Source organism: Paroedura picta, chromosome 16 (assembly GCF_049243985.1).
Source record: "Paroedura picta isolate Pp20150507F chromosome 16, Ppicta_v3.0, whole genome shotgun sequence".
In the NCBI taxonomy this organism is placed as follows: Eukaryota; Metazoa; Chordata; class Lepidosauria; order Squamata; family Gekkonidae; genus Paroedura; species Paroedura picta.
The window spans coordinates 15,952,666-16,093,317 of record NC_135384.1 but is presented as its reverse complement, the minus strand read 5'-3'; the positions used below and the strand labels follow the sequence as shown (position 1 = coordinate 16,093,317).

General features: G+C 45.5%; 10 protein-coding genes across 14 annotated transcripts in view; 5 read left to right on the top strand and 5 right to left on the bottom strand.

Moving 5' to 3' along the window:
* Positions 1-5,741, bottom strand: part of LOC143826694 (alveolar macrophage chemotactic factor-like) — a 23,923-nt gene extending 18,182 nt beyond the window's left edge. For both annotated transcript variants that reach the window (XR_013227101.1, XM_077315591.1), the window contains exon 1: positions 5,652-5,741. The gene's annotated coding sequence lies outside the window, so the exon portion shown is untranslated. The remainder of the gene's footprint in view (positions 1-5,651) is intronic.
* The window catches only part of LOC143826690 (uncharacterized), a 38,625-nt gene extending 5,483 nt beyond the window's left edge, over positions 1-33,142 (top strand). The window contains exons 2-16 of one of the 4 annotated variants that reach the window (XM_077315585.1): positions 267-431; positions 2,094-2,255; positions 4,314-4,460; positions 4,721-4,885; positions 8,224-8,385; positions 10,495-10,641; positions 10,921-11,085; positions 14,424-14,585; positions 16,689-16,835; positions 17,115-17,279; positions 20,617-20,778; positions 27,202-27,348; positions 28,434-28,598; positions 30,590-30,751; positions 32,594-33,142. In XM_077315585.1, the coding sequence (XP_077171700.1) occupies positions 267-431; positions 2,094-2,255; positions 4,314-4,460; positions 4,721-4,885; positions 8,224-8,385; positions 10,495-10,641; positions 10,921-11,085; positions 14,424-14,585; positions 16,689-16,835; positions 17,115-17,279; positions 20,617-20,778; positions 27,202-27,348; positions 28,434-28,598; positions 30,590-30,751; positions 32,594-32,658 (2,288 nt within the window). In that variant the 3' untranslated portion in view covers positions 32,659-33,142. Of the gene's footprint in view, positions 1-266; positions 432-2,093; positions 2,256-4,313; positions 4,461-4,720; positions 4,886-8,223; positions 8,386-10,494; positions 10,642-10,920; positions 11,086-14,423; positions 14,586-16,688; positions 16,836-17,114; positions 17,280-20,616; positions 20,779-22,054; positions 22,255-25,447; positions 27,091-27,157; positions 27,349-28,433; positions 28,599-30,589; positions 30,752-32,593 lie in introns of those variants that run through there. The other 3 variants (XM_077315586.1, XM_077315583.1, XM_077315587.1) reach the window with 3 other exon arrangements.
* On the bottom strand, positions 31,841-32,340 carry LOC143826692 (small ribosomal subunit protein eS12). The gene has a single exon (XM_077315589.1). It carries the CDS (start codon positions 32,282-32,284, stop codon positions 31,886-31,888), a length of 399 nt encoding a protein of 132 aa, XP_077171704.1. The 5' UTR covers positions 32,285-32,340; the 3' UTR covers positions 31,841-31,885.
* A 12,903-nt stretch (positions 33,143-46,045) lies between the features above and the next one.
* LOC143826691 (matrix metalloproteinase-9-like) lies at positions 46,046-56,432 on the top strand. The gene is made up of 5 exons (XM_077315588.1): positions 46,046-46,155; positions 47,219-47,365; positions 49,979-50,143; positions 52,271-52,330; positions 54,093-56,432. Exons 1-5 carry the CDS (start codon positions 46,092-46,094, stop codon positions 54,218-54,220), a joined length of 564 nt encoding a protein of 187 aa, XP_077171703.1. The 5' UTR covers positions 46,046-46,091; the 3' UTR covers positions 54,221-56,432.
* Positions 56,433-64,965: 8,533 nt separating this feature from the next.
* Positions 64,966-79,877, top strand: LOC143825572 (T-cell surface glycoprotein CD8 alpha chain-like). Its single transcript, XM_077313648.1, has 7 exons — positions 64,966-65,101; positions 65,947-66,137; positions 69,951-70,289; positions 70,583-70,693; positions 76,585-76,695; positions 76,861-76,897; positions 78,646-79,877. Exons 2-7 carry the CDS (start codon positions 66,095-66,097, stop codon positions 78,686-78,688), a joined length of 684 nt encoding a protein of 227 aa, XP_077169763.1. The 5' UTR covers positions 64,966-65,101; positions 65,947-66,094; the 3' UTR covers positions 78,689-79,877.
* LOC143825571 (olfactory receptor 6C4-like) lies at positions 79,682-88,701 on the top strand. The gene is made up of 2 exons (XM_077313647.1): positions 79,682-79,750; positions 87,659-88,701. The coding sequence occupies exon 2, from the start codon at positions 87,688-87,690 to the stop codon at positions 88,618-88,620; it is 933 nt and encodes a 310-aa protein (XP_077169762.1). The 5' UTR covers positions 79,682-79,750; positions 87,659-87,687; the 3' UTR covers positions 88,621-88,701.
* Positions 88,702-91,995: 3,294 nt separating this feature from the next.
* On the bottom strand, positions 91,996-98,593 carry LOC143825513 (vomeronasal type-2 receptor 26-like). Its single transcript, XM_077313539.1, has 6 exons — positions 98,382-98,593; positions 97,657-97,948; positions 96,439-97,281; positions 94,438-94,665; positions 93,304-93,430; positions 91,996-92,939 (listed from the first exon to the last, which is right to left on the bottom strand). The coding sequence occupies exons 1-6, from the start codon at positions 98,591-98,593 to the stop codon at positions 91,996-91,998; spliced, it is 2,646 nt and encodes an 881-aa protein (XP_077169654.1).
* A 4,226-nt stretch (positions 98,594-102,819) lies between these two features.
* LOC143825512 (vomeronasal type-2 receptor 26-like) lies at positions 102,820-109,987 on the bottom strand. Its single transcript, XM_077313538.1, has 6 exons — positions 109,776-109,987; positions 109,010-109,190; positions 107,784-108,626; positions 105,696-105,923; positions 104,110-104,236; positions 102,820-103,748 (listed from the first exon to the last, which is right to left on the bottom strand). The coding sequence occupies exons 1-6, from the start codon at positions 109,985-109,987 to the stop codon at positions 102,820-102,822; spliced, it is 2,520 nt and encodes an 839-aa protein (XP_077169653.1).
* A 4,625-nt stretch (positions 109,988-114,612) lies between these two features.
* On the bottom strand, positions 114,613-120,716 carry LOC143825511 (vomeronasal type-2 receptor 26-like). The gene is made up of 6 exons (XM_077313537.1): positions 120,505-120,716; positions 119,862-120,039; positions 118,286-119,128; positions 117,103-117,330; positions 115,874-116,000; positions 114,613-115,505 (listed from the first exon to the last, which is right to left on the bottom strand). The coding sequence occupies exons 1-6, from the start codon at positions 120,714-120,716 to the stop codon at positions 114,613-114,615; spliced, it is 2,481 nt and encodes an 826-aa protein (XP_077169652.1).
* A 1,548-nt stretch (positions 120,717-122,264) lies between these two features.
* LOC143825509 (vomeronasal type-2 receptor 26-like) lies at positions 122,265-135,246 on the top strand. The gene is made up of 7 exons (XM_077313536.1): positions 122,265-122,732; positions 127,019-127,134; positions 129,696-129,987; positions 130,687-131,532; positions 131,815-132,042; positions 132,792-132,918; positions 134,274-135,246. Exons 1-7 carry the CDS (start codon positions 122,265-122,267, stop codon positions 135,182-135,184), a joined length of 2,988 nt encoding a protein of 995 aa, XP_077169651.1. The 3' UTR covers positions 135,185-135,246.
* The last annotated feature ends 5,406 nt before the right edge of the window (positions 135,247-140,652 follow it).

The following is a 140,652-nucleotide window of genomic DNA, read 5'->3' as shown; positions in this document are numbered from 1 at the left end:
AGTAGGAGGCAATGGAGCATGATGTCACATCCAGTGGGAATGTCTGAACGATGTCACTTTGGGTGACATGTGACTTCCAGGGGCATGGCAGGGAGATGTGGCCTGCTGACATGACTTTCAGGGTTTCTTGAAGCCTGAAGAAAGTCTCAGGGGTTTCTCAATTATAAAAACGTTGAGAATGGCTGTCCCAGGGGGGACTGTAGCAAAAGCGGTTCAACAAACCACTCGTTTGTCTCTGAACACATAATCTCTTTGTCTTTCTTTAGAGTATGGAGGTAATGCTGATGGACAGCCCTGTGTCTTCCCTTTCGCCTATAAGGATAAGATATTCTACTCTTGCACCAATAAAGATGAAGAGTCTGGAAGGTTCTGGTGTGCCACAACGGGGTCCTACAATAAAATCAAGAAATGGAGCTACTGTGCTGATACAAGTAGGGAAATAGGGGTGACAAACTCATTGGATTTATGTGCTAGCCAGGCAAGGCTATTGGAGCAAGGCAGATGTAGGAAAATGAATGGCTGTTCAGTTCTTGAGTTGATGCAGATGTGGAGGAAGGACTGTGCAGAAATATGACATGGCTCAGCAGTGGAGAGGACACATCCACTCCCTGGAACAACTGAAGGATCTCACATATGATGTCTTGGAAAGGTCACTTAGAAAGCCACAGGGAGTTCAGAGGGCACAGTACTGAGCTAAATGAACCAATGATCTGAGTCAGTTTATGAGCGCTTCATATGTTTGCACCAGCACCAGAAACAAAGCCACAAGAATGTGAAGAAAATGGTTTACCAACAGCTGCTATATGCCAATTTAACACTGCCTCAGTGTTTAGTGTGGATTGCTGCTAATGATCAGCCTACCATGGTTGCCAGTGCTCTGGACAAACCCACTCTGTACTGGTCCAAAACTTGGCCAGCATTACTGCTGATTTAATTTCTCTTAGACTTTAGTGAGGTGTCCAGCCTTATCTCCCTGCAACAAAGAGCTTGGTTGATGTGGCTCAAGAATGAAGGCAGCCCTTCCTCAGCTTCTGCTATCTGCTCAAGCGACATCTTGAGGGTGTATGGCACGGGCGCGGCCGGCCCTGATTCCCTCTCCCCGCCCTCCCGCAGTAAGAAGCTTCCCGGGCCGCAAGCTTGCGGCCGGGGAAGTTTTTTACTGCGGGGGGGGGGCAGGGAGAGGGAGCCGCGGCCCGGCGCCATGGCCTTCACGGCCCGGCACCGGGCCGCGGCCCGCAGGTTGGGGACCACTGCCCTAGACCATCTTTGCACACTCCTTCAGTTTGCAGTTCAGTTTGCAGTTCAAGAAAGGAAAGTTTTCTCACTTTAATCCAGTTGGGTTTGGACATATACCTTCAAACCAGAGACATCCAGACATCAAAAATTTAATTAAAATCCCATTGGAGATCCTGAGATATCAGCAAATAAATAACACTTGTAACGTCCCCTTCTGGGAGAACTTCCAGCAGCTATCTCTCGCTGCTCAGTGAGAAAAGCACAAAAATCAATAAGATTAAGAAAATTAAAAGAAGCATTCCTTCAGAATAGCTGCCCTCTTGGATCCTCATATATGGAGACCAGTTCTAATTTCAGGAAAACCTTAGGCTCCACCTTCAGTTTGGTTACCTGTGGCTCTGTTAAAATAAGAATCCAACTTGATAAACTGGCCATTAAGTTATTGTCTAGAAGGGACAGCTCTTCCAGACCCCCTCTCAATTACCAATCACCCCCAATCTCCCCAGACCAAGAAGACAAGAAGAATCAGAGCAGGATGTCTACAGAGCACAGTAACTCAAGGCAATTAGTGAAGTCATGGAGGCAAGGGAAGGCAGCAAAATCTATCCACTGACTCCATGCTGGAAAAACACGATCTACTGTTCATGCCAACTTATTTCCTTTTTGCAGCTGGGTCAGTGTTTAAAGCCTTAAACACTAGGAAAGGATACTGGCCTTTTGAATGTGAGATGTTAGTGAAAGGATCAGTGAATTACACTCCTCATAAGAGATGCCCATCAGTAAGAACTCTCCCGGACATAAATTTGATTTAGAAAACAGAAAGCATCATTTGCTCCATCCTTTCTTCCTTCTTTCAGGACTACATGCGAACCATGTTGGATCATGTGTCTTCCCTTTCATATATAAGGGGAAGTGCTTCTCCTCTTGCACAACTGCTGGGACATCTGGTGGGAAACTCTGGTGCTCGCTCACTAGCAACTATGATATAAACCCCAAATGGACATACTGTGATCCCTCAGGTAAGAGGAGGGGAAACTCAAGGAACTGGCATAAAGGTTTCATTTGAGGTTCAGATGGTATTTTGGAAGTGGTTTTACAGTTGGGGAGAATAGAAGAGTAGGATTAAATATGACAGACCAGAAACATTTTGATTATTTGGCTACCATGTTTGGAATTATTGGTTCACATGCATATTCAAAAAAAATAATTCAGGGATGGTCAGAGCAAAGATATTTGCAAACCAGAGAACTGATGTCTTACTGGTTCTCCCACCCCTGTTTGTTTTCACATGTATATTTTCTATGACAGTGGAGGCAAACTGCACTTTCAACTCCACTCAATTTAGTTCATAAAAAATCAGGAAGAATTTCAAGCCCTTCTGAGGATTTATTCATCAAGTGAAGTCCTACCTAGAATGGAAGGACAGCAGGGCAGGGATGGCATCAACATACCCTGAGGCAAGGACCACTGGTATTTACTAGGGTTACCACATCAAGACTGGGACCGATTCTGCACAAGGAATCTGCGCCTGGACAGCCTCTGGTTGCTGGCAGGTTTTAGAGCTTCCTTCACATCACGTCATCTGCATCCTGAGGCTGTCCAGCGGCTGGCTCAAGTTTTGGGCAGATTTGCCTCAAGATGAGAGAAATCACCAAAACTGGATTTGCTACTTGTTATCTCATTTCATATCAGGGGGTAACCAGGGGTAAGCCTATCTGGAGGGTCCCTGCAGCATTTTACCTGCCCTTGCAACTGTCCTCTCTTTTCCATTTCCTACTCTGAGAATTTTTAAAGAAAAATGGCATGGTCCACGTTGCTGCAGGACCGCAACCTACCTTGCATAAGTTAAAATAAAATGTTCCCTTAATTGTCCATGGTCTTTTTGAGATCGGACAGGCAAAACATTGTCTCGTTTGTATTTTCTGGTGGAGGCGCATGATGAAGCAGTCCTCTCCTGATCTGCTAGGCATCCATGCTTTTTGTTTTTAAGCCTACTGTTTACACACAAGCGCTCTTTGGGGTCCAGTTAGCATATCCAGCTTCTTACAATTCTACTCAAACATAAATATCCGGAACACTATGAATCCCCAAAAGGGGGTGGGATGCTTTATCATTGTGGCAGAAGTGTTGATTGTTTAAAATTAAAAATGCATTTACGTTGTGGCGTTACTACATAGGTACGCGGAAGTGCACTTAAAAAAAAGAATTAATTAATTTTGGGGCTGGGGGGGGCAGAAGTTTGAGTCCCCCAGACAACTACTGGGCTTTGATTGGTGGCTTGCTTTGATTGACAAGCCAAGGAGTGGGGATGGGGGAGAAGCTTGACTTGTTTTCCCTTGCTGCCTAGTCAGGAGGCAAAAAGCGGCGATGAAGCAGAGGGTAAACATGGGTGGGGTGTCCTGTGAGGAGGCTTGCAAATGTGCAGCTTACAATTGCACGTTTACGAGCAGGAGGCAATGTGAGTTTTATGCCTCCATGCGGAATTGGTCTGGGAAATACCTGGAGATTAGGGGGTGGGGAGCCTGAGGGGGGCAGTCTAACTGCCAGAGTGGCCATTTTCCCCACGTGACCTGATCTCTGTCTGCTGGGATCAGTTATAATAGTGGGAGGTTTTCAACTACTGTTTGGAGGATGGCAACTCGATGCTGACTCCCTGCCCACTCAGTTGCTGGCGATCCCTCACTCAGGCTCCCAGATGCATGTGCCATGCCATGCAGGAGGCCTGGAGCATGTTTGGTGGGATGGCTTGTGAGCAGATTGAAGAAGGCTATCCAGGCTGTCAGGAGGTATGAAGGTAGGTAGGAGGGAATTAGGGGTGCATTGGTGGACAGAGAAGGAGAGGGGACCTTGGGAACTCTCTGTTTGGGGGGGTGATATGGTGTGCTTAACCCACTGACTGCAATGGACTTAAATATAAAAATAAATTAATCTATGTACTGAATCATATGCACAGATATGCACCCTGCGAAACAGAGTGATTTATTTTTGCTTCAAAGCATGGATTTTTAAATTACTACGCTCTTTTATTATTGCCGCTCTTTATTCCTTGTTCCCCTGCCCTGTTTCTTCCTCCTCAGAACACCACCCGTGCCACTTTCCCTTCATTTATAAGGGGAAATCCTACTCAGCATGCACCCGAGATGGGGATGGGGATGGACAGCTGTGGTGTGCCACCACCGCAAATTATGACACAGACGTCAAGTGGAAGGCATGTTCTCAGGAAGGTAAGACAGGTGGCAACATCAAGCCCCAGTTCCAGTCCACCTGGAATCCAGAGCTTAAATAGGGAGATTGAGTTCCTTGACTAAAATCTAGCTAACACCAATAAAAGGTCTCTGCGAAATGTTGGATTTGTAAGTCAAACCAAAACTAGACTGGAAGCGGAAACCAAATGCAGGTGTCAAGGCCTGTCTGTATGAAGAGTTTTCAAACCACTGTTCTGTTACAAACTTACTCTAAATCCAGCCTCTCCCCATCACTGTAGAATATGAAGGGAACTCCAAAGGGCAGGCCTGCGTCTTCCCCTTCACCTACAGGAACCGGACATTCTACAGCTGCACCAATGAAAATACTGAGGACGGGAGATTCTGGTGTGCCACCACTGGAAATTATGACAAGGACAAGAAGTGGAGCTACTGTGCAGACACAAGTAAGTCCAATGGGGTCTGCAGTGCCAACAAACTGTGCTCAGTTATTGGGTCAGTTTGTGAATTTGCATGCCACCTTTCTGCCTCCTCAAGGTGCTTAAATCTGTTCCACTTAATATTTCTGGTAAGGGCTTGGAGGAGGAGCATGGTCTCATGACTTAAGTGCCACTCAGCACTTAACACCCACTCAGGGCAGCTGTCCCATCTCTGAGTGCTGCCTCCTCTAACTGGCTTGCCTGTCTGTCCAGCCAATTGTCTTCCACCCCCCACCTCTGACCACCCCCTCCTCCTCCCACTTCCGTCAGAGGCTGCAAATCCCTGCCATGTGAGAGCTGCCCCTGCTGGTGAGTTCCCTGCCCAGGGGCCTCCAACCCCTGGGTCTTGGGCTTACCGGGAGGGCGCCTCACTCCTAGATGACTGAGCCACCCGGCTGCGGCCTCAGCCAGGGTCATGCCGCCCTAAAAGCTGCCTGCCACCTTTCCAGGGCCTGGGGGGAGGGAGAGGCAGCCTGTACAGTTCTTCCACCCCCCCTCACAATCTAGCACTGTTGTATTCCTGAATGCAATGGGCTTGGCCCCTAGTTAGCTAATAACCCATAAAATATAATCATAAGAGGCACAATTTATGCCAAGGCAAGAGTCAATCTTAAAGAAAGGTCTCCTAAATAATAATTTTTAAAGCCTGCTCTGGAAGTCCTGAGGAGACAGTGCTAATCTCTGTTCCTGGTTCTACACGAAACCCAGCCTCATGGTTAGGTCAGTATACTACCTGCTGGAGATGGAAGCCGAAAAGAAGGGCTGTGCCTTGAAGACCTTTTCCACACGAGGAACTGGGCTTGGCCCAGAGCTCATCTGGTCACAGGGCTGATTCCTGTTTCTGGACGATGTCTGAGCCAGTCCAGGGTGGCCTGTGGCTTGGCACAATGCAGGCTGTCAGTTGGCCCACAGCAAGGAATGCATTTCACATGCCCTTGCCGTGGTCCAACTGATGACCTGCGTCACATCAGGCCTCAGACTGCCTTGGACTGGGGCCGATGTTGTCTGAAAACAGGAATTAGCCTTGTGAGCAGACGAGCGTTGGACTGAGCTGAATTCCTGGTGTGGAAAAGGTCAGGGTGACACTTAAAAATCAGAGCATACACAATCAAGAAGAAGGAGAGTGGGTTTTTATACCTCACTTTTCACTGCCCAAAGGAGTCTAAAAGAGGCTCACAATTGCCTTGCCTTTCTTTTCTGCAGAACAGGAATCCTGTGAGGTAGGTGGAGCTGAGAAAGCTCTGACAGAACTGCTTTGTGAGAACAGTTCTAATAGGTCTCTGACAAGCCCAAGGTCACCCAGTTGGCTGCATATAGAGGAGCGGGGAACTGAACCTGGCTCTCCAGTTTAGAGGCTGCTGCTCTTAAACTGCTAGCTCTGGATCCCACTACACCAGCATCCCCCAATCTTTTGGGGCCTGTAAGCACCCTTGGAAATCTGCCACAGGGTGGCAGAGCCAGCCACAAAATGGCTGCAGCGGCAACCACAACATTTAAAAGAGAGAGATTATTTTATCAGTGACATTTCAAGCAGAACCTCTGTTGAATCGGATGCCTTTTGCGTTGGCAGAGTCTAAATATGCAGCAAAGCTGAGCATCCACCGCTTAAGAACAAAATAGATTGATTGAAGAAAAGATCATACTTGATAGGAAAGAGAAGAGAGAGAAGCCTGTCTCTCTATGCTAGCTGGGTGAGAGAAAAAGACTAAGGGCCATTCCGCACAAAGGGCAATGTGGCTAAATCTGAGCGCTATTGAAAAGCGCTGCAGGCAAAAGCGGCAGATTGCGGTAACGCACACAGCCGTTTCTAGTGAGAAAAGGCTCTCCCACTAGCGCTGTTCTCGTAACGCACAAGTTTCCGGTCTCGCCGAAATCGCAATAGGGGATGCAATATTTTTCTACGCTTCCTCCCGCCCCTTAACAGCCAATTAACTGTTGTGTTCGTGTTTCCCTTTAAGAACTCTTTTTTTAAAAAACGAAAACACCCGTAGCAATGCACATTCGTTCCTTCAATGTATCAGAAAGACCTTTTCCGCAGGCGTAGGAGCTGGCGCTTCATCGTTTACAGGCTCCTCAAGTTAAAAAAAAATCCCCCCCCCCCATGGGCGAGATTTGTGGCTGAAATTATGGGCAGTGTCAAACAAGGGGCTGTATTGTGCTTGGGAACTTTAAAGACACTTGCAGTAGGGAGCTTTGTTTAACTTTTAATCACTTTTGTGGAGGAACTTTAGCCGGAGAAGCCTCTGAGAAGTCTCGCTCGTTTGTTGCTTTCCACGTCTAATTAAAAAAAATGGCGATCGCTTAGCCGGAAGTTTGGCGAACAGAGTGGGGGAGGGACTTCCTTTCTACCTCTACATTGAGAACGCACATGTCTTTAGCTGGTTTGTTGCAGCTTGTAGCGGTTTTCTCAGGGGGAATCCACTTTTCTGGATTTCCTAAAAAGCGCTACAACGAAGCGCTTTTTGCGGGAGTGTTGCAGATTGGGTGCGACATCATGCGGAACCTTGAATTAGTAGCGTTTACCAAAGGTAAGACTTTTGCTCCATTAAAGTCGTGCGGAATGGCCCTAACTGTTCTCAGAAGAAACAGATAACGCCTCATTAAGTCAATCAGAAACAAGAAGGGAACAATTTGGAATAGAGGGGGGCTCCTAACCTCACTAGGCAAGCTAGCTGCCCCCTTTACTGCCCCTTCAGGATTTTCCAGTCATCTTTCTGTATTCAGGCACAGCAGATCTTGTGTATGCCAACATTTTAAACGCCTTTTCACAGGATGTCCTGCTGGATAAAGGCCCCATCTGGTTCTGCCCACTTCCCCAAAACACTTGCTGGATGCCAGTAAAGGTGTCAGGAGACCATGGTACCCACAAGTACTATCCTGAGGACCCCTGGATTACCTGTTACTCTGGAGTATTGGGTTTCTGTATGCTTGGGTAGCTCTGGGCTTGTGCTTCATTAGAACACAATGTTTTTGTGATTTAAATGGCCTCTGTTCCCCTGAGATGGCTTTTAGTCCCAGCAGGGGCAGAGAAGATGGGAGCAGCTGATAGGATTCTGGAAACTTGTCCCCATAAAACTGATTACATGAATCTGTCTTATGCTGAGTCATCCCATAGGCCTGAGTCAGATCCTTGAAGGTCGGTACTGTCTAGTAGTGTCTCCCTGGAATCTTGGGTAGAGTTCGTTCCCAAGATCTGATCTGTCTAAATGGAGATTGAGTCTGGGACCTTCTACAGGTGAAGGAGATGTTCTGCCATGATGCTCTAGAGCCTCTTCCCCTGTCATTAACGGAGTTCTCTGTTTCAGGACAACATGAAGTTAATATGGGGCCCTGCATCTTCCCTTTTATTTTTGGGGGCAAGACCTATTCCTCATGCACAACAACTGGAGCCTCAACTGGGAAGCTCTGGTGCTCTCTCAGCAGCAACTACGACATGGATCCCAAATGGACATACTGCGATGCCTCAGGTAAAAAGAAATAAGCTGAACAAAGTAAGGGAAAGCTTAGTGCAGGGGAGGCAAAATTGTGGCTCTCCAGATGTTCATGGTCTCCAGTGACCATCAGCCCCTGCAAATGTGGTGCTGGCAGGGGTTCATGGTAATTGTAGTCTATGGACATCTGAAGAGCCACAATCTCGCCATTCCTGTCTTAGTGGCTCTCTAATGAATTGGGATGATCAACTATGTTATGGTACTGGAATAGTTTACTTGCATACTGATTTTATACAGGTACAGGAACATACCCATGTTCCACTGGGTCAGTGATTGTCAAACTTTTTTGGGGGGAGCAGCACATGACCCATAGAGGAAAAGGTGATAGAAGATCCAGAAGATTTGTCATTCTTTAAGCGGCAGAGATATAACTTGGCAGACAGAAGGATTGCTTTGTTAACCACAGGTACTTCTAGAGTAAATAGCGGCCGCGATTGAGCGTGGCCGCCGTTGATGCGGCAGGGGCGCCCGGGAGCGGCGTGGACCCACCTGCGTCAGCGGGCCGTGCCGCGCTGCGGCGCGCTGGGGAAGGGCAGGGCTGCCGGCCTTAAGAGGCCGCGAGGAGGCGGCCCGCCCTCTTTCCCCTCGGACCTTGCGCCTGGACAGCTTGATGTTCAGGCGTGCCACGTGAGTAGGGCTGGGCAGGCGGACGGAGCTTCGGGTGCTCGTCTGCCCCCTTTTTCAGCTTGCTGAAGGGGGGATTGGCTGGGCCTTTGGGCAGGGACGCTGGGTCTTTGGGCAGCGGTGGTCCCAGAGGGGAGTCTTCCCGACCCGCCCGTGGGGCTCCAGGGGGGAGTTCCCCGGAAGGGGTGTGCCCCACGGGTGGCAGCCCGTCGTGATCTTGCGGCAGGGTGACCGGCGGGGCGGGGGCCTCCTGCTCTTCTTGGTCCGTTTCCAGCGGGGGTGCCCGGCGTCAGCTAGCGGCGGGCCAGGGACACTTACAGGTCTCCGTCCCCCTTGCGTCATCCCAGCTGGCTCCTCGGGTGGGACACAGAGGGGTCCAGCAGATCCTCCGGGCGTCCCTCAGGGGCTCGTCTGGGGGCGGAGTGGGCAGCATCTGACGGAGGCGGCACCGCTCCAGTCACCGTGGGGCGTGGCGCGACCCATCATCCCGTTCGACATCATCCAGCCTTGCCCACTTGCGCCGGTCTTTGAATTACCGGGTGGGGTTTGCCGAGGCCAAGGCCCTGTATGGGAACAGGCGGACCCGCCGCCGCAGCCCAGTCCGGACTGACGCATCCCTCTCCGGCAGCCTGCTGGGAAGTGCCGATTCTCAGGCGCCTTCACCAAGGGCGGGGCCCGGTGGCAAACGGCGGCGGACAATGCAGTGGAGGGCCCACAAGCGGAGGCGTACGTCGTGGCATAGCCCGCATTCGGGTGAGTCCTCCTCGTGGGAGGAAGGCCATAGCACCATCCATGATGGATGGTATTGGATAGAAGGGGCCTACGTCACGGGGATCCTGCCCTGGATGAAGAACAGGCGGCGGGACATGGTCCGTAGGTCGGGAGCCCCCGGGCCGGTTCAGGGACGGCGAGGCGCCGCGGGGGCCCATCTTCCTGTAAAAGTCGGGAGCGAACCCTCGATGGTTATTTCGCTGATTTCTTCAAGTTGGTCACCGGCAAGAAGGGGGACAAGGACAAGGCGCGGTCCCAGCCATGTGAGCGGACCATGCTTAACTGGCTCAAGGGGTTTGCCGAGTTTCAGGCCCTGATTTGCGGGGCTTATCCGGAAAGGGGGTGGCACCTCGCCCGATATCTTTATACCGTTTTGGAGGCCTGGGAGGTGGGCGGTGAGGAGGCCGCCATGGATTACGACAGGGAGTTCAGGGAACTTGCCTCCCACAACGCTCCCATGCGCTGGGATCTCCGGCTGCATGACGCCTGGTTCATGCTTAACCCACTGACTGCAATGGACTTAAATATAAAAAGAAATTAATCTATGTACTGAATCATATGCACAGATATGCACCCTGCGAAACAGAGTGATTGATTTTTGCTTCAAAGCATTGATTTTTAAATTACTACGCTCTTTTATTATTGCCTCCCTTTATTCCTTGTTCCCCTGCCCTGTTTCTTCCTCCTCAGAACACCACCCGTGCCACTTTCCCTTCATTTATAAGGGGAAATCCTACTCAGCGTGCACCAGAGATGGGGATGGGGATGGACAGCTGTGGTGTGCCACCACCGCAAATTATGACACAGACGTCAAGTGGAAGGCATGTTCTCAGGAAGGTAAGAAAGGTGGCAACATCAAGCCCCAGTTCCAGTCAACCTGGAATCCAGAGCTTAAATAAGAAGATTGAGTTCCTTGACTAAAATCTAGCTAACACAAATAAAAGGTCTCTGCGAAATGTTGGATTTGTAAGACAAACCAAAACTAGACTGGAAGCGGAAACCAAATGCAGGTGTCAAGGTTGCATGAAAAACAGCCTGTCTGTCCGTATGGAGAGTTTTCAAACCACTGTTCTGTTACAAACTTACTCTAAATCCAGCCTCTCCCCATCACTGTAGAGTATGAAGGGAACTCCAAAGGGCAGGCCTGCGTCTTCCCCTTCGCCTACAGGAACCGGACATTCTACAGCTGCACCAATGAAAATACTGAGGACGGGAGATTCTGGTGTGCCACCACTGGAAATTATGACAAGGACAAGAAGTGGAGCTACTGTGCAGACACAAGTAAGTCCAATGGGGTCTGCAGTGCCAACAAACTGTGCTCAGTTATTGGGTCAGTTTGTGAATTTGCATGCCACCTTTCTGCCTCCTCAAGGTGCTTAAATCTGTTCCACTTAATATTTCTGGTAAGGGCTTGGAGGAGGAGCATGGTCTCATGACTTAAGTGCCACTCAGCACTTAACACCCACTCAGGGCAGCTGTCCCATCTCTGAGTGCTGCCTCCTCTAACTGGCTTGCCTGTCTGTCCAGCCAATTGTCTTCCATTCCCCACCCCTGACCACCCCCTCCTCCTCCCACTTCCCTCAGAGGCTGCAGATCCCTGCCATGTGAGAGCTGCCCCTGCTGGTGAGTTCCCTGCCCAGGGGCCTCCAACCCCTGGGTCTTGGGCTTACCGGGAGGGCGCCTCACTCCTAGATGACTGAGCCACCCGGCTGCGGCCTCAGCCAGGGTCATGCCGCCCTAAAAGCTGCCTGCCACCTTTCCAGGGCCTGGGGGGAGGGAGAGGCAGCCTGTACAGTTCTTCCACCCCCCCTCACAATCTAGCACTGTTGTATTCCTGAATGCAATGGGCTTGGCCCCTAGTTAGCTAATAACCCATAAAATATAATCATAAGAGGCACAATTTATGCCAAGGCAAGAGTCAATCTTAAAGAAAGGTCTCCTAAATAATAATTTTTAAAGCCTGCTCTGGAAGTCCTGAGGAGACAGTGCTAATCTCTGTTCCTGGTTCTACACGAAACCCAGCCTCATGGTTAGGTCAGTATACTACCTGCTGGAGATGGAAGCCGAAAAGAAGGGCTGTGCCTTGAAGACCTTTTCCACACGAGGAACTGGGCTTGGCCCAGAGCTCATCTGGTCACAGGGCTCATTCCTGTGTCTGGACGATGTCTGAGCCAGTCCAGGGTGGCCTGTGGCTTGGCACAATGCAGGCTGTCAGTTGGCCCACAGCAAGGAATGCATTTCACATGCCCTTGCCGTGGTCCAACTGATGACCTGCGTCACATCAGGCCTCAGACTGCCTTGGACTGGGGTCGATGTTGTCTGAAAACAGGAATTAGCCTTGTGAGCAGACGAGCGTTGGACTGAGCTGAATTCCTGGCGTGGAAAAGGTCAGGGTGACACTTAAAAATCAGAGCATACACAATCAAGAAGAAGGAGAGTGGGTTTTTATACCTCACTTTTCACTGCCCAAAGGAGTCTAAAAGAGGCTCACAATTGCCTTGCCTTTCTTTTCTGCAGAACAGGAATCCTGTGAGGTAGGTGGAGCTGAGAAAGCTCTGACAGAACTGCTTTGTGAGAACAGTTCTAATAGGTCTCTGACAAGCCCAAGGTCACCCAGTTGGCTGCATATAGAGGAGCGGGGAACTGAACCTGGCTCTCCAGTTTAGAGGCTGCTGCTCTTAAACTGCTAGCTCTGGATCCCACTACACCAGCATCCCCCAATCTTTTGGGGCCTGTAAGCACCCTTGGAAATCTGCCACAGGGTGGCAGAGCCAGCCACAAAATGGCTGCAGCGGCAACCACAACATTTAAAAGAGAGAGATTATTTTATCAGTGACATTTCAAGCAGAACCTCTGTTGAATCGGATGCCTTTTGCGTTGGCAGAGTCTAAATATGCAGCAAAGCTGAGCATCCACCGCTTAAGAACAAAATAGATTGATTGAAGAAAAGATCATACTTGATAGGAAAGAGAAGAGAGAGAAGCCTGTCTCTCTATGCTAGCTGGGTGAGAGGAAAAGACTAAGGGCCATTCCGCACAAAGGGCAATGTGGCTAAATCTGAGCGCTATTGAAAAGCGCTGCAGGCAAAAGCGGCAGATTGCGGTAACGCACACAGCCGTTTCTAGTGAGAAAAGGCTCTCCCACTAGCGCTGTTCTCGTAACGCACAAGTTTCCGGTCTCGCCGAAATCGCAATAGGGGATGCAATATTTTTCTACGCTTCCTCCCGCCCCTTAACAGCCAATTAACTGTTGTGTTCGTGTTTCCCTTTAAGAACTCTTTTTTTAAAAAACGAAAACACCCGTAGCAATGCACATTCGTTCCTTCAATGTATCAGAAAGACCTTTTCCGCAGGCGTAGGAGCTGGCGCTTCATCGTTTACAGGCTCCTCAAGTTAAAAAAAAATCCCCCCCCCCCATGGGCGAGATTTGTGGCTGAAATTATGGGCAGTGTCAAACAAGGGGCTGTATTGTGCTTGGGAACTTTAAAGACACTTGCAGTAGGGAGCTTTGTTTAACTTTTAATCACTTTTGTGGAGGAACTTTAGCCGGAGAAGCCTCTGAGAAGTCTCGCTCGTTTGTTGCTTTCCACGTCTAATTAAAAAAAATGGCGATCGCTTAGCCGGAAGTTTGGCGAACAGAGTGGGGGAGGGACTTCCTTTCTACCTCTACATTGAGAACGCACATGTCTTTAGCTGGTTTGTTGCAGCTTGTAGCGGTTTTCTCAGGGGGAATCCACTTTTCTGGATTTCCTAAAAAGCGCTACAACGAAGCGCTTTTTGCGGGAGTGTTGCAGATTGGGTGCGACATCATGCGGAACCTTGAATTAGTAGCGTTTACCAAAGGTAAGACTTTTGCTCCATTAAAGTCGTGCGGAATGGCCCTAACTGTTCTCAGAAGAAACAGATAACGCCTCATTAAGTCAATCAGAAACAAGAAGGGAACAATTTGGAATAGAGGGGGGCTCCTAACCTCACTAGGCAAGCTAGCTGCCCCCTTTACTGCCCCTTCAGGATTTTCCAGTCATCTCTCTGTATTCAGGCACAGCAGATCTTGTGTATGCCAACATTTTAAACGCCTTTTCACAGGATGTCCTGCTGGATAAAGGCCCCATCTGGTTCTGCCCACTTCCCCAAAACACTTGCTGGATGCCAGTAAAGGTGTCAGGAGACCATGGTACCCACAAGTACTATCCTGAGGACCCCTGGATTACCTGTTACTCTGGAGTATTGGGTTTCTGTATGCTTGGGTAGCTCTGGGCTTGTGCTTCATTAGAACACAATGTTTTTGTGATTTAAATGGCCTCTGTTCCCCTGAGATGGCTTTTAGTCCCAGCAGGGGCAGAGAAGATGGGAGCAGCTGATAGGATTCTGGAAACTTGTCCCCATAAAACTGATTACATGAATCTGTCTTATGCTGAGTCATCCCATAGGCCTGAGTCAGATCCTTGAAGGTCGGTACTGTCTAGTAGTGTCTCCCTGGAATCTTGGGTAGAGTTCGTTCCCAAGATCTGATCTGTCTAAATGGAGATTGAGTCTGGGACCTTCTACAGGTGAAGGAGATGTTCTGCCATGATGCTCTAGAGCCTCTTCCCCTGTCATTAACGGAGTTCTCTGTTTCAGGACAACATGAAGTTAATATGGGGCCCTGCATCTTCCCTTTTATTTTTGGGGGCAAGACCTATTCCTCATGCACAACAACTGGAGCCTCAACTGGGAAGCTCTGGTGCTCTCTCAGCAGCAACTACGACATGGATCCCAAATGGACATACTGCGATGCCTCAGGTAAAAAGAAATAAGCTGAACAAAGTAAGGGAAAGCTTAGTGCAGGGGAGGCAAAATTGTGGCTCTCCAGATGTTCATGGTCTCCAGTGACCATCAGCCCCTGCAAATGTGGTGCTGGCAGGGGTTCATGGTAATTGTAGTCTATGGACATCTGAAGAGCCACAATCTCGCCATTCCTGTCTTAGTGGCTCTCTAATGAATTGGGATGATCAACTATGTTATGGTACTGGAATAGTTTACTTGCATACTGATTTTATACAGGTACAGGAACATACCCATGTTCCACTGGGTCAGTGATTGTCAAACTTTTTGGGGGGGAGCAGCACATGACCCATAGAGGTGATAGAAGATCCAGAAGATTTGTCATTCTTTAAGCGGCAGAGATATAACTTGGCAGACAGAAGGATTGCTTTGTTAACCACAGGTACTTCTAGAGTAAATAGCGGCCGCGATTGAGCGTGGCCGCCGTTGATGCGGCAGGGGCGCCCGGGAGCGGCGTGGACCCACCTGCGTCAGCGGGCCGTGCCGCGCTGCGGCACGCTGGGGAAGGGCAGGGCTGCCGGCCTTAAGAGGCCGCGAGGAGGCGGCCCGCCCTCCTTCCCCTCGGACCTTGCGCCTGGACAGCTTGATGTTCAGGCGTGCCACGTGAGTAGGGCTGGGCAGGCGGACGGAGCTTCGGGTGCTCGTCTGCCCCCTTTTTCAGCTTGCTGAAGGGGGGATTGGCTGGGCCTTTGGGCAGGGACGCTGGGTCTTTGGGCAGCGGTGGTCCCAGAGGGGAGTCTTCCCGCCCCGCCCGTGGGGCTCCAGGGGGGAGTTCCCCAGAAGGGGTGTGCCCCACGGGTGGCAGCCCGTCGTGATCTCGCGGCAGGGTGACCGGCGGGGCGGGGGCCTCCTGCTCTTCTTGGTCCGTTTCCAGCGGGGGTGCCCGGCGTCAGCTAGCGGCGGGCCAGGGACACTTACAGGTCTCCGTCCCCCTTGCGTCATCCCAGCTGGCTCCTCGGGTGGGACACAGAGGGGTCCAGCAGATCCTCCGGGCGTCCCTCAGGGGCTCGTCTGGGGGCGGAGTGGGCAGCATCTGACGGAGGCGGCACCGCTCCAGTCGCCGTGGGGCGTGGCGCGACCCATCATCCCGTTCGACATCATCCAGCCTTGCCCACTTGCGCCGGTCTTTGAATTACCGGGTGGGGTTTGCCGAGGCCAAGGCCCTGTATGGGAACAGGCGGACCCGCCGCCGCAGCCCAGTCCGGACTGACGCATCCCTCTCCGGCAGCCTGCTGGGAAGTGCCGATTCTCAGGCGCCTTCACCAAGGGCGGGGCCCGGTGGCAAACGGCGGCGGACAATGCAGTGGAGGGCCCACAAGCGGAGGCGTACGTCGTGGCATAGCCCGCATTCGGGTGAGTCCTCCTCGTGGGAGGAAGGCCATAGCACCATCCATGATGGATGGTATTGGATAGAAGGGGCCTACGTCACGGGGATCCTGCCCTGGATGAAGAACAGGCGGCGGGACATGGTCCGTAGGTCGGGAGCCCCCGGGCCGGTTCAGGGACGGCGAGGCGCCGCGGGGGCCCATCTTCCTGTAAAAGTCGGGAGCGAACCCTCGATGGTTATTTCGCTGATTTCTTCAAGTTGGTCACCGGCAAGAAGGGGGACAAGGACAAGGCGCGGTCCCAGCCATGTGAGCGGACCATGCTTAACTGGCTCAAGGGGTTTGCCGAGTTTCAGGCCCTGATTTGCGGGGCTTATCCGGAAAGGGGGTGGCACCTCGCCCGATATCTTTATACCGTTTTGGAGGCCTGGGAGGTGGGCGGTGAGGAGGCCGCCATGGATTACGACAGGGAGTTCAGGGAACTTGCCTCCCACAACGCTCCCATGCGCTGGGATCTCCGGCTGCATGACGCCTGGTTCATGCTTAACCCACTGACTGCAATGGACTTAAATATAAAAAGAAATTAATCTATGTACTGAATCATATGCACAGATATGCACCCTGCGAAACAGAGTGATTGATTTTTGCTTCAAAGCATTGATTTTTAAATTACTACGCTCTTTTATTATTGCCTCCCTTTATTCCTTGTTCCCCTGCCCTGTTTCTTCCTCCTCAGAACACCACCCGTGCCACTTTCCCTTCATTTATAAGGGGAAATCCTACTCAGCGTGCACCAGAGATGGGGATGGGGATGGACAGCTGTGGTGTGCCACCACCGCAAATTATGACACAGACGTCAAGTGGAAGGCATGTTCTCAGGAAGGTAAGAAAGGTGGCAACATCAAGCCCCAGTTCCAGTCAACCTGGAATCCAGAGCTTAAATAAGAAGATTGAGTTCCTTGACTAAAATCTAGCTAACACAAATAAAAGGTCTCTGCGAAATGTTGGATTTGTAAGACAAACCAAAACTAGACTGGAAGCGGAAACCAAATGCAGGTGTCAAGGTTGCATGAAAAACAGCCTGTCTGTCCGTATGGAGAGTTTTCAAACCACTGTTCTGTTACAAACTTACTCTAAATCCAGCCTCTCCCCATCACTGTAGAGTATGAAGGGAACTCCAAAGGGCAGGCCTGCGTCTTCCCCTTCGCCTACAGGAACCGGACATTCTACAGCTGCACCAATGAAAATACTGAGGACGGGAGATTCTGGTGTGCCACCACTGGAAATTATGACAAGGACAAGAAGTGGAGCTACTGTGCAGACACAAGTAAGTCCAATGGGGTCTGCAGTGCCAACAAACTGTGCTCAGTTATTGGGTCAGTTTGTGAATTTGCATGCCACCTTTCTGCCTCCTCAAGGTGCTTAAATCTGTTCCACTTAATATTTCTGGTAAGGGCTTGGAGGAGGAGCATGGTCTCATGACTTAAGTGCCACTCAGCACTTAACACCCACTCAGGGCAGCTGTCCCATCTCTGAGTGCTGCCTCCTCTAACTGGCTTGCCTGTCTGTCCAGCCAATTGTCTTCCATTCCCCACCCCTGACCACCCCCTCCTCCTCCCACTTCCCTCAGAGGCTGCAGATCCCTGCCATGTGAGAGCTGCCCCTGCTGGTGAGTTCCCTGCCCAGGGGCCTCCAACCCCTGGGTCTTGGGCTTACCGGGAGGGCGCCTCACTCCTAGATGACTGAGCCACCCGGCTGCGGCCTCAGCCAGGGTCATGCCGCCCTAAAAGCTCCCTGCCACCTTTCCAGGGCCTGGGGGGAGGGAGAGGCAGCCTGTACAGTTCTTCCACCCCCCCTCACAATCTAGCACTGTTGTATTCCTGAATGCAATGGGCTTGGCCCCTAGTTAGCTAATAACCCATAAAATATAATCATAAGAGGCACAATTTATGCCAAGGCAAGAGTCAATCTTAAAGAAAGGTCTCCTAAATAATAATTTTTAAAGCCTGCTCTGGAAGTCCTGAGGAGACAGTGCTAATCTCTGTTCCTGGTTCTACACGAAACCCAGCCTCATGGTTAGGTCAGTATACTACCTGCTGGAGATGGAAGCCGAAAAGAAGGGCTGTGCCTTGAAGACCTTTTCCACACGAGGAACTGGGCTTGGCCCAGAGCTCATCTGGTCACAGGGCTCATTCCTGTGTCTGGACGATGTCTGAGCCAGTCCAGGGTGGCCTGTGGCTTGGCACAATGCAGGCTGTCAGTTGGCCCACAGCAAGGAATGCATTTCACATGCCCTTGCCGTGGTCCAACTGATGACCTGCGTCACATCAGGCCTCAGACTGCCTTGGACTGGGGTCGATGTTGTCTGAAAACAGGAATTAGCCTTGTGAGCAGACGAGCGTTGGACTGAGCTGAATTCCTGGCGTGGAAAAGGTCAGGGTGACACTTAAAAATCAGAGCATACACAATCAAGAAGAAGGAGAGTGGGTTTTTATACCTCACTTTTCACTGCCCAAAGGAGTCTAAAAGAGGCTCACAATTGCCTTGCCTTTCTTTTCTGCAGAACAGGAATCCTGTGAGGTAGGTGGAGCTGAGAAAGCTCTGACAGAACTGCTTTGTGAGAACAGTTCTAATAGGTCTCTGACAAGCCCAAGGTCACCCAGTTGGCTGCATATAGAGGAGCGGGGAACTGAACCTGGCTCTCCAGTTTAGAGGCTGCTGCTCTTAAACTGCTAGCTCTGGATCCCACTACACCAGCATCCCCCAATCTTTTGGGGCCTGTAAGCACCCTTGGAAATCTGCCACAGGGTGGCAGAGCCAGCCACAAAATGGCTGCAGCGGCAACCACAACATTTAAAAGAGAGAGATTATTTTATCAGTGACATTTCAAGCAGAACCTCTGTTGAATCGGATGCCTTTTGCGTTGGCAGAGTCTAAATATGCAGCAAAGCTGAGCATCCACCGCTTAAGAACAAAATAGATTGATTGAAGAAAAGATCATACTTGATAGGAAAGAGAAGAGAGAGAAGCCTGTCTCTCTATGCTAGCTGGGTGAGAGGAAAAGACTAAGGGCCATTCCGCACAAAGGGCAATGTGGCTAAATCTGAGCGCTATTGAAAAGCGCTGCAGGCAAAAGCGGCAGATTGCGGTAACGCACACAGCCGTTTCTAGTGAGAAAAGGCTCTCCCACTAGCGCTGTTCTCGTAACGCACAAGTTTCCGGTCTCGCCGAAATCGCAATAGGGGATGCAATATTTTTCTACGCTTCCTCCCGCCCCTTAACAGCCAATTAACTGTTGTGTTCGTGTTTCCCTTTAAGAACTCTTTTTTTAAAAAACGAAAACACCCGTAGCAATGCACATTCGTTCCTTCAATGTATCAGAAAGACCTTTTCCGCAGGCGTAGGAGCTGGCGCTTCATCGTTTACAGGCTCCTCAAGTTAAAAAAAATTCCCCCCCCCCATGGGCGAGATTTGTGGCTGAAATTATGGGCAGTGTCAAACAAGGGGCTGTATTGTGCTTGGGAACTTTAAAGACACTTGCAGTAGGGAGCTTTGTTTAACTTTTAATCACTTTTGTGGAGGAACTTTAGCCGGAGAAGCCTCTGAGAAGTCTCGCTCGTTTGTTGCTTTCCACGTCTAATTAAAAAAAATGGCGATCGCTTAGCCGGAAGTTTGGCGAACAGAGTGGGGGAGGGACTTCCTTTCTACCTCTACATTGAGAACGCACATGTCTTTAGCTGGTTTGTTGCAGCTTGTAGCGGTTTTCTCAGGGGGAATCCACTTTTCTGGATTTCCTAAAAAGCGCTACAACGAAGCGCTTTTTGCGGGAGTGTTGCAGATTGGGTGCGACATCATGCGGAACCTTGAATTAGTAGCGTTTACCAAAGGTAAGACTTTTGCTCCATTAAAGTCGTGCGGAATGGCCCTAACTGTTCTCAGAAGAAACAGATAACGCCTCATTAAGTCAATCAGAAACAAGAAGGGAACAATTTGGAATAGAGGGGGGCTCCTAACCTCACTAGGCAAGCTAGCTGCCCCCTTTACTGCCCCTTCAGGATTTTCCAGTCATCTCTCTGTATTCAGGCACAGCAGATCTTGTGTATGCCAACATTTTAAACGCCTTTTCACAGGATGTCCTGCTGGATAAAGGCCCCATCTGGTTCTGCCCACTTCCCCAAAACACTTGCTGGATGCCAGTAAAGGTGTCAGGAGACCATGGTACCCACAAGTACTATCCTGAGGACCCCTGGATTACCTGTTACTCTGGAGTATTGGGTTTCTGTATGCTTGGGTAGCTCTGGGCTTGTGCTTCATTAGAACACAATGTTTTTGTGATTTAAATGGCCTCTGTTCCCCTGAGATGGCTTTTAGTCCCAGCAGGGGCAGAGAAGATGGGAGCAGCTGATAGGATTCTGGAAACTTGTCCCCATAAAACTGATTACATGAATCTGTCTTATGCTGAGTCATCCCATAGGCCTGAGTCAGATCCTTGAAGGTCGGTACTGTCTAGTAGTGTCTCCCTGGAATCTTGGGTAGAGTTCGTTCCCAAGATCTGATCTGTCTAAATGGAGATTGAGTCTGGGACCTTCTACAGGTGAAGGAGATGTTCTGCCATGATGCTCTAGAGCCTCTTCCCCTGTCATTAACGGAGTTCTCTGTTTCAGGACAACATGAAGTTAATATGGGGCCCTGCATCTTCCCTTTTATTTTTGGGGGCAAGACCTATTCCTCATGCACAACAACTGGAGCCTCAACTGGGAAGCTCTGGTGCTCTCTCAGCAGCAACTACGACATGGATCCCAAATGGACATACTGCGATGCCTCAGGTAAAAAGAAATAAGCTGAACAAAGTAAGGGAAAGCTTAGTGCAGGGGAGGCAAAATTGTGGCTCTCCAGATGTTCATGGTCTCCAGTGACCATCAGCCCCTGCAAATGTGGTGCTGGCAGGGGTTCATGGTAATTGTAGTCTATGGACATCTGAAGAGCCACAATCTCGCCATTCCTGTCTTAGTGGCTCTCTAATGAATTGGGATGATCAACTATGTTATGGTACTGGAATAGTTTACTTGCATACTGATTTTATACAGGTACAGGAACATACCCATGTTCCACTGGGTCAGTGATTGTCAAACTTTTTTGGGGGGAGCAGCACATGACCCATAGAGGAAAAGGTGATAGAAGATCCAGAAGATTTGTCATTCTTTAAGCGGCAGAGATATAACTTGGCAGACAGAAGGATTGCTTTGTTAACCACAGGTACTTCTAGAGTAAATAGCGGCCGCGATTGAGCGTGGCCGCCGTTGATGCGGCAGGGGCGCCCGGGAGCGGCGTGGACCCACCTGCGTCAGCGGGCCGTGCCGCGCTGCGGCACGCTGGGGAAGGGCAGGGCTGCCGGCCTTAAGAGGCCGCGAGGAGGCGGCCCGCCCTCCTTCCCCTCGGACCTTGCGCCTGGACAGCTTGATGTTCAGGCGTGCCACGTGAGTAGGGCTGGGCAGGCGGACGGAGCTTCGGGTGCTCGTCTGCCCCCTTTTTCAGCTTGCTGAAGGGGGGATTGGCTGGGCCTTTGGGCAGGGACGCTGGGTCTTTGGGCAGCGGTGGTCCCAGAGGGGAGTCTTCCCGCCCCGCCCGTGGGGCTCCAGGGGGGAGTTCCCCAGAAGGGGTGTGCCCCACGGGTGGCAGCCCGTCGTGATCTCGCGGCAGGGTGACCGGCGGGGCGGGGGCCTCCTGCTCTTCTTGGTCCGTTTCCAGCGGGGGTGCCCGGCGTCAGCTAGCGGCGGGCCAGGGACACTTACAGGTCTCCGTCCCCCTTGCGTCATCCCAGCTGGCTCCTCGGGTGGGACACAGAGGGGTCCAGCAGATCCTCCGGGCGTCCCTCAGGGGCTCGTCTGGGGGCGGAGTGGGCAGCATCTGACGGAGGCGGCACCGCTCCAGTCGCCGTGGGGCGTGGCGCGACCCATCATCCCGTTCGACATCATCCAGCCTTGCCCACTTGCGCCGGTCTTTGAATTACCGGGTGGGGTTTGCCGAGGCCAAGGCCCTGTATGGGAACAGGCGGACCCGCCGCCGCAGCCCAGTCCGGACTGACGCATCCCTCTCCGGCAGCCTGCTGGGAAGTGCCGATTCTCAGGCGCCTTCACCAAGGGCGGGGCCCGGTGGCAAACGGCGGCGGACAATGCAGTGGAGGGCCCACAAGCGGAGGCGTACGTCGTGGCATAGCCCGCATTCGGGTCAGTCCTCCTCGTGGGAGGAAGGCCATAGCACCATCCATGATGGATGGTATTGGATAGAAGGGGCCTACGTCACGGGGATCCTGCCCTGGATGAAGAACAGGCGGCGGGACATGGTCCGTAGGTCAGGAGCCCCCGGGCCGGTTCAGGGACGGCGAGGCGCCGCGGGGGCCCATCTTCCTGTAAAAGTCGGGAGCGAACCCTCGATGGTTATTTCGCTGATTTCTTCAAGTTGGTCACCGGCAAGAAGGGGGACAAGGACAAGGCGCGGTCCCAGCCATGTGAGCGGACCATGCTTAACTGGCTCAAGGGGTTTGCCGAGTTTCAGGCCCTGATTTGCGGGGCTTATCCGGAAAGGGGGTGGCACCTCGCCCGATATCTTTATACCGTTTTGGAGGCCTGGGAGGTGGGCGGTGAGGAGGCCGCCATGGATTACGACAGGGAGTTCAGGGAACTTGCCTCCCACAACGCTCCCATGCGCTGGGATCTCCGGCTGCATGACGCCTGGTTCATGCAGGTGGGGCCCAGTGCTCGGCAGAAGAAAGAGCGCGGCAAGGGAGGTTCTGCCGGCCCGGTCCGTAAGCTGTCCGGGCTGGTATGTTGGGACTACAATAGAGGCAGCTGCAAGCGCCGAAGGTGCCGCTTTGAGCATCGCTGCGAGACTTGTGGAGGCGGCCATACCATTTCAGCTTGTACCCTGCCATCCACTTCGCAGCCCTTTTGAGGGACCCAATCCTCCAGAAGAAAGAACTGGGGATCGGGGTCCGCAGCTCCTTCTACTGCTCCAAAACCCGGCTGATGCGGTGGGCCAGCTTAGCACGCTGGCTCCAACGCCGGTCAAGTTCCCCGTGCTTTTGGCGTGGTTAGAGCATTACCCTGACAGGCCGGCAGCTGCCTACTTGGCAGCCGGATTTTCGGAAGGTTTCAGGATCCCGTTCACCGGTGAGTGGGTGGCGTCCACAATTGGGAACCTTCGGTCAGCCCGGGAGCTGCCAGAAGTGGTGGTGGCCAAGTTGGCAAAGGAACGCCGCTTCCCAACTTGAGGATTTCCCCACTCGCCGTCGTACCGAAAAAGGCCCCCGGGGAATTCCGCCTCATCCAGCACCTGTCCTACCCGAGGGGCGGGTCGGTCAACGACTTCATCCCACCGGAGCTGTGTGCAGTAAGGTATACACCGTTTGATGAGGCAGTCGCCATGTTTCGCAGGTGCGGGAAGGGGGCACTGCTCGCGAAGTGCGACGTGCAATCGGCCTTCCGGCTCCTGCCCGTCCACCCGGATGATTTTTGCCTCTTGGGCTTCCGGTTCCTTGAGGGATGGTACGTGGATAAGGCCATGCCAATGGGGTGCTCCGTGGCCTGTGCGGTCTTCAAGGCGTTCAGCTCTTTCCTCGAGTGGGCGGCCATGGCGCGGGGGGGGGGGGGGTTCACCGAGCTGGCTCACTCTTTGGATGATTTTTTGATGGTGGTCCCGGGGGGCACGGATGCCTGTTCTGTTAGGTTGCGGGCGTTTCAGTCGGCCATGGCCGAACTGGGCGTGCCCATGGCCAGGGACAAGACCGGGGGTGCTGCCACCAGGCTCACGTTCTTGGGGGTCGAGCTCGACACCGTAGCAGGGACTTCCCAGCTGCCAGCGGACAAGGTGTCCTCCTTACGGGAGCTCATTCGGGGCATTCGCAGCAGGCGGAAGTGCACGCTGCGGGATATGGCACTGCTTGGGCACCTGAACTTCGCCTGCAGAGTGGTTACCCCTGGGAGGGCATTTTGCTTTCGCTTATCTTTTGCCACCCGGGGATTGTCTCATCCGTTTCACCGCCTTCGCATCACCACGGAAATGAAGGTGGACCTGCAGGTGTGGCAGCAGTTCCTAGATGGTTTTAACGGTGTGGCCATATGGCAGACGCCGTTTGCCCCCGGGGATCGGTTGCAGGTCCACTCCGACGCAGCAGGTGGCTGCGGGTTCGGGGTGTATTTTAATGGGGAGTGGTGTGCTGCCAGGTGGCCAGACGCCTGGGCGGCGGAGGTTCACTGCGATATGACTTTCCTGGAGTTTTTCCCCATCTTGGTGGCGGTCCGCATTTCGGGGCCGCGATTTGCCAATCGCCAGGTGGAGTTCTTGTGTGACAATCAGGCCGTGGTACAAATAGTTAACAAGCAGACTTCCAGATCCCCCAGGGTCATGCACCTGGTCCGGGCTTTCATGTTGTCCTGCTTGTCGCACAATGTCTCCTTCCGCGCCAGACACATTCTGGGGGTTACCAATGAGTTGGCCGACGCTCTCTCTCGGTTTTAGGTTGAGAGATTCTGGCGTCTTGCCCCTGCAGTGGCGGCGGAACCGGAAGCGTGCCTGCCAGACCTGTGGGAGCTTGGCGCCGCCTGATCGTGGAGGGGGTCTTGTCGTCGTTGGCACTAGGTGGGCCTCCCGTCGGGCAGCCTGCGATTTCGTGGGATTCGCTCGTTGGTTGGGACGTTCTTCCATCTGGCCCATGAGAGAGGACCTGCTGCTACGGTTTCTGGCCCACCTCAAGGAGCGGGGCCTTTCCTGTAGGACGTTGCGCGTCACTCTGGCCGGACTTTCTTTTTGCTGCAAGGCCATGGGCTCCTGGGATCCGGGGAAATCGTTCCTGGCCCAACAAGCGGTGAAGGGTTGGAGGCGGCAAGGGGGGGTCTCGGACCGATCCCAGATGCCCCATTACCCGGGCCGTACTGTGCCAGCTGCTTGAACGTTTGCCTGCCATGGCCAGTTCCGAACTTGAATGCGCCCTGTTTCAGGCGGTGTTTACTGTTGCATTCCACGGAGCCTTGAGGGGCGGCGAGTTGGTGGCTCAGTCCTGTTCAGCACGGTCTCCTACGGGCCTGCTAGTTTCGGATGTGGAGTTGGTGGACTCTAGTGTCCAGTGCCTTGTCCGCCATTCCAAGTGTGACCAAGGGGGCAGGGGGAGTCACGTGTACCTTCCAGCTTTTCGGGGGTCGGCCGATTGCCCGCGACGGGCTATGGTCGCTTACCTCAGGATCAGACCTTCGCTGCCGGGGGCCCTGTTCGTCCATCAGAACGGGACTTGCTGGTGGCCGTTCTACGGGCTTGCCTTCAGAGGGCGGGGCTCCAACCCTCCGTGTACGGGGGACATTCCTTTCGCATCGGGGCCGCCACCGATGCATATTTGGCTGGCGAGCCACCCAGGGTCATTAAGCGGAGGGGAAGGTGGCGTTCTCAGGCTTATAAGTCTTACATTCACCCTCAACATGCTGTTTGATTTATGGTTTTTCCCAGGTGTCCCATCAGCAGCGGCGGCAGTCTCGGTGGTGGGGCACAGTATTCTGTACTGGGCTGGCAAGCACACGTCTTCTACCGGATGGGGAGTGCATCTCGGCCTGGAGGACGTCTGCAGAATTACTTGGTCTGGGAGGCTAGGGCTGCGGTGGTCATCATTGCTGCGGATCGTGGCGGACGATGTTCTTCGGTGGGGCGTTCCGGATGTGTTGGTGATCCATCTGGGAGAGAATGATTTACCTTTCATGACCGGCCGCCAGTTGAGCGCAGCAATAGCGGAGGACTTGAAGATCCTGCAACAGCGGATGCCGCATACCTTGTTTGTTTGGTCTGACCTGTTGGATCGGCTCGTTTGGCGAACCGCTAGACGGTCCGATCGGGTGAATTGGGCCAAACAGAAAGTGAATAAGGCGGCGTTGAAGACGGTACTTTCATTGGGGGGCGTGCACGTCCCGCACTCCAGCATAACTTTTTGTTCCCCACGCGCGCTGGGGAAGGGCGGGGCTGCCGGCCTTAAGAGGCCGCGAGGAGGCGGCCCGCCCTCTTTCCCCTCGGACCTCGTGCCTGGACAGCTACCCTCCCGTCCCTCCCTGTTGTTTTTCATTCGTTGCAGTCGTGGTCGGGTCATGCAAGTTAGGGAGCCTGTTTGCGGGGAGCCCGTCTGCGTACGGGACTCCCCGGAGTAGGGGGTCTCGTTAAGGAGACCGGCCAGAACCGGGTGCGGCCTACCCGGCTGGGAGGCCAGGGGCCCGGGGCCAAGCGAGAAGAGAGGACCCTATGGAGGCAGATGCCCATGGGGTCCTCAAAGGGATCCCGCGGCGGAAGGCATCCCATCCTCCCGGCTGGGAGTGAGGTTTGGAGCTGGAGCGCCGCAGTTGTGGTGGTCAGCCGGCCGGCTGACAAGGAAGGGGCTCCCTCACCTGCATGTGGGCCAACCCTCCCGTTGGAGGGGCCCAGGTTAATAAAACGGCTGCGGCCAATTTGTTGCCAGAATTGGGTCTGCGTCATTACTGGATCAGTCGCCCCCTGCTAGTCAACAGGAAAGCTACTTTTAGCCACCTGAAGTCTTGTTCAGTCTCCCTGTATTCTGCATGGCTCTGATTTTAGTAAAGTGCTCAAGATGCCTGCTGTAGTCCTCTTCCAAATGCCCGTGACATATCGTTCCTCTATCCCCCAAATCCTTACCCATGCAACCAGCATCTCTGCTCAATATCATCTGATTCTCCTCCTTAGTACAGTCCTGCCCTACAAGGCTTATCTCCAACAGACATTTCTGGGTGGTCAAGGACCTTTCCTCTCCTTCCCATGAGCTGAAAGGCTTGTTGGATCCAATCCATTACGCATGGCTTTTGGGGCAGTAAAGAACCTGAGTTTTAAAAGTCTAAGAAAAATTAACTGAGGTACATGGAGAATGCTTACAGAGCATAATGCGTCTGTGGTTTATGGTGGTGTGTGTCTTTATATAGATGTGGTGTCTGCTGCATAACAGCAGCTGGGAAGCACATGACTCATGTTTTTATCATTAAAAGGCAACTGATCCTGGCCCCACTTTAAGCTTTTTTGTTGTTGGACATTTATACACTACCATGATTTGTTGGACAATGGTTTTGTAAATGGTGTGTGTTTTGTAGCCAGTATTTTAATAAATCATCATGATCCTGGCTCCACAACCATTGGATCACACAATTTCCACTTTCCCTATTAACGCAGCTTCCCTTGTTCTCCCTGCGCCCTGCCAAACGCTTCCTCCTCAGAACCCAGCCCGTGCCACTTTCCCTTCATATTCAAGGGGAAGTCCTACTCAGCATGCACCAAAGATGGAGCTGGAGACGGACAACTGTGGTGTGCTACAACGGCTGACTATGACAAGGATCGTAAATGGAAGGCGTGTGCTCTTCAAGGTAAAAAGTGCCATGGTGGTAAAGTCTGCCGACCTCACTCAAACCAGTCCTTGAGTTTTTCAACCTCTCTACATTCATAAGTGCTGTCAAGTTGCAATCGACTTAAAGCAATCCCAGCAAGGGGCTTTGAAGGCAAGGGAGAAGCAGAGGCAGTTGGCCATGGCCTTCCTCTGAAGAGCCTTCCTTGGTAGCCTCCCTTCCCTGCTTACTAAAACAAAACCAGAGTCCAGGGGCACCTTTAAGACCAACAAAGATTTATTCAAGGCATGAGCTTTTGAATGCAAGCACTCTTTGTCAGACTATGAACTGACTATCATGACATCATGACAGTGAGAATATATAAGCAAAAGTTAAACCTGTTAAATTAGTAAACTGTGTCACAGCATCCAAACACAGCCATATGATAAAACAGCCAATAAGTCCCCTCAAATTCAGTTGCAGTTCACCAAAACCATAGGAGAAATAAAACTGTCTATGCGGCTTACACTTTACCATTTGTTGCTTGCCCCATCTGTCTCCACCCAAGTGTGAAACATACCTACAATTAGAAGCTGCAGAGGAAAGGACGTGCAGTAATGGGTTTATACTAGAAGTACAACGATATAGGCTAGATAGCAGGAAAAAAATGTTCACAGTCAGAGTAGCTCAGCCGTGGAATAGGCTGCCTAAGGAGGTGGTGAGCTCCCCCTCACTGGCAGTCTTCAAGCAAAGGTTGGATACACACTTTTCTTGGATGCTTTAGGATGCTTTGGGCTGATCCTGCGTTGAGCAGGGGGTTGGACTAGATGGCCTGTATGGCCCCTTCCAACTCTATGATTCTATGATTCTAAGCTGAGCTGGCAGCTATCTTGTCCTGAGACCAGAGAGTTAAATTCAAAATTACATTATATATCACTAACAGTCACATTGTCCCAATTAAAATAAATTGTGAGGAATGTGGATACACGAGTTAAACAAGGTTAGCATGCATAGTGAGATAGAAAACTGACAGGATTGGGCTATATCATGCTTCCAACTTCTCCTTGGTGTTGATAGATCTCAGCTAAATCCATCCCCTCTGTTTTGGGTTGTTTCCCCAACTGTAGAGTATGAAGGCAACTCGAATGGCCAGACCTGCGTTTTCCCCTTCATCTATAAGAACCGGATATTCTACACCTGCACCAATGAAGACACCAAGGATGGGAGATTCTGGTGTGCCAACACTGGGAACTACGATGAGGATAAGAAGTGGAGCTACTGTGCTGATACAAGTACAGTCATTATATTGGCAAATAGTGTTGCAGGCTGACAAAGAAAGATCTTGGGTTTGAACGCTGCTGAGCTGGAGAACTCCATTGCTGTGTTACCATCTATAATCAGATGAAAGTAATAGGATGTTCTACATCAGGGGTAGTCAACCTGTGGTCCTCCAGATGTCCATGGACTACAATTCCCGTGAGCCCCTGCCAGCAAACGCTGGCAGGGGCTCATGAGAATTGTAGTCCATGGACATCTGGAGGACCACAGGTTGGCTACCCCTGTTCTACATCATGCCACAAAGGAAATCAGTTGTGATGATGAGAGATGTTGTAGCCTTGAATAGTCGGTAATCTTTGAATTGGCTGGAAGTCCACCCTCAAGTTTAGCTGGCCTACAGCCTTTCAGAGTCTAGCCACTTCATAAAGACCAGAGGGCTTAGCCAGGAGAACAAACAAAGGTGAGAAGGGTCCCTGCAGAGCCAAGTAGCTGAAGCTAATCCAAGGCAATCAGCTGCAACAAGGAAAGGGATGTCCCACTCCAGCACTGCCTTTCAAATCTTCCCAAGGGTGATATACTTTAGATGCAATCCCATAACACCCATGAGTGGGCTGTGGCCATCCAGAATGTCTTGAATTATAACGACAGAAAATGCAGGTTTTCTGAATGCTGTGTCAGGAACAGAGAAGACATGGCATTGGTTTATTGTATACTGAAGACATGGTATTAATTTATTGCGCAGAGTGGTAAGGCAGCCGTCTGAAAGCTTTGCCCATGAGGCTGGGAGTTCAATCCCAGCAGCCGGCTCAAGGTTGACTCAGCCTTCCATCCTTCCGAGGTCGGTAAAATGAGTACCCAGCTTGCTGGGGGGTAAATGGTAATGACTGGGGAAGGCACTGGCAAACCACCCCGTATTGAGTCTGCCATGAAAACGCTAGAGGGCGTCACCCCAAGGGTCAGACATGACTCGGTGCTTGCACAGGGGATACCTTTACCTTTACCTTTACTGGAATAGAAAAAAACCCCCTAATGAGTGGATAGAAAAGATGTTTTTAGATGTATTTGACAAAAGTGCGTTAGGGATGTTTAAAAATGTAATTTGGACAGCAGCTGCAGTGAAGCGTCATGAGTGTATGATTATGAGTGGCAAATGTTATAGAGTTTAGGGTATTTTTTCCTTCTTCAGCTCTACTAGAATAAAATCAGAGTCCAGTGGCACCTTTAAGACCAACAAAGATTTATTCAAGGCGCGAGCTTCCGAGTGCAAGCACTCTTAGTCAGACTAAGAACTGACGAAGTGTGCTTGCACTCAAAAGCTCACGCCTTGAATAAATCTTTGTTGGTCTTAAAGGTGCCCCTGGACTCTGATTTTATTGTGCTGCTTCAGACCAACACGACTACCCATTTGAATCCAGCTCTACTAGATATAAGATATATCACGTCTGTAATATTCTTTTTATGTTTTATTTAAAGGTAAAGGTAAAGGTATCCCCTGCACAAGCACCGAGTCATGTCTGACCCTTGGGATGACGCCCTCTAGCGTTTTCATGGCAGACTCAATACGGGGTGGTTTGCCAATGCCTTCCCCAGTCATTACCGTTTACCCCCCAGCAAGCTGGGTACTCATTTTACCGACCTCGGAAGGATGGAAGGCTGAGTCAACCTTGAGCCAGCTGCTGGGATTGAATTCCCAGCCTCATGGGCAGAGCTTCAGACTGCATGTCTGCTGCCTTACCACTCTGCGCCACAAGGGGCTCTTATGTTTTGTTTACTGCTGCGCTTAAGAATTAAAAGACCCCGGGTTAACCAGCTCTCAATGTATCTGACAAAAGGCTGTTAGGGATGTTTAAAATGTTATAGAGTTTAGGGTATTTTTTCCTTCTTCAGCTCTACTAGATATAAGATATATGTCTGTGATATTCTTTTTATGTTTTCCTCACTGCTGCGTTTATTAATTTAACCCCCACCCGCCTCCAGCTCTCAATCTCTCTCCATTCCCTTCTAGGACTCGATTCCAGTCCTACAGGGCCGTGTGTTTTCCCTTTCATCTTCAAAGGAAAGACATATTTATCTTGCACCACAGATGAGACACCCATTGAGCAACCCTGGTGTTCTCTAACTGGCAACTACGATGTGAATCCCAAGCGGACTTACTGTGAGACCTCAGGTAAAAAAGCCAGGGGACGGAAGAGGTACACGGATTGTGTGGCTACCATTCCTGATTCCTATTTGATTCCTCTTTGTCAGTTTCTGAAGCATGGCTCTTTTATTTATTTAATTTCCTCCTCAATGTGAGCGTGAAGCAGCTTACATCTTTCACCTCTCCTCCATTTGACCTTCACAACAGCCCTGTGAGGTAGGCTAGGCTGAGGGGGAGTAGTTGTCCCAGGGCTACCCAACAGGCTTCTGTGGCAAAGTGTGGATTCAGACTTGGGGCTCTCAGATCCTAGTCTAACCACTAAGCCATGCCTACCTAAACAGAATCGAAGTCAACAGGGTGGGCAGGGTGTAACTCTACTTAGGATGGTATGGTTAGTTTTTAACTACAATGTATAATCTTGGATCACTGTAAAGACCCATCAGTATAGGCCACTTGTCTGCATACCTGTGGTAGCTCTCAGCAGCGCAGCTCTGCTCACTTCTGCTTTAAAAAGGTTTGTAGTTTCCTGACATGTGTCCACCCAGCACACTATGCACCAGCAGGTGTGCACATCGAATATGTGCTTTCTTATGCCGTGTCCATGTAAGCAAATGCCAGCAGTGTGGCTCAATAAGAATAATAAATAGGGACAGTGATCGTTTTGTTTCATCGGCAATACTTATGCTTCCAGAGGTGAAAATTCAGGTGAAATGACTCCAGGAAGTGTACAAGTAATAACAACAGATTTTTCTGAACATAAGACACTACCTTTTAAGTACATCTAACCTGGGCCAGCTTCGTGTAGTGGTTAAGAGCAGCACGCTCTAATATGGAGAAGTGGGTTTGATTCCCTGCTCCTCCACATGCAGCCAGCTGGGTGACCTTGGGCTTGTCGCAGTTCTGTTGGGGCTCTTTTTGCTGAGCAGTTCTGTCAGAGCTCTCTCAGCCATATCTACCTCACAGAGTGCCTGTTGTAGGGAGAGGAAGGGAAGGTGAGTGTAAGCTGCTTTGGGACTCCTTCAGGTAGTGAAAAGTGCCTTATAAAAACCAACTCTTCTTCCCCTTCTTCTTCCTTCTGGAAGACTGCTTGTTGGATAACATCTAGAAAGTTCCCGCTTTTTTTTTTTTTTTTTTTTTCCAGGCTCAAAATATTTTATTTGTTCATTTCTTGCATTTGAAGTATTCTTCGATGACATCTTTGGCCTGAGATTCTTTGCCATAGTCTTTTACAACCACACAACTGCAGCCCACAACTTTGCGAGGTTTTCCTTCTCTGTCGATCTTGCAGAGACCTACCCACTCACCCAGTTTCTTGTTGTCATCAACCTTTATCAGGTTGATTTGGTGTTCAGCACAAAGTGCTTCCACAAGTTTCACATACATGGGTTCGTTACAGTTGGATGCAAGAACACAAAGGTGGGCTTGGCGTTTGTCTAAGGCTTTGGCAGCTTCACGAATTCCACGGGCTAAACCATCATGGATAAGTGCAGTCTTAAGCACTTCTTGAAGCGCGGTGTTAACGTCCATTACACCTCCAGCAGCAATGCCTTCCTCGGCCATGGTTGATGGTGACGCTCCCGCCCGGGGTTGCAGCTTCCACGAGCCAACGCTGGAAAAAAAAGCCGAAAGTTCCCGCTTTTGAGCCATTAGACCAGCGGTAGTCAAACTGCGGCCCTCCAGATGTCCACGGACTACAATTCCCATGAGTCCCTGCCAGCAGTCACTGGCAGGGGCTCATGGGAATTGTGGTCCATGGACATCTGGAGGGCTGCAGTGACTACCCCTGCATTAGACCATGATTTTAGTAGACTGTGTCTGCTGTTTGGAAGAGATGAAGCTGCCTGACTCCTTCTGTGCTTCTTTTCCCAGGAGTCCCACAGCATTCCAGTGATGACCATGAGGATTTACCAGTCACCAGTGATATCTTGGGGTGACCCAGTATTGGTGTGCCTCTATCCCACTTCCCCTTGCACTACAAAGGCTGTCTACCCCTCCAGCCAAGATCTGCTTGCTAAGCCCTGCCTGCTGTGCCTCCACCTTCAGAAGTGAGGTGGGTGGTGCCCGAAGACGCATCTTCTTCTCACACCTCACTTGTGGAATGCCTTTGTTCTTGGAGCCTCCTCTACTCTCATTCAAGCCAAAATGTTTATTTTTTAGCGGGGCTTTTAAATAGTAGTTTGATCTTTTACCAGCACCAGCTTCTAGTCCGAGAACTGTTTTTGGAGATTCATTTTAAACTGCTGCTGATGGTTTTTACGCTCTGCCCAGGTGTGTAATACTGGGCTTTGGATAGCTGATCCATTGTTTTTATGGTATTTTATGTTTTTTAAATCTTGTTTTACTCGGCAGGCTTACTCAACCTGGCTCTCTGGATGGAGGGGCAATATAGCAGTTGTTTAAATAAATGTATCTTTAACACCTTGCTCTATTATATATTTGTGAAAAGCCCTCTTGGGCGGAGACTGTCTGGGCCCTGTCCGGATCCTGTCCGGCCCCTCATGCGTCTGCATTGGCCCGGCCCCACTGAAGTTTTCTCTTCAGCCTAACTTCCTGGAGATGAGCTGTACTTCCAGGGGATTCTCAGACCCCACCTAGAGGATGGCATCCCTAAACCTCAGTGGGATGCAATGCTACCCAGTCACCCTTCCAAAGCAGCCATTTTTTGCCTGGGGAGGAGATCTTTATAGTTTGGATATGAGCAGCAATTCCAGGAAATCTCCAGGACCCACCTGGAGGTTGGCTGTCCCTGATCTGAACATATTCCTTGAAGTTTGGAAGTGGGGCCTCAAAAGTGTGTAATGCTCCTGCAGCCACCTAGCACCCCCTGACCTATTTCACATCAAGAAAACATTGCAGAGAGGAGGTAAGGTTGCCATGTTGGTGTAGGCTCATGTTCTGGAATTCCATACTACCTAGGTGTGCATAAACCTGACTAGGGTCAAGGCTGCTGTGTGCAGAGAGACCTCCTCTCAGGGTTGCCACCTTCCAAGTGAGGCACTAAACCTACACCAAATCATGAGCTAGCACTCTCTCTACCCCATCTCCCTCACAGGGAGTCTGTTATGGGGAGAGGAAGGGAAGGCGATTGTAAACTGCTTTGAGACACCTGAGGCCTGCTGGGTGACTCTGGGCCATTCCTGGTTCTCTCAGAGCTCTCAGGCCCACCTCCCTCACAGGGTGCTTATGGGGAGAAGAAAGGAAGGTGATTTTAAACTGCTTTGAGACACCTGAGGCCTGCCAGGTGACTGCAGCCCATTCTCAGTTCTCTCAGACCTCTCACAGCCCCACATCCCTCACAGGTTGTCTACTGTGGGGAGATGAAGGGAAAAGGTGCTTGTAAGCCTCTTTGAGACTCCTTTGGGTAGTAAACAGCAGGGTACAAAAATCCAGCTCTTCTTCTAAGGAGGAACCATGAAAGAAACATGTGGGGACATAACATTTTATCAGCAGTAAAAGAATGGTTGTGAGTGCCCTGCATAGTGCAGGGGGTTGGACTAGATGACTCAGGGTGTCCCTTCCACCTCTATGATTCTTTGTTTCTATGATTCTTGGCAGGGGCGGGATGAAGCCAGGGCAGGAGAGCCCATTTCTCCCCTTCTGGACAGCCCAGGCCCAATGTACACCCTCATGATACCCATGGCATTTATCTGCATTCCCTTGCTGCAGGCCAACTGAGTCACGCCAGGTCCAAGACCACCCCAGACTTGTGCTGATGTCATGAGGAAGTAGGAATTCAGCCTAATCCTGGACAAGGGGTGATTCAGGCTGAATTCCTCATGCAAAAGTGGTCTATGAGCATCAGAAATTGACTGTCTTAATATGCCTGTAGATTTTGAGCTAGACCTGAAGCATGCCTTCCTAAATATGACAAGTGAAGGTTCCCTCTGCCCCACTTTGGTGGGCCAGTCTGTTATCTATATGGTCTATATGTGTAGTTATCTTAACTATAAGACTGTCCCTCTTTAAGATGTCAAGTGCTTATATACATATGCCCCCAGTGCAATTATGACTGGGGCCTTCTGGGGCTCAAAATTAGGTCTAATGCATCATATAAAGAGTGCAGAATCCTGGAAATGAACAGATAGGTTTAAAGTTCAGAGTTTCTAAGGATACTATTAGCAGAGAGAATCAGCAAACTGAGCACCAGTAAAGATCATGAGTGCATGCACATGTAGGCACACATCTACTCACACTAACAATTCTATAAATCTGCCAGTTGCCTAAGCCAGGTTCGCTGGAGAGGTGGTATAGCAGTTTTTGAAAGAAAGAAATGCAATAGAATACAATAAAACCTCACTAATAGTCTCTGAAATTGATTGTCCTACATGCCTTCCAAAAGTTGATGGCTCCCTCTGCACCCACTTTGGTTGATCAATCTGCTCCCCAAATGGCTATACCCAAATGGCCATACTGTGTATCTACAAAAGTGAGCAACTATATTGAAACTGAGCACCAGAAGGCAGGGGCTTCTGTTCAGAGGATAATATTTATAGGCCAGGAATCTGAAATCTGGTTCAACTGCTGAGAGTGCTTTTGGGAATTTTGTGAACAGGCAGTGGGTGTCATAACAAAATGGCTGCCCTGAGGGTGAGACCAATTTCAAAATGGAGTTGACATTGGGTTGGGTCCAATTCCACACTTTTGGGAGATCCCCCAAAACGTTAGGAGGTTTCAGAACAAGCATGCTCCTTTGAGGGATGCAGCTAGAATCATAGAATCATAGAATCATAGAATCATAGAATCATAGAATCATAGAATCATAGAATCATAGAATCATAGAATCATAGAGTTGGAAGGGGCCATACAGGCCATCTAGTCCAACCCCCTGCTCAACGCAGGATCAGCCCTAAGCATCCTAAAGCATCCAAGAAAAGTGTGTATCCAACCTTTGCTTGAAGACTACCAGTGAGGGGGAGCTCACCACCTCCTTAGTCAGCCTGTTCCACTGCTGAACTACTCTGACTGTGAAAAATCTTTTCCTGATATCTAGCCTATATCGTTGTACTTGAAGTTTAAACCCATTACTGCGTGTCCTCTGCTCTGCAGCCAACGGAAACAGCATCCTGCCCTCCTCCAAGTGACAACCTTTCAAATACTTAAAGAAGGCTATCATGTCCCCTCTCAGCCTCCTTTTCTCCAGGCTGAATATTCCCAAGTCCCTCAACCTATCTTCATAGGGCTTGGTCCCTTGGCCCCAGATCATTTTCATCGCTCTCCTCTGTACCCTTTCAATTTTATCGATGTCCTTCTTGAATTGAGGCCTCCAGAACTGCACACAGTACTCCAAGTGTGGTCTGACTAGTGCCGTATACAATGGGACTATGACATCTTGTGATTTTGATGTGATGCCTCTGTTGATACAGCCCAAAATGGCATTTGCCTTTTTTACCGCTGCATCACACTGCCTGCTCATGTTTAGTTTACAATCCACAAGTACCCCAAGGTCTCGTTCACACACAGTGCTACCTAGAAGCTTTATTTCCAGGTCAGTTATTTGCTGTCAGAAAGAAGGTGCCTCCTGGGCTCTTTTTGAACTACCTCCTGCTTCAAAGAAAAGGAGAAAGGCTGAGACAAGCTCTTAGCTTTGGAGAAGAAGCAAGTGGATTCCAGAAAACACTATTTATTTACAACATTTATATCTCACATTTCTCCCCATTAATTCAGTTGAAAAATGAATCAATGCTAGATAAACCCCGATCAGGGTGGCACTAATTTAGCTATTTTTAAATACAGGCATGGTCGACATACTTTGTTTTTGCAAGTTTACGAATGACCAATTAATTATGAAACTACTAATTAAGAATAATGGATGTGTCCCCAACAGCTGCTCGCCTGTTATGAACATCATATCAATTAGCATTCCAGTAAGTGATAGGTTAGAAGCCTCTTGTGGTGCAGAGTGGTAAGGCAGCAGACTTGCAGTCTGAAAGCTCTGCCCATGAGGCTGGGAGTTCGATCCCAGCGGCCGGCTCAAGGTTGACTCAGCCTTCCATCCTTCCGAGGTCGGTGAAATGAGTACCCAGCTTGCTGGGGGGTAAACGGTAATGACTGGGGAAGGCACTGGCAAACCACCCCGTATTGAGTCTGCCATGAAAACGCTGGAGAGCGTCACCCCAAGGGTCAGACATGACTCGGTGCTTGCACAGGGGATACCTCTACCTTTAAGTGATAGGTTGGATCTGGGCAGCTCTTTCGTTTAATCTCACTCAGTTCCTCCTCTTAGTTCCTCAGAGCACTAATCCTAGTCACCCCAACCCTAGTCACCAGTGCAGCCTTTTGAGAGCCAAAGACGACCCTCTCCTACCCCACCCCCCACCAACAGCCCCATGAATGGTGTCTTGGAATCTTCAATAGTGGCAAATCTAGCCTATTTCCATAATCCAGTGGCACCTTAATTAATTAATTAATTAATTAGACTTGTCTACTGCCGCTCCTAAGAACTGGCTCACGGCGGTTCACATAAAACATCACATATATAACACACATTAAAAACTTACAATACATAATATTCCCACAATAACAATAAAATCTCCTTAACATTATATCCTTACAATAGTACTCCCACAATAACACAACAGCTAAACAAGTAAACAAACAAAACAAAGACTCCTGCAATAACAACAACAGCAGCAGCAACAATACATTTGTCCTCATTTTCTTACTATGATAATAATTAATTGGATAATTGTTCGGTACTCTGTCAGCGCATGGGATGACGATGAGTCTCAGGTTGGTGCATTAGTTTTACCATGAGAACGGAGTTAGATAATGGGTTGGAATTGCAGTTCTGCCATGTGGGCACTAGGGGCCGCTGGCGGCAAAATTAAGGTGCAGTAGGAAAACTTGTAGCTCCTTCTAGCCTAGCTGATTCATTTATGGTGAGAGGTAATCTGAGCATCGTGCACTGAACGCCACGATTAGGGATGGTGTTAACTATTGAGATATCATACATCTCAGAATTCCTGATCTGAACCTCTTTTAAAAAATACTTTCCTCTTTTGCTGCTATTGAAATGGTTCAGCAGTTTTAACATCAATACACACCCTCTAGGAAATGTTTCGTGTTTTAGAATTTTCTTGCTCCAACAGACAGATGCCCCTGGTCTTGTCAACCATTAAAATGCAATAGAAAGAAGCCTGGTATCTCCATTACTCCGAAAGTGATCTACAGAAACATATCTGAGACTTCACAGAGCACCTGTCGTGTTCAAATCACTTGACTCACACAATGTTCTGGATGCTGAACTTATACTTAATTCAGCCATGATGGATGTGATGCTGCTTGGGAAAGATGGAGACTTGGCAGGGATTCTTCTTCTGCCCACCCATAATGGGCAACAGTTGTTACCAGTCAAACTCACAAGTTTTATGTGGTTTGTAAACATAACTCTTACTAGAGAAACAAGTTGAAGGGGTAGCAAATGGTGCCTTTGATGCTTGCTTCTAGCTTGAATGCTGGACACCTTCTTGGACCTAAAGAATCTGGCCACATTTATCCACACAACCGTTACCTTGAGTTAGAGTGCTTTAATATACTGTGCATAGAGCAACCCTTGAAGATGATTTGAAAGGTCAAATAATGGAAAATGTAGGAACCTGCAGAATTTAATTCGAGCTTGTCACTTGGCACATATTATGTTTATTTGAAAAACTTCACACTGATTGCTGGTGTGTTTCTGAATACCACTATATTTAAAACCCTTCATGGTTTAGACCCTACAAGCCTGCAGGACCTACTCAGCTAGTATCAACCCACGTGTTGCTGTGTGGGTGGCCCTGTAAGATCTGAGCAGCATTGGGGCATTCTGTGCAGCCTGACCGAAACAAAGTACATGGGGGCTGACTGGGGGCCTCATTGGGAGGATGGGTTCCCATCACAAATGGCATCATCCAAAGCTGTACTGTCAAAAGACAGCAGTAAGAGGGCTGTCTGCATGGCAACTGTCTCAGGAAGGCTGGCTCTGTGGAGGGACATCAGGAGGCACAAAAGGGCATAGGAGTGGCCTGCAGCCAGCAGCGGGCCAAGCTGGGGACACAGTGAAACAGAGAGGGCCAATCAGTCCAAAACTAACCACGAGTGAAATCCAAGGGGCAGGTTGCAGATGAAGCAGTAAAGATCCAGAGATGTGAGATTCAAGAAGTACTTGATTTATTCAAAAAAAGAACAAGCCAAACAAGGTTCCGGACTTTTAACCTCCATATTCCATAGACTTCCTCAGTGGCTAGTTCCTAAGGTCACTTATTCGTAATTTATAATATAATCAACCATATACATTTTTACATTATATCTCAGAAAGCTATTGCTATGAGCCTTCGGGGAAGGTGGTATATAAATATAATAAATAAGTTACTTTATTAAACGTTTTGTGTTAACTTAGGAACTAGCCGCTGAGGAAGTCTATGGAAAACAGGTTAAAAGTCCGGAACCTTGTTTTGAATAAATCAAGTACTTCTTGGATCTTACATCTCTGGATCTTTACTTCTTTACCTGCAACCTGCCCCTTGGATCTCACAAGATGGGGATGCAGCAGCTGAGAGGGACAGAGGAGAGCCCAAGAGTAGAGGCTGCTGGCCGTGGACAAATTGGAGTCAGCCAAGGGATTGCAGCAGTCAAGGAGGGACAGCTAGAAGAAGGGCTTGAGGAGATTGTTAGGGCTAAAGGAAAGTGGACTTTTGGTAAAAAGGCAAGAGGGGAGTACCAAAGAGGCACAGTGAAGGAAATGGGAGCACAGTATCAGCAGTCAAGGAGAGAGACAGACCAGCCTGAGGCCATGGAAGAACGTGACACTATTAACAACTCTGGTCCTCTGACCAGCACCCTATTGGGCATTCCTTCCTGTAGAATCTGCTATACCTAGAGGTCATTTTCATGGCAGGACGTCCTGTGAATTAGCCTCCCTGAAGCTGTTAGGTAGCATTCCACTTTGCTGAGGCTCCACAATTTGCATAATGTGGAATGATTCAGTCGAGAAGTTGACACTGCCACCTAATGGTTCTATATGTTTGCTAATTCATAGATTTATTTTTAAAAATCACACGTTGTTTTGATTATTGTAACTTGTCCTGAATCCAGAGGTAAAAATGCTCAAAAGAAAGAAAGAAAAGAACTGGGTGCTCGTTCAAGGGGTTGGACTACCAGTCCTGCTGGGGTTTTTGTTGATGAGGGTCTCAGGGAATCCAGCATATCTTTCTGCTGTCAAAATAGGCCCTAGAATCATAAAATCATAGAATCATAGTGTTGGAAGGGACCTCATGGGTCATCTAGTCCAACCCCCTGCACTAGGCAGGACACCCACAACCCTAATCCCCATTGTGCTGGCACCCAATCCATGTACTTTCTTAAGTCAGTGAACTTCAGAGTCCAGAAGTCCAGAGTCCAGCATGTAGTAAATGGAATTTACATGTCACCAAAAAGTAAGAAGAAGAAACCAAAATGCATGGCTGAGACTTACTTTGGCCACTGGTTGATGCCCCGGAGAACTCGCTAGAGGTGATGCCCCCCTCCCGGCGGCCTGCTCTGAATTTGCAGTGCGTGCTCACAGCGTGCGCCGAGTCATGGGGCAAGGCAGGACCTGCAGCACCTATAAAAGGTGCCACGTGGGCGGGTCCCTGCCACCCACCCCATGTTGATGTGGAAACAGCCTTTGTTGCACTGTTTGAGCTGGATGTTTCAACGTTAGCATCTCATCACAGCTGTGGGGTTGCATGGGATGGAGCCTGTTGGCAGGGAGTCCTGTTGCTACTGGACTCCCTGGGGCTCCGGGCGGCCCTAAGAGGTGGCATGTAAACAAGCGTGGCTGACCTGGCTGGGTGGCCAGGGGCTCATTTTGCCAGGCAGACTGAGGGCAGCCAAATGAGGTTGGCATAGGTTGCTTCCCTTAGCAGCAATCTCCAGTAATCAAGGGGACCTGTTCTTCCAGCAGGGAATGATCGGGATCCCCAGGGTTCCTCTGGACTCCAGGAGTTTGCATGCAGCCCGCTGACTGCTAGGTAATAAAGCTGTGGTCCTGTTTATACCTAACACTGGTGTGTCATGTCTTATTCCAGCCTGAAATGCCCTCTTGCTAATGAATGATCCCTCTATTCCCTATCTATTCGCTATTGCTGACATGCCATTTATGCAAACTTAAAAAAACACTTTGCCACCTTCATAAGCCACCATTTATTCAAAACAGATTGCTATTGCACCCATTTGATAAATGGGCAAACAGAACTGAAATATGATAATTTCATGAAGATTCATCTCCCACATTTACCAGCCGGGGGACCTTGGGCTCGCCACAGCACTGGTAAAGCTGTTCTGACGGAGCAGTAAAATCAGGGCTCCCTCAGTTTCACCCACCTCACAGGGTGTCTGTTGTGGGGAGAGGAATGGGAAGGTGACTGTAAGCCACTTTGAGACTCCTTTGGGTAGAGAAAAGCAGCACATAAGAACCAACTCTTCTTCTTCTTCTTCTTCTTCTTCTTCTTCTTCTTCTTCTTCTTCTTCTTCTTCTTCTTCTTCTTCTTCTTCTTCTTCTTCTTCTTCTTCTTCATCATCATCATCATCATCATCATCATCCCTTAAGAATGGGAGGGAAGGCAGCATCATATGGCACAATCTGTCCAGATCTCAGAAGCTAAGCAGGGTTAGTACGTAGGTGGCAGACCAACAAGTAAGGCTCTGGCGAAGAAGACAATGGCCAATCATCTCTGCTTCTCACTCCCCTTGAAGGCTCCTTGCTTAGTTGCAACTTGACGTCATATGTATGCAGTCCATTAAGGGAGCATGACTTGGATCATTCACTCAGATCTCTCCTCAAGGTACTTGTGACCTGCTTGCTAAGACCTTCTTAGTCAACTCAGTTATAGAGTGAACTCTTGTGGCTGGCCAGCACTGCTCTTTGGCATTACTGACTGAGGACTACTGCCCATGCCGTCTTTGAACTTTGGGTGCATCTCAATGGGTGCATTTCCTTGTATTTCCCTGCAGGTGATGTGTGCTATATGCCTCGTATGTTGGCAAACTCATTTGTTGCCAACACAACACAACTCATTTGTTGTGGAACAATTCCAAGTTGTCTCCAGATGTTCAAAATCTCTTTCCTCCATTTCCCTGATTCACCAGCTCACTATTCCCCTGTGAACAGAGGGCTAGAGCAAGCCGGCTAGATCAAGATCTTTTTTCTACTGGTGACAGAGGAAAGGGTGGTTCTTTTTGACTGCCGCAAATGGCTCTACTGGGAATGGGATCATAGGACCTGCATGGACAAATGCCATGTGGGCCACAGACTGTTTTAAGGAGGGATACTCTGAGACGGAACAAAAATGCCATTGCAGCACGGAGCATATGAATGTACAAGGCTCTCTATGCACAATCATGCATGCAGATCTTATATACGTTGTGTTGTTATGGGGTTGCGGAATTTCTTTTTCCCACGTTTTTTTCTCAAGATATAGCCAGTGATTCCTATTATTCGTTTCTCTCTTATTAAAAAGGACATTTCTCATTCATTTCTCTTTTGTCATTTCAACTGCACACCACAGGATGATGTTCTAGCAGGAGAACGGGAAGATTTGGCCCCACATCGCCTGCCTCTGAGCATCCATAGAGTGAAATTCTGAAATGGCACAGAACCTCCCTTCCCGCCTTTGCATTTCTCTTTGGTCAAAATGCAATGGATTTGAAGCAGACTCAAATATCTAAAAAGGAGGCAAAGAAAAAGGACTATTGGATTTCAGGAAGAAACTGGGTAAGGAGGAATTAAGACCATTTCTTTTAATGTCCCTAACCCAGTGATGTTTGCAATGGATGAACATAATGTTTGGGGCACACATGTTCTTGCTCTTCTTCCACTTATTCAGTATTTCTCTGTCTTGGTTGCCTGAGCTAGTTACGCTTCCATCTAAGAACACATGGGGGATCAAAGCTGCCTGAGAAACAGTAGAATAATTCATACCCTGTAAGTGACAATCCAAAACAGATATACCCCCTTCTTAGTCCATTGACTTTGATGGGTGTGGAAGCAGGAGATAAACTCTATGTAGGTGCATATGACCCTTGTTGTTTCCTTTCCAAATAGTTAGCTCACTGCACCAGGAAGCTACAAGGAGACAACCTGGCCCTGTTTTCTGTATGAAATCAGTGGGCAACACCCAGTTTGCCTTTGGAGGAACTCCGTTGACATGCCTTTGTTCCAAGCGATGCTGATGGATTTCCTCCAGGAAAAAATGTTGTCATTCCACCTGAGTAGGAGTCACACCAATAGCAATATGTTTTGGCAGGGCTGGATTTACAAGAAAGCTAAGCAAGCTCTGGTGGGGTGTACCATGATGAGATGCATCAATTAAAATGAAACACTACAATTTATGAAAACACCCTGGGAGATGGGGTAATGCACCCCCACTGGGTCTTCAAGGGAAGAAATGTCCGAAGGTGGCTTGCAGTTGCCTGTCTCCATGTCACGACCCTGGGATTCCTTGGAGGACTCCCAAGGACTCCCATCCAAATACTTGCCAGGACTGATCCTGCTTAGCTTCAAAGATTTAATAGCTCTGGGCTAGTCTGTGCTAGCCAGATCAGGGTGGTAATGCTATAGGACCTCTTAAGCTTGACATCACTTAGGACCTCAGCATGTCTGGCCCGGCATTGCTGATATATTTTTTTAACAAAAGAAAGAAAGAATCTGTCCAGTGGCTTAATCCAAAGGTTAAGTGTCTCTGTTATCTCTTTTATTTACACTTGGACTCTGCCAGAACGGTCTCTAGATTGTTTTCCGTTTTCAGTGCTTTCATCAGTGGCGAAACGAGTCCTGAATGACAAAATATCCTTATTAGTATAACAGGTAGCAAATAATAATTGGAAATGCACAAAAATATCCATATCCCCACAAGGTTGTTATTAATTATTATTAATGTTATTAACCACTCTGAGCCTTCGGGGAGGGCGGCACACAAACAAACAAACAAACAAACAAATAAATAAATAAATTCAATATATACACTGAGAATGCTGTCTGTAACATAAAAGTAACTGTTAGAGCAAATGTTATAATGCCAAAAGCGTATACATTCATATCTTACTGTTCTCGTTAGTCACATGAATATATAATTAGGCTAATGTTCTTCTGGTGTGGAGAGTCAAGGCTGTAAGCTCTTGGTCTCAAATTATCTCATTCAGCTGAGTTCATTTATTTTGCTGAACATCTGAGTCAGCAAAGCCTTGCTATACAAATTAAAGAGACATGAGTCACCAATTCTCACCCCATCAATCACCTGATGATCTATCCACATGTTATAATCTGCATACATATATGTCCCTATGTAACGAATTTAACAAATTTAAAGAAATGTCTTTACAAAACAAAACAAGATAAGTCAAAGTCCATATTAAGCCCATGAGGTTGCATTGTCTTTAAGTTGAAGATGTAATCGCATTCCCTTTGCAGCAATTTCTTCCTCACATCCAGCCTTTGATGTCTTCCTGGTGAAACTTGCTCTATTCCATAGAATCGGAGGTCCTCGGTTTCATGTTTGAATTGGGCAGTCAACGGAGCCTCTTGAATCTGATGTCTCACATGGCTTTGATGTTCCAAAATCTTGTTTTAAGTGGTCTCTCGCTAATGCGTAAATATAGAATCATAGAATCATAGAATGATAGAATCATAGAGTTGGAAGGGGCCACACAGGCCATCTAGTCCAACCCCCTGCTCAACGCAGGATCAGCCCTAAGCATCCTAAAGCATCCAAGAAAAGTGTGTATCCAACCTTTGCTTGAAGACTGCCAGTGAGGGGGAGCTCACCACCTCCTTAGGCAGCCTATTCCACTGCTGAACTAAATATCCAGGGACACTGGATACAGTATACTGTATTTTTTGTTAAACGGTTAATAAAGGTGTTAATCTTAATGGTAAACCCAATATCTGGTTGTGTAAACTCTTTCATGGGTAACAAACATTTACAAGATGCTCAAGAGCCACATGGGTAGTTGCTATTTGGCAACTGACTTAAAGAATCATTACCTTGCTCATAGCTCTTACTAGTCAACTCACCAATATTCCTCCCAGGTTTCCATGCCATCATTAAGCCATTTTTACAATCTGGCAAATCTGAAATTAGATGCCAGTGATTGAACAAAATCCTTTGGATATCCTTGGCATGCCCTGACAAAATACAAAGAAGCACACTAGTTTTTTCATTGAATCTCTCCTCTGGTATTTTAATAAATCTTTTCTATTGCTATTGCACCCATTTGTTCTGTCATTCGCCTACGTGCTTTTTTTATAACCACAAGTGGTAGTTTCATAATTAATCCGTTTGTGCCTAAGGAATTGTCCATAAGGCAAATTGTTTTTTAAATGGAGAGGGTGGAAGCTCATAATGTAAAAATGTATTATGATCTGTAGGTTTTCTGTAAGTGGATACGTAGTCTGCCCTCCTCATTGATTGTTATTAGAGTATCCAAAAATGGAATTTGCACTTTATGGTGGTCACCTGTAAATTTGATTGTTGGGTGCATGGAATTTGCCCAAAGGAGGAATTCCTTAACTAATTCTTCCCTTTAAAAAACCATACAAATATCATCTAAAAATCGTGTGTATAAAAATATGCACTCAGCAAATGGGTTTACTTGCTGATTGTATAACCATTGATTTTCAATGTCAATCATAAACCAATTCGCAATGGTAGAGGCCACAGTTGATCCCATCACAACACTATAAGTCTGCAAATAAAGCTTATCTTGACATTCAAAACAATTATTTGCAAAAACAATATCCAATAAGTCTAAAAAAAGAGTGAGAAGGTGGCAATTTAACCTTTCTACCATCTAGCAGATTTTGAACTAGCTTCGTCTATGTTAGTATAGAGGGCTGTAACGTCCATTGTGAGTAAAATGGAATCTTTTGGCATAACACATTCCTCAATAAGGACAGATTCTTTCTTTTGATATATTTTTAAAGCAATTAAAGGAGGTGTGTGAGACAGAACAGGTTTGTCAAGAACGCAATGAGTTTCCAAGAGTGGCCTCTTCAAAAGATGCTTGTGAAAAAAAAGCCAGTGCCTTTAGGGACTGGCAGCTTGCATTTAATGCACTTTCTTCAAGGCATTTCGGAAGGAGAAAATCCCTGCATGAAAACTACAGGTAGCTCTAAACCTGTTGGAAAATTAAAATGAGAACATTCGAGCAGTAAATTATCATGGCCTTTCCCAGGTGAGACACTCTAGCTGTATAGGGCAACCACACCTCCAGTCCAATGTGTGAGATCTTCCTTTGGCTGGAATGAATGGCATGACTACTTAATGGGTATGCATGAGTATCGAAGGGTGTGTTTTAGTTTGAAGGAAGGGAATCCCATAAGGACTGACGATTGCTCTCAAACTCACGGAGGATGGGCTTTTTATCCCAGCTTGTACTTTGTGCCTTCCTGTTACCATTCAGTGCTGCCTTTCTAGGTAAGACCTTTCTTTTATCTCCATATCATCTTGCAAAGAGGACAATCTTCTTGTTGACTGATTCTTCTGGAGGTCCTTCAGAAAGAGATGCTCCTTAGAAGTAGTCTCCTTCCACGGAGTACAATTATATATAGCAGAGCATAGAAGATGGGTAATAGACAAGGGAGAAAGATAGGGTAGCCTGTAGTTACAGGATATTTCCTTCTACCCTAACAACACACCTTAGGGCTGCCAGGTCCAGCTTGGAAAATACTTGGAGATTTGAGGGCTCAGCCTGAGGATGATGGAATTTGGGGAGGAAAGGGAACTCATCAGGGCTTTAATACAATACAATCTACCCTCCAAAGCAGCCAACTTCTCCAGGGGAGCATAGCTGTAGTCTGGAGATCAGCTGTAATTCTAGAAGATCCCTAGGGACCCTACCATGTCTTCTTTACTATAAGATTTGAGATGGAACAGAAAAAAAAAGGCATTAAGTTTACTTCCTTCTTTTCGGCAGCTACTGGATCCAGATGTCTCATGAACGATGTCTACAGAATTCCATCTAGATTTCTCATCTCCAGTTTTTATAGAATTGGCTCCTAATATTAAAAAAAATTGTGATCCATCCCTATGCTCTGCATATTAAATTTTAAGGATTTCCCGAGTATGGATTATTTGAGTGTACTTTCTAACAGATTTTCAAATTACTATATTCAGTATTGAATTGAGTTGTTTATTGCACAGCCGTTGCTACTTCCTGGTAGTAGAGTGTGCCAAGCTCTATGCATCAGCCACAGTGTTGGTGCAAGATGCATTTTATGCTCTTTGCTTTTAAAGTCATTGTTGTGCAAAACTAGAAAGTTGTCTTTCAAACATTTTGGGGTCATGCAATCAATTCTTCAATGCAGACTTTTTAAAAGTCTGAAATTTATTTCCATGGCATGGAAAGCTCAAAGACATTCCCAGAACACCTTTTGTGTGTTTTTCTAGACCACAGAAATGTAGGAGACAGGATTGTATATGCTATCAAGTTTAGACTCCAATGATGTTCATTTTCTGATGTCGTTTTCCCTTCGTTTAGACTTTGCAGCCTGTACCTTCCCATTTGTTTACAAAAACAAGACGTATTCTACATGCACCAGGGAGGGATCCAGGTTTGACTGGCTATGGTGTGCCACAACAAGCAGCTATGACAATGACTACAAGTGGAAGCATTGTTATGAAAAAGGTACAGCTACTTAGTGCATTTATTATTATTATTATTATTATTATTATTATTATTATTATTATTATTTAGATCTCTATCCCACCACACACAGCAAAGTGTCTCGTGGCAGGTTGGGAATTAAAATCACATAAAACAGCAATACCCCACTAAAACACAATTAACATTAATAAAACAATTTCGTAGTATAAGACTTTCACCCCTCTCCCCACCGGAACTGGAAGGAACATTTTACGTATTTTGGATCCAACCAGTTTAGTCTTGCCTGATTCCCCTCTTCACGGATTCCTCTCCTCATTAGAGTCCTTGTGCTTTGTTTGAATTTTTTCATCACTTGCAATCATTATTACAAAGCTGAAGAAGCCTAGGTGAAACTAGGTGTTTAAATTAAGAGCAGAATCGCTCTTGATCTCACTTTTCCAGAATGGAAAGAAAGGGCCTATTCTACTGCAGGAAGGGGTATAGAGATAAGATACAGTGTTATAGATTTTATTAAGACAAGAAACAGGAGTAGAGCGATTGGATATAACCTTATAGATTTCATTAAGAAAAAAAAATCTAAGTAATAAATGTAGAGATGAAAATCACTTACTTCCCAACATTTTCAAATTAGACATTTTATCCAAAATATATCTAGAATCTTAATACTCACTGAAAGCTGAGACTCCTCCCCCTTAGAAAACAATCTGAATGTTTAAAATCTGATAAAGTGATATCCCTGTTCTATTATATGCTTCTAGATCAGGCTTTCTCATCCAGGGTTGCATGAAATTCTGGGATATCTTGATGGCCCTGGAAGGGTTCCCTGAATGGATGGGAGTAAATTATTTTTTTATGAATTTAAAAAATGTGTTAAACATTTATCAAGTTATGACCATATGTGATCATGTCCATCCATTCCCCCGCTCCTAAAATGGCCAGTGATGGGCCTTGGGGTGGGTGGGAAGGGGAGGGGTCTCAAGTGAGCGTGTACACAGCTATGCTTCCCAATCATATCCTGCATGATCTCACCACTTTGGGGATTTCTCAATGTCTGAAGAATGTTTAAGAGGTTTCTGAATGGTAAAAAACTTGAGGAAGGCTGTTCTAGATCTATGAGTGGGAAGGAGACAGTCTGAAATGTCTCAAGATCTTGAGAAAGAGATATCAATACAGTGTGGGTACATAAACTGGATATCGAGCACTTGGATTTTTATTTGTTATTTATTTAAATAAAACTAAAAACTTTATCGCACACTTTCCCCACAGCTCAATGAAGCTTGCTATCTCTGTTGCTCTGAAATGTTGTGCAAATGGTACTCCACGTCTAGGAATGTTTTAAATAGATTTTTGATGGGGGCATAAGAGTCCTGAGGATAGTCTACAAATCTAATGAGAATAAGGAGACGCGACTTACCGCGGCTCCCCTTTGACGCCACGGCAGCGCAAAGGAGGACGGCGGCTCCTGCTGCGGCCTCATGGCCCGGATCACGTGGAGGGGGCCGGGAGCAGGCCTATATAAGGCCGAGTGCCTGGCTTCCCGGCCTCTCTGCGCCGCAACCTGCCAGACACCCTTGTTTAGGATAATTATATGTTATATATGTTTAATTTGTCGCAGCTGCGGTTATTGACCGGTAAGGAACCTGTTGGGAGGGAGTCCCGTCTGCGTACGGGACTCCCTACTGAAGGGGGTCTCCTTACTGAGGCCGGCCGCTCAAAAGGTGTAGCCTACCCGGCTGGGAGGCTAGGCACCTGTGGCCAGGCAGCTGGGAGAGCCAATGGAGGCGGACGCCCTTTGGCCCCTTACTAGCTGCTTCCCTGCGGTTAACCCTGTGGCGTAGTGTGACCTGCCCTCCCTGCTGGGAGTGTAGTGGGGGCCCCGAGCGCCACAGAGGCACGAAAGTTGAGCAGCCGGACGGCTGGGGGGCATTCAGGTTCCCTTACCCGGTCATGGGGTGCCAACCCTCCATTGAGGGGAGGTAATAATAAAGGCTGCGGCCATTTTTACTGCCAGCAGGAGTTACGTCTTTCTTGATAGTCGCTGCCTGATAGTCAATGCCCAGTTATTAAACACTGAGAATGCCCAGTTATTAAACACCAGTTCTTAAACACACACATAAATATGTGTGATAACTTATAGAGTCATAGTATCAAAGAATCATGGAAGGGGCCATACAGGTCTTCTAGTGTAACCCCTGCTCAAGGCAGAATCAGCCTAAAGCATCCAGGATAAGTGTCAGTCCCCTCCCTGCATAAAGACCACCAATGAAGGGGAGTTCACCACCTCCTTAGGTAGCTGATGCCACTGCTGAATTATTCTGACTGAATCTCCGCCCCCCCCTCAGTATCTAGTTTGTTTTATGTGTAGTTTAAACACATTACTATGGGTCTCCTCCTCAACCTCAGCCTCCTCTTCTCCAGGCTGAACATTCCCCTCAGCCTTTCCTCATAGGGTTTGGTCCCCGAGCCAGGATCATCCTCATCCCTCTTCTCTGCACCCTCTCAGTTTTGTCCAAATCCTTTTTGAAGTGAGGCCTTCAGAAATGCATGCAGGACTCCAGGTATGGTGTGACTTTATACTCAGTGTGGCCATAATATTATTCATTGTATCCCTTCTCTTCTCCTACCCTCCAACAGAACATGGTGGGAACTCCCATGGAAAGCCTTGCGTGTTTCCATTCGTGTATCGGAGCCGAAAGTTCTACACCTGCACAGATGAGAGGGCCAGATCCAGGATGTTCTGGTGTGCCACCACAAGCAACTATGATAATGACAAAAAGTGGAGCTACTGTGCTGATACCAGTAAGTCTGCCCATCTTTGTAAGTGTCTGGTCAAGGATTTGATATGCAACTAGAAGATGAATAAAGAATCAGATGGGAAACTCCTACCTGGCCATAATGCAAAGTGGAAAGGACAATCAGACACAGAAATAGCATTATATACTTGAGACCATGGTCCCAATGATACATGTAACTGGAAGTTAGATAAGTGTTAATGTTTCCTTTGACTTCTTGCTACCACAAGGAACTCTACACATGCTCTGCGGAACCTGCTACAGCATACCTAGGTAACATGTTCACCTTACTTAGTTCAGTAGTAGCAATACTGCATGGGAGGCTCCACAATGGTCTGCCTCCTGGTGATTGGTCAGGGCAGGTTGCCCTGCTTCTGCCCGCTCCTGCATGGGGAAGCATGGGGTTCTGCTGTGCTGAGCGGGCATTTTTGTTTGTTTGTTTATGAATGTGGTATTGCGTACCAATGCAATACTGTGTTCTTAAACAATAACACACAAAAAATGCCCCAGGCAGCTCCGCTGCTTTTCATTTGAATATCTGTGCTGTTTTTGCTGTGTGTTTCCCCTTGTATTTTGATTTGCCTATTTCTACTCCTGTTTCTGTCCACTGTCATTCACAATAAATCTTTATATAAAAACTTGGGGGGGGGGCTTGCTTAATAGAGTCTGTTTCTCTGAGATATTTCTCTTAATCTCTTCCCCAAGTGCTAGACTGCACAGTTGGTACCAGGCTGGTTATAAGTTATTTTGTATTGTTCTAACAATGCCCTGGAAGACTACCTTCTCAGTAGGTCAGTCTAGATGTATTCAGGAAGTCATGAGTGGTGGAGTTGGGTTACCAGGTACTCTCTAGGGCAGGGGTAGTCAACCTGTGGTCCTCCAGATGTTCATGGACTACAATTCCCATGAGCTTCTGCCAGCGTTTGCTGGCAGGGGCTAATGGGAATTGTAGCCCATGAACATCTGGAGGACCACAGGTTGACTACCCCTGCTCTAAGGAACTCTTGGTCTGAAGGAGTTTCCCAGCAAGGCAAGATACTATTTTCCCTTCCCCACTGTAACAGGGGGGCAGGATGGAAAGTACTATAACAAATACAATGTGTATACCTGAATGTACATAGATGCCTTCCACACTACATGTAATAATGCAACGTGGATTGCATGTAGATTCCATTACAAATGGAATCCAGAGGGAGGTCAGATGTGAAACTAGCAATTTTGATTTCCCTGAAACATTTACCTGGAATAAATGATTTCCAAGGACTATAGAGATCATGCACTAACATGGGATTAAAGAGTATAGGAACACTCATTTTTGTTGGAGCTGGATATTAGATCAAATACATGCTGAGATGTAGCTCTCCCTTTCTGAGTGGTTAAAGGCAATGCCCTTCACCTTTTTTTCACCCGCAAAAAAAACTGCTTGCATCAAATCCATTGCTTCCTGCTTTGTTCCATTTAAAACTACATTGATTGTCTTTGTTTTTAAGACATTTTGATTTTTTAAAGAGCTTTATAAATATAAAGGGGGAAAACATTCCAAACAAAATTCTAGCTAAAAAAAATATTAAAAAGAGTGACGTCTGCACTGAAACAAGCCAGCTGAGTCAACAACTTGCCAAATTCATAACTTTCACTCTGTGGAACTAGAGTAGCAGCTTCTGACACGGAGCAAAATAGGAGCCGAAACACAAAATTGTTGCTCTAATTATGGGTTGCTTCATGAAAGGGCAAAGCAAACTTTGATCACTGGCTTCAGCTGAGTGTTTCTATACGGTGGTGCATCTAGATAGCTTCAAAGATAGAATTCTCAGGTTCCTGCTTAAATGGCTTTGGTGACTAGAGATATTTCTTCTTTGATAGACTGCCTTGATCCTTACTGAGAGTGCCAAAGGGTAGCTGTGTTGGTCAGCAATAGAAAAGCTATATTCAAGTCTAGTAGCACCTTAAAGATCAACAGGATTCTTGGGGTATGAGCTTTCAAGAGTCATCGCTCCTTGATTGTAGCTGTAATTCTGACTGCTGGTAGCTTCTTTTCAGCTATTGTATGTGCCATAGTGAAGTGTCAAGGGCATCTGTCCCACAATGACCTCTGGAGATCCCTTGATTTATTATGTCTTCCTTATTCTTCCAGTACTGGTTGGGAATCTCACCTCTGATGCAGACCACAAAAGGACTGATTGTGACTCTTCAGGTAAGGACAAATAGGAGAGGAAGTAAAGGACACAGGATATCATATAGTTCTTGCTGTATCCTGGATCTGTACTGCTTCTTTTTGGTAGATCTCACAGGGGCTCATTGTAGATATTTTTTGGACTAAGCTGTTCTTCTTGTTTCTTGACATGGCTGGATACAAATAAAACCAGAGCATCTTGCGATTGTTTTGAGCTCGTTGGGTTGGAACCAGCCAGTTTTGTTGCTCAATCCCACTCAATTTCTTTCCTGTTACAGTTTCTGTCCCATTTGATTTTTGTCCTTGTAGGTCCCCTGATCCCCAGCATAGCCTTTTTGGGTGGTCAAAAGGGATCCCCAGTTCTCTTTTTCATAGCAGAAAAGCTTCCTGGATCCAACCTATTCTCTCTCTTTTTTTCTGGGTCTGTTCATTTTGGCTCTGTACTTGCAAACTCATCTCAAGTCACCCAGTTTCTGCCCCTAATGGCCACTGCTGACTGGTTGATGGGGATATACATCCCGACATTAACTAACCAAATAATAATGCACAGTAAGCCTTTTTTGTTGTTGATAATCTTGCTACATAGTTGCTTTAGATGAAGTCATTGGGAGGGGACATAATAAGTCAGTAGATAGGTCATATACAAGAATCTTAATTGATCCACCACCAATTCCTTCTTCATAGATTGTCTGTATGTGCTCAGCATTTCTGCCAGTGATGTTACTCTTTCAGTGGCTACGGATTCTGTAAATCTGCAAAATAAAATTAGAGTTCAGTAAACCGTTACAGACAGCCAAAAATGTATTGTCACAAAAACTTATGCTAGAATAAATTTTGTTAATCTTTAAGGCCTGGCAACCTTATACAGGGTGCCCACTAGAAGAGACCTATAAAGGCCCCTGTGTCATCTCAGGAACATCTGGAGAGAGCTCTTCCTTACTTCTGGAAGGCTTGCACAAGGGAACTGTGGAATATGCCTCTCTCACACTCCATTAGTGGGAGTTTAGACTTGTGGCCATTTTGAGATGGGGTTGATTTCTCTGGCTTGGTGAAATTCCTGGATAAGTTGGCCATCTGAGGAGGACAGGGTTTGGGGAGAGGAGGGAGCTCAGAGAGAATGTGATGTCCCTCTAGGATTTTTATTTCTCATGGACTCTATGGCAGTGGTCTCCAACCCCCAGTCCAGGGACCGGGACCGGTCTGTAGATCAGTCGGTACCGGGCCGTGGCTCCTCCTTGTCCTCTTTCCCAGCTGCTGCCTCGGGGGCTGCCCTGCCACTCTGTCGCTGGCTCCCCTTTGGTGCTCTCCAGTGGCCGCCATGGCTGGGGCTTCCCCTCGGCATGGCACTGCGCAGCTGCTGCTGGCAGCACCCCCCAGCGGGCCGTGGGAAGTCAGGGGCACCGGCGGGAAAGTGGAGCAGGGGCTCAGGCGGCGACGTCCCTTGGCAAAAGACCCCCCCTGGCCTCAGTAAAATTGTCAAGCATTGACCGGTCCCCAGTGATAAAAAGGTTGGGGACCACTGCTCTATGGTATTCCATACAGCACTCTTCCAAGAAAATGTATGGTGATTGTAATTTCAGGTGATCTCCAGGCCCCATCTTAGTGTTGGTGGTAACCATGTTCAGAGACCATGGGACTCTGCTGATCCATAATGCACATCATTACCCCAGTGTGTACCAGTAGAGAAAGTCCTCCTTCCTCTACACACTTCAAAATAATTACTGGAATCAGCACCCCAAACATTTGAATCAAATTTCTAACACATACTTCTCTTTAACTGCAGATCCCCGGTGCCTCATAGAAGCCGACTGGATGAAGCTAACAGATGTGAATGAAACAGGCTATGGTGAATACGAGCAAGAAGGAGACAAGGACGACACAATAGCTTTATCTGTGGACCCAATCTTATGAAGCTGATTTCCTGGTTATCCATGTGGAAAGTTTGGGATCAACTAAGTGTGCTGCTTCCAGGGGTCCAGACTGGTCCATAGAAAGTGAGCCATGATAAATACCGTTGTATGGAATCAAGCCAAAAGCCATTGACTTAAAATTAGCCTTCGAGGGGAAGAGAATTTCTTCTAAGTGTTCTTGGGAGTAAAGTTATAGGGCAAATTAGGTATTGGGAGGAAACTGGCCCTGTAGGAGAGGTCGATGTCACTCTCTCTCTCTGTTTTTTAGTGCCTATAGCATATTGTTCTTACAGAAATCCCTGAAGCTACTGCAGAAATGATACCTGTGTCTCAGTTTTTCAGAATCATTTTTTTCCATTTGTATCTGGCAGTTCCCTTCCCTAGTTCACTGTCAAAATAGTAAGATTAGCCAAAGAGAGAATATTTGGGGCCGTCCAATGAGCTATATGGCTAAAGAGGAATTTGAACCTTGGATGTAGCCTGTGCTCAGCTGTCTGGCCACTAGATCATTCTTGTTCTCTTGAACTGCTGAGAAGAATCAGTTTTGAAATTTTCAGCCATTAGGATGAAAGAAACAGGTTGCAGTAGTCAAGGAAATTTTTAGTACCCATGAAAAGTTTTCTTTCCCCTCATTAAAACTCCCATTGACCTTTCTTTATTATTTTCTTCCAAGTATTAGCCTCGGGACTAATCAACACATTATCTGTCATTTTATTGTTCTACTTTCTCAAAAGGGCTCAGAACTTCCTTGCCTCCGTTTAATTCCCTCAACAAACTTGTGAGGGAGGTTAGGCTGAGAGGAAGTGACTGGACCATGTGGTTACCTGCTGAGATTCATGGAAGAGGGAATGGGAACCCGGTCTCCTTGATCCTAGTCAGCCATTCTAATCACTACATGACCGTGTATCTTGTGTAAATCCAGCCTACTACATGTTGTGTAAGTCCAGCCTACTACCAGTAAGCCAATTGCCGTCTCTGGGTTTGGAACTACCTGGAGATTTTGGGGTGGAGCCTGAAAAGGCCGGGGTTTGGGGAAGGACTTCAGTGGGATATAATGCCATGGAGTCCACTGTCCTAAGTGGCCATTGATTACAAAGGATTTGATATTGATCACCTGGAGATCAGTTGTAATGGCAGGAGATCTCCAGACACCACCTGGAGGCTGGCAACCCTACCAGTAAGTGGCCCTGATTAAGACATGCTGGAGTCCAAAGCTGTAAGAGGCTGTCAAAACCAGGTATGGCTGTTGCCATTTGTTTTTATATGCCTTTCATTCTGTACAATTGATTGCCTTAGGTGTGAACGTAGTTGGTGTAGGTAGTGTAATTTACACCAGGGATTCCAGCTGGAAAGCTTTTGAATGTGTTATCTCTCCAGGACCTTGGGACAGGAAGTGTCAGTTGTCTCTTTCTGGCCTGGCTATAGGGGTGACATCTGGAGAGTTTTGTACCCAAAAGGGCAGGTGAGATAACAGTTATTAGTTGTTTAGTCTTAGAAAAGGTGGGTCTTACTCTGGGTGCTGCTTGCAGTGGCAGGGGAGCCCCACACCTCTGGAGACCCTGGCATTGAGGGGCACAGGGCCATGGACTGCGAGGCCTAGCGTCCCTTGGGCAGTGGAGGAGTGGGGATGTCAGGCGTTCCAATAGGCTGGGACCAGAGCCAACAGGCTCACCTGTTGTTCCCACACATTCAACCCTGCGAGGTAAGTTCCTGTGAGAAATAGTGAGTGGGCCTAGGTCCTGTGGTTGAGTGGGGATCCCCAACTCTTACACAGCCATTACACTCCTTGCCCACAAAAATCTCTTCTTCTAATGGCCTTTTGAACAGGAAGTAACATTATCAGAAGAAACAAAAAGCAGGTGCTTCAGCTCCCCTCTCCTGAATGTCCACAGTGCACATTGCATCACCCTTCCTATTTACATTAAATTATTATTACAGCCCACATTATGTCCTACCTCCATTGGGCTTAGGTGAAATGTTTGAATGAGACTGAAAGTTTAAAAAGAGAGTTTTCCCACCAATAAACGGCAGCTTTACTTGTATTTGGATGGGGTGAAATAAGGGAATTCTTTCCATCTGGGGTTGAGTAGTGGTGCCTTCTGGATGAAGTGGGAAACCTTTCTTTTCCAGAAGACCATGGAATTAGAACGCTGTAGGGCAGTGCCTGCTGCTTTTGAAGCCAACCTTAACATGGTCATCTTGTTCATGGTTTAGGCCAGGGGTAGTTAAACTGCAGCCCTCCAGATGTCCCTGGACTACAATTCCCAGGAGCCCCCTGCCAGCGAATGCTGGCAGGGGGCTCCTGGGAATTGTAGTCCATGGACATCTGGAGGGCCGCAGTTTGACTACCCCTGGTTTAGGCATTGCCCTTCGGTATGTTTGCATGGTGTTATTATGTACAGCTTACCTTTTAATGTGATGTAACCTGCCACGAGGACTGTTTTTAGTGACGAGGTGGTCAGAAAGTTTTCTGAAGTGTGCATGCGCAAGGAGAAGGCCATAGATTCAATTCCAGTTAAAGGATCTCAGAGCAAATGTTAAGAGAAATCTTTCCCTGCCTGATTTCCTGGAGGGCCGTTATGGCCAAAGTAAATGCCAGGTCAGATTGACTGTCTGGTTTGATACGGGAGATGTTTGAATGTTAACTGAGGCTATTTCCTCTGATTCGTGCTGGAGGCAAGCATTTGTAATAAATACGACACTCTTGTACAGTAAAAGGAAGCAGACTTCTGCGGTTATTTCAAGCCAGGGCAATTTCACACATTTCAGTGAAGAAGTGGAGGAGGGGACACCTAGGCTGCTTTTACTCCTTTCACCTTTCCAGTGGAGCATGTTTTTAAAAAGTGAGGTATGCCAGCTCCGGATGTGGGACCACCTAAAACATCTCACCCTCCCAAGCTCTTTTTTGTTCATTACATCAAAAGCACGACAGAGGGGAGGGCCACATATCAGTCTAGCTGGTTAGAAGTCATTGAGACTAAACTGGTGATCTTGGGCTTCTCTCCAAATGGCCTATTTAGGTTGGGTGAGGTCCAGACAAAGCAAGTTCTTAAACAAAAAAATTGACAGACAGTTGAAATTGAAAGACAATTGAAAGACAGATTGCTTTTTTTTCACCAACACCTACAAGATACTCTTCCACACCAGCTGCCTACCTCTCATCAATCGATATTTACAAATATAGAAGAGCTTTTACTTGAGCCAGATGTTCAGCTGTGCCTATGGCCATCTTGAAAGGTAGATACAGAATAATTCCTATTTCACAGGGACTATGTATCTGCACACTAAAAGAGGTGGAGCCAATGGTGCATAACCTCTTTCGTTGCCCATTGTATGACATAGATCCAATAAAGTTAATTTGCCCACCATTGGCTATGATGCCATGCCTATCAAATGCAGACCAGATTAAAGAACTTCTATTGGATGAAAAGCCTTGAGTCTCTCTACAGATTGCGAAATTCTAAGCTTATGTGATCAAAGCTTGCTGAAAGGATAGGAAATATCTTTACACTTTAGATTAGGATGCATGTCTTTTACCATGTTTTATCAGTTTTATTTTCGTTGTGGTTCAAGACTGTATAAATATACTAATTCAGAAGCTTGTGATTCTGCACTGCGCACATGAGTGTAATATGCAAATACATTTCTAGTCATCTCGTGGCACACATCTCTCCCTGTTCAGTTATTTCAACAGGGGAAACAACCATATGGCATCGAAGCAGAAGATTCTCATAGATTTGAGAAACAAGAGAAGCAGATAATTCCTGTGTGTGTTTCTGTAGCAGCCAGAATAATGTTGTGAATAGTTTATTTACCAAAGTTATTACAAAATTCAAGACTTAATACTAGTTATGTTATGCAGAGCCCTTTCCAGCTTGGTGTATAAATGTGCTACATAGCCTCTTGCCACATGTGGTTCCAGCTTGGTGTATTGGTTAAGAGCGGCAGCCTCTAATCTGGAGAACTGGGTTGGTCTTCCTGCTTGTCCCCCACATGCAGCCAGTTGGATGACCTTGGGCCAGACACAGATCTCTCAGGAACTCTCTCAGCCTCACCTACCCCACAGAGTGTCTCTTGTGGAGAGAGGAAGAGAAGATGATTGTAAGCTACTTTGAGTAGTAAAAATCAGGGTACAAAAAACAGCTCTTCTTCCTCTGTTTCACTTTTGAGGCAAAATGGAGACCAGGGTTGAGTCTGCACTTTGCTTTTTTATCCTCTCCCAGCCCAAATAAACCCCTCCCCCCTGCTCTGTATTTGATTTCCATTTTGATTTAGGACACTTTAAATTTTCCCTCTGCTGCTTCCCCTCTCCCACCCCCTTGTTCAGGAAAAGAAAGAAAGAGCCTCCTGCTGCACTTGGCTCCTTCCCAGCTTGCTTGGGGGTCAAAAGACAAAGCACTCTCCTTTAATGTGGACTGGACTTTACCTGACCTCCCCCCTCACTTGAAATAAGCAGCTTCCCAACCACCGCTCCCCTCCCCACTCTGAGTTTCCCCAATCAAGTGCAGAACCCTTTCTGTTTGAGGAAGACCCGAGTTCAAATCTATCTGAATTCAGCAGGATCGACAATGGAAAAAACAAAGTAAGTGCAGAATCAGCCCAGATGTACTAGAAGAATCTTATGTAGACTTCTCACTCAGTAAAGGTAAAGGTATCCCCTGTGCAAGCACCGGGTCATATCTGACCCTTGGGGTGACGCCCTCTAGCGTTTTCATGGCAGACTCAATATGGGGTGGTTTGCCAGTGCCTTCCCCAGTCATTACCATTTACCCCCCAGCAAGCTGGGTACTCATTTTACCGACCTCGGTAGGATGGAAGGTTGAGTCAACCTTGAGCCGGCTGTTGGGATTGAACTCCCAGCCTCATGGGCAAAGCTTTCAGATGGCTGCCTTACCACTCTGTGCCACAAGAGGCTCTTCTCACTCAGTACATGGGATCAAACATATCAATTGTGACTATCTTGGTCAATTTCTGTTTTTCTAGCTAGACACTCAGCAAATTATCCAGTCATTCTTCTGGTAGCATGCCTAGCAGTATTTTACAAGGGGATTGACAGCCATAATGTTGGTCACTTAGTAGAAGATGAGTAAACATGAAAATCATGTAGGCCTTAAATTAACAACACACTCCAGGGTTGAAAAAAGGTCACCCTTTGCATAGAAGGCATTTGTTGTTACATTAACACAGGCTTTTTGAGCAGGATTTTCTATGCGAGGAAATATATCTTTGAGTAAAGACACCTGGCTCTTGTGCAACAACTGAATAACAAAAAGTAGAATCACTGAGATAAATTTGGCCCTGAAGCGTGCTGCATCGCTTCTCATCTCTGTGTTACAAAAGGGCATCTTAATGGAATGTTACAAATACAGATTTCAGTTTAAAATTGAGTCACCTCTGCCCATAGCACTTTACATCAGAGAATACGGAAAAACTGAAGGGATCAAACAACGGAGAAGTCAATGCTTGGCTTTTCCGGTATTGACCAAAATGTAAACTGTGGTTTTGCGAGCTGGATGAGGGCTCTTTGAACTTGGCAGAGGCACAGCATTTAAGGGACTGTGGTACCTAATAGTTTTACTCATTGGCCTCAGCTCTCCAGATAGTATTCAGGGACTACCTTCATGGATTATTGCCTAGATATGGGGGTGTGTGTGTGTTATTATGCAGATATTTAATAAACTGGATTGAACTGCATTCCAATAGGCTGGGGCCAGAGCCAAAAAAGGTCATTGCCCACACTGAAGCAATTTTTATTTCTTTAGGGCTAGGGACCCAAAGCAGATTCTGGTCACTAAACTGTAATGCTCTGGGGAGACATAGTGGGAGAGGCGGTCCCGTACATGGTATGGTAGAGTGAACCCAACAAGGCAGGTTTTCTACTGTAACAAAGAAGAAGTTCCTGATATCAACCTTGCCCTTAAGGAACGGTTTGAGCCAATCCATTCCCCTGATGACTGATCCTGCCTCTAAGCTTTTCAAAAAGGTAAGGTAAAGGTAAAGGTATCCCCTGTGCAAGCACCGGGTCATGTCTGACCCTTGGGGTGACGCCCTCTAGCGTTTTCATGGCAGACTCAATATGGGGTGGTTTGCCAGTGCCTTCCCCAGTCATTACCGTTTACCCCCCAGCAAGCTGGGTACGCATTTTACCGACCTCGGAAGGATGGAAGGCTGAGTCAATCTTGAGCCAGCTTCTGGGATTGAACTCCCAGCCTCATGGGCAAAGCTTCAGACAGCATGTCTGCTGCTTCCCACTCTGAGCCACAAGAAGCTCTTCTTTCAAAAAGATAGTATTTTATTATATTTATATACCACCCTCCCCTTCGACTCAGCGTGGTCTATATTAGAACGCTCATAAACAAAACATACAGTAAACATCTGGAATCACATATATAACATCTTTAAGGGAAATGTGCATTGCATAAAACAGTTTATAATTCAACATTCATCATTCAGTACTCAATAGCTCAGTGTTTTATTGCACTATAGCTCTGATTCTCTACTGTGGGTGCAGTTGATGGTGGGAGGGGCCCCTAGGCTCTGGTTGACAGTCCGCTTCACCTGTCTTGGCCAAAAGCCCAGTGGAAGAGCCGGCTCCCTCCCTCAGGCCATGAGGAACTGCCCCAGGTATGTTCTGCTCTCTCAAATCCTAATAATGAGTCTAATAAGAGTAGCAGGGAGGCATAACCTTTGTGTACATTTACATAGCGGTAACCACTGGGCCCAGCAGCACCATCTCCATCCTGTAGCTTAGCCTGAAACCATACTGAAAAGATTCCAGAGCAGTCAAGTTATCCAAGAACGCCTGAAATTACTAACACAAACAGTATTGCATTTGTAACCCTTCCTTAATCCAGACCAGTATTTTAGACCATCCCAGATCAATCACGTGGTAATTTAATGCTGTATTAATTGTGGGTTAGCTGGATTCTAGGAGTAAGTTCATTGTCAATGTGAAGAAGAAGAAGAAGAAGAAGAAGAAGAAGAAGAAGAAGAAGAAGAGTTGGTTCTTAAACCCTCTTTGTTCATCCTAGCTTCTGTTTACAAATACAATGCCTCCTCACATTGATGCCTTCTGGATGCAAAAAAATGGGCCAAAAATGTGTTGACTCTAAACTTCCACTCACCTTTTTGAACCACCTGCTATGTTCAGCAAAACATATTCCCTCTCCACAGCTGCACACATGCTTCTCACAGAGGGTGGAAACCACAGTGGCGAAGAAAACCACAACATTTGAAAAATCTTGAGAGATATGCTTGGCAGCTTTTCCACTTTGACGACCCTCATTGCTACATTCAACCACCTGAGGAGGCTGAACTGGTGGTCTGGCTGAAGACTTCTCTTCACTAAGTCAACGTCTTCTAAAAACCCTTCACTGTACTGGATAACAGATGGTGTCTTTGTATTTTCAGTAAAAAATTCAGACGCCAGTGGCTGTACAGTACAATGAACTTCTGATTCTGTTATAAGCAATATAGCCACAATTGAAGAAGTCAAAAAAGCCATAACTTCAAAATGTCCATGGAAACCTAATTTTCCATCTACCATATATTTAACTTGTTCAGTCTCACTCTGGTTGGAATACTATCCCTTCCTATCCTCATAGAATTTGTCTTCAGATTACATTCATGATACTTAAAAAAAAATTCTTTCTTACATCCATTAATATGTGAAGCTGCCTTATGCTGAGTTAGACCTTTCTTCTATCAAGGTCAGTAGTATTGTCTCCTCTGACTCACAGCGGCTGTCCGGAGCGTCAGGCAGAAGGCTTTCATAACACCTGTCTCCGTAACCGAGGTCCGAGAGTTCCAGACTGGGAAATTCCTGGAGATTTGGGGGTTGAAGAGGGCAGGGACCTCCGCAGGCAAAGCTGCCATTTTCTCCAGGGGAACTAGCTTTGATAGTCTGGGGATGAATTGTAATTCCTGGACATCTCCAGGTTACGACTGGCGGTTGGCAACACTCCTCTAGGTAGGGGATGAATCTGGGACTTTGTGCAGATACAGCAGATGCTCTGATATTGAGCCCCAGCTTTGCATCTAAATGTCATAGGCAGCTGCCTTATACCATCAGGCCTTTGGCCCATCAAGGTCAAAATGCTCTCCTCTAACTGGCAGCTGGCACCACCAGGGTTGGTGGTGAAGGTCTTTCCCATCACTTACTACCCAATAATTTTCACTAGAGATGTTGGGGATTGACCAGGGACCTTCTGCCTATGACCTGCCTTCTGCCTTCCAATCAGCTGCCTGGAGCTGCCAATTTGCCATCCAGAATGTTAAATAAGGAGCAGGGTTGAAATCTCTACTTGGTGATGAAGCTCATGCTGTGTGGCTCTCAGCCAGTCACACTCCCTCAGGCTAATGTACCTCACAAGGTTACTGTGAAGAGCGAAAAGAAAACAGAATACAAGGGGGTTATACATATTTACATATAAGACTTCATTGTTTCCAGCCATAGGCCATTACAATGCGATCAAAATCATATCAGTTGAGATAAAAACAGTAAAAAGATTAGAACAATACATGCGGTAGTCCATAAGTAATAAAAGACAATAAGAATTCAGGTTTCCAGCTCTCTGGTGGCGTAAGTTTGGCTCGAATTTTCCTTGCTGCTAATGCAAATAGGGAAACATTATAACTAATTAGGGGGCTGCTGTCCAAATTCGCAGGGAAGTTCTGGCCACTCAAACATCTCTCAATATATTTGGTTCTTGGCTCCAACTATAGTGGGCAATCCAAAACATAATGATAGAGGTCTTCAACAGCAGGTTCTCCACAAATACATAGGCGAAGGGCAAAAGGTACACCGGAAAAATGGCCTGAGAGTTGGGCTGATGGCATAGCTTGAAAGTGGAAATGGGCAAAAGCCATTCGAAGTTTTTGTACAGAAATGGTTACTAAATAGTCTGATCTGAGATGGACTATTTTGAATAGTGGGGTAGTCAAACTGCGGCCCTCCAGATGTCCATGGACTACAATTCCCAGGAGCCCCCTGCCAGCGAACGCTGGCAGGGGGCTCCTGGGAATTGTAGTCCATGGACATCTGGAGGGCCGCAGTTTGACTACCCCTGGAGGAGAAAAAAGGAGGCTATAATTTATAATCAGGCATCCTGTGTGAGACTGAACAGAATGATTGCCTGTATGGTGTGGAAGTTAAGCTGTGACTTAAAGGACAATTTTCATGCATTCCAGAGCAGAAATTTAGGCAAGGCCGTTCAATTATTGCTTAAATGTTAAGGCTTCTTAGCATTTCAAGAGATTTTGAAAAGGAAAAGGGCTGAAACGCACCCCCAGCATGTCATTCAAGTCCACAGAAGACATTCTGCCATCAATCAGTTTCTTTTGACACCCCAGAATCCTGTTTTAACTGAATGAGTTGCAACGTTTTTACAACATGCAATGAGGTGTCGCTAACAGACTCTCACTCAAATTCAAATTTATTTAATACAACACTGCAGCCAGATAAAACAGATAGCAAAAATGTATTTCACAGCAGAAATTACATCATCAGGGAACCAATACAAAATTTAAAATATTAAAAATTGCATGATTGATAGGTACATTATAAAAATGCATAGTAAAATTCCTCTAAAACATCTTTACTTAAGCTTAAATTGTCTTTCCCGTGTGCTATGCACATGAGCACAACATTTGGCAACCTGCTTAATAATATGGCCCCTACTATTCCACAGTAGAAATTTAATTTTTCCTTTGTTTGAGCTATTGGAGGAATCCCTGAGTAATGGGAGGATGAATTTATTTATTGCGGAGTTGAAGGTAGGGCACCTTAAGAGGACATGCTCAATTGACTATCTCTTCGGAATTACAGAGACAGTCTTTCAGCTACTGGGGTTTTCTTGAAGTGGCCCACCAGCATGGCAGAAGGTAACTCAGAGCATCTTGCTAGTGTGAATGCTCTCCTATAGTATTTTGTTTCCAAACAGGAGAGATAGTCTGCCGAGGCTTGAATATATCTGGAACACAGTGGTGCCCCATGCCTAGGGGAGCTAGAAAGATCAGTTTCATGCTCTGAGTCCTCAATCCTTTGTTTCACTACAATTTTTGCCCGATCGTAACCTAACCCAAGTAGTGAAAGTGAGGAAAAGCCTCATTTTGTAATTTCCCTCTCGGTGGCCAACAGCCACTGGGATTTAACATTGTCACAGAGGATTGAAGGAAGTAAGCCAGCTGTGGCCCAGTGCCCCTTTAACCATAGAGAGATGGATGAAGTTACTGCTTTAAGTTTGAATTTTGGAAACCCTGTCTCTAAACGTATCCATGAGTTCGAAACACAGTTTGGAACCTGATGTAACGCTCTAAGAAATTTTGTTTGGACACGCTCAAGTGTTATCTGCTTTTATCTACTTGGTTTGTATTGCCATCTGTTTGGAAGACCTTCTGTATATAGCTCCCTCATATTGTACCAGGAACAATATATGCCAGGAACGATGAGGTCGCTCCACTTTCCCTCTCAACTAAAAACGTAGAGGGTCGCTTAGCAGAAACAGTTGCTTGCAACTCACAGGGAATCTGAACGACAATATATAGGCATGTGCAGAAGTGAAGTTTTCAGCTTGAGGATATTCTTTGACTTATAATGAATGCCACTGAATGCTCTTCAGTGGAAGCACCTGCAAAGATGCTTTGGTCTTTGCCGTTGGTTGCTCTCCCTCTCTTCTGTGCTGGTTTGGTGATGAGCAAGCTTTGACTCCCCTCGTACCTGCCGCAAAAATAAGTCAGGACATAGAGGCTTTTAAAAACAAGCACCTTGAAGCATCACGGAATTCGAAGGCATCACCATCGTCTCATCAGAAATCTTACAGGACTACTCTCTAGCAAGAGTTGTTGCCTAAGAAAGTTTGCACAATCTGATCAAAGATTTGCGGTAAGGCTCTGAAACGAAAATTCTCTGTATTTTATTCAATGCTCTCTGACTTCTGTTATCCCAAAGTGGTTGTGATTCATGTATCCATGGTTTTGTTCTAGAGGACATAAATACACACACATCCTTGACTCCTTAAGGCCAGTTCCACTGGATACTTTTTCGGAGCGGGGATGTACAGAAACTATGGGAATACTAGCTTGTACATAGTGGAATAATCTGGTGCTGTTCATTGATTTATTATTATGGGATTTAGATTCCACCCTGTGCAATTGCAGTGCCGGTCTGTTCAGGGGAAAACAAAACTATGCACTGCTCCACTGATCCTTTATATTTTGCACCTGCTTTTTGTTTCATTTCAGCAGCCCATCGTATTTCCTAGTTATTCACAACGGCTAACAGCCCCAGCGTTGCTTACATGATTCATAATGAGTTCCTTATTGGGGACAAGGAGAAGAGGCGTTAATTATTGCTTTCCCCTTTTGCTGTCAAAGTAAACCTGTGCTAATGTTCCCTTTTTGTTATCCACATTTGTACTTGCTCATGCACTTGCGAGAACAGTCTTTGCAGACCCAGAAGTATTGCCATTCCTTTTTGACAAGTCCCCATCCTGCTAGCCAGCGGATTCTTTCCTGCCAGTGCCAGATGAAGGCTTTGCTTCACCAAATCAGGAGCCCAATCTGCTTCCCCACCCTCCCCATCCTCCAGGCTTTGCAAGAAGAAGAGCATGGAAACGGGTATTTTTCACTATAACCAAAGCTTGCTGATTGGAAAGTGAAAAAAGCAATGGTTGACCGTAGATTCATCTGAACTGGGAATTCTTCATGTTTCTTCTTGCCCATTTCTAGCTCGTCATAAAGAGCAAGCTGAGAAACATCTCTTCCGTTCGGGGGGCTGCTGACACCACATCCTTTCTGCTACGTAGGTCCTGCTCCACTAGCCTTCAGATAGCCTTGATGCTACTTGTCTCTGAAACCAGCTTGCAAAACAGAGACAATGACTGGAATTTCTTCTCTCCTGAGGCTCAGTCTGATGCTATGTGAGTAGGGTACCACCTCTGTTGGGTTTCCCCACACATGTTGGCTATCATCTATCTATCTATCTATCTATCTATCTATCTATCTATCTATCTATCTATCTATCTATCTATCTATCTATCTATCTATCTATCTATCTATCTATCTATCTATCTATCTATCTATCTATCTATCTATCTATCTATCTATCTACCTACCTACCTACCTACCTACCTACCTACCTACCTACCTACCTACCTATCTATCTATCTATCTATCATCCAGGCAGGTTACTGGTGGTGAGCAAGAGGAGAAGGGGTCCCCTTTGGCTACCAGGTAGATTATGCTGGGGAGAATGGGATCTGCATGGACAAAAGAGAGCCAGTTTGGTGTAGTGGTTTTAGGGTAAGATCTGGTTCAGATCCCCACTGTGCCATGGAAACTTGCTTGGCAACCTTGGATCAGTCACACATTCTTAGCCTAACCTACCTCACAGGGTTGTGGTGAGATTAAAATGGAGGAGAGGAGCAGTATGTGAGCTGCTTCGCTCCCCCTCAGGAGAGAGGAGAGGGCTATGAAGGAAGTAAATAGATCAAAACTACGTAGAAGGCATGAGAGATCGGGAGCTGCAGTAAGAATTGGCTGATATCTAGTATGAAGCTGGATCACATCTTAGTTATGGCATACACATGGCTGGTGCTCAGGATTCATGAATTTCTTTTATCTGAATTCCATGTTACACATTTTTGAATTTCCCCTAAATTTCAAAAACAGTTTGCTCAGAATCTTAGTAAGCAATTTGAAGCTAGTCTGCTTAGAATCCTGCTCCAGTTTACTGAATGCGGCTTACTCTGAGAACAACGTTCTTCAGGTATCACTGCTGGATAGCAGTGTGTGTATATGTGTGTATGTGTGAAGGTCTGCTCTTAAGAAACACACAAAATCCCCCACAGAATTGTGTGGGATTCTGAATTGCATTGAGAATGTGTCATTAGTAATGGTAATTTAATATAAAATCAGAGTCCAGGGATACCTTTAAGACCAACAAAGATTTATTCAAGGTGTGAGCTTTCGAGTGCTTGTACTCTTGAATAAATCTTTGTTGGTCTTAAAGGTGCCCCTGGACTCTGGTTTTGTTTTGTTGTGCTGTTTCAGACCAACACGGCTACCTACTTGAATCGGTAATTGGATATGTAACTCGAATTGAGCTACTGGACAGGAAAGCCAAACTAATGAACTAGTGAAAATTAATTAAGAATGAATAAAGAGTCCGAATATATAAAAATATATATTAAAAAATGGAGTAAGATTTTTAAAAGGTTTCCAAAATAACCTGGACTGAGTTTCTTGGCTTAAGTTTCTTGGTTTCCGTTGGCTGCAGAGGAAAGGACGTGCAGTAATGGGTTTAAACTACAAGTACAACGATATAGGTTAGATATCAGGAAAAAGTTTTTCACAGTCAGAGTAGTTCAGCAGTGGAATAGGCTGCCTAAGGAGGTGGTGAGCTCCCCCTCACTGGCAGTCTTCAAGCAAAGGTTGGATGCATACTTTTCTTGGATGCTTTAGGATGCTTTGGGCTGATCCTGCGTTGAGCAGGGGGTTGGACTAGATGGCCTGTATGGCCCCTTCCAACTCTATGATTCTATCATTCTATGATTCTATGATTCTAAGGACAAGTGCAGCAAGTCTGTCATTTGACCTGCATATTCAGGAGACAGACAGAACTTTGGTGCAGTGGAAATTGAACATGCTTTGACAGAGGCACTGTTTGGTCACTTGTTTATCCGTTAACTCACACCACCAACATGCATAATACTTAGCAGAGTAATGGATAAGAAGATGAATGAGCTTTTCTTCTACTTTTGCTGTCCGAAGTTTTTAATATTACAAAAACCCTCTGAAACCTGTTTGCTGGTGGGTAAACTGGAATATGTATCCATGGTAAAAGCAATGACCCCTCTTTTAACTGTTTTTATCCCAGCTTGTGAGCCCAGCTAGGTTGTATCTATAACACCAATGTAATAAGATGGTTTGAGATGCATCTGTAGTTTTGGGACATGCAGTCTAAATGCCATTACAGTGACACAGAAGGGCAATGCAATTACCAAAAAGGAAGGCTTCCAATTAGCAAGATACGAAAACCTTAAAATTTGATTCTGACGACTTAAAGTGTTTGTTATGGATTAGCAGAACAGACTTTTCCTTATCCAAGTATGCTCAATTTTTCTCTTGAAGATTTTTTCCCCCTACTGAATCTTTGGACAGTAGCTATAAACAAGAACTAAGCTGTTCAAAAGAGTCCAGGACTCAAGTGGCCAGACACATACATCTGACTACCATTCAATACCATCAGTCTTGGTATCTTTCTGCCAATGATCAGGGCTTCTCTGTGAAGCTACAGCTTTATGGCTATTATTATATAACTTTGAATGTGATCCAACTAGCTTTTGTGAACCTACCTATTAAGACATTCCTCCCACAAAGTTTTGCCCATGCATGTTCCACAATCCCCAACAGAGAGAATTCCAAAGGTAGAAAAAGAACCCCTCTCCCTTTTATATCAAGAGAAGATTTGGTTGTATCCCAACAGCTATATGGCTATTATTCTTTATCTTTTATATTGAAGCAGCCAGCTTGGTGTGAGAGCCAGCTTGGTGTAGTGGTTAGGAGTGCGGACTTCTGATCTGGTGAGCCGGGTTTGATTCTGCACTCTCCACATGCAGCCAGCTGAGTGACCTTGGGCTCACCATGGCACTCATAAAGCTGTTCTGACCGAGCAAGAATATCAGGGCTCTCTCAGCCTCACCTCCCTCACAGGGTGTCTGTTGTGGGGAAAGGAATGGGAAGGCGACTGTAAGCCGCTTTGAGACTCCTCCGGGTAGAGAAAAGTGGCATATAAGAACGAACTCTTCTTCTTCTTAATTGCCATGGTACAAACTAACATACCTATCACAGTTGTTGGACTAGATAGACTAACCAATGGCCTTTTCTGCACTGATAGTTCCCTCCTGTTTCCCTGTAAATTATTTTTAAATTCAGCATTTGACTCCACTTTCCTAATGAATGTCTGCCAGAATAAACTTTTCTTCTGCATATTTTTTCTCCTATCATGTCTCAGGAGGCGTTCAATTTGTGTTATTTCTATGTTTTTTAATAGTGCATTTTTTTTACACTTTGTCCCATTAATTCGCTCCCAAGACAAACGTATTTCAAAACAGAAACTTACTTCAGATTTTTTGACCCCCAACCTTCTTCCACCCCTTGCAAGCCATTCTTCGGGGCAAAGGGTGCCCCAGGTTGCAGGCCTGGCTACTGTAGCTGCCCCAGGTTGCAGGCCTGGCTACTGTAGCGAAAGGAGATTCACTCCCCAGTTTGTTTCCTAAGACTGACCCGACAAGCCCGGCGCTGCCGATTATGCACAGCGCTGGGCCGCTGCAGCCCTGGCTTACCCGGGAAGCTCCAGAAGATTCTGCGTTCGCTTAATGCGGGTCTTCTGCAGCTGCACTCGGGAGGCGCCTGCACTCGTGGCGGCAGTGTGCGTTCTCTGTGATTTTAACCGAAGCGCTGGCCTTATGCGGGCCTTATGGCCCGTGCATAATGGGCCTTTGTGTCTTTTGAGATGGGTCTTCCCAGCTTTTCTGTCGGTGAAGAGTGAAAGGAAACTTTGACTATCCAAAAAGGGTATATGGGGGATCCTGGGTCCAAAATATACAAAAAAACAACAACATGTGTGATAGGATCTGTAGTGAGAATGGAAATTGGGAAAAGACGAGCTGGAACCAGACTTTGATAGCAATCTGTAAAATAAACTCTTTTGATGTCTCTTCTCTCCCCAGGCTTCTGCAACTCCCAAATTGATACTATGAAGATTAAGATGATTAGAAAACCCAACGCCAACAATGACTTGGTAGAGCTGGATTGCGAAACAAACTATCAAGACTATGGGGTGTATTGGATCCGTCAGAACAATGCCTACCATCCTCGCTTCATCTTATATGTTAATTCAAGGTCACAACTAGCCAAAAAAATCCCAGGCTATGAGGTCGCAAAAAGTGGCAACACTTACAAACTGAAAGTGCAAAATTTCACGAATAAGGATGAGGGCATTTATAACTGCATTGTTCTTTACAATCAAATTTTATACTTCAGTTCAGGCCTCCCAGTCTTCTTACCGGGTAAGCTCATTCAAGAACCTGTACTAGCCAGTGTAGGAGATGCAAAAAATTCTCACTTGATCTTCTACTGAAGTGTGTTTACACTGCGTAATCCACCTTGAGTCTTCACAATAAAAGAGGGTTATAAATAAAGAATTTTATGTTATATCATGCTGTATTTTAACTTATGTAAGCCTTTGGTGACATGTAAATATAAGAATACAATGAGTAAATAAAGACAAGGGCTTAAGAACATTATTTTTTCTTCGTATCTTGCAATGCCCATGAAATCTGCTAATTGATTTTATTTACAGTGAGAACCACCCCAGCTCCCACAACCCAACGACATGCTCCAGACACCCCACACCCCAACCATCAGGACATCACCAATGAATGCAATGAACTTTCAGATGACAAAATTGCAGGTATGTGAATGCATCCCTTCATCTCCTATGTATATGCATTTATAATTGATCCCAAAGGTGTAGTTTTGGGGGGGTTATATCCCATTCCTTCTTCTACTGTATGGGGATAAATTGATCTGTGGTGTTTCAGTATCTTCTTGCCTTTGTGTGTGTGACCACCACATCTCTGAAAGGATGCTGCAGGTCTGGAGAAAGTTTTGGAGATAATACAGAAGAGAAAAAACAAGTTGATTAAGTTGTTGGCTCATATTTCTTATGAGGAAATGGTAGAGAGTCTGGAACTTTTCAGTTCAGAAAGAAAAAAGGCTGAAGGGAGATGTCAAATGCCTATTATGCACGGCCGCTGAAACGGCGGAATGGAGAATGCGGAGGAGGAAGAAGTGAAGGAAACCACTTATGCACGGGATGGAACACAACGGCGGCAAAACCCAGAATATCCGATTATGCATGCGGCTACTCCAGTGCCGCTTATGGTTGCGCCCTGGTCCTGGGAAGCTCTACTTTCTTCCAGATCTTGCTAACGCAGCTTTTTTGGCGGCATACGTTGACTCTGTGCCCAGTTGCTGCCTGCAGCGTGCATAATTGGTGATTTTAACTGCCGCCATTCCACCCCGAATGCAGACCTTCCACTCCGTGCATAATGGGCCATAGAGGTCCAGAGCTGTATGGAAGGGCGGTATATAAATCTAAAATAAATAAAAGTATGATTGGGGTAGAAGAAATGGGGAGCTTTCTCTCCTTCTCCCATGACATTAAACTCAGGGACCGATTATGCACAGGGAGGAAAGGCTGGGCCAGTGCTTGCATGGCAATGGGGCTAATCACTGCTTATGAATGACTTTGGTGCTGGGCCAGACTCCTCCCAGCCCTGGCCTGCCTTAGGCCCTCAGATGGCCCACAGCAAGGGAACACTGATTTTTCAGCATTCTAATTTTTGCCACAGCTGCCATCGGCAGCCAGGCCGGGCCAGTCCCATGCACATAAGCTACAGTCGCTAGGAGGGGACCAAAAATGCCCCACTCATGACGGTACAGGGAAAAATGTTTGTGGGTTTTTTTTTTGTCATTCTGCATATCCCCATGGGGACACAGAGAGCAGCAGACCAGCTGTGCCGCCGAAATGCATCCCATTGGTGATGTGGCCACAGTGGAAAGGTTTCACCGTATGTGTGTGTGTGTGTGTGGGGGGGGGGTGCAAGAAGGTAGGATGATGGCCCATTATGCATGGAGTGGAAGGTCTGCATTCAGGGTGGAATGGCGGCAGCTAAAATCACCAATTATGCACGCTGCAGGTGGCAACCGGGCGCAGAGTCAATGTATGCCACCGAAAAAGCCGCATTAGCAAGATGCGGAAGAAAGTGGAGCTTCCCGGGACCAGGGCGCAACCAGAAGCGGCTCCGGAGTAGCCGCGTGCATAATTGGATACTCTGGGCTTTGCCACCATTGCGTTCCATCCCGTGTGTAAGCGGTTTGATTCACTTCTTCCTCTTCTGCATTCTCCATACCTCCGTTTCAGCGGCCGTGCATAATAGGCCAATGTGAGAACGCAACCCCACCTTCCTGCAAAATTACAATTGGTCAGGGACACCCAATGATGTTGTTGTGCAGACAAGATGAACCACTTTTTAAAAACTTGACAAGTAATTAAATTGTAGAATTTGCTGCCAGTGGATGTAATTATGGCCACAAGTGTAGATAGGTTGGTGGATTAGAGAGGCCACTGGTATGATCCAGCAGAGCTAATGTGTGTGTTTTTTAATATGTGTATTTCCATATTGGGGTCAGTCAGAACTGAATGAGATAATAAGGGAACCTCCACAAATCTAAACTTCTAGGGTTAAAAATGGCGCTGAGTCCTCGACTACAACTCTATGTGTCTATAAAGTGCAGTCAAGTCACAGCTGACCTGGCAGCCCTATAGTGTTTTCAAGTAAAAAAAAAAAAAACTACAGCAGAGGCTTGTCATTGATGATGATGATGTCATCCGTCCAGTCGTGTCCGGCTCACATTGATTCTATAGGAAAGTTTCCTCCATGCGTCTCTGTCAATGACCGCTTCTTTTAGTTGGTTCATGGTCATCCCTGTGTAGGCTTTGATCGTGTCGAGCCAGTGGATCCTTTGGTGACCACGTTTCCTTTTGCCGCTGACCATGCCGAGCATTAATGATTTTTCTAGCGAGTTTGATCGCATGATGTGTCCAAAGTAAATGAGCTTTAGCCGCAATACCTTGCCTTCTAATGACATAGGTTTGTCATTTCCTTCAGTATATAGCCATCCTGGTATTCCTTGGTGGTCTCCCATTCTAATACTAACCAGGGTCAACCCTGCTTAGCTTCTGAGATCAAATGACGTTAGATTAGCCTGGGCAATCCTGGGCCACAATGTTATTATCTTCTTAATAGGCTGTAAAGTGACAGGTGAACATGCGTGATTGGGGTATAACCGTGGACATTTTATGCTGGTGTAGTAGGTGGAGTTTCTCAAATGGTTTATTTATAACAGTTTGTTCTGTTTTTATATTGATAGTGGATTTTAAAAAAGAAATGATTATTTGGTACCTTTTAAATTTAAGTCACCTCAAGCAGGACTTTGGGAAGGCAGCATAAATCCCCTAAACTCATTAGCAGTTTTTAGTATTTTTATTCAAACCTTTAGGACAGTGGTTATTATTATTATTATTATTATTATTATTATTATTATTATTATTATTATTATTATTATTATTATTATTTAATTTTTAGACCATCCAAATAAGACGATTTACAACATAAATAGTTAAAAAACACAATAAAATCCCCATAAAAACCCCAATTAACATCAACAAAAGTTACATATAACACATAAGCAGGGGTGGTCACAATTCTGATCAACCTTCCTAATGTTGCGACCCTTTAATACAGTTCCTCATATTGTGGTGACCCCCAACCATAAGATAATGCCAATGTTCTTTCACAGAAATTAGACCGAAACTGACCAATGGTGTGAAGATCCATTGTTCATGATTGTATATAAATTAGTTATAAATTGTATATAAATTGGTGGGCGCCTTCAGAAGGAGCGGCAACAGTGGCAGCACCCTCCTGGCCAAGCTGCTCGCTGTGCCGTGACCTCTGTGAAAGGGTCGTTCAATCCCCAAAGGGGTCCCGACCCCCAGGTTGAGAACATCTGCTTTAGGAGGTTTTAAGCAGAAGAAAAAAAATACTTGAGTAAGATATCAGTTACAGGAACAGAAGGGTGTGACCCACTGAAAAATACAGAATAGGCTATTCAATTCTAGTAGAGTGCCAGCTTGGTATAGTGGTTAGAAGTGTGGACTTCTGATCTGGTAATCTGGATTTGATTCCGCGCTCCCCCACGTGCAGCCAGCTGGGTGACCTTGGGCTTGCCACAGCACTGATAAAGCTGTTCTGACCAAGCAGTAATCTCAGGGCTTTCTCAGCCTCAGCCTTACAGGGTGTCTGTTGCGGGGAGAGTGAAGGGAAGGTGACTGTAAGCTGCTTTGAGACTCCTTTGGGTAGAGCAAAGTGAGAACCATATAAGAACCATGTAAGAACCAACTCTTCTTCTTCCAGAATATTTCAGCAGCCAAACAAAGGCTATTGAAAAACAATTCAAACAGCGGCTATGCAAAGCTTGCGTTTGGAATATCGGCCAGTTTTGCATAGCTGCTTTTTGAACTGTTTTTCAATTGGAATATCAAAGCTTTATCAAAGCACTGTTTAACATTGGGAAACATTAAAGAATACTGCTCATTAAAGAAATTATAACTGAAGATTCAAGACTCCTTGTCTATCTACTTGCTATGCTGGATTCAGCAATCTTGAATTACCACATAGGCTTACTTGCTATTCTGAGTAAGATATCAGGCATCCTGAAAACCCCATCGCAAGGATATCCAATAGGCAGCTCAGTAGACACTCCCAATTAGCTCCTATAATTCCTGAAACTCCTAGAAGACCTAGGAAGAAATGTGAAAAGATCTGCTTTGGGCTTTCTAAAATAGGTTTTTATTTTATCTATTTTATTTCTAGTGCTCTTTTGGGAATATGTTTTGGGGAGGGGAGTTGTATGGGGCGCCATTATTCAAATGTAGCTGTTAATAAAGAAAAGGTTAGCAACCACTGTCCCAAAGGAACTAACCTTTTGGATTATCATAAAGCCAGCTTGGTGTGGTGGTTAAGAGCGGTGGCCTCTAATATGGAGAGCCAGTTTTGATTCCCCACTCCTCCTCCACATGCAACTCCCTGGGTGACCTTGGGCCAGTCACAGTTGTCACAGAGCTCTCTCAGCCCCACCTACCTCACAGGGTGGTTGTTGTGGAGAGAGGAAGGGTAGGTGATCGTGAGCCTCTGTGAGATACGTGAGGCCTGCTGGGTGACCTTGGGCCTGTCACAGTTGTCTCAGGGCCTGTCTCAGGTGTCTCATCTACCTCACAAGGTATCTGTTGTGGGGAGAGGAAGGAAAAACTGTTTGTGAGCTGCTTTGGGACTCCTTCAGGCAGTCTGTTCTGGGGAGATGAAGGATACGTAATTATAAGCCACTTAGAAACTCCTTTCAGGTAGTCAAAAGCAGGATACCAACCCTTCCCCACCAGCTCTTCTTATTCATGGATGAAAGCCATGTGGAAAGAGTCAAATGAGTAGCCGTGTTGATCTGAAGTAGCACAATAAAATCAGAGTCCAGGGGCACCTTTAAGACCAACAAAGATTTATTCAAGGTGTGAGCTTTCGAGTGCAAGACTGAGGAATAAATCTTTGTTGGTCTTAAACGGGCTACTGGACTCTGGTTTTAATGTAGAATGAGGACTGCAGTTAAAACAAGAAATGTATTTATTTAGATTTTTATACCGCCCTTCCCCATGGCTCTGGGCAAGATTGAGTTAAAAAGCTGGCTGGAACCAACCCATAGAACTTCAAATTAATGTATGTGCATATGAAACCATGCACTTTAAAACACATAATTTTATTTGGTTGCACGTTGTATCAGTAGAAATACTTTAAGCACTCTTTTGCACAAATGGAAAATACACACACACACAATACCTTTATTGGCATAAAGCAGATTAGCAAAATAAACAGAGACAGTCAGGATACATCAATCAGTTTAAGTTTAAAAACCGAAGACAGAAATTCAGCCATAATAAAAGTGACATGACCATGGACAATGGAAAATATACTGGGGATGTCTCATGTTCGCTTTGCACATGCAGAAAGTAAGGAGTAATTTTATCCCTTCTGCTTTCCCAAGGATAGTTGTGCAGGTGAAAACCTTCATGGCGTCTAACCCACGTAATGCAACAATTGAGACCTCTCTGACCGCTCATGCTTTGCCATCCAAGAAGTCACATTTGTACTCCTTTGTTTCCAATGTTCCATACACGGATTAAGTTCTATGACAGTGGAAGACAAGATAACATTAAGGATGGGGTTGGGGAATGTGATAGGACTGGTTTCCAATGATCTTTTAATGTCACTAGAGAGGGAAGAGTCTTCTCCTTTCACCGATATATCCTTGGTCTCTTCAGTCTTGCATGAACAAAAGCGACATGGGAACAGGACTGTAATAAAGAGGGAAATTGAGCTCAAGCCAACCCTATGTGACCTCTCATGCATCTTGACATCAGTTTCTTCTTTCTATCTCCTTTCAGTCTACCTAGCAAATGGAAAGCACCACCGTTCCCTCCTGAGCCTGTCTTTTGATAGTGACTCCAACATCAATGAATGGGCTTCTTGCATTTGTTGGGGTTATGTCCATTCTTTACACTTTGATTTTTAGATACTGTTGTTTGTGATATTGGGACCCTAACTAGAGAAAGGTTAGCTAAGGTGAGAAAAGTTCTAAATAAATAGCTTCAGACTTCATGTTCAGTCAGCTCTGCTCTTGCCTTCATAGATCCATTTGATGGTCTGAAGATCCCTTGTAATCCATACATCTGGATTCCTTTGTCTGGAGGCTGCTTCCTTCTCTTGATAACCTTGATTATCATCATAACAGTGTGCAGTGGTAAGTCAACTTCCTTTCAACTGTGGCAAGTGGGTAGGAAGGGTGTAGAGCTGATGAAAAACTTGATAACATCTTCACGAACATCAAGATTATATTTGTATTGGTATCTCATTCTTTCATTCTAATGATGTATACCTATTTTCTTTCCCCAAATTTTAACTGAAGATCCAAGAAGGAGGAGAAGAAGATGCCAATGTAAAAGGTGAGTTTAATGGCTGTGTTTCATCCAGTACAATCCCATTGATTTGCAAAGAAATCCTAAACAGACTTGACACCCTTCTAAGCCCACTGGAGTCAATGGAATTTGAAAGGTGTAATTCTGTTGAGGACTGCACTCCCCGTGCAATCTCTTCTGTCACAGTTGCTACTCAGTGGTTACTTTGAGAGTAGAATATTACTAATTAAAAAACCTGGTGGGGTTAGGGAAGCCAATCCTAAGGTGGGACCGAGGGATCCCTTGGAATTATACCTTATCTCCAGGCAACAGAGATCTCCTGGAGAAAATGGCTGCTTTGGAGGGTGGACGTCATAGCATTATACACCACTTCCCTCCTCAAATTCCACCCACTCTGGCTCCAACCTCAAAATCCAAAGGTATTTCCCAACCCAGAGCTGGCAACCCTAGGTAGGATTCCTATAAGAATTGTCAGAAGATGTCATCAACTTGAAATGAAAAGTAAGTTCTCATGGTGCCAATAATACCTTTCTTGCTGTTTCATTTACTCTCACAGCCCAGTAGCATGACCATCAAACCACAAAACTGCCTGCTCCCCAGTCCTAAAATTAGAATTAGTGCATCTGCCTGTAGTGCTTGGTCATACTGAGACCCTGCTATGGCAGAAGAACTGGGATCTATATTACCAAAGCAGCTAACAGTCCTCATCTTTCACGGAGTTATGACCTTCTTAGCTCACTGGCTTCAAGAGGCTTACAAAGGTCTAAATATATTCAATTCAACTCAATATTTATTTACGGTCATTCAATAGGCCTACAAAGGTCTAAATATATTTATGATGCCACTGTGATATATCAGACGGGAATCACATTTGTATTCCCTGGGGGGGGGGGGATGCTTCTGAGATTCTTTTAAGCCAGGGGTAGTCAAACTGCGGCCCTCCAGATGTCCATGGACTACAATTCCCAGGAGCCCGGGAATTGTAGTCCATGGACATCTGGAGGGCCGCAGTTTGACTACCCCTGTTTTAAGCAGTCTTAGTTAATGACAGCCTGTAGGAAAGGTCAATTTGGGGGAGATGATATCTAAACTGTTCTTTCCCACCATGATGCTTCATGGAACTGAAGATGCACACACAGAGGCTAAAGCTCTATCAGAAGGGGAAGGATAGATAAAAAATACTTGGTGGGAGAACTTGGTGGCCGTTTTAGCGTTGCTACACAACCGCAGTGATACTGGTCAGCACTTTAAACTTTTGTTTTTGTCAAAACTAAGGTAGTAGGGTAGGGGGAGAATAAGGAAAGACTAAAAAGGTAAAAGATGGAAAAGAGGAAGAAAGCAGGGAAAGGATAAAGAAGAAGGGAAAGCTGGATTGACTGGAAAAAGTTGTTAAGTGGGTGAGAGGAAAGAAAAGGGGAGATACTGCTAGGGGGAGGGAAAGAGCTGAAAGAGAGGAGATAAAACTTGATTGGTAGGTGGGGAGGGAGAAGGAAACATAGAAAGAGAAGAGGCCACAGGGACTGCTGTAAGTACAGAAATAAATATTGTGGAGAGGGGATGCCCAGGGGAAATGAGATGTCCCCATGAGTCCTTGTGGGTCCCTGACTTGTCATTCCATATTTAGAACAATAATAGAAGTTGAGACTCCCAAATCCTCAAGTCCTGGTGACTTGGAAAATCGAACAGAAGATGGCTTCTTTGAGAAATCCCATCATTGTTGCCCTGACCAGTTCATTTCCACAGTGTGTCTTCATCTTTTCTCCCCTTCTTTTTAGGCCTTTGAATGGAACCAATGGAAAACCCATCATGCCACGCTAGTATGGAGCAAGGCTGGATCATTAGAAGTGGATTTCCCAAAGTGTTGTCATTGTCATAGCAGAACTATCCATCATATATCACACCAGAACTGCTTTTACAGATTTTTTTTTTAATGGCCCACTGGTCCATTTCAGTCCCTTTTCTTCAATCCATTTTCTGATGTAAATTTCCCTGTACTAAGCTACCTTGACACCTGCTTAAGTGCATCTTTCTATTAGGTAATATTGGAACTGCATTAAACAGGTATGAAAAGCATTTCAGATACATTACATCTGAGAAGTACAGCATTTCTTTGTTATTGCTGACTGGTTCCAGAACAGGTTCAAGGTCTTGGCCATCCGTAGCCTGGGCCCCACTTATCTGGAGGACTTCTTGTCTCCTTATGCCCCTCGCAGGGGGGCTCCGCAGGTAGGCTGTCCCCGGCCCCTGGAAGGTACACCTGGCCTTGATGTTAAGTATGGTAGAACCCCTACCTCACATGCTGGCACACTGTACTCCACAACCCATAGTGCCCTGCAACAGTCAAAGCTTGGGAGCAAGCCACACAGGAACACACTGAAACACCCTGTCCAAACACACTGCAAGGACAGAATCCATCTTGTAAACCAGGACATGCCTTGGCTTGTCCTCTGTTACAAGTTGGAATTTCAGGTGCCTTTGGACTCTGATTCTCTCTCCCCCCCCCCCCCCGTAGTTTTGCTGATACCATGGTCTGGCCAGAACTGGTTTGGCCAGGGGTTCTTAATCAATTTCTTTGTCTCCTCACACTTGGCCACTATCATCCAGTCAATAGATAATACCATTTCTAGGATGGTTTCTTTTGTCTAGGGCCATCAAGGGCCATCTCAGCCTCAGGCTAGCATTGCCCAACACCAGGCTCAGTGGAAATTCCAACTAGCCTGCCACCTGGCTTACACCACAAAGACCCCCCTCCCCAAGACTCTATATAAACAGTGGCTTTGGCAAGCCCCCTCATGTATTTCAGATATGGGACCCATCTGAAACACCCTGAACGCTCCCCGTGCAGCCTGCTTTCTCTTGCCTATCTACTCTGCAGGAGAGGTAACTATACTGGACCCTCTTTTCTCATCCTGTTCTTCTCTATATAACTGCTTGTTAATGCGTTAGATATATTTATGCTTTTTATTATTTTCTTTTCAATAAAGACTATTATTATTTTTACAGTTTACCAACATTGTCTACCCTTGAGTTCTTGAGGGTGAAATTACCTCATATAACATTTGTTGTGGGGAGAGGAATGGGAAGGCGACTGTAAGCCGCTTTGAGCCTCCTTCAGGTAGGGAAAAGCGGCATATAAGAACCAACTCTTCTTCTTCTTCTTCTTCTTCTTGTAATAGACCCTTAAACACTATGTTACTGCCCTCTTGCTCAGCCATTTCCCACGGCTTAATACACGTGTCACGGGACATGTGTAAGTGCATTTCTGGTAACATCAATCAGGGCCAGGGCCTTTTTGGTCCTGGACCCAACCTGGTAGAATGAGTTTCCGGAAGAGCTAAAGGCCCTCTCGGAGCTTTCAATGTTCTGCCAGGCATTCGGGTTGAGGCTGAGCTAGGAAGAACTGCTCCCTCCTTGTGCAGGCCCATAAAACTGCCAGGACAGATCTGTAGCTGCACCCTGGGGGATTTGTGACTGTTAGATATGGGAACTGGGATTGGGTACAGTCTAGTGGTCCCAACCTGTTGTTGTGTTTTAACTACCATCTTGGGTTTATATTGGGTTCTTATTGTTTTACGGGATTTTAGGTTTATGTAAACTGCCACGAGCTGGTGTTTCCATAAGTGACAGTCTAAAACTTTGAAAAAAAAATATTGTAGACACAATAGCCTTTTTCTGACATCATGTTTAGGGGCTGATTCCATACAGGCATCGTTGCTCTGGACAGCCGCTGGTGTGTTGGGTTGAGGCAGCATGCCCTGTGGCTTCCTATGTCCTGATGGAGGACCCTTTACAGTGGCAACCCCTGTCCACCCCGGATGTATCCATCCCCACAATGCAGCCGGAGTGGAAAGGTTCTGCTGCACAGTGGGGTGGGGTGTGTGTGTGTGGGGGGTGTTATTAGCATGAAGGTGGGATTGTGTAACAATTAAATCTCACCTTTGTGGAATTTTTTATAAAATGCCCCATTTGGTCCTGTGCCATCGATAAGCACAATGTAGCCAGATGGGGCATTTTTTGCCCATTCTGGGACACTGTAGGCAGGGCGGAGCCTGGTAGAGCCTGACCTGACTGTGAATGGAGCAGTTATTTCTCACACACAGGAGCCGTCTTTCAGCCACTAGCCTTCTCCTCCTCCTTTCCACACTTGTGCTGGCACCTCAACATTTGATTATGTGGCTTGAAGTGACCATTTTATTTTGGAAGATTCCGTCTTCTGAGATAAATTTGCTAGCACAGAGCACCTGTTTTACATGTTTTGCACAACTTCTCATGAGTGGACTTCAAAGTGATTCAGGTAAGAAATGTAGAACCCCCTGGCTTGAAAGGTGCAGAAGAAATTTACTCCAAACAAAAGGAAGAGTCCTGGAAATATATTTTGACATAATCTAAATTTGCAAACAGAGAAGTTCAAGAGGTGTTTTGTTGGAATCTCCCCCCACCGCCACATGTAATAAGAATGATCAGCATAGTTCAATGCAAACTATTTACACTAAATGCATGGGAGAGAGACAAGACTGGCTGCAGAGGAGAGGACACGCAGTAATGGGTTTAAACTACAAGTACAACGATATAGGCTAGATATCAGGAAAAAGTTTTCACAGTCAGAGTAGTTCAGCAGTGGAATAGGCTGCCTAAGGAGGTGGTGAGCTCCCCCTCACTGGCAGTCTTCAAGCAAAGGTTGGATACACACTTTTCTTGGATGCTTTAGGATGCTTTGGGCTGATTCTGCGTTGAGCAGGGGGTTGGATTAGATGGCCTGTATGGCCCCTTCCAACTCTATAATTCTATGATTCTATGATTCTAAGATGAATTACTTTTCTCCCTTGCCCACCATACAAGAACTCATGGGCCCTCAATGAAATTAATGAACAATAGGCTTACCACAGATACAACATGGCTTCTCTTATGACATTCCCTTTGTTTGAACTTGATGCCACATTGGAATACATGGGACCTTGCAAACTCCAAAAAGTGAATTAGGCATAGAGCACCTGTTTTCCATTCAAGAGGCTTTAATCTTTGGCCCCTCCAGTTAAAGGAACAGATAGTATTTGGTATGAAAGAACTGATCTGATCTGATTCTGGCCGAGATACTTGGTACGTTGATATGATCTGCCTGCTGCTGCTGTCCAGCTCCCTAAATATCAGGATTTCAGACTGGATGAATGAGGGAACAAAACTTAAACTTGTTCTTGTAGCAAACAATAGGTTTCTTCTTTTAAAAGTGCATTATGTAAGAAGTTTAACCTCAGAGTGGCATGTAGGATCATGATCCATCCTCATTTTCTTGTGAATTATTCTTTGCCAACAGTTGCTACATCATGCAAGATTTTATCAGCTACATTAAAAAGTTTTGCTTTTTTGGGTGTCTCCCTGATTGTGAACGTATCGCTTAAGTCAGGGGTAGTCAAACTGCGGCCCTCCAGATGTCCATGGACTACAATTCCCAGGAGCCCCCTGCCAGCGAATGCTGGCAGGGGGCTCCTGGGAATTGTAGTCCATGGACATCTGGAGGGCCGCAGTTTGACTACCCCTGACTTAAGTGATGTCTTGTAGCATAAGAAAAAGTGCAGTTTATATATGTTATGTCTAGGCTGTGGTCCTGCCTACTAATATACAATAGATGGCTAGGGGCAAACCTCAGGGGGGGGAGCTATCTATGTACTGCAGAGCATAGTGGACATGCCCCAGGATTTCCCATCATAGACATAACAGCGCAAGTCAAAGATGTGAAAAAAGTCTTCATCTGTACAATCACTGACAATTATGGATTGTAATTTCACCTCCCAGTGAAAAATTATATTGCAAAGAGTTAGCAACATTATTTTGACAATCTTTTCTGCTGATTTCTAATCTTATCTTTAATTAGAATGATATGAATGATATGATATGAACTTCTATAGAATGCTATATAAAAAACATAATATATGGAATTTTGGAAACTGCCCTTCTCATTTGGCAGACTGAGCAATTAGAAGTATTCTGCCAAAAAAATCATGAATACAACAAAAGTACAAACGGTTTTTACACTTTCTGTACATTAGCCTACACTTTCTGTACATTAGCCTCACTGCACTGGGGATTACTGACTCCAATTAGGTATCCAGAAAGGGCATTACAATTTCTACAGCAGATTTTAAAATAAGAGTGGCATATCAACTATTGTCCTACAGATAAAGGTAAAGGTAAAGGTATCCCCTGTGCAAGCACCGGGTCATGTCTGACCCTTGGGGTGACGCCCTCTAGCATTTTCATGGCAGACTGAATACGGGGTGGTTTGCCAGTGCCTTCCTCAGTCATTACCTTTTACTCCCCTGCAAGCTGGGTACTCATTTTACCGACCTCGGAAGGATGGAAGGCTGAGTCGACCTTGAGCCGGCTGCTGGGATTGAACTCCCAGCCTCATGGGCAAAGCTTTCAGACGGCTGCCTTACCACTCTGCGCCAAAAGAGGCTCTATGTCCTACAGATAGAACCTAACTAAATAGGGGGCAAAAACTACCCCCTATTTAGCTCTGTTAAAGACTATTGAAATGTTTAAAAGACTTGGCATTTTACATCTCTATATAGCTCCAGGTAATTTTCAACAGGTATAGAATTATTCTGTGAAGCTTTGAAGCCGTGCATTTCTTGCTCCGGTCTGTGCCCCCACCAAAAAAAAAAAAAAAAAAAAACATTGAAATTAAGTCTGCTTCAGAATAAGTTCTTTCAACTATATAAACTGCCTTACCATCAATTGGTATTCCTTTCTTACTTAAGAACATAATAGTATAGTGGATGATTGCAAAAATTGGGATTAAAATTCTGAAACTTGTGGCTCTTTTTTGCATTCTCCAACATGTGTCTTGTTTGTGCTGTCATTTTTTTAATTTTCAATTTCCAAAAGCTGAATTTAAACATTTGTAAAGCAACTGTAATATTTTGTAAAGGGACTGAAACCAAATAACCTTGGTACCTTAAGGGTAAGGCATGTCCTCTGTGGTGGTTGAAGCAGTCATGCAAGTTATTCCAGTGGAAAATGTCCTCAAGGAATACACCGAATTAAAGTCCTTGTTTATGCAATAAAATCATCTTCCTAGTAGATCCTTGAATGAGTGAGGACGGTTTCAATTGTACTGTGCATTGAGATTTTTTTTTCTACAAGTAGTTTCCCTTGGCTTGCCAGCTTTGAGGAGATACCTGTAGATTTTGGGGCTGGAACCTGCAGAGAGGAGAGTTTGGGGAGGGTACAATGCCATAGAGTCTACCCAACAAAGCAGCCATTTTCTCCAGGGGAACTGATTTTTGTTTTCTGGAGATCAGTTGTAATAGAGGAGATCAGTTGTTTTCAAAGGTTTGGGCCTGAAGTAGGGTCTCTTCTCCAGATTGGCCATGGAGCGCCATCGCCCCATCCTCATGATTTCCTCGAGTTCAGCTCCAGCCTGAAATGCCTGAGTGGCCTCCCCAATCCGGAACGAGTGGGTGCCATACCACACAGGACACAGTCTGGCACTCCTTAAACAAAGCTTTAGCACTGCCGCAAACGGAAAACGTGAAAGGCAAGTCCCGTCCCATCCTGGGGCAGGAGCTGAGGTACCAAACTAGTAGAGGATGTCCAGTGTTATGGGATGCCTAGCATCAGGTGCTGACCTGGACAGTCTCCCCCATCCCTTAATGGCCTTCTTGTCTAAAAAGGAAGAACCTCAGGTTCCTGGCAGACCTGCAGGGCGAGCAAGTGAAATTTTTCAACCTGCAACCGAGACAAACTGTCAGAGAGCATGTTTTGATCCCCAGCTATGTGTCTTACCCCAAAAATGATGTTGGCCTCCAAGCAGAACAACACTAGGTGGTGCACCAAACATATGACCCATCCTGACTTGGCTGTCTGCTTATTCAAAATGCGTACCGCAGCCTGGTTGTGACAACAGAATTGGACCTGTTTGTCCTGGAATTCCTCCCTCCAAAGCACCATAGCAATCAAGAGGAGAAAAAATTCCAGAAAAGTCAGGTCCCAGCACAGCTCGTCCACCCACCAATGTGGCCATTCCTTCGCACACCACCGGCCTCTGAATATTACTCCAAACCCCTTACCCCCCACAGCATCAGAATGGACCTGAGGGTCACACCCTAGCTTGAGATTGCCTTGCCAAATAGCGACCTCATTAAAATGACCCAGAAAATCCCTCCACACCTCCAGGACTGCTCTGATGCTCTTAGAAATGCGCAGGCGATGATAAGGTCAGGTAAGGCCCTGTATGGCATACACCAAAGGTGCACAAAACACCCTCCCCAGGGACACCACTTTACATGCAAAGTTCAAATGACCCAGAAGAACCTGTATGTCCTTCAAAGTGCACTTCTTCTTCTCCATCATACTGTTGATCAAACCACAAAGGGTCTGCAATTTGTTCCCAGGCAGACTGGATGTACCGGCCACTGAGTCTAATTGAATCCCTAAATAGGTGAGCCAGGTGGCCAGCCCCTCCATCTTATCTTGAGCTAAAGATACCCCCAACTCCTTGGCCAGATACTGAAGAATGCCCAGTCTCCCCTCGCATTTGTCTGTCCCCCCAGGACCGGCAAACAGGAAATCATCTAAAAAATGCGTAACTTCCTGAAAGTTCCCTTGTGCCACATCTCCCTTTCCAGAAACGAGCTAAAGGTTTCAAAAGCTGCACAGGCTATCAAAGAACTCATGGGCATAGTTTTATCCATGTACCATTGGTCTCCAAACTTGATCCCTAGCAGGTTGAAATCCTCAGGGTGGATGGGCAGCAACAGGAATGCAGACTGTATATTGTAGACATGCATCATGGCCACCACCTCATCGAAGGAGGCGTAGTGCACCAAACACAAGGCCAGAGGTATGGCATTGTTGACCGACCCACCATACGGGTATGACAAATGGTGGATCAGACGAAACTGCCCTGCCACCTTCTTGGCCACCACTCCCAGCGGAGAGACCTGAAGTCTAGACAGCAGAGGGCCATTTTTTTTTCTTTTTTGGCCTTTATTTTATATGTTATTGTTTCTTTCTGAAATTAAATAAAATATTATTTAAAAATTAATAAAAATAAGGCCCTATTTATCTTGCCTGTCATATATATATCTTCACTAGACACACTGTCTAAATGTGCTCTTTTATCTTTGCAACTATATTTTCCTACCATTCACTCTCATTAACAATTCCCCCAGCCAAGCTGATGAGCAATGTTTTCCAACAAATGCTTTTACCAGTGGACTTTGCGCATGGCACACTGTTAACCCAACTAGCAATTATTGTAGAAGGGAAAATGGAAACAGCAACTCCCCTGACATCAGCAATCAGACTAGTAGTGTCAAAGGAGAGAGTCTTACAAGTATAAGGATTCTGAGCAAACAAGCACAGTATCAAAGGTGTGATAGGGAAGGAAGTTTGCAAACGTTTTGCTGGTTGTCTTTGGATGGTAACTGTTGTATGCATCAAGAGAGGACCATTACTAATGATCAGAAAGAGGGAGGCACATAAGCCGTGGATGGGCTGCAGATCCTTCCAAGATTGCTAGCAGCATTTCTAAATAATTAACTGATTTTTGGCAATGATCAAGTAGCATGGGGAAAAATATATTTTGTGGAATGTTTGAAAGCTAGCATGGTGTGGTTATTGGAGAGCCAGGTTCAAATCTTCCAGTCTTCTGTGGAAGCTCACTTTGGTGACCTTGAACTAGTCACTTGTTCTCAGCCTCACCTACCCAGTAGGATGAATGCTGATGTTAGGATTCAATGGATGACATTGTAAGCCATTTGGAGGTCTTTGTTGGGAAGAAAAGCGAGGTGTAATGATCAAAAGAAATAATTCAGAATAACAGCCCATATCTGCTATGAATCAACACTTGTTCTTCTGAAGGGATACCAGATGTGGTGAAGAAAGATGCAACATATTGACTTAGGTGTCAGATTTTCATGAGCTGGGTAAGCAGTTTCCTTCTATTTTCCCCATTTGAAAGACAGAAACAGATCAAACACTGGTTCTTTAGCCAGTCTATTTCCTTCTTTGGTCACTTAGAAAAACTCGCCTGCCTTGAAAATACAGGCACTACAGTCATATTTATCTCTTTATTATGAAGATGTTTTATTCCGGTAAGCAGATCCATAAGCAGTTTCACTCTTCTGCAACAAACATGCCTAAAATTATAGCACATTCACTGTAAAATAGTAACCAGTGAAATACAGTCAATCATGAACAACAGCTATTAACCACAATGACTAAATGGAACCCCCAAGTTCAGAGTGAGTTCCAGAGGGCAGCCATATTGGTCTGCAGCAGAAGATCTAGTTTTATCTCCTGTAGAACCTTAGAGACCAACAAATGTCCAGGGTGTAAGCTTTTGAGAATCAAAGCTCCCTTCATCAGTAAAAGTAGGAATGGATATCTCTAAGTCCTTATATCCCAGGTAGACATTTGGAAACTTATACTCTCAATATCTTATTGGTTGCTAAATTGTTTCTGGGCTTGAATCTAGCTCTTAGGAGATAGTAACTCTTGGAATACTGATGTGGGGACAACAAGGAGAGATTTTTGTCCTTCTTGACTTGCTTGTAGGTCTTTACAGGCATCTGACTGGACACAGTATGTATGAGGATGCTTGACTGAGGGACTATTCATCTGGAACACTTCATCTTCACTCTAGAGATGAAAAGCTACCTTTAAACTGTGCATGAGGAAGTCACTTACCTGTCTGCCCAATATTAGCTTGTTTTTGACCCTGAGATGTTTAGGAATGAAGAGTGTGTGATCTTATCTTACATCCTTTTGTTTCACTTCTATTAGGTGTGCTATAAGCCATAGCCAAGAAAACAATGGAAAACCAAACAGTTATCCAGGAATTTCTGCTCCTGGGATTTGGAGATCAGCCTGAAACACAAAGAGCTCTCTTCTTCTTGTTCTTGGCAATCTACATTGTAACAGTTGTTGGAAATCTCTCCATCATCACCCTTGTTATAACTGATCCGCATCTTCACACCCCCATGTACTTCTTCCTGGGGAACCTCTCCTGTCTGGAATTCTTCTACAGCTCCACAATCCTCCCCAGAATGTTAGTGACTTTCTTTGCGGGTGGGAAAACCATTTCTGTGAATGAATGCATTGTTCAGTACTATTTCTTTGGTTTCCTACTGGGGACAGAATGTTACCTTTTGACTGCCATGTCATATGACAGGTACCTAGCGGTATGTAGACCCCTGCATTATAGCAGCCTTATGAACTGCCGGATTTGCCTCCAGCTAGCTGCGGGTTCCTGGTTCAGTGGCTTCCTTGCTAACGATATAGTGATATATTTCATTTCCCAGCTCTTTTTCTGTGGCCCCAATGAGATTGACCATTTCTTTTGCGATTTCACCCCTATGGTGAAACTGTCCTGCAGTGATACCCATATGACTGAAGTTGTGACCAGCGTCCTGGCTGCAGTGTTTACCTTGCCCCCCTTCCTGCTGACCCTCCTTTCCTATGTATGGATTGTAGTCACGATCCTAAGAATTCCATCTACCATTGGCCGGCAGAAGGCCTTTTCCACTTGCTCCTCTCACCTCACTGTGGTGAGCATTTTCTATGGGACTGTAATGGTTGTTTACATGTTTCCCAAGAATGACAGACTGAATGCTCTGAATAAGGTTTTCTCTGTCTTCTACACTGTCTTGACACCCTTGGCCAATCCTCTCATCTATAGCCTGAGAAACAAAGAGGTAAAAGAAGCCAGAATGAGGATTTTCAATAAATGTAAGGCAGCAGAATAAATGTATGTATAAGCTTTGGTGAGCACACACACTTTGTTATGAAGAACGTAAGTCCAGAGTCTTTATTCTCTTATAGATGGGGCTTCGTGTGAGTGTGCAAAATGTTACCTTGATTATTTGATGTAGTCACATGTATCCCTTATTACTCTTTCCTTCCCCTTTAATTCTAGTGGGGTGGGCATGTGGTTGCTAGCTCCAGCTTGGCCTATTATGCACGGCCACTGAAACAGCAGCATGGAGAACGAGGAGGAGGAAGAAGCGAAGCAAACCGATTATGCACGGGACGGAACGCAACGGCGGCAAAACCCAGAGTATCCGATTATGCACGCGAATACTCTGGAGCCACTTCTGGTTGCACCCTAGTCCCGGGAAGCTCCACTTTCTTCCGCATCTCGCTAATGTGGCTTTTTCGGCGGCATACATTGACTCTGCACCCGGTTGCTGCCTGCAGCGTGCATAATTGGTGATTTTAGCTGCCGCCATTCCACCCCGAATGCAGACTTTCCACTCCGTGCATAATGGGCCCTTGTGAAGCACCTGGAGATTTTCGGTACTGAAGCCAAAGGAAGGCAAGATTTTGGGAGGGGAGGGATTTCAAAAGGGTATCGTGCCATAGAGTCTACTTTCTAAAGCACCCATTTTCTCTAGGTGAACTGATCTCTGTCACTTGTCCAGGATATCTCCAGCCACTGTGCAATGAGTCTTACTGAGAGTTGATTCAGGAAAAATACTAATTGTGTGCTGCTGAGCTGCAGCTGACCCGTAGCAACCCAGGGTCCATGGGATTTTCAAGGAAATATATGAGCTGAGATGGTTTGCCAGGGCCTTTCTTTAGTTAGCTCCTGTTTTCCTTGGTGGCCTCCCATCTAAGTACTAGACCATGGCCAGCCCTGCTTCACTTTCAAGTTTGTTGAGATCAGGCTGGTTGTGACTAATGATGGTCCAAGAGCATGCATTTATTTATTATTTATTTGTTATTAAATTTCTAGCCCACTACTCTCCGGTCTTGTGAAATAGAAGTCTGAGAAATAGATCATAAAATTTGAGGAGAGACAGAGAGTGTATTATGAAAGCAGGAGACAAATCTAAAATGAGTTGTTCAAAAAATTGTACACAAGTGTACTGAAACATAGAAATAGAATAAGTTTTAAATGTAACATATTGATTATAAATGTCTATATATATTTAGAAGTGGTTTCTTATTAAGAGATATATAAACAGATTTTATTTCTGTACACTGATATATCACTTTGAATACATCCTATGAGTTATTTATTTTATTTATTTATCTTATTTATTTATATTTATATACCGCCCTCCCCCGAAGGCTCAGGGCGGTTTACAGAGAACAGGAAGCAGGTACATATAACATGAGGTAACACACATGACAACTGCAATAACAATACAGCAACAGTAACCCCAACATGATAACAGCAATAATAATATGATAGAACTTCAAAGGAGCCTCAATTCTTACTGGGACCCAGTGCATTAGGCAGATTAGTGGCGGTCATAATAGGAGGTGGGGGGCCTGAGGGCCAATTGGAAGTGATGGTCCGGGTATACTGGGCCCAGACCGTGTATGGCCTTAAAGGTGATAACCAAAACCTTAAGCCTGATCCGGAATTCAGCTGGGAGCCAGCGCAGCTGCTGAAGGATGGGCTGGATGTGGGACCTTCGAGGTGTTGCTGTGAGGACCCTGGCAGCCGCTTCCTGGACCAATTGCAGTTTCCAGATCAAGGTTAAGGGTAGGCCAGCGTAACCTTTCAGCCTATACATGGGCAAAGTCAAGAATGTGGTAATTAGGTCTTCTTGGGAGGGAGGGAGGGGTGAGCAATGGTGTAATCTTCTAGATGGTTCTAGTGAGAATGTACCTTCTTGGCCAGCTTGAAAGCCAGACTAGCATAGATCCAGAAACTGAAGCTTCCTCTGGGTATGCTAGCAACTGATCTGGGCCACTGGCTCAATCAGCTCCCCCCAAAATGTAAGATCTGAGATGGGGCAGTAGTTGGAAGGATTCTGCAGATCCAGAGATGGTTTCTTCACCCAGGGCTTAACCACTGCCTCCTTTTGCCCCCCCCCTCGAAGGTCCCCAAAATAAAAGACAAGTTCTTTATCTTCTGGAGAATATTGTAACACCCAGGTGGGTGCCACCTTCAGAAGCTCAGCAGAACACCTGCTGGTGAGTTAGGCAGATGGTACATCCGCCAGACAGACGAGTTTATATATTTATTTATATTTAAATTCATTAACTGCCACTGCTGTACAAAGCCAGATCATGACAGTTACATAAAAGCCCATAAAACAATAAATACAGTAATAGGCAGCCTAACTGCATCTATTCCCTCCCATCTTACCAGTCCAGACCCAGTACACAACTGCTCACCAATCTTGGAAGAAGCCTCCCCTGCCTAGATAGTCCGGCATATGGTGGACCTCTGGGGACCTCTAGTGGAGGGACCCAGATCTTCCTTAGCCTGAACTCAACTGAATGTGTGGAGGACCCTCAGCCATTCCAGGAGCTCATTCCAACAGGTCAGGGCCAGGAACGAGAAGGCCCTGGCTCTGGCCGAGGCCAGGCATACCTCCTGGGGACCAGGGACCAACAGCAGATTCAAACCCACAGAATGAAGAGACCTGCTAGGGGCATAAGCATATAAGCTTTTTCTCAGATATGTGGGGCCGAGACCGTGGAAGGCCTTAAAGGTAAGTACCAAAATGTTGAACTTCATCTGGTACCCAATTCATAGCCAAGGCAGCTAGCTCAGCAAAGGCTGGATGTGATTCCTCCAAGATGATCTTGTGGGGACCCTAGCAGCTGCATTTTGCATTTTGTTCTTAACTGAGTCCCACCCCAGACAACACATTCAATACCCAGGATCATCCTATAGGAGATAGCTTTCTGGATTAGTTTGGCCATACTTCCCCCCCTCTCCCAGGAGTGATGTAGGTAGGATCAAGAATTTTGGAGGGGCTAGTTCTTTTAGGGCAACAGTCTTGCTCTTCCTTACAAAGGCCGCAGTCACGCAGCCTGTGCTCAGGAAAATACAATTGCAAAATATTGGACTTAGTATGTAGTTATTTATTACTTATTTATTATTAATAGATGTGACGCTGCACAGCATCAGTGTTGGAGTCAAGTTAACACACTTTACCTCTCCTCCTGCAGCAATAGGAATGTTATAGAGGTTAGAAAGGGATCAAGAACATCAATATGTATGTCTCTAGACCCGTTCAAACCTCCTACTTTTTGGCTTTTTCATGGAACTGAAATAATGCCATAGTAGTGATATTATTCCGACTTCGCTCCCCAAGACTTTTCCTGGTTTCTAGCTCCCGACAATCCTAAATAGAAGCAGTCAGAAATATTCCATTCTATGCAAACCTTGAATTATGACCTAGAGAAAGTAACACAACATTTATGTTTCGGTTTATCAAACATTCCCTCGTATTTAGATTAGGCCTACAAATAATGACAATGCATTTGGGGAAAAATATACAACTCAGCAGTGCAGAGCTGGAGGCCAGGATGGAGAAGATCTCCACAGCCACCATCAGTTTCCCTTTGGTGCTGAGATAGCTTGGAACAAAGGAAAGCCAAACACTGCAAAAGACCAGCATGCTGAAGGTGATGAATTTAGCCTCATTGAAACTGTCGGGTAAGTTCCTGGCTAGAAAAGCGACGGTGAAACTCACCATGGCCAGAAAGCCCATGTAGCCCAAGACACAATAAAACATGGTCACGGACCCTTCATTACATTCCACAAGGATTTCTCCTGTAACTGAGTATGCATCCAAATCTGGGAAGGGGGGAGATGTTACTAGCCACACAATGCAAATGGTGGCTTGGACAATGGAGCAGAAAACAACAATGGAGGCCATCAAACGTTCCCCCATCCACTTCCTCAGCCTTGACCCTGGTGTGGTGGCCTTGAAAGCTAGAATCACAATGATAGTTTTGGCCAACACAGCAGAAATTGCCACGGAGAAGATAATACCAAAAGCTGGTTGTCTAAGGAGACATGTCACTTTGTGAGGCTGGCCAATGAAGAGCAAAGGACAAAGGAAGGAGAGCAGGAGAGAGATGAGGATTGTGTAGGTGAGGTTCCGGTTATTGGCTTTGACTATGGGAGTGTTCCAGTTTAGGATGAAGATCCTAAGCACCAAAGCTGTGATGATAGAAAAGGAGAAGGTAAAAATGGACAGACTGATCCCCAAAGGTTCTTCATAAGACAGGAAGCTTATAACTTTGGGCAGGCATGAGTTTTGCTTATGATTTGGATAATGATCTTCTGGACACTCAAAACATTCATCTGTATCTAAAAAATAAATGAATTTTTTAAACTGAGACAATCATTGGGGTGCTTTCTTCTCATGGAATTCCATCTACAATGTACCACTAATCAGAAATTGTAAAAGTTTGAAGATTAATATGAAAAATTAGAGGTCTCCAAACGGATGGTGTCTACTCATTCTTGATATCAAAATGCAAGGCTACTTCCTTGCTCTCTTGATCTACTTCTGTATTATTCTTTGAGTCAAACCAGGTATTGTGAACATTACTACCCACCTCACAACGATTGAATCTCACTGAATCATCTCACCAGCCATTAGCACCATTGAGATGTGAGTCAATCCATTTTGAAGAAAGTATGCTGGGGTAAGAACCACAATGCTTCTTACCCTTCTGGTTGGAAATCTTCCCAATGGGGCACGGGAGACAATCATAGCAGCAAAATGGCTTTCCTTCTTTCCCTCTCCTCCCATAACCAGGACTGCACTTGTTATTACACAAGGAAAGTGGAGGTGTCTGCCCAAAAGCATAAAAGGAGGATTTCATTGCATGTTTTTGAAGATTTTCTCAGCTTTTTTTTTCAGTGTTAGGAAAATTTTGCTTCTCAAAAGTTAAGTAGGGAATGGCAAAAGGAACAAATCTTGAAAAAACTATGCAAAAGATAGTTTGAACTTGCACATTCACTGGAGATACCCATACAAAAAAGGATCCTTGGAAAAAATACACACGTCCTCAAGATTTCATGCAACAGTATTTTCTTTTAAACTGATTCCACATTATTTTAGCACCATTTTCTAGATTTAGGTGTTACCAGTTAGTTTTCATTGATGTTTTTTCCCCCTGATTCTTCCTTGGCATGTTCCCCTTTAACATCTTATGTTCTAGCTTGGACATTGGTTTGGAAACTTACTAAATCTTCTGAAGTGGAGTTCCCTTTTGCAATGTTTGTCTACTGATTAAATCTCTGTGCAATCCTGAGATCCATAGTGAAAAAGGATTAGGGACATGAGTGAATGTTACAACTTTAAGGGAATTAGGTCTTGGAGTTATACCAGATTATCTCAGAGTTACAGTGGTGGACCCCAACATTGCAGGTGCTAGACTAAGCAACAAAACTGTTTGGGTGGCACAGGAAAGGGCAAAGCTGAGGGTAGTTGTCTCTCTAAGCTACTCTGACCTCTGAAATTTGGATAATTAAAGCAATAATTTTGATCTGGACTTCTTTTGTGGTCTTCCAGAAGAAGCAATCAGGGCACCCCAGCTAAACTCCCGATACCTGACAATATCAAAGCTAGTTTGGGCTTTTGAGACTTATGCATATGAACTCAGCAATGAGGTACACCATATGCAGGTTGTCGCTTCAGTGTCTTTCCTTGTATGATTGTGAGCCTGAGAATTATCCAAGGAACGGCTTTCATCTAATGCACAGCATTCAAACTCAGATATAAGTCACTTATATGAACCAACCAAACCACTTAATTGAAGAAAGGAAATGATAAATCCTAACATTGAATGATCCATACCTGGTTAAAGTTCTGAGGCCATACAGTAGCATCTTCATTAATGGTGAACACTTGTCTTCCATCTGTTTTGGGAATTATTTTCCCAACTTTAATTTGCAGGAAGGACTGGTTTGGGAATGTGACCCAGTTGAGGATATCATATCCAGCTATTAATTGTCCATTTTGATCAAAAGTGATTTTTTCCCCAGCACTGTTGTTAAAGGAGATGCCTCTCAGAATGTGGTGGAGCTGAGAAAGAAAGAATCAAAGAAGGAAAGAAATCATCAACTGAAGATTTCAACCAAGATATGCTTTTTGGACTCATAGAAAGGGATGCCAAAACCTCCCTTTTTCAAACTATACTGATCCCAAAACTTTTTCTATGGCATATCAGTATGGGGTATAGACCTCCCTGTAGGAATAGAGAGGCTGCAACCTGCCTTTCTTCATCAATTATTGGGTCTCCTTATATGCATTTGTGTCTCCACAATATACTTGGAGACTGGAGTCACCCAACTGGCCTCTCTAGCCTGGCTCCGTATCTTTAAATACTGGCTCCGCCTGAACTTTAGAGCCCAAGCTGGGAGCTTATGTTGTATGATAAGTTTCTATCACCCTGGTTCGTGAAGAGTAACATCAAACTACAGTCTTCAGGACTGTCTATTCAATGTTTGGAAAATCTTGAAGAGAACCAAGCTTACAACACCATCAGGCAATGAATCATGGACATTGACTATCAAAACACTATTGCCGGAGCATGCAAAACATGCTCTCCCATCTTTTTTGATATCTATCCCCCAGCAAGAAGGATCCCCTAGTACTTTACATCTTTAAAATCATCTTCCCTGAAGCAATTTTTTATGCTAGCAAGGCTAAACCTTCTACCAATGGCAGTGAGTAGAAGTCGATATGCTAAAATTCGAAATGCCAACAGACTCTGATCATGTCCCGCCAAGAAACCTGAGTCAGTGGAACACGTTCTCCTCCTCGGTGAGCAACACAACCAGTGGAGCATGTTCTCCTGTCCTTACACCTGCCTCCTTCTCCAGGGCTACCAGTCATTGGACGTCATGGCCTTTAAAAAATGGTAACGCGTGTGGAGCAAAGCATAGGTGGCTACGAATGTAGATGTTTAAAAACTTTAACAAATGCTATCTGTCTATGCTTCTGTGCATACACATTTCAATTAATAATTAGAAGTTTTTAAAAACAAAAAAATATATGGCCATTGCGGTACCTTTAAGCACCAACCAGATATGCCGGAAGGGGATTGGTTGCCTGCACTGAGTGACAGGCCTCTTCGAGGCACTTATAGAAATCGACAGGATATGCCGGGTGGGGATTGGTTTCCTACAGTGAGTGACAGGCCCCTGCAGGGCACGTGCCAGTGCATTGCTCCCTCTTCTTTCTTTTCCAACTGCTGCCGAGGAAGGCAAAATGCATGAAAAGGTGGCTGGAAAGGATGAGATGGCTTGAAGGTGAGGAGGGCAGGTGAGCCACAATATACTATTAAGCATTTCTGTGTAGGATACGTGCCGCTATTTTGACAAACGCGCTTAAAAGCCGTTACTATAGAAACCGTAATTGCACCCAAATGAAGAGTCTCATAGAGAAGCCAGTTAAGCATCGATATCCCTTCTACTAAACTGGATCCACATGGCACTGGATCCAGTACTAACAAACTAGCAGATGCAAAGGAAAATGCTGAAGATGCATCATTAAGGTATACTTCATTTATACCTTTCCTTTCCCCAAAACCTCTGGAATCAGCACCTACTAGTGTCCTCTACGTCAGGGGTAGTCAATCTGTGATCCTCCAGATGTCCATGGACTACAATTCCCAAGAGCCCCTGCCAGCATTTGCCAGCAGGGGATCATGGGAATTGTAGTCCATGGACATCTGGAGGACCACAGGTTGACTACCCCTGCCCTAGGTGACTGTTCCACAGAATAGAATCTATGGCTGAAAAGTATGAAGGAGTCAGTTTGCCAGATCCTAAACTGGTGTATTTGGATTGTTACCTGCCATGGCTGATTTATATGTACCCTTGACTTGTGTTTCCAATGGGATAAACGCATGTCATGCAAAGCATGTGCAATAGCATAGACTGCATTGTAGGTGCTGTAGCTGTGGCCGGTCATGCTCAATTCAAATACTGATCCTGGAAGCACTTCCAGTTTCTCCTCCCCTGTGCATATCTCCTCATCTGTGTTGTCTGCCGTGGTTTTGGAGAATAAACAGTTAAATGTCTGTTGCCAAAAATCCATGATGAAGCCATCTTGTTTATCTGAGGCTGGGGTTTTTCTCTGAAGGAATTTTCGAAATCCTACAAGCTCCTTGGAGTGACTGGCAAAGGATATAGCACCATGGAGGAAACCTATGTCCCAGTTCCTTTGTAAGGGCAGGGATGTGAACGCCATCTGGGCTGTCAGAATCCAGAGTTTACTTTTGGTCTTCATTGTTAGGCCCTCGAATTCTGAAAGGTGGAGCAATATTCTCAAAGTAATCATGCCATCGATTTCACCATATACAAGCACAGCATTGGCTGAGCTTCTCATGATAACGCTGCCTATTTTATCAACATGGTTTTTGGTTTCAGCAGACTGTGTGGAAAATGATAATATGGGGGTTTGCTCGATGAAATCAAAGCAGATGCCACTTTGGGCAAACATGGGCAGCACATTCTGAACAAATCTCTCTGCAAATTCTTTAATCTCATTTTGAGAGATCACTCCAATCCACGTCCACCTGAAATACATTAGTAAATTGAGAATCCCAACATGTTGAAGAGCTTCAGTTGGAAATGTCTGGTAGAAGAAAACGGCTTCGGCTCGGTCTGTTTTTGGAGCACAACCATATGTAAGCTAAAGAAATATAGGAAAGAGGTGAAAAAGCAAAAAGATTCCTAACATCTTTTGATTTTCTTGCTAAAAAAATCAAGGATTTTTCAACTAACAGTACTTAGCTTACTATTTCTAAACACATTTCTTTACATCTCAGATCACAAAACAAATCTTACAGGTCTACCAAATGCCTTTAATAAATCTATGGTACACCCACTTCGACTGGTTGTTCATTAGTCCATTTATCACTATGATGAATTGGACAAATTTAGATAGATTTTCACCCCTGAGTCATGATTTAACCTTTATAAAGAACAAAAGGTAGGTCTTTTGAATTTCACAAGGGTCACTCCAAACCAGAAACACAAACTTCTGATGTATTGATTTATTACTTACCTGTGGGATCTTGTAGGCAGATAGGATGGTGTCCATATGGACACAGGTATCAGACTGAGGTCCTCCAATGACTGCAGCTAGTTCATGCTGGGTATCACAGCGGTAGTTAGGGATGAATCTGCCCTTGGTGGAGGCAATTTCCATGGAGGACTGATAGGTCCGGCTAGCACTGAAATAGTCATTATAGATGTGGAAGCCCAGCGTGACATTGGGCAAAATCTGGGGATTTTCACCAATCTCTTGAACAGCAAACACCAAAGCCAGGATATGCTGGTAGATATGAGTGATTACTCTGCAATGGGAGATACATGCAGTGTCACTACATGCACTTTCAAATATGATACTTGCTGTGTTTTAATGTTTGGTGTTTTCAAAATGCTGCATAAAAGATGTTGCTTGAGATGAGTGAAGTTATTTCGATACGCAAAAGCAAACTTTTTCTAAAGAAGAAGAATGCTAATCTGGAAGACAGACACACCCATACTAATAGAAGTGTTTAAAGGGAGACGTGTCATTGACAAAACAGATTGAGATGTGTGTTGGATTGTTGAAGTAACATTAGCTTCTTTTGCATTTTAGACAAAGGCGATTGAGAAATTTACCTTTAGATGTAGGAAGAAAGGAATAGACATCCCTCCCAGCCTAGATGGCAAAAACCAACCCCCAGTATTAAGACTATTAGATGGGCAAGATATATTCTTTCGATTTAAAAAACAACCTCTTACATAAGGTCATCAAAGACATCATTAGAAGGATGCTTTTCAAAGTTTATTTGGCCGGACCACACGTAGATCTGAGAGAAAATGGCCCCAATCATGTGCTCTCCTGGCTGGTAATACTGGTGAAGAATAGGGAGAGGTTCATCGTCAATGGTGTCACAGTTAGCAATTTGCATTTTGGACAGTACATGAGGCAGGAGGATTAAGATCAATATCATGGTTACCACCCGCACACAGGGAGATCTCTCATTTAGATCCTGTTTCTGCATTAGGATCCACGTATCCCTGTGGTCTGCAGCCTGATGGGGAATGTCCAGTCTTGGAGAGTGAGCATACAGGATAATAAATGATCAAAAGAAAGAACAGTGGCCAGTTTAATGGAGGACAGTCTCTGCTCCTGAAAGACACAGTTCTACTGGAAAAGCGTCAGTTCTTTGTGATGTTGTTCATGATCTGGGGCACTCACTAGGGACAGAGAAGAAGTAGAAGTAATCATAGATGATTGGATAATTACAGGGAAGGACAGCTCTCACGTAACATTATATTTTCTCTGCAACTTTGACTGGAAAAATAACATAGTAATCATGTTGTAGAAGAAATATTGTCCAATCCTTCTCAGGAGGATAGCAAGAGAAAAATAGCATCATCTGTGTTTGAATTTCAACGTTTGGGTGGGCTGCCATGTTGGTCTGAAGTAGCAGAACAAACTGATTGTTACGGGTTTGGGGGGATATGTGGCTTTTGTCTAGTACCTTTAGTCTCTGATGTTTCACCAGTAATTCTGGCAACTAGAAAAGTAGGATACAGCAAGAGGCAATTGTTTTCTTTGCTACTTTATGGAGAGACTAGAAAATAAGCCCGCTGTAATCCAAATACAGCAGGCTCTAGGGAGGCTGTGGTGGCAGCGGGGCCAGAGCACGTACCCGAGGCCGGGTGTTGGCCATCTGGGGAGGCTGCAGCGAGTAATCCTGGCCCGCCCCCCGGCCTGTGGCTTACCGGAGTGCCTGTGCAAGGCAGGAAGTGGAGGCAGCCGGGCTGGAAGGCAGGAGAGAGCTGGTTGCTGGAGTCTGGAGCTGCTCAGCGTGGCTCCCTGGGTGCGGCTGGGGCAGCTTTGGCCGTCGGGTTGGCAGGGTCGGCGGAGGCGGCGCTCCAGCGCGAAGTTGAGGCTTCCGCATGCGGCTCCGTGGGACAGCGGGCAAGCGGAGCGTTGTGCGAGCGGCACGGCTCCTCTTGCGCGGCTTCGGTGTCAGGTGGGCGGGGTGGCCTGCGGCGAGCCCGGCTCCGTGGGACAGCGGGGAAGCAGAGCATTGTGCGGGCGGCGTGGCGCGGCGCCTCGTGCGCTGTTTCCGGACGCTTGGGCGTCAGGTGGGCGGGTTGGCCGGCGGCGCCGCTCCCCCACGGTACTCAGGCTGGAGGTCCCGGCTCCGTGCAGGCGGGGCGGGTGGCGGCTGCAGCGAGGCGGGGACATCTTGTGGCGGCGCAGGCTGCTCCCGGCTGCATGGGCCCGTTGTTGGTGGCGGCATCTGGGCCCTCCTGGTCTCGTGGGCAGGCTGCAACCTGCCCAATGGACGGCGAGCCAGGTAATGGCGCTTTTCGGCTGGGTTTTTTTGTTTTGTTTTTAATGTCGGTGGCTCCTCGGAGTTTTCTGTTGCCTCTCGGCGCGTCAGGCGGCAAAGAAGCAACTGCTCACAGTTGCTCGGGGCTGGGAATCGGAGGGACCAATCGGCAGGCGCTTCGCCTTCCGGTTGTCTGTCCGGAGGAAGGGTCCAATCCAGACCCTTCCTCATCCCGGACACATCCCGCCTCAGAACGCCTTACCATTTTATTTAGTCCGTGGCGCCCGTGGCGCCACGGGCGGTGTTAAGATTCCCAACTTGCCATGCATTACCTCTGAAAATTCCAGCCTGTCAAATGCTTCTGCCATTTGTTTTGATTCTGTTTGATGTGTAATCTGATTTGCTGCATAGATTCGGTGAGTCTATTACTCCCAGGTTCCTTCCCTTCCTTCTCTGTGTAGATCCAGAGAGTTTATCCTACCCAGCTTCCTTTCCCACTGTCTCCCTTTAACACCTGCCCCCCTCCCATCTTCCCTGTCTTTGGAATGCAGTGCCACAGCCTCAAGCCCCTTGCTATCTGCCTGGTGGGTTACCTTTCAAAATCTGCCACATTTCTCTGGTTTTTAAGGAAGAGGGTGTGGGCAGAGTAGTTAGATGCTGTGCTGCTTCTATTTCTCCCCAGTTCCAACAAGGGACCTGTTGGGTTAACTTTCTTGCATTGGAATAAACACATCTTAGAGCCTCTTGTGGCACAGAGTGGTAAGGCAGCTGTCTGAAAGCTTTGCCCATGAGGCTGGGAGTTCAATCCCAGCAGCCGGCTCAAGGTTGACTCAGCCTTCCATCCTTCCGAGGTCGGTGAAATGAGTACCCAGCTTGCTTGCTGGGGGGTAAACGGTAATGACTGGGGAAGGCACTGGCAAACCACCCCGTATTGAGTCTGCCATGAAAACGCTGGAGGGCGTCACCCCAAGGGTCAGACATGACCCGGTGCCTGCACAGGGGATACCTTTACCTTTACCTTTTATGCACCAAGTCAGAGACTGTGTTTTTTGGGCAACTGAAGAAACTTGACATTTCTCGGGAAAATACTGGATCATGGCCACAGAGCCCAGAAAACCCAAAGAACCATTTGTTTCTGGCCATCAATACCTTTGGGGATTCTGCAGGACAAATAAGACTCCAGTGCCAACTTTAAGAGCAACAAAGTATTATTCAAGATATTAGCTTTTGTGTGCAAGCTCACTTGTCTAGATAACTGAAGGAAATGAAATCTCCGAAGAAGTGTTCATGCACATGATAGCTTACATCTTGGATGCAGCTTTGTTGGTCTTAAAGCTGCCACTGGATGCAAAGTATGTTTTGTATTTCAATGTGTGATCCTGAGCAAAGCTATACCCATCTGTGACCACTGATTTCCCTACACTAAGAACCTATAATGTTGCTTCAGATTGCAGTGAGGGGTGGTCGTAGTCAATGGGCAACGGTGACAGTAGCCCTCAGCCCTACTTAGGGGGAACCCATGACTGTGTATTCCTGTGAGAGACGTTGAATTCTAAATAAGTAAACTCCTTGAAGAAAAGTTTATTTATTTGAAATGCAAGTATCTTTTACATTCAAGTCATAGTCAGAACTGATCACAAACTTGCACTAGAAATACAAGTACCTTTTATTTGTTTGTTTGTTTGTTTATTTATTATATTTATATACCGCCCTACTTGGAGGCTCAGGGCGGTTTGGTCTGTTTAGCCTGGAGAAAGACAACTAGGAGGTCATATGACAGCCATCTTCAGGTACTTGAAAGGCTGTCATGTAGAGGATGGAGCAGAGCTTCTTTCTGTTTCCCTAGGGGGTCGGACCAGAAGCAATGGGTTGAAATTAGTTCAAAATAATTTTCGGCTAAACATCCAGAAGTAGTTCCTGATGGAGCCGTTCCTCAGTGTAACAGGATTTCTTGGGAGGTGGTCGGTTCTCCTTGTTTGGTAGTTTTTAAACAGAGCCATCTGACAGGAACCAAGAGGATGAGTCCCATCAAACTCATATCCAAGACATCACTCTCAGGCTTCAGGTTGAAGCTTTAAGCAAAAGTCCTGTATTGAGGAAGTCAGCATTCTGAGTCCACACTTTGCATATGCTCACAGAAACAGTTTTTGACAGAGACACTGGATGGTCAACCTTAATACTAGGGCTGGGGGGAAAGGAGTCCTGGAGGTATTCCAGATTATCTTAGAGTTTCAGTGGTGGACCCCAACATTGCAGGTACTAGACTAAGCAAGTAAATTGTTTGGTTGGCACAGGAAAGGGCAAAGCTGAGGATAGCTGTCTCTGTAAGCTACTCTGACCTCTGAAATTTGGATAATTTCAGCAATAATTTTGATCTGGACTTCTTTTGTGGTCTCCCAGAAGAAGAAATCAGGGCACCCCAGGCTAAACTCCCAATACCTGACAAGATCAAAGCTAGTTTGGGCTTTTGAGACTTATGCATATGAACTCAGCAATGTGGTACACCATATGCAGGTTGTCGCTTCAATGTCTTTCTTTGTATGAGTGTGAGGCTGAGAATTATCCAAGGAACGGCTTTCATCTAATGCACAGAATTAAAACTCAAATACAAGTCACTGTATGAATTAACCAAACCACTTTACCTCTCCTCCTGCAGCATTAGGAATGTTATAGAAGTTAGAAAGGGATCAAGAACATCAATATGTTTGTCTCTAGACCCTTTCAAACCTCCTACTTTTTGGCTTTTTCATGGAACTGAAATAATGCCATACTAGTGATATTATTCCATTATGACCGTTCCCCAAGACTTTTCCTGGTTTCTAGCTCCCGACAACCCTAAATGGAAGCAGTAAGAAAAATTCCATTCTATGCAAACCTTGAATTATGACCTAGAGCACCAGAGAAAGTAACACAACATTTATGTTTCGGTTTATCAAACATTCCCTCCTATTTAGATCATGCCTACAAATAATGACAAAGCATTTGGGGAAAAATATACAACTCAGCAGTGCAGAGCTGGAGGCCAGGATGGAGAAGACCTCTACAGCCACCATCAATTTCCCTTTGGTGCTGAGATAGCTTGGAACAAAGGAAAGCCAAACACTGCAAAAGACCAGCATGCTGAAGGTGATGAATTTAGCCTCATTGAAACTGTCGGGTAAGTTCCTGGCTAGGAAAGCGACGGTGAAACTCACCATGGCCAGAAAGCCCATGTAGCCCAAGACACAATAAAACATGGTCACGGACCCTTCATTACATTCCACAAGGATTTCTCCTGTTACTGAGTATGCGTCCAAATCTGGGAAGGGGGGAGATGTTACTAGCCACACAATGCAAATGGTGGCTTGGACAATGGAACAGAAAACAACAATGGAGGCCGTCAAACGTTCCCCCATCCACTTCCTCAGCCTTGACCCCGGTGTGGTGGCCTTGAAAGCTAGAATCACAATGATAGTTTTGGCCAACACAGAAGAAATTGCCACGGAGAAGATAATACCAAAAGCTGGTTGTCTAAGGAGACATGTCACCTTGTGAGCTTGGCCAATGAAGAGCAAAGGACAAAGGAAGGAGAGCAGGAGAGAGATGAGGATCGTGTAGGTGAGGTTTCGGTTATTGGCTTTGACTATGGGAGTGTTCCAGTTTAGGATGAAGATCCTAAGCACCAAAGCTGTGATGATAGAAAAGGAGAGGGTAAAAATAGTGAGACTGATCCCCAAAGGTTCTTCATAAGACAGGAAACTTATAACTTTGGGCAGGCATGAGTTTTGCTCATGGTTTGGATAATGATCTTCTGGACACTCAAAACAGTCATCTGTATCTAAAAAATAAATGAATTATTTAAATTGAGACAATCATTGGGGTGCTTTCTTCTCATGGAATTCCATCTACAATGTACTACTAATCAGAAATTGTAAAAGTTTGAAGATTAATGTGAAAAATTAGAGGTCTCCAAACGGATGGTGTCTACTCATTTTTGATATCAAAATGCAAGGCTACTTCCATGCTCTCTTGATCTACTTCTGTGTTATTCTTTGAGTCAAACCAGGTATTGTGAACATTACTACCCACCTCACAACGATTGAATCTCACTGAATCATCTCACCAGCAATTAGCAACATTGTGATGTGAGTCAATCCATTTTGAAGAATGTATGCTGTATTAACCACAATGCTTCTTACCCTTCTGGTTGGAAATCTTCCCAATGGGGCACGGGAGACAATCATAGCAGCAAAATGGCTTTCCTTCTTTTTCTCTCCTCCCATAACCAGGACTGCACTTGTTATTACACAAGGAAAGTGGAGGTGTCTGTCCAAAAGCATAAAAGGAGGATTTCATTGCATGTTTTTGACCATTTTATCAGCTTTTTCTTTTCAGTGTTAGGTAAATTGTGCTTCTCAAAAGTTAAATAGGGAATGGCATAAGGAACAAATCTTGACAAAACTATGCAAAAGATAGTTTGAACTAGCACATTTACACGAGATGCCCATACAAAAAAGGATCCTTGGAAAAAATGCACACGTACTCAAGACTTCATACAGCACTATATTTTTGAAACTGATTCCACATTACTTCAGCACCATTTTCTAGATTTAGGTGCTACCAGTTAGTTTTCATTGATGTGTTTTTTTTCCTGATTCTTCCTTGGCATGTTCCCCTTTAACATCTTAAGTTCTAGCTTGGACATTGGTTTGGAACTTACTAAATCTTCTGAAGTGGAGTTCCCTTTTGTAATGTTTGTCTACTGATTATATCTCTGTGCAATCCTGAGGTCCATAGTGAAAAAGGATTAGGGACATCAGTGAATGTTACAACTTTAAGGGAATTCCGTCTTGGAGTTATACCAGATTATCTCAGAGTTTCAGTGGTGGACCCCAACATTGTAGGTGCTAGACTAAGCAACAAAACTGTTCGGTTGGCACAGGAAAGGGCAAAGCTGAGGGTTGTTGTCTCTGTAAGCTACTCTGCCCTCTGAAATTTGGATAATTTCAGCAATAATTTTGATCTGGACTTGTTTTGGGGTCTTCCAGAAGACGCAATCAGGGCACCCCAGGCTAAACTCCCGATACCTGACAAGATCAAAGCTTTTGGGACTTATGCATATGAACTCAGCAATAAGGTATACCATATGCAGGTTGTCGCTTCAATGTCTTTCTTTGTATGAGTGTGAGGCTGAGAATTATCCAAGGAACGGCTTTCATCTAATGCAGTGGTCCCCAACCTTTTTATCACCGGGGACCACTCAACACTGGGGACCACTCACCAGGGACCACTCAACGGCTTTTTCAGAGGCCCAGTGGGGGGGGGGAAGTTTACTCCTTTACTCTGAACCACTGCCCTAATGCTCTCTGATCGCTATGGTAATGTTCAAACACCCCTTCAAAATAAGATACAGACACGCCACAACAATGAACATAAGGAACATTTTATTTTCATGGAAATTTTAACTCATGACAATGACAAATCAATGGGAACCCTGAGCTTGTTTCTCTGCAACGAGATAGTCCCATCTGGGAGTGATGGGAGACAATGACACCCGATGTGTGTTGTAAAGGGCCGGGGGGGATGAAGTAAAGGGCCGGGGTGGGTGGAGAAGGCGTCCTTCGGGGCCCACTTCCAATTAGTCAAAGGACCACATGTGGTCCGTCGCCCGCAGGTTGGGGATCGCTAATCTAATGCACAGAATTCAAACTCAGATAAAAGTCACTGTATGAACCACTTAACTGAAGAAAGGAAATAATAAATCCTAACATTAAATGATCCATACCTGGTTAAAGTTCTGAGGCCATACAGTAGCATCTTCATTAATGGTGAACACTTCTCTTGCGTCTGTTTTGGGAATTATGTTCCCAACTTTGATTTGCAGGAAGGACTGGTTTGGGAATGTGACCCAGTTGAGAATATCATATCCAGCTATTAATTGCCCATTTGTATCAAAAGTGATTTTTTCCCCAGCACTGTTGTTAAAGGAGATGCCTCTCAGAATGTGGTGGAGCTGAGAAAGAAAGAATCAATGAATGAAAGAAATGATGAATTTAATATTTCAACCAACATGTACTGTTTTTGACTCATAGAAAGCATTCTGCATGGCTATAACTTGAGTATTAGCAATAGCTGTTAAGACAAAGAAATTGCTTAGATAGTGACATTTTCTATCTTTTCTACAATTACATTTCACAAATAGTTCATATTGGATCTCATGGCTTTTTCAACCCTCAGCAAGTATCCTATGTATGCACACTTTTTGATGGTAGAAAGGAGACCTATCTCAAACAGAAGAAGTCTTTCTCCATTCAAAAAATAAATTGTTTCCCTTTAATTGATTCATTCTGCCATGGAAAATGACTTGTGGTGAAGAGGAAAATGTAGGGTTACATCTAACAGTTCAATGCTACAAACTGTGATAGGCTCCTGTAGCACAGGAGGCCTTCTATGGATGCTAGTTTAAGGGTACGAAAAGTTAATCCCAGAGCCAAAAACTTAGGGCTTTTCCTCATGTGAGGAATGTAGCTATATAGCCTCTGAAGGCAGGCTGCACATGCCAGGCCCCTATATCAGGGGTAGTCAACCTGTGGTCTTCCAGATGTCCATGGACTACAGTTCCCATGAATCTCATGGGAATTGTAGTCCATGAACATCTGGAGGACCACAGGTTGACTACCCCTGCTCTATATGACGTCGCCTACCTCTGGTGGCTGGCTCGCCATTTCCTCCATGATGGGATTCCTCCGCATCTTTGGGACTCACAGAAAGTGGATTCTCCACCCTAAAATGTGCCTTAAACCTGCAAACCTCCAGCCTGCTACCAATCGAAAGGACGTTCAGAGGGTGAAATTTGTTATAGTCCACCTAGCTTTGTCCTGCCCTTACACCCACCTCCCTCTCCAGCGTTACCGGGCATGGGAGGTCATGTCTTTAAAAAAATGGTAATGCGTGTGGAGCAACACATAGGCAGCTACGGATGCAGGTGTTTAAAAACTTTAAGAAATGCTATGCGTCTATGCTTCCGTGCATACACATTGCAATGAATAATTAGTAGTTTTTAAAAACAACATTTATGGCCATTGCGGTACCTTTTAAGCACCAACCAGATATGCCGGAAGGGGATTGGTTGCCTGCACTGAGTGACAGGCCTCTTCGAGGTACTTATAGAAATCGACAGGATATGCCGGCTGGGGATTGGTTTCCTACAGTGAGTGACAAGCCCCTGCAAGGCACGTGCCAGTGCATTGCTCCCTCTTCTTTCTTTTCCAACTGCTGCCGAGGAAGGCAAAATGCATGAAAAGGTGGCTGGAAAGGACGAGATGGCTTGAAGGTGAGGTGGGCAGGTGAGCTACAATATACTATTAAGCATTTCTGTGTAGGATACGTGCCATTATTTTGACAAACGTGCTTAAAAGCCCTTATAGAAGCAATAACTGCACCCAGTGAAGTGTCTCATAGAGAAGCCAGTTAAGCACCAATATCACTTCTATTAAACTAGATCCACATTGCATTGGATATTATACTAACAAACTAGCAGATGCAAAGGAAAATGCTGAAGATGCATCATTAAGGTATACTTCATTTATACCATTCCTTTTCCCAAAACCTCTGGAATCAGCACCCATTGGTGATCTCTAGGTCAGGGGTAGTCAACCTGTGATCCTCCAGATGTCCATGGACTACAATTCCCAAGAGCCCCTGCCAGCATTTGCCAGCAGGGGATCATGGGAATTGTAGTCCATGGACATCTGGACAACCACAGGTTGACTACCTAGGCTCTAGGTGACCGTTCCATAGAGTAGAATCTATGGCTGAAAAATATGAGGGAGTCAGATTGCCAGATCCTAAACTGGTGTATTTGGATTGTTACCTGCCATGGCTGATTTATATGTACCCTTGACTTGTGTTTCCAATGGGATAAACGCATGTCATGCAAAGCATGTGCAATAGCATAGACTGCATTGTAGGTGCTGTAGCTGTGGCCGGTCATGCTCAATTCAAATACTGATCCTGGAAGCACTTCCAGTTTCTCCTCCCCTGTGCATATCTTCTCATCTGTGTTGTCTGCCATGGTTTTGGAGAATAAACAGTTAAATGTCTGTTGCCAAAAATCCATGATAAAGCCATCTTGTTTATCTGAGGCTGGGGTTTTTCTCTGAAGGAATTTTCGAAATCCTACAATCTCCCTGGAGTGACTGGCAAAGGATATAGCACCATGGAGGAAACCTATGTCCCAGTTCCTTTGTAAGGGCAGGGATGTGAACGCCATCTGGGCTGTCAGAATCCAGAGTTTACTTTTGGTCTTCATTGTTAGGCCCTCAAATTCTGAAAGGTGGAGCAATATTCTTAAAAGAATCATGGTATCGATTTCACCATATACAAGCACAGCATTGGCTGAGCTTCTCATGATAACGCTGCCTATTTTATCAACATGGTTTTTGGTTTCAGCAGACTGTGTGGAAAATGATAATATGGGGGTTTGCTCGATGAAATCAAAGCAGATGCCGCTTTGGGCAAACATGGGCAGCACATTCTGAACAAATCTCTCTGCAAATTCTTTAATCTCATTTTGAGAGATCACTCCAATCCACGTCCACCTGAAATACATTAGTAAATTGAGAATCCCAACATGTTGAAGAGCTTCAGTTGGAAATGTCTGGTAGAAGAAAACGGCTTCGGCTCGGTCTGTTTTTGGAGCACAACCATATGTAAGCTAAAGAAATATAGGAAAGAGATGAAAAAGCAAAAAGATTCCTAACATCTTTTGATTTTCTTGCTAAAAAAATCAAGGCTTTTCCAACTAACTGTACTTAGCTTGCTATTTCTAAACACATTTCTTTACATCTCAGATCACAAAACAAATCTTACAGGTCTACAAAATGCCTTTAATAAATCTATGGTACACCCGCTTTGACTGGAACATTGGTTGTTCGTTAGTCCATTTATCACTATGATGAATTGGACAAATTTAGATAGATTTTCACCCTTGAGTCATGACTTAACCTTTATAAAGAACACAAGGTAGGTCTTTTGAATTTCACAAGGGTCACTCCAACCCAGAAACACAAACTTCAGGTGTATTGGCTTATAGCATACCTGTGGGATCTTGTAGGCAGATAGCATGGTGTCCATATGGATACAGGTTTCAGACTGAGGTCCTCCAATGACTGCAACTAGTTCATGCTGGGTATCACAGCGGTAGTTAGGGATGAATCTGCCCTTGGTGGAGGCAATTTCCATGGAGGACTGATAGGTCTTGCTTGCACTGAAATAGTCACTATAGATGTGGAAGCCCAGCGTGACATTGGGCAAAATCTGGGGATTTTCACCAATCTCCTGAACAGCAAACACCAAGGCCAGGATATGCTGGTAGATATGAGTGATTACTCTGCAATGGGAGATACATGCAGTGTCACTACATACACTTACAGATACGATAATTGCTGTGTTTTAATGTTTGGTGTTTTCAAAATATGTTGCATTAAAGATGTTGCTTGAGATGAGTAAAGTTATATTGATACGCAAAAGCAAACTTTTTCTAAAGAAGAGGAATGCTAATCTGGAAGACAGACACACCCTTACTAACAGAAGCGTTTAAAGGGAAATGTGTCATTGACAAAACAGATTGAGATGTGTGTTGGATTGTTGAAGTAGCATTAACTTCTTTTGCATTTTAGACAAAGGCGAATGAGAAATTTACCTTTAGATGAGGATAGATGAACCAAGGGACATGTAAGTTGTCCTCTTGTAGGAAGAAAGGAATAGACATCCCTCCCAGCCTAGATGGCAAAAACCAACCCCCAGTATTAAGACTATTAGGTGAGCAAGATATATTATTTCGATTTAAAAAACAACCTCTTACATAAGTTCATCAAAGACATCATTAGAAGGACGCTTTTCAAAGATTATCTGGCCGGACCACACGTAGATCTGAGAGAAAATGGCCCCAATCATGTGCTCTCCCGGCTGGTAATACTGGTGAAGAATAGGGAGAGGGTCTTCGCCAATGGTGTCACAGTTAGCAATCTGCATCTTGGACAGTACATGAGGCAGGAGGATTAAGATCAACATCATGGTTACCACCAGCACACAGGGACATCTCTCATTTAGATCCTGATCCTGCATTAGGATCCACGTATCCCTGTGTTCTGCAGCCTGATGGGGAATGTCCAGTCTTGGAGAGTGGGCATACAGGATAATAAAAGATCAAAAGAAAGAACAGTGGCCAGTTTAATGGAGGACAGTCTCTGCTCCTGAAAGACACAGTTCTATTGGAAAAGCGTCAGTTCTTTGTGATATTGTTCATGATCTGGGGCACTCACTGGGGACAGAGAAGAAGTAGAAGTAATCATAGATGATTGGATAATTACAGGGAAGGACAGCTCTCACGTAACATTATATTTTCTTTGCAATTTTGACTGGAAAAATAACATAGTAGTCATGTTGTAGAAGAAATATTGTCCAATCCTTCTCAGGAGGATAGCAAGAGAAAAATAGCATCATCTGTGTTTGAATTTCAAAGTTTGGGTGGGCTGCCATGTTGGTCTGAAGTAGCAGAACAAACTGATTGTTATGGGTTTGGGTGGATATGTGGCTTTTGTCTAGTACTTTTAGTCCCTGATGTTTCACCAGTAATTCTGGCAACTAGAAAAGTAGGATACAGCAAGAGGCAAATGTTTTCTGTGGTACTTTGACATGGAGAGATTCCCAACTTGCCATGCATCACCTCTGAAAATTCCAGCCTGTCAAATTCTTCTGCCATTTGTTTTGATTCTGTTTGATGTGTAATCTGATTTGCTGCATAGATTCAGTGAGTGTATTACTCCCAGGTACCTTCCCTTCCTTCTCTATGTAGATCCAGAGAGTTTATCCTACCCAGCTTCCTTTCCCACTTTCTCCCTTTCACACCTGCCCCCCTCCCATCTTCCCTGTCTTCGGAATGCAGTGCCACGGCCTCGAGCCCCTTGCTATCTGCCTGGTCGGTTACCTTTCAAAATCTGCCACATTTCTCTGGTTCTTAAGGAAGAGGGTGTGGGCAGAGTAGTTAGATGCTGTGCTGCTTCTATTGCTCCCCAGTTCCAACAAGGGACCTGTTGGGTTAACTTTCTTGCATTGGAATAAACACATCTTATGCACCAAGTCAGAGACTGTGTTTTTTGGGCAACTGAAGAAACTTGACATTTCTCGGGAAACTACTGGATAATGGCCACAGAGCCCAGAAAACCCACAACAACCATTTGTTTCTGGCCATCAATACCTTTGGGGATTCTGCAGTACAAATAAGACTCCAGTGCCAACTTTAAGACCAACGAAGTATTATTCAAGATATTATCTTTTGTGTGCAAGCTCACTTCTTGAGATAACTGAAGAAAATGAAATCTCCGAAGAAGTGTTTATGCACATGCCAGCTTACATCTTGTATATAGCTTTGTTGGTCTTAAAGCTGCCACTGGATGCAAAGTATGTTTTGTATTTCAATGTGTGATCCTGAGCAAAGCTATACCCATCTGTGACCACTGATTTCCCTACACTAAGAACCTATAATGTTGCTTCAGATTGCAGCGAGGGGTGGTCGTAGTCAATGGGCAACGGTGACAGTAGCCCTCAGCCCTACTTAGGGGGAACCCATGACTGTGTATTCCTGTGAGGGACACTGAATTCTAAATAAGTAAACTCCTTGAAGAAAAGTTTATTTATTTGAAATGCAAGTATCTTTTACATTCAAGTCATAGTCAGAACTGATCACAATGGTTAGGGTAATTGATAAAGGTACTTGCACTAGAAATACAAGTACCTTTTATTTGTTTGTTTGTTAGTTTATTTATTATATTTATATACCGCCCTCCCACAAGAGCCTCTTGTGGCGCAGGGTGGTAAGGCAGCAATCATGCAGTCTGAAAGCTCTGCCCATGAGGCTGGGAGTTCGATCCCAGCAGCCGGCTCAAGGTCGACTCAGTCTTCCATCCTTCCGAGGTCGGTAAAATGAGTACCCAGCTTGCTGGGGGGTAAATGGTAATGACTGGGGAAGGCACTGGCAAACCACCCTGTATTGAGTCTGCCATGAAAACGCTGGAGGGCGTCACCCCAAGGGTCAGACATGACTCGGTGCTTGCACAGGGGCTACTTTTACCTTTACCTTTTTACCGCCCTCCCTGGAGGCTCAGGGCGGTTTACACGGAACATAAGAACTGTACATGAAACAGTCTATAACATATGAATAACCTTACCATAATATTAATAACTAATAGTTGTAACCATATAACAATATAACAGTATAAACAATATAAACAATGCAACAGTGTAACAGTGCAAAGAGGTCCAGAGTATTCTGGTGGAGTTCTGAGGGGGGGGGAGCAGGGGCCCTTCAGTCCCTGTTGGTTATGTCTCGTCTCAACCAAATGCCTGGCAGAAGAGCTCCTTTTTGCAGGCAGGCCCTGCAGAACTTTGAAATCATAGTAAGAACTGATTCACAAGGGATAGGATAATTGATAAAGGGGCTCCGCCTCCCTTGGGAACTCAAACCAAGCACAGTTCAAAGGAGTCATAACTATGAGATAACAGGTTGGGCTTCAAGGGCCAGGAAGACTTAGGTAAACTAGAGGGCACTAAAAGGGATGGGGTGAGGAATGTATGTGGAGGATTGGATGCGTCAAATATAACACCAGGAAATCAACCTTGGGGTGTCAAGCAAAGGCATCTGGATTACATCAGGCCACAATCTGGATTACATCAGGCTATCTAACTACTCTAACTTAAAGCAAAATATAATCATGGCAGAAACAAATGAGGGTTTCTGACAATACATGCCCTCCCAGGGGGGGGGAGGGGAAAGAAGGGCAGGCTCCTGTGTACACTCATTTTTGCTAATTCCAAGGCCAGGATGTGCTGCTAAGTTTCTTGCTCCTCTAAATATCAGCCATCATATAGCCATTAGCTGTAGCCATTATATATATTGCAAGAACACTTCCGGAGGATTCAGCCTTGTGAATAACATTAAACTTCCTTCTAAAATGACCAGCCTAAGATTGCTGTGCAAGTTTAGCAGAGTTAAGCATACATATTGTGTGTGTGTGTGTGTAGATATATGAATTGTTTCTTTTCCCAATAACTTTAAAATCCCACCAGTGTGGGGGTTCTACAAAAAGCATCAACAAACAACTGTATTGCATATAAATTATTTACAAATTGTATAATAAGACAGGACAAAGTTGCATGAGGAAAAGACTGAAGGAGCTTGGTCTGTTTAGCCTGGAGAAAGATAACTAAGAGGTCATATGACAGCCATCTTCAGGTACTTGAAAGGCTGTCATGTAGAGGATGGAGCAGAGCTTCTTTCTGTTTCCCCAGTGGGTCAGACCAGAACCAATGGGTTGAAATTAGTTCAAAATAATTTTCGGCTAAACATCCAGAAGAAGTTCCTGATGGAGCCGTTCCTCAGTGTAACAGGATTTCTTGGGAGGTGGTGGGTTCTCCTTGCTTGGTAGTTTTTAAATAGAGCTATCTGACAGGAACCAAGAGGATGAGACCCAGCAAACTCACATCCAAGACATCACTCTCGGGCTTCAGGTTGAAGCTTTAAGCAAAAGTCCTGTATTGAGGAAGTCAGCATTCTGAGTCCACACTTTGCATATGCTCACAGAAACAGTTTTTGATAACCGGATGGTCAACCTTAATACTAGGGCGGTGGGAAAATGGCAATAAACTACTTGGGAAAGAACTGTGCATTCACACCGGAAAACAAGATTCACAAAAGCCTTTGATATCCTTGGACAGAAGGAAGGTGCAAAGGTGCTTTCCTGTAGCTGTTATTTAGCCTAGCTGAAGGAAGTAACCTTGAAAGAACGGAGAGGCACTGGAGCCAAATGAGTCTTTGAAATGGATAGCTGAGGGGAGGGGAAGGGAGGGGGGAAGTGCTCCTGGGCTCGAGTGTGATGCCAGAGTGGGGCAGGAGCTTCCGGGAGGTTTTGGAAATTAGCAGTCTAAGAAGAGGATGAGTGGGGCAGGAACCAGGGGTTCATGACACCATCTGACAGAATTTTCTGGCTTCCAGATCTTGACAACACTAGATGGAAGCAGTCAGAAAAAATCCTACTCTATGCAAACCTTGAATTATGACCTAAAGCACCAGAGATAGAAACACAACATTTATATCTTTTGGTTTATGTATAGGAGAAAATCTTCTGGACAAATATTGCCATCTTTCCTTCCCTCTCCAGACTGATGTAGGTAGGATCAAGAACCTTGGAGGGGCCAGTTCTTTTAGTGCAACCATCCAACCTTACCATAGCCTGGTCACAATCTCTCATGCCACGTCAACACTGGGTTCTGCAAAATAGGATTGCAGCATCATGGTCTTATTATTTATATATATACGTGACATTGCACAGTATCAGTATTGGAGCTGGATTAACACACTTTGCCTCTCGTCTTACATCTCTAGGAATGGGATAGAAGTTAGAGAGGGCTCAAGCACATCGATATGTATGTTTCTAGACACTTTCAAACCCATTCTTCTTGGCTTTTTCATGGAACAGAAATAATGCCATAGCAATGATGTTATTCCTTCTGAATTCCCTTCCCAAGAAAACTTTACTGGTTTCTGAGAACCATAGATTGAAGCCATCAGAAAAATTCCATTCTATGCAAACCTTGAATTATGACTTAGAGCACCAGACATAGTAACACAACATTTATATGTTTCAGTTTATCAAACATTCCCTCCTATTTAGATCAGGCCTACAAATAATGATAATGCATTTGGGGAAAAATATACAACTCAGCAATGCAGAGCTGGAGGCCAGGATGGAGAAGACCTCCACAGCCACCATCAACTTCCCTTTGGTGCTGAGATAGCTTGGAACAAAGGAAAGCCAAACACTGCAAAAGACCAGCATACTGAAAGTGATGAATTTGGCTTCATTGAAACTGCTGGGTAAGTTCCTGGCTAGGAAAGCGACGGTGAAACTCACCATGGCCAGAAAGCCCATGTAGCCCAAGACACAATAAAACATGGTCACGGACCCTTCATTACATTCCACAAGGATTTCTCCTGTTACTGAGTATGCGTCCAAATCTGGGAAGGGGGGAGATGTTACTAGCCACACAATGCAAATGGTGGCTTGGACAATGGAGCAGAAAACAACAATGGAGGCCGTCAAACGTTCCCCCATCCACTTCCTCAGCCTTGACCCCGGTGTGGTGGCCTTGAAAGCTAGAATCACAATGATAGTTTTGGCCAACACAGAAGAAATTGCCACGGAGAAGATAATACCAAAAGCCGGCTGTCGAAGGAGACATGTCACCTTGTGAGGCTGGCCAATGAAGAGCAAAGGACAAAGGAAGGAGAGCAGGAGAGAGATGAGGATTGTGTAGGTGAGGTTCTGATTATTGGCTTTGACTATGGGAGTGGTCCAGTTTAGGATGAAGATCCTAAGCACCAAAGCTGCGACGATAGAAAAGGAGAGGGCAAAAATGGACAGACTGATCCCCAAAGGTTCTTCATAAGACAGGAAGCTTATAACTTTGGGCAGGCATGAGTTTTGCTCATGGTTTGGATAATGATCTTCTGGACACTCAAAGCAGTCATCCGTATCTGAAAGAGAAATGATTTCTGTAAACTGAGACAATAATTGGGCTGCTTTTTCCGCATGGATTTCCATCTACAATGTACCACTAATCAGAAATTGTAAGAGTTTGGAGATTAATACGAGAGTTCACCAAATGGAAGGAGTCTACTCATTCTTGATATCAACATGCAAGGCTCAGCGCTACTTCCATGCTCTCTTGATCCACTGCTATGTGTTTTATTCTTTCAGTCAAACAAGGTATTGTGAACATTACTACCCACCTCACAACGATTGAATCTCACGGTAACATCTCACCAGCAATTAGCACCATTGTGATGTGAGTCAATCCATTTTGAAGAAAGTATGCTGGGGTAAGAACCACAATGCTTCTTACCCTTCTGATTGGAAATCTTCCCAACGGGGCACGGGAGACAATCATAGCAGCAAAAAGGCTTTCCTTCTTTTTCTCTCCTCCCATAACCAGGACTGCACTTGTTATTACACAAGGAAAGTGGAGGTGTCTGTCCAAAAATGTAAGAGAAGGATTTCATTGCATGTTTGTGAAGATTGGCAGGCAGGAGGACAGTGTTGGCGGAAGAAAGACATGACTACCGACACTTTGGCTTAAATTCAGCCACAGTTTTTAATTACATCACACAAAACCTGCTACCAGAGGGTTGGCCCAGCATGGGAAGAGCCAATCCTAAGCAGCCCGCTGGTTGCCCTCCCCTTTTTTGCAATGTAAAGGAGCATGTCATGAACCCCGCTGGGAATATGTGATCCTCTGCTGTAATCTTTTTTAAGGGCCTTAAACCACGGAGCACACATGGACTGCACAATTAAAGATCTATCAATTTTTATATCCTGGAAGTAAACCCACTCTCTTAAGTCTTTATTATTTCCTAAAGGTAAAGTTAAAGGTATCCCCTGTGTAAGCACCGGGTCATGTCTGACCCTTGGGGTGACCCCATCTAGTGTTTTCATGGCAGACTCAATACAGGGTGGTTCCCCAGTCATTACCGTTTACCCCCCAGCAAGCCGGGTACTCATTTTACCGACCTCGGAAGGATGGGAGGCAGAGTCAACATTGAGCCGGCTGCTGGGATTGAACTACCAGCCTCATGAGTTTTCAGATTGCATGTCTGCTGCCTTACCACTCTGCGCCACAAGAGGCTCATTTATTATTTCCTAGTTCTGCTAATAAATAATCTGGGACAGTGTAATGTAAAATAAAACCATCTTTAAAGGCAGGGTTGTTGTCTCTCTAAGCTACTCCAACCACTGAAATGTGGATAACTTCAGCAAAAATTTTGATCTGGACTTCTTTTGTAGTCTCCCAGAAGAAGCAATCAGGGCACCCCAGGCTAAGCTCCTGATACCTGACAAGATCAAAGCTAGTTTGGGCTTTTGACACTTATGCATATGGACTCAGCCATGAGGTACACCATATGCAGGTTGTCGCTTCAATGTCTTGCCTTGTATGGGTGTGAGGCTGAGAATTATCCAAGGAGCAGATTTCATCTAACATAGAGAATTCAAATTCAAACAAGTTGCTATCTGAACCAACCAAATCCCTTAAATAGAGAAATGACATGATAAATCCCAAAATTAAATGCTCCATACCTGGTTAAAGTCCTGAGGCCATACAGTAGCATCTTCATTAATGGTGAACACTTCTCCTGTGGCTGTTTTGGGAATTATATTCCCAACTTTGTTTTGGAGGAAGGACTGGTTTGGGAATGTGACCCAGTTGAGAATATCATATCCAGCTATTAATTGCCCATTTTGATCAAAAATGATTTTTTCCCCAGCACTGTTGTTAAAGGAGATGCCTCTCAGAATGTGGTGGAGCTGACAGTGGAAAGAAAGAAAGAAAGGTATCAGACTGAGGTCCTCCAATGACTGCAGCTAGTTCATGCTGGATATCACAGCGGTAGTTAGGGACGAATCTGCCCTTGGTGGAGGCAATTTCCATGGAGGACTGATAGGTCCTGCTTGCACTGAAATAGTCATTATAGATGTGGAAGCCCAGCGTGACATTGGGCAAAAGAAAGAAAGAAAGAAAGAAAGAAAGAAAGAAAGAAAGAAAGAAAGAAAGAAAGAAAGAAAGAAAGAAAGAAAGAAAGAAAGAAAGAAAGAAAGAAAGAAAGAAAGAAAGAAAGAAAGAAAGAATTTAATATTTCAACTAAGATGTACTGTTTGGTTATAACTTGAATATTATGGTTATAACTTGAATGGTTATAACATGGTTATAACTTGAATATTAGCAATAGCTGTTAAGACAAAAAAATTGATTCTCTCTTTTCTACAACTAAATTTCACAAATATTTAGTATTGGCAATAGCTGTTAAGACAAAGACATTGTTTAGATAGTGAAATTTTCTATCTTTTCTCCTATTACATTTCACAAATACCCAGTGCATATTGGATCTCATGGCTTTTTCAACCCTCAGCAGGTATCCTATGTATGCACACTTTTTGATGGTAGAAAGGAGACCTTTCTCAAACAGAAGGAGTCTTTCTGCAATTGAAAAAAAAACTTGTTTCCTTTGAATTGATTTCTTCTGCCATGGAAAATGACTTGTGGTGAAGAGGAAAATGTAGGGGTTCTTCTCACAGGTCATTGCCACCAACAGTGATATGTTCTTTGAAGCACGGGGGGACTTTTGTGGAGGCAAATGGGTCTTCTGCTGGTTGAAGGCTTCTCATGTGGGTGGAAAATTCCTCTGTTGGTATCATATATCTGTGATCCTTACAACCAGTCCATTATTTATGCTCTTTGATAGCATCTACATCAGAATGTTACCTGCCACAGGTGCTTCCGAAGACTCCTTGACTCATGTTTCAAATGGGATGAATGCAAGACATCCAAAGCATGTGCCACAGCATAGACTGCATTGTAGATGCTGTAGCTGTGGCCTGTCATGCTCACTTCAAACACTGACCCAGGAACCGCTTCCAGTTTCTCCTCCCCTGTGCACATCTCCTCATCTGTGTTGTCTGCCGTGGTTTTGGGGAATGAGCAGCTAAACGTCTGTTGCCAGAAATCCATGATGAAGCCATCTTGTTTATCTGAGGCTGGGGTTTTTCTCTGAAGAAATTTTCGAAATCCTACAAGCTCCCTGGAGTGAATGGAAAAGGATATAGCACCATGGAGGAAACCTATGTCCCAGTTCCTTTGTAAGGGCAGGGATGTGAACGCCATCTGGGCTGTCAGAATCCAGAGTTTACTTTTGGTCTTCATTGTTAGGCCCTCGAATTCTGAAAAGTGGAGCAATATTCTCAAAACAATCATGGTATCAATTTCACCATATACTAGAACAGCATTGGCTGAGCTTCTCATGATAATGTTGCCTATTTTATCAACATGGCTTTTGGTTTCATCAGATTGTGTGGAAAATGATAATATGGGGGTTCGCTCAATGAAATCAAAGCAGATGCCACTTTGGGCAAACATGGGCAATACATTCTGAACAAACCTCTCTGCATATTCATTAATCTCATTTTGAGAGATCACTCCAATCCACGTCCACCCGAAATACATTAGTAAGTTGAGAATCCCAATGTGTTGAAGAGCTTCAGTTGGAAATGTCTGGTAGAAGAAAACAGCTTCGGCTCTGTTTGTTACTGGAGCACAACCATACGTGAGCTAAAGAAATATAGGAAAGAGGTGAAAAAGCAAAGAGGTTCCAAAGGAAAATGTTTGTGGTATCTGTGTTATGGTAGGTCCAATTGAGATCCTAGACAAATTCCATGGTGCATAAATGGCAAACTATAAAACTCTAACACCCCTTGCTATTTTTTATGCTCTCAGAGAGATGGAAATAGGATTCTGGAGGATTTAATACCATGTCTCCATTTCTTTGTACCATTGTGGATATTATAGCTCTCAGAGGTCCCTTTCACCCAACTGTTTCTTTAATGTTTTACTTTGTGGCATTTTTCTAATGCAATCTGGTAGTTGTGGGAGTAGGAATTGCAGGCAGCATGTAAATCCACATTGTATGTGGCTTTAAATTGCTGTCCTTTTTATACATCAAAGCAACTTCTCTGATTCCTAACATCTTTTTATTTTCTTGCTAAAAAATTAAGGATTTCTCATTCCCTCCACGACAATGCTATTTCTAAACACATTTCTTTACATCTCAGATCACAAAATAAATCTTACAGGTCTACAAATGCCTTTAATAAATCTATGGTACACCCGCTTTGACTGGAACATTGGTTGTTCGTTAGTCCATTTATCACTATGATGAATTGGACAAAAAATAGTTTCCCCCTCCCTGCGAGTCATGATTTAACCTTTATAAAGAACACAAGGTAGGTCTTTTGTCACTCCAAACCAGAAACACAAACTTCAGGTATATTGGCTTATAGCATACCTGTGGGATCTTGTAGGCAGATAGCATGGCGTCCATATGGACACAGGTATCAGACTGAGGTCCTCCAATGACTGCAGCTAGTTCATGCTGGGTATCACAGCGGTAGTTAGGGACGAATCTGCCCTTGGTGGAGGCAATTTCCATGGAGGACTGATAGGTCCTGCTTGCACTGAAATAGTCATTATAGATATGGAAGCCCAGCGTGACATTGGGCAAAATCTGGGGATTTTCACTAATCTCCTGAACAGCAAACACCAAGGCCAGGATATGCTGGTATATATGAGTGATTACTCTGCAATGGGAGATAAATGCTGTGTCACTACATGCACTTCCAAATATGATACTTGCTGTGTTTTAAAGCTCAGTGTTTTCAAAGTATTGCATTAAACACATTGCTTGAGATGAGTGAAGTAATATGCTTACACAAAAGCAAACTTTTGGTGTCTCCTAAAGAAAAGGAATGCTAATCTGGAAGATTATCTTTTGATGGGGACAGATGAACCACGGGACATGTAATTGTCCTCTTGTGGGAAGAAAGGAATAGACATCTCTCATTGCCTAGATGGCAAATACCAACCCCCAGTATTAAGACTATTAGGTGGGCAAGCTATATTCTTTGGATTTAAAAAAAACAACCTCTTACATAAGGTCATCAAAGACATCATTAGAAGGACGCTTTTCAAAGGTTATCTGGCCGGACCACACATAGATCTGAGAGAAAATGGCCCCAATCATGTGCTCTCCCGGCTGGTAATACTGGTGAAGAATAGGGAGAGGGTCATTGCCAATGGAGTCACAGTTAGCAGTCTGCATCTTGGACAATATGTGAGGCAGGAGGACTGTGATCAACATCATGGTTACCACCACCAGGCAGGAACATCTCTCAGTTAGATCCTGGTCCTGCATTAGAATCCAAGTATCCTTTTGTTCTGTAGCCTGATGGGGAATGACAGTCTCAAAGAGTGAGCATACAGGATAATAAATGATCAAAAGAAAGAACAGTAGCCAGTTTAATGGAGGACAGTCTCTGCTCCCGAAAGACACAGTTCTACTGGAAAAGCATCAGTTCTTTGTGATATTTTTCATGGTCAGGGGCACTCTCTAGGGACAGAGAAGAAGTAGAAGTAATCATAGATGATTGTATAATTAGAGGGAAGGACAGGTCTCACATAACATTATATTTTCTCTGCATTATTGATTGGAAACGTAACGTATCAGTAATGTGGTAGAAGAAATATTCTCCAATCCTTCTCAGGGGGATAGGAAGAGAAAAGTGGTTTTACTTGTGTCTGAATTTCAAAGCTTAGGTGGGTAGCCATGTTGGCCTCCCTTTCACAACCCCCTCCCCCCATCTTATCCGTCGTTGGAATGCAGTGCTGAGGCTTCAAGCCCCTCGCTATCTGTCTCTTTGGTTACCTTTCAAGATCACAGTGGTTCAAGATTGAGGGGTCCAAGGAACCTTTTGATGTCTGGACCGATCACAAGAACCTGGAGGCTCTGCACAAGCTGCGCACCCTCAACACCAAGCAAATCCGCTGGGCAGACTTCTTCTCCCGGTTCAACTTTAAGTTAGTGCACATCCCGGGAAAGAAGAATTTCATGGCAGACGCTCTGTCTAGAATGCACCCGGGCGAGGAGAGGGTTCCCTGGGTAGACACTGTCTTCAGCCCCGAGCAGCTGGGGCTGTTGGTTCAAACCCGCAGCCAAATAAAACTGGAGGTAATGAAGCAGGGCGGGGCAAGGGAGTTGCCACGGCTGCCTGAAGGGTCCCTCCCGGAGCTCTGAGCTGCCTTAGAGGGGGACCCGCGATTGACAGGGCTGTGGCCACAGCTCCAGGACCACGGGGATCTTTGGTACCAAGGAGAGTTGCTGTACACCCCGGCTTCCTTGAGGAAACAGGGTTTGGAAACCTGCCATGACAGCAGGGCAGTGGGGCACTTTGGGCTCCTGAAAACGTGGGGGCTCCTGCGCCGTCAGTTCTGGTGGTCAGGGATTCTGAGAGACGTGGAGGAATACGTCAAGGGGTGCCCTACCTGCCTCACTCAGAAATGGGGGATTGAGAAACCTTCATTCAACAAGATGGGCTTGTTGAAACCGCTGGAGGTTTCAGGTCGGCCCTGGGAGATCATCTCCATGGACTTTATCACTGACTTGCCCCCAAGCCAGGGGAAAATGGTGATCTGGGTGGTAGTAGACCAATTCTCCAAGCAGGTGCATTTCGCCCACGGCCCAGAGACTGGCTGAGTTGTTCGTTTCACATGTGATGAGGCTGCATGGGTTTCTCCGCAAGATAATCAGCAACAGGGGGGCCCAGTTCGTTGCCAAGTTTTGGGGGGCCCTTATGCACCTCACAGGGTGGCCAGGGGCCTCAGCTCTGCTTACCATCCCACCACGAACGGGCAAATGGAGCAGGTGAACCTGGTGCTAGAGCAATATTTACGCTGCTTCCTGAATTACCATCAGGATGATTGGGTCCACCTTCTCGCCCTGGTGGAGTATGCCTACAACAACGCCCCCCATTCAAGTACCGGGATGTCCCCATTTGAGGTGGTCCATGGGTATGCTTCCTCACCATTCTCGGCTTTGGTAAAACCTCCCGGGGACCTCGCAGTCATCCCTCCCGGGGTGGACGACTGTGCCACGAAGGTCCAGGATGCCTGGGGGGAGGTGACCACCGCTCTGCATAAGGTGAAGGAGGCTTTTAAGAAATGGGCAGACTGGAAGCGGCAGCCCGCTCCGGCATATGCAGTTGGGGACGAGGTTTTCATTTCCACCAAACACCTCAAAAATCAGAGACCATGCAGGAAACTGAGCTATCAGTACGTGAATCCCAATATAGTCACTGAGGTGTTGAATGAAGTAACCGTCAAGGTAAAGCTCGCGGCAGCGTAACGAAAAGTACACCCAGTTTTCCACGTTAGCCTAGTAAAAAAGGCCCCTCCTCCAGACAAGTGGCACTCCAAGTCACCGCCGCCACCCCCGGTCAGAGGACACTCACTATGAACTGTCTGATATCGTTGATTCGCGCGTCTCTCACAAGCAACTGCAATATTTAGTGCCCTGGAAGGGTTTTCCCAACTCCGATAATGAACGGGTCAATGCAGAGGATGTGGTCACCCCCTCCCTCCTCCACAAGTTCCATTCCCGGTTCCCTGATAAACCGGGACCTGCGCTGAATGTGGTGGGGGGATGAGGTCGGGAGGGGGCCTTAAGAGAAGCCAAGCGACATGAACCCCGATTCATGCCATCTGAGTTTCGTTTCTCTTTGTTATTATCAAGATCTTTGCTTAGGAAGATCTTGGCTTGCTTTAGTGTTCTGTGGACTTTGTTTAATAAAGCTCTCTTTGGATTTACAACTTTATCACGGACTCTGCAGGCTAAGCTCAGCCTGGTTCCTGAAACACTGATCTTGTAAATCAATAAGTCCTCCTCCCTGTGAGATTATTTCGCAGGGCAGACTGGAGACCTGGTGTGCATGACTGAGACCTAGGCACAGGAGGGTGAGAGAGTCACCCTGAAAGATCTGGCCCCATCCAGGTTCTCAGTTCTTCACCAGACTCAGCCACATGGAAGGGTGAGAGGGGTGGCGATCCTTATCCAGGAGTCATTCTTGTACAAGGCTCTCCCAGCATAATTGATACCAGAGGGGAGTGTGTTAGCATTGAATGTGGTGTGGTGGTAAACTTGGTCATTTGTTTTGTTTACTAACCACCCAATGCCTTGTTGGGCCTCCTTGATGTGGTGATGGCCTGGACATTGCAGTATCGAAGTCTCATAGTTTTTATCAATTTGTAACCTGCCCCACACATCAGGCTGTCCACACCCTCTACCTGATCTTTATTGCTGGGATTGAGGTGGGTCTTCTGGAAATAGATGTCATCTCATGGTCAGACCACTATACCCTGAAAACCCAGCTTAGGATACCATCACCTCCCTGCATCCAGGTGTGGAGACTTATGGATCCAATTGGATTACTGAATGATTTGTGGGACTCAATGCCTCCTGGTGACTAGCTAGCAGTGCTGGTGGAGGACTGGCAGTCCTGCCTGGTGGCCACTAGTAATGAGATTGATCCTGGTGCCCTCTTTACCCTTGCCTCAAACTGTCTCCAAGGTATACGGCAGAGCTGCAGGAATGAAATGGGGAAGTCAGATGGCTAGATAAAGTGTGGAGGAAGACTAGCAACGAAGCTGCAAGAGCATGCCATTACCCATTTATGAAGGTGGTGAGGGTGGTGAAATGAGAGTTTTTTGCCATTGAAATCACATCACGAGCTCTCACCTGGCACAATTGTTTAAGGTAGTTCGGTCTTTTACTGCCCTTGAAGGAGGGAGCCAAAATATTAGCCAATTAGATCTGAGGTGTGAGGCATAAGTAAGCTTTTTTGTGGATAAAATCTTGTAGCTCTGCCATGAACTACCTGCCACATTTAATAAATGTCCTGCATGGCCATTGAAGGAGGTGATGTTTGATGACTTCAGGTGGCTCTCATTATCAGAAGTGGATAAGTTGCTAGGTTCGGTGAGGGTGACTACCTATCCTCTTGATCCTTGTCCAAATCGATTACTCAAATAGAGTGACCAGAGGATAAGAGCATTCTTGTGGAGATTGTCAACCTCACCCTGTTATCTGGAACTCCCAGAGGCACTGCAGGAGGTGGTGGTTTGTCCCTCACTGAAGAAACCATTTTTATCCATGGGAACTGGCCAGTTACCATCCACTCTCGCATCTTGCATTTCTGGGTAAAGTGATTGAAAGGGCTGCCATGGATCAGCTCCTAGCACTCTTGGAGGAATCATCTGTGCTCGATGCATGCTAGTCAGACTTCCATCCTGGCCACAGAGTGGAGATGGTGTCAGTCACCCTGGCAAACAATCTTTGACACCAGCTGAATAGTGGTGGGTCCACTATCCTCATGTTGTTAGATCTGTTGGCTGCATTTGACATGGTCAGCCATGAGTTATTAGCCCATTGCATCTCTAGTGTTGCAATATGTAGGGTCCCACAGGTGGCAATTCTCTCCCCCTTTGCTTTTTGACATCTATGTGTGCCCTCTAGCCCAGCTGCCTTGGAGCTTGGGGTTGGGTGTCACCAGTGTGTGGATGAGATCCATCTATATCTTCTGATGGACAACTATCTAGACTCCCCCCAGAAACATTTTCCAGATGTTTGGAAGCCATAGCTGGGTGATTGGAGGAGACCCACCTGAAACTCAACCCTTCCAAGATGGTGGTTCCATGGTTGTGGAGGAACGGGCCAGATCAGGAAGTGTGCTTTCCCAGCCTGGCTGGTATGCAACTTAGGATCTCACCAGAGGCCAGGAATTTGGGTGTGACCTTTGACGCCTCCCTATCGATGGAGGCACAGGTCACTAGAATAGCCCTAAGAGTTTTTTTTCCATCTGCACCAGCCGAGGGTACTATCACCCTATCTGTTCCCATAGCACCTAGCTACTGTGATCCATACAAGGGTCACCTCCAGGCTTTGAACTCTGTAATTTACTCTACACAGAACATCCCATATCCTTGACCTAGAAATTGCAGCTGGTCCATAATTCAGCTGCTAGGGTCCTCAGAGGGACATCTTGAAGGGTTACTGAGGCAGCTGCACTGGTTCCCAGTTGTGTTCTTGGTTAGGTTTAAGGTTTGACCTTTAAGGCCTTCTGCAATCTGCGTCCCACATATCTGAGAGACCACCTGTCTCCTTAAGCCACCCAAAGGGCTCTTCGTTCTGTGAGTGCAAATCAGTTGGTGGTCCCTGGCCTTGGAGAGGTGTGTCTGGCCTCGACCAGGGCCAGGGTCTACTCAGTCCTGGCCTCAATCTGGTAGAATGAGCTCCCAGAAGAGCTGATGGCCCTTCAGGAGGTTTCTCAGTTCCACAGGGCTAGCAAGATGGCAGTCTTCCACCAGGCATTTGGTTGAGGCCAGAGCGATTAATACCTGGGCCCTCCTCGCTATAACTACAACATCGTATGACGATATGATCTTCCTGTTCATTTCCTCCAAGACACATGTTTAAAGTGGGTTCTAGGAGTTTGGGGCAAGGAAGGGTTTGGGGATGGGATTGCTGCCATTGATTGTATGCTATGTATTATAATGTTTGGGGCTTTTATGTTTTTATTGTGGGGATATCTTATTGTAACCTGCCAGGAGCTGGCTGTCCGGGAGTGTGATAAATGACATCATCGTCATTCATAGAAGTTCTGATGAAATCTGAAAAACAAATCTGATTCCACATTTTGAAACAAAACATTGTACACAGATCTTTAAAAAAAAATTAACCTGTAATGGGATTACTTCCCTCGTAATCATCAAAACTACTATAATTGATCTACCCAGTCAAAACTCCGAAGGCTCTCCACAACAGGGAATACTTGAAAGATGTGCTTATAAAACTCTCTGTGGCTTCATCATAGCTAACGGGAGGGGCTGTGTCCGAATCCTGGGTACTCTGCCATGTGTTTCTAATGGATTTCTTTGATCGATTGCTGGTATTGTCTGCTTTGTCTGACTGGTGATCTTTCCCAGTGCTGGTTCCCTTCACGCCTCAAGGCTGCATTCCCTAGTTTGTGCTTTATGGCTTCTGCTTCCCACAACAATGTTAGGCTGAGGTACTGCACTCCCTTTGACTTAGTTTGCACTCTTAAGCCTGGTACCCTGATTAGAAGAATGTTTGGTCTTCCTTTGAAACCTGAGTCATCACCTTCCCATGGGAGGGAAGGGAGGGAATGTTCCTGTGTTTTATATGCGTGAATCCCTGTGTGTACCTTTAGTTCTTCCTATTTGCTTGTTGGATGCTTTTATTTGAGAATAAAGACATTTTCAGAAATAGAATTTTTCTTGCCTAAAAGTCTAGAATTCTGACAGGCTGGAGACCTGCAGTGTCTTTATTGTTAATCAGCATACGCCAGTTGGCATTTCCATTATGCCCCCTGTTCTGCCACATTATAAGCCTGATAAATGCCAGGCTCAGAATTGTACTAGAAGTGCCAACTGCAATCCAAGTCGCCTTCTGGAAGCCCGGAAGGAAATGAGAAAACCTGGAGTCTTCAGGGAGAATTCAAAATGGACTCTTTGACACTGCTCCTGCTCTGTCTCATGGTACACATAACGCACAGCTTGAAGTGCATCCAGACACAACCCCTTCACATTCCCCAGGAGTGGTATGAGCCTGCTGAAATGGTCATTGGTGCAGTTGTAACTCATATCGGTGGTGATTATCCCAAAATTTCCTTTGAAAAACACCCCTCTCAGGAATCTACTAAACTGCTATAGTAAGGAATGTTTTCTCTACATTAATGATTGTTTATAAGTTTATGATGGCTTTCTTTGGCTCTTGGTGAGAGGGGGGGCTATGTATGAATACAATTTGATAATAGAATCAGAATACCTTTATTGACATAAAACAATTTGATAGTATGATGGATAAAACATTTAGCCAATAGTCTCCCTTCCTTACTAAGGCTCTATGTGTGTACACAGAGTGACACCAATAATAAGGTTCATTTTGAAATAACCGTATTTGCCGGCATATAAGACGACTTGGCGTATAAGACGACCCCACAACATTTCCACTCAAAATATAGAGTTTGTTACATTACATTACGGTACCTGTCATTGATACCATTGTATGGCCGCAGCGTGAATGCAGCGCCTCCGGCCCGCCCATGCATCTCCCTGTGACCAGCACTAGTGCGCAAGTGCGCATGTGCAAGCTCTGCGTAGACAAGGGGGGGCTGGAGTGCCACTGCTTCCCGCCGAGCAGAACAGGCTGGTCATGCGGAAAAGGCTGGCACCCCTGTCTTGCTGCTGATGCTCGCCGCAGCCATGCTGATGACCCGCCGCGCTGGATACCACGCAATACTGGATGGTATGCAGAATGAGGTGGGGGGGCATCGGGAGGCCACTATGGGCAGCTCTGTCTATCCCAACTGAAGTGCACCCAGTGTATAGGATGACCCCCCCACTTGGAGGCATGTTTTTCAGGGGGGGGGGAAGTAGTCTTATACGCCAGCAAATACTGTAAGTTTCTCAAAAATTAGTAGACATCCCAAAAGCACATGCTCAACAGGAGATTTTCAAACAGGTTTTCAGGAGTCTACTGAACTGTTCTAGTAAGGAATGTTTGCCTTCATCTCAAGGATTGCTTTAAAGTTCATGATTGCTTTTCTTCTCTGATAAAGTTCTAAGATGGGTAGAGCTTTAAATATGGGCATATGCAAAGGAACTAGAATTGTAATGTAGAAGGATATCTCAGGAAGTCCCTTTTGCGAGGGTCTAGATGTGCATGGTTGGTTTATTCCCACCTAGTTTGTTCTTCTACATAGTCACCACTTCACGCATTATTGTATGAAATGCGTTGCACAATGTTTTTCCTGGCAACATTTTTCTAGATTTGTAATCCTGATCATTTTTTCTTGGTGAAAAATGTGGGCTATATATAAAGTAAATACAAGTTGATAGTTTGAGGGATATAATAGTTATGGAATATTTGCCTCCCTTTCTATGTGTACACAATTTGATTGACACCAATAATATTTATTTTGAAATAAAATTTCTCAAAAAATAGCACACAGACTTGAAGAATCATGGAATTTGAAATTTGAATTTGTATTCTAGTTCACCCCCAACCCCCCCCCCCACTGCAGGATCAGTTTAAGCATCCATGAGAAGAATCTGTCCAACCACTGCATAAAGACCACCAGTGAGGGAGAACTCAAAGCTTCCTTGGGCAGCTGATTCCACTGCTGAACTGATCTGTGGAAAAAAATAATCCTAATATCTAGCTCATACCCTTCTACACATAGTTTAAGCTCACTACTGCGGGTTCTGTCCTGCCAGCAGGAAATGCTCCCCGCCCTCCTCCAAGTGACAACCATTCAAATACTAAAGAGAGCCATCATGTCCCCTCTCTGCCTCTTCTCCAGGCTGAACAAACACACATGCCCAACAGGATCTCCTCAGACATTAACCTTGATATGCTGTATCTATTCTGTCAATTACAGAGTTTTTAGCTTGATATTTTGTTTGACAACAGCAGGGCTTTACATGTCTACAGAAGGACAAACGCATAAAGAAAACTGTTTCTATTTTTAAAATGTCGCCATTATGAGGATGCCAACTCTCCCACACATCAAATGGGTTAGCAATGTACTCCAGGGTAGTAATACGTTGCAGTAATTAGCATGTCAGACAGACCTGTGACACTGAAACCAAATTCCTCTTTGTCTGTAAAGCGCACTGTCTGACTTTCTTCAATCACAGATGAAAATTCAATCTGCTGACAACCTTGGAGGCTATATGGTTGCCACTTATCTTTGTCCTTGGTTGCCTGACAAGGAACTATTTATCAATGAAAGCAACATTTTTTCAAAACTGTAGTTTTTATTAAAACTGGAGTGCTCCAAGGTGTTTAGATTTGTTTGAGAACATGAGGATATTCCAAATTATTCTAATGTGACCATTTCATCTGGAAAAATAACTAAGATTAAGGGAAACATTGGAATACAGATGGATTTTAGAGCATTCTTCACGTTCAAAATTTCATTGTTCTTTCAGACCATCCTAGGCAGGGGTTGAATGGTTAGTTTAAATAGTAAGAGAGAAATTGGAGGCCATCTTGTAAACCTTCCCAAATATTAGAAATGTCCACTGTCTTATCTTAATAGATCCGAACAGATCTTTTCTTGAATATTTAAAGTTAGTGTTTTTTTATTTGTTTGGTTATTTCTTTAGATTTATATACCGTCCTCCTTTTCTACTCATTTCAAAAAGATATAAGGATATCATACCCTGTTTAATTCGCCTGTCAAACAAAAGGCTATTTTATTTGCAGTTTTGCCCCCAAGTTCTACCAACACATCCTGGCCTTGGTGTTTGCCATCCAAGAGATCAACAAGAATCCCAAAATCTTGCCAAATCTCACCTTGGGTTTCCATATTCTTGACAACTACTTCAAAGCAAAGATGGCTTATCATACCACTCTGGACCTACTTTTCAAATCATGCAGCTTTATTCCCAGCTATCAGTGTGGCTCCAAGAAAAACCTTGTGGGAGCTATTGGGGGACTAGGCCTGGATACTTCCACCTACATGTCGGATGTCTTGGGTCTTTACAAGATTCCACAGGTAATAATGGTGCATGGGGATAACTGGGGGGGGGGGGTCTCAGATAACTTTTCTTCTCTTTCTGTTAGTACTTTTGAAGGTCCAAAATGAAGATATCTTTGAAATATATGGATTTACATGGCAGACTGAGACACAGCTCCATAGACAGATGTGTGTGGGGGGGGTAGATTTAAGGCTCAATCAAAGAGTCTGCTTTGCATGCACAAGGTCCCAGGGTCATTCTCTGGCACCTTCATTTAAAAGGACCAGGCAATAGGTGGTGTGAAATACATCTGCCTGAGACCCTGGGAAGTGGCTGCTGGTCTGAGTAGTATGTAATTCCATTCCACTCAAAGCCAGTAATATGTAGCAAGTTCAAGGGTCTACATAGGCCAAAATGAAAAGGACAGAGAATACTTCTCCTCTCCCTTTCAAACTAGTTGCTCCTAGATTATTGAACAACACAGGTGAGACACAGGCCCTTTAAAATGTGCTCATAAGGCTGTAGCTGATTCTTTCAGGAGCAAAGCTTAGCCTTCCATGTCCTTGTCTTCCTTATCTGGAAGTGCTGGAAGAAGTCACCTTGAGCTGAACTCTGATAACATAACATAGAAATACTCTAAATATAGCAAAGGCAACACCATTAAGGCTGGGAAATGGACATATAAAAATATTCTCAAATTCCTCATCTTGCCTCTCCCACTCATTTATCTCTCCTAGATTTCATATGGATCTTTTCATTCAGCAATGAGTGATATCTATTTCCCTCCCTTTTACCGCATGGTCCCCAATGAAGAACTTCAGTATGTGGGAATTGTTCAGTTGCTTCTACATTTCAGATGGACATGGGTTGGGCTCATCACTACTGACAACCAAGCTGGGGAACATTTCTTGCAAGCATTGAAGCCGATGCTCTCTAAGCATGGGATCTGTTCAGCCTTCACAGAAAGAGCTCCAATAAAAGACCATCTTGATACTGCAAGTGATGTCATGCAAAACTTTTACACAAATAGTTCAGTATTCCTAGAAAGCAAAGCCAATGCCATTATTGTAAATGGAGAAACATCGATTATTATATGGCTGTCCGTAGTTACATGGTTAAGGTCTCTAACCGATTTGGGAGATACAGAACGAAGCTATGCGGGGAAAGTGTGGATAACAACTGCCCAAATCGACTTCGCCTTCACAAGTATTCAAACATCTTGGGACTTAGAAATATTTCATGGTGCTCTTTCCTTTGCAATTCATTTCAGTGACCTACCAGGTTTCCAAACATTTCTTCAGATGGTAAAACCTCCCTGGACAAAAGAAGATGGCTTCTTCAAGAACTTTTGGGAAGAAGAATTTGGTTGTTTGTTTCCCAATTCTAGAAGGACAACAGCAAATAATGAGCTATGTAGTGGAGAAGAGAAACTTGCAAATGTTCCATCAACATTTTTTGAAATGAGCATGACTGGCCACAGTTACAGCATCTATAACATAGTTTATGCTGTGGCATATGCCTTACATTCCAAGCACATAAAAGATAAGGTGACAAAAGTTTGTGTGACTACGGAGCCCTGGCAGGTACTCCCTCTCCATCGTCTAGCATGAGATTTGTAGTCCACGGATATGTGGAAAACCACAATTTGGCCACTACTGTGTTAGCCTTGGTCAGGATATAATTAATCAATTAAAATGTCTCTTAATTAATCTTTTTAACAATAATTTATTAAAGTATTTATGAATTTTTATAAAATTGTTGTGAGCCATCCTGGTCTGTAAAGAGCAGGGTGGCATACAAAAATAAAATAATAATAATTATTGACTATTCTAATCAACTACAGCTGTCTTTCTCATTTAACCCAGCTCCACTCGTTTCTACATTGGCTTTCCTTCAATAACAGTGCGGGGGATGAAATTGTGTTGAATGACCATGGAGAACTAGCAGGTGGATTTGATCTTAGAAACTTGGTCACTTTCTCAAATATGTCCTATGTTAGAGTCAAGGTTGGAAGGCTAGATCCTCAGCCTGCTCCAAGGAAGGAGCTCACCATTCAAGAGGACAAAATTACCTGGGCGAAAAGGCTGACACACGTAAGCAAATATAGTAAAAATCAATATAATCCATTAAACTGGGGGTGGGGATAGAATCCTTCCACTATGCAGTGCATATTGATGCCATATTATTTTAATTGTATTTATTTATTCATTCATTTGGATTGTTATACTGCCCATTCTTTACAGCTCTGGGCGGTTTACATGGAACATTATAACTTTACATAGAACATTATAATAATCTATAACATTATAAAAGTTTCAATAGAACATCACAACAATCTATCAAGTAACAGTTCACAACACAACATGAATAACAACAAACTGAGGAGATCAAATTGCTTAGTCATGGATGGGCGTCTGGGTGTGGCCCAGCAGATGTTCCAAGTCGGTCGGCCTCAAGTGAATGCCTGGTGGAGGAGCTCCCTTTTGTAAGCCCCGCGGAATTGTGCAAGTTAGGGTAAGGCTCTGATCTTCTCAGGGAGCTCATTTCCACCAGGTAGGGGCCAGGACCGAAAAGGCCCTTGTTGAGGTCCGACTTGCTTCTTATTATTAACTGATAATGCATGAATGACCTCGCATAGGTTTTGTAAGCCATGGAAAGTTCAGTTTTCTTGGGTTTTCTTTAATGGTTTTAACTGTCAATAGTTATCACCATTAACATGCCCTCTCGGTGATCTCCATTATTACATTTCTGCATATTCAGTCCTCTTGTTGGTGGATCTATCTTAAAACAGAATCTCCAAAGTGTCTTTTGAAATATAAATTCCTCTATTTTCCCAGAATAGATGCCTCCACTTTCTGTCTGTAATGACCCATGCAAACCAGGATACAGCAAGAAAAAGAAAGAGGGAGAGAAATTTTGTTGCTATGATTGTGATCCGTGTCCAGATGGGAAAATATCAGACCAAGAGGGTAGGAGATGGGCTGTTAAAAACACTTATCCAGTTAAAAAGAAATAAATATTGTAACTAATTACTGGAGCTAAGTATGACAGTATTTGAATACCTACAATTCAGATAATGTAATAACATTTTAAAGAATATGTAAGGTTTGTAGTGTGTATAATTCAAGAGGACATGAAGAATATCCCACTGGGGGCATCAGAAGAGATGTATAGGGATGGGCAGTTTGGCTGAGCATTGATTTGAGTATTTTGGGGCTTATCTGAGTCAAATCCATCATCCCGTCAGATTAAACCAGCTGAGCCTGCCTGGTTTGAGATTTCCTCATTGTGAAGAAGCCCGCCAAACAGTTGATCCTGAAGATTAACTTCCTTTTCCCCGCAGACCCTTTCAAGGCTGTAGAGAGCCCTCTCTCTGTATCCAGTGAGGGGGTGGAAAGAGCCACCAAACAGTTGATGCTGAAAATCAGTTGTTTGAGATCTCTTTATATGCCTCCTTCAACCTTCCCCCAGGCCTTCCCTGGCAGGGAAGACCTGACTCTTTTGCTGCCAAAAGTGCTTCCAAACTTGAAGAGCTGCCAAACAGCTGCCAAACAACTTGGCAGCTTCTAAATGCCCCCACCACCTTCCAAGGCATTGAGAGCTGCTCTTCACTGCTTGGGAAGGCAAGGGTTGAAGAGCTGCTAAACAATTGATCAGCTGTTTTGGCCAAAGCTGGCCAAATTGGATCAAGGTTCCTATATCAGTCAAACTTGAATCAATATACTGAATTATTGATTGTACCAAATCAGAAAACATCGAATCTGAATAGTACTGGATTTTATCTCCATGAATATTCCTAGTTAGCATACATAGATCAGGAACTTCCTGCCATTTTTCAGGTAACCTCCTCCTGTGCCCTCATTGGTTCAGTTGGATACTACTTGTTCCTTTGAGCATAATTTCTACCTACTTGACTCTAAAGCACAACAGACAAAATGATTGTCTCACAAAGAAAAATTAGATGGAACTCTCGCTCGTCTCTTTCTATACAAAGTTGTTTATCTTTTAAATAAAACTATGTTATCCTTTGAAGTGGCCCAGTGTTCTAAACCTCTCATTGCACATTTAAACTTTTCCAAGAGGAAGAGGCTGAGCAACATCATAAAAATTCTATTAATGAATGACAGTGATCTTTTGACCAGAGTGGATTCATTTTCTCAGTTCGCCCAAAAGCCATGGTATTCAATCCATGGTATTGGGTGCTCAGTACACATAGCTTAGGGTTTTACCACAAAATTAATCTCACTCAATGTTCCCTGATACTGATCTTTAAAATCAGCAGGCTTTTCTGACTGAGATACTTTGAATCTTTTCTTTTTTCCAGACATGGAATCCTGTGTTGCTTGCCCAGAAGGTCACTATTCCACCAGCAGTCAAGATCAGTGCATCCCCAAGACCCCAAACTTCCTCTCCTTTGCAGAACCTTTAGGCATCGTTTTCAGTTCCTTGACTCTCTCTGCTTCTCTGCTCACAGCTCTGGTGCTTGCAATCTTTGTTAAACACCGCGACACTCCCATCGTCAAAGCCAACAACCGGAGCCTCACTTACCTCCTCCTTGTCTCCATCCTTCTTTGCTTCCTCTGCTCTTTGCTGTTCATTGGACGACCTAAGCAGCTGACCTGCCTCCTCCGTCAAACAGCTTTCGGCATCGTCTTCTCGGTTGCCGTTTCTTCTGTCTTGGCAAAAACGGTGACTGTCGTGGTCGCTTTCATGGCCTCCAAACCTGAAAATATTTTCAGGAAATGGATGGGGAAAAGAATGACGTATTGTATTGTCATTTCGTGCTCCCTTGTTCAAGTAACCATTTGTACTCTTTGGTTGAGTTTTTCTCCTCCCTTCCCAGATATGGACAAGCATTCACTGAGTAGAGAAATTATTGTGCAATGTAATGAAGGGTCAAGAGCATTTTTCTACTGTGTCTTGGGCTATATGGGATTTCTTGCCACCATCTGCTGTGCTGTGTCTTTCCTAGCAAGGAAGTTGCCGGACAGTTTCAATGAAGCCAAGTTCATCACCTTCAGCATGTTAGTCTTTTGCAGTGTTTGGCTGTCCTTTGTGCCTGCCTACCTGAGCACCAAAGGGAAAGACATGGTGGCCATGGAGATCTTCTCCATCTTGTCCTCCAGTGCTGGCTTGCTGGGCTGCATCTTTTCCCCCAAGTGCTATATCATGATACTGAAGCCTGAGTTAAACAGTAGGAAGCATCTAATAAGAAAAAAGCATCATGATCTTTAATAATACAGCCATGATCATTGTTGCTGGTACTGAAACCTTTTGGGAATGTCTGTGGGAGTGCATATAGGTAAATATTGTAGTGAGACTAATCTACTGCAAGAGCCAGTGTGGTCTTTTATGGAATGTGGCTGCTATAATCACTACTAATTTGTATTAGTATCATTATTTATTTATTTATTTATTTATTTATATTTATTTAGATTTATATACCGCCCTCCCCGAAGGCTCAGGGCAGTTTACATTAAAACTAGTCAACGATACATGAAACAGTCTTCGTTAAAACATACAGTAATTAATAACAGTGGTTGTAACCATATAACAGAATAATGTAACAGTATAACAATATAATAAAATAATATAACGATGGAACGGTGCAATACCACAACAGGTCTAGAGCGCTCTGGTGGAGTTCTGGGAGGAAGGGGGGAGAGGGGGGGAGGGGGAGGAGCGGGGGGGGAGCGGGGGCCCTTCATTCGCTGTTGGTTGTGCCTGGTCTCAACTAAATGCCTGGTGGAGGAGCTCCTTTTTGCAGGCCCTGCGGAACTGTTTAAGCTCCGTCAGGGCCCTGATCTCCTCCGGGAGCTCATTCAACCAGGTGGGGGCCAGGACAGAGAATGTTCTGGCCCTGGTCGAGACCAGGCGGACTTCTTTAGGGCCAGGGACCATTAGCCGGTTGGTGGCGGTGGAGCGCAGAGCTCTTTTAGGGGCATAGGCAGGGAGGCGGTCCCTCAGGTACACTGGGCCCTGACCGCGAATGGCCTTGAAGGTAATTACCAGAACCTTTAGTCTGATCCGGAATTCAACTGGCAACCACTGCAGTTGGTGGAGAATGGGCCGGATGTGGGACCTCCACGGTGTTGCTGTGAGGATCCTGGCCGCTGCGTTTTGGACCAGCTGTAGTTTCCGGGTCAAGGCTAAGGGCAGGCCTGCGTAGAGCGAGTTACAGAAGTCCAGTCTAGAGGTGACCGTCGCATGGATCACTGTGGCTAGGTGTTCCGGGGCCAGGTAGGGCGCTAGTAGTTTGGCTTGGCGGAGATGGTAAAATGCCAGCCGCGCTACCTTTTACTATTACTATTAAGATTATTAATATTGTACTGTTTTGAATGTTGTGGCTGATGGAAGCACTCCATAGTATCCCTGTTTTCCATGGTAGAAATCATTAGTAAAATGTTGAATTAAGAAATTCAAATCCTGTTACAGAGAACCCATTCTATCTCTAATGACTGGAATAAAGGAATTCTGCATCTGAATGATCTGTGTAGATCTACAAAACTTAACAGTTCAAAAGTGAAACTGAGTAGCTACACCAGAAATGTAATGATTCACTGAAAAAAATGTTAGACCTTGCTGTCAAAGAGAAGTCTTTCAGAGATGAGAGATAAAAGTGAAAATATTGTATCACATGGTCTCAATGTGTGGATTTATTTGGACCCAAGCAGGCGTTTGAATTGTTTTATATACTAGACTTAAAGCCCGTTGTAGCTGATACAACAAGCGCTAGCAGGGGGAGGGAGGAAAATAACAAAGAGAGAGGGGGGTAGAAAGGAAGAGAGTGATTAAGATAGAAAGAGCTTGGCATTGGAAAGAGGAAGGGGAAGGGTTGTCCAGTCTGTAAGGGCATGGGGTTGAATGTGTTTGTTGTGTGGGAGGTTGTGGTGGCGTAGTGGCAAATGAGGGCATGGGTGTGGAGATATGGCTGTCAAGAACCTGTGGTTTGGAATGTTCGTTGAGTGTGGGAGAGGACTGACCTTTGGGAATTGTGGCATAGAGGTTAAATATGAGCTTTCAAGAGCCATGACTTCAGATATGTGAAGGGAAAATCAGACTGGAGACTACTCTGAGGGGGAGATTACATTGCAACCAATTCCTCCCAGTTCTGTGGCCCCACTCTTTTTCTCTACATTTTGTCACTGTTGATATAAAGTTATGTGCCCACATGCTTCTTTCACTGTTGCCCCTAATATCATGGCTTTTCGTATACTGCTGTTTACTACCAAAAAGAATCACAAAGCTATTAACAAACACATTTTCCCTTCACACAATAGACAACCTGTTAAGGATGTGGGGCTGTGAGAGCTCTGAGAAAGGCCCTGAGCCACCCAACAGGCCTCAGATGTCTCTAAGTAATTTAAAATTGCCTCAGATGTCTCTAAGCAGTTTAAAATCGGCTGCCATTCCTCTCCCCATAACAGACACCCTATGAGAAGTGGGGCTGAGAGCTCTGAGAGAACTGTAATGGCCCACAGCCACCCAGCAGGCCTTAGATGTCTCTAAACAGTTTAAAATCGCATTCCCTTCCTCTCCCCATAACAGACACCGTTGTGAGTGAAGTGGGGCTGAGAGCTCTGAGAGAACTGGAATGGCCCACAGTCTTCCAGCAGGCCTCAGTTGTTTCTAAGTAGGTTAAAATCACATTATCTTCCTCTCCCCATAAGAGACACTCTATGAGAGAAGTGGGGCTGAGAAGTCTGAGGGGCAGCAAGCAGTCACTCGGCCCTTCACCAAGAGCAGCAGTCATTGCTTCAGCGCCAAGCAGCAGAGGTTTTCTGGCAGCGAGGGCAGCAGCAGGCAGGACCCTCAGTCCCCCACTCTCCAGACCAGTGCCCCTGACTCTGACCTCTGTCTCTGGTGATGTCCAGTGGCCAAATGGCGGCTACTGGCCTTGCAGGCTTTGTGGGGGATGGGCCATATGGTTGCTGGCCAATCAGGAGGGATGTACCATACGGACAGGGCCTGATGCACTGGACGGACAGGACCCTGGAAAGTCTCCTCCCAGGAGCCTGTTTCCAAAATATAAAAGGTAAAGGTATCCCCTGTGCAAGCATCGGGTCATGCCTGACCTTAGGGGTGACGCCCTCTAGGATTTTCATGGCAGACTCAATACAGGGTGGTTTGCCATTCCCTTCCCCAGTCATTACCGTTTTCCAAAATATAAAAGGTAGCAAAAAGTGTTAAAGATGAGAGTAAATTTAAAACATTTAAAAAGATGCGTCATCTGGGCATGGGGTCACTGTGGGGGCCAAGATAGTTATGTTTCCTGAATAATGCAGGGGATTGGACTAGGTGACCCTGGAGACCCCTTTAAGCATGATGATTCTATGATTCTGTAACTGTAGCCAATACCCAGCTGCTTTCAGTGTCTCAAGCCCCTCAGTCCTTGCCTTTCATGCAAAGCCTTCATTGTTGCCATAGGGATGGAGAGGCTATGAGGCTGAGAATCCTGCTAAATGATGTCACAACCGTCTTCAGACTTACATAAGGCTTGCCCACAGTGGTTGCTGTGCAGTCTGAAAGGACCTGCTTGGTGGCATACACCTTGCTAATATGGCTTATGCCAACCTCTTTCCTTGGTTATTACTGGTGCCTCTTATGGAGCTGCGAGCAGCTCGTCCATCTTCTAGTGAAGACAGTGAGTGGACTAACATCAAGGAAACCTCCCTACGGAATATTTGGCCCTCCCTGGATACAGCTGATATGGCCACAGCGAGCACAACAAAACCGGAGAAGCCTTCAAGCAGGCTAGCAAACGGGGGGAATCCAGCATATGGATACAGAAAGAAACTGCTCTTTATTATTACAGTGAACACCGTAATTCTAATGATCATTATTATTATCTGGCTAATTGAGGTCTGGTCTCAGCGTTCTACAGCCAAGAAGGGGAGCTTTCTGGGCAAAGAAAAGGAACCCCTGCCAGATGAAGAGCTTCCCAGAACACCCTCTCCATTGGGGGATTATCCTCTTTGGTTAAAATATGTGTTTGAAAATATGGATGAACTAGAGAATAACACACTGGACAACCTGTGTGAAGAAGAATCTTCTGAGGAAACGGATCTGACCAGTTCAAGCACAGGAACCCCACCATTACGAGAGCCCAGTGTTGAAAAAATATTATATGAAGAAATGCTGGAACAACGGATTCTCCCTGTTACTCCACCTCCATCACCAGCAGAACTTGCTCCTCTTCCTGCTCCTCCTCCTCCTCCTCTTCCTCCACCACCACCACCTGTTTAACCACCTCCACCTGGTCCTGAACCACCACCACCTTCTTTTGAACCACAACCACCTGCTCTGAGCCACCACTACCACCACCTGCTCCTGAGCCACCACCACCTGCTTCTGAACCACCACCAACAACACCTTCTACTCCTGATAAGTCCATTGAGAAAAAAAGTTCAGAAAAAACAGAGGCCATCAGTCCAAAAGTAGCATCTTCAGCAGCAGAAGACAGAGAGAGCTCTGCTGAGAAACTGGTGAACCCCCCTTCAACAGAACTTATGAGTGGAGGACCAGAAAGTAAAGAGGAGGATGATGAAGGTGAAGGCGAAGGTGAAGAAGATGAAGAAGAGAGTGACTGATCTCTCTCAAGTTATGAATATTTACCTAATCTGTAATAAAGTTTTAGTGTTGTATCTATTAAACTTGTGATTAAAAACACCCCTCTGACATAAAGTGTTTTGATTGGGTTTGACCGAAAATCTGCAGTCATGTTTCCATCTCTAGAAAGAGCAGTCCTTCATTATTTATAGATTAGTTTATTAATATTAAACTGTTTATCTTGCCCTGAATTGAAAGACTGGAGGCCTACTGCACAGGGTTGTTGTGCAGATGAAACAGGAGACAAAAGAACCAGATTCATCTGCATAATAACACTGTGCAGTGGCCTCAAATCTGCATAGAGTTGCAAAGAAGAAAGAAACATGGCTTGGCTGTATCTAACCCCCGGCCAGAGCAGTATATTAAGTGATAGGGGGCTTTTCTTTGGCCTCCCTGTCAGCCAATGGTTTGGCAGAAGGGGAAAGTTCGCCACCCTCAAAAGAAATGCCATCAAGGTCCTCTGCGTTGCTCTGGGAAATAACTCCATCCCCTCAGTCAGGGCCTTTCAGAGGCTGAGGGGAGGGAGCACACTCTCCAGCCTCCTGACAGCTCTGTCAGAGTTCTGAGGCAATTTGCAGTTGGACATGACAGTTAGGACAGCCTTGGGGCGAAAAGAGCTGGCGCTGCCTGTGTTCTCATTCTCCCTGCTGACCTCCTCTCCCTGCGGTGGGCAGGAGCAGACTGGCACCCATGTCTCCAGATTGCCCTGGAACTCTGGTCTGTCCTGGTGATGGCCAAGTCAGTCCGGATACCCCAACACCCCTTACTGTTTTATTAAAAGGGAACAGATTATGAGAGTAAATTTAAAACATTACAAAAGATATGTCATCTGGGCATGGAATTGGGGTCACTGTGGGAGCCAAGGTAGTTACGTTTCCTGCACTGTGCAGGGGATTGGACTACGTTTCCCTGGAGACCCTTTCAGCACCATGATTCTATGATTCTGTAACTGTAGCCAATACCCAGCTGCTTTCAGTGTCTCAAGCCCGTCAGTCCTTGCCTTTCAAGCATTGTTGCCATAGGGATGGCGAGGCTATGAGGCTGAGTATCCTGCTAAATGATGTCACAACCATCTTCAGACTTACATAAGGCTT

What these genes read in the sequence shown, in the direction of transcription:
- LOC143825572 (XM_077313648.1), top strand. Translation starts at nt 66,095, where the DNA reads ATGACTGGAATTTCTTCTCTCCTGAGGCTCAGTCTGATGCTAT. An exon ending in TTCAGATGACAAAATTGCAG is followed by an intron (nt 70,694 to 76,584) that starts GTATGTGAATGC and finishes TTGCCTTCATAG; the next exon opens with ATCCATTTGATGGTCTGAAG. An exon ending in CATCATAACAGTGTGCAGTG is followed by an intron (nt 76,696 to 76,860) that starts GTAAGTCAACTT and finishes TTTTAACTGAAG; the next exon opens with ATCCAAGAAGGAGGAGAAGA.
- LOC143825511 (XM_077313537.1), bottom strand. Translation starts at nt 120,716, where the DNA reads ATGATGTTGATCACAGTCCTCCTGCCTCACATATTGTCCAAGATGCAG. An exon ending in GATGTCTTTGATGACCTTAT is followed by an intron (nt 120,040 to 120,504) that starts GTAAGAGGTTGT and finishes TATCTATAATGA; the next exon opens with CTATTTCAGTGCAAGCAGGA. An exon ending in CTGCCTACAAGATCCCACAG is followed by an intron (nt 119,129 to 119,861) that starts GTATGCTATAAG and finishes ATATTTCTTTAG; the next exon opens with CTCACGTATGGTTGTGCTCC.
- LOC143826691 (XM_077315588.1), top strand. Translation starts at nt 46,092, where the DNA reads ATGGGCTTTTTATCCCAGCTTGTACTTTGTGCCTTCCTGTTACCATTC. An exon ending in GAAGCATTGTTATGAAAAAG is followed by an intron (nt 47,366 to 49,978) that starts GTACAGCTACTT and finishes ACCCTCCAACAG; the next exon opens with AACATGGTGGGAACTCCCAT. An exon ending in GACTGATTGTGACTCTTCAG is followed by an intron (nt 52,331 to 54,092) that starts GTAAGGACAAAT and finishes CTTTAACTGCAG; the next exon opens with ATCCCCGGTGCCTCATAGAA.
- LOC143825509 (XM_077313536.1), top strand. Translation starts at nt 122,265, where the DNA reads ATGGAGCAGGTGAACCTGGTGCTAGAGCAATATTTACGCTGCTTCCTG. An exon ending in TGAATGAAGTAACCGTCAAG is followed by an intron (nt 122,733 to 127,018) that starts GTAAAGCTCGCG and finishes CACATTCCCCAG; the next exon opens with GAGTGGTATGAGCCTGCTGA. An exon ending in GTCTTTACAAGATTCCACAG is followed by an intron (nt 129,988 to 130,686) that starts GTAATAATGGTG and finishes TATCTCTCCTAG; the next exon opens with ATTTCATATGGATCTTTTCA.
- LOC143825512 (XM_077313538.1), bottom strand. Translation starts at nt 109,987, where the DNA reads ATGATGTTGATCTTAATCCTCCTGCCTCATGTACTGTCCAAGATGCAG. An exon ending in CTGCCTACAAGATCCCACAG is followed by an intron (nt 108,627 to 109,009) that starts GTATGCTATAAG and finishes ATATTTCTTTAG; the next exon opens with CTTACATATGGTTGTGCTCC. An exon ending in ATATAAATCAGCCATGGCAG is followed by an intron (nt 105,924 to 107,783) that starts GTAACAATCCAA and finishes TTTCTTTCTCAG; the next exon opens with CTCCACCACATTCTGAGAGG.
- LOC143825571 (XM_077313647.1), top strand. Translation starts at nt 87,688, where the DNA reads ATGGAAAACCAAACAGTTATCCAGGAATTTCTGCTCCTGGGATTTGGA.
- LOC143825513 (XM_077313539.1), bottom strand. Translation starts at nt 98,593, where the DNA reads ATGATATTGATCTTAATCCTCCTGCCTCATGTACTGTCCAAAATGCAA. An exon ending in GATGTCTTTGATGACCTTAT is followed by an intron (nt 97,949 to 98,381) that starts GTAAGAGGTTGT and finishes CTCCCATTGCAG; the next exon opens with AGTAATCACTCATATCTACC. An exon ending in CTGCCTACAAGATCCCACAG is followed by an intron (nt 97,282 to 97,656) that starts GTAAGTAATAAA and finishes ATATTTCTTTAG; the next exon opens with CTTACATATGGTTGTGCTCC.
- LOC143826692 (XM_077315589.1), bottom strand. Translation starts at nt 32,284, where the DNA reads ATGGCCGAGGAAGGCATTGCTGCTGGAGGTGTAATGGACGTTAACACC.